The 118,110-nt window shown below is 39.1% G+C and overlaps 2 protein-coding genes across 3 annotated transcripts; both read right to left on the reverse strand.

Moving 5' to 3' along the window:
- Positions 1 to 29,862: 29,862 nt before the first annotated feature.
- LOC115520620 (guanylate-binding protein 1-like) lies at positions 29,863 to 47,960 on the reverse strand. The gene is made up of 11 exons (XM_030325158.1): positions 47,785 to 47,960; positions 40,932 to 41,140; positions 39,534 to 39,661; positions 37,777 to 37,886; positions 37,311 to 37,507; positions 36,482 to 36,724; positions 34,719 to 34,999; positions 32,948 to 33,160; positions 32,068 to 32,170; positions 31,637 to 31,830; positions 29,863 to 31,041 (listed from the first exon to the last, which is right to left on the reverse strand). The coding sequence occupies exons 2-11, from the start codon at positions 41,119 to 41,121 to the stop codon at positions 30,925 to 30,927; spliced, it is 1,776 nt and encodes a 591-aa protein (XP_030181018.1). The 5' UTR covers positions 41,122 to 41,140; positions 47,785 to 47,960; the 3' UTR covers positions 29,863 to 30,924.
- Positions 47,961 to 78,521: 30,561 nt separating this feature from the next.
- Positions 78,522 to 115,836, reverse strand: LOC115520621 (guanylate-binding protein 4-like). Of its 2 annotated transcripts, XM_030325159.1 has the most exons (14): positions 115,563 to 115,832; positions 111,895 to 112,090; positions 110,057 to 110,184; positions 103,379 to 103,488; positions 102,974 to 103,170; positions 100,765 to 101,010; positions 99,433 to 99,713; positions 98,291 to 98,503; positions 96,890 to 96,992; positions 96,367 to 96,560; positions 95,337 to 95,505; positions 94,535 to 94,728; positions 84,023 to 84,090; positions 78,522 to 79,081 (listed from the first exon to the last, which is right to left on the reverse strand). In XM_030325159.1, exons 2-13 carry the CDS (start codon positions 112,082 to 112,084, stop codon positions 84,043 to 84,045), a joined length of 2,073 nt encoding a protein of 690 aa, XP_030181019.1. In that variant the 5' UTR covers positions 112,085 to 112,090; positions 115,563 to 115,832; the 3' UTR covers positions 78,522 to 79,081; positions 84,023 to 84,042. The 2 variants fall into 2 exon arrangements, with proteins under 2 accessions (XP_030181019.1, XP_030181020.1); XM_030325160.1 differs by lacking the exons at positions 94,535 to 94,728; positions 95,337 to 95,505 and having other exon boundaries at positions 115,563 to 115,836.
- Between the last annotated feature and the right edge of the window lie 2,274 nt (positions 115,837 to 118,110).

Here is a 118,110-nt window from a genome sequence, read left to right on the forward strand (position 1 = left end):
GGCCAGAGAAGAGTTGTAGTGAGAATAATGCTAAGGTTCCTGAGAGAGGGCGACACTAAACAGAGTGTGAAAAGGGGTTTGTAGATGTAATTCGTCATCTGGGACAGGGGTGAGGAAAAAAAGCAGGAATTTACATTTCTGAACAGTAAAATGGGTTTGATTAAAGAACTGAGAAGAGAATGTGCCACCAAGGAAAATACAGGAGATTTTAAAATCGCTGGAGAGTAAAGGACACCACATGTCTTTGGGGGGGAGGCGATGCTAGCGAAAGCACAGTTTCTGTTAAAAATCGAACTTCACAATTGGATTTTCTTCCTCTCCTATTATTTTAAGAAGATGAGAGGGTAGATGGAGTGAGTGTGGCAGTAGCATCGTACTCAGGCCTAGAGGAAAGAACAAAGATAATCTTTGGTTGAAGGAATATACTTTTTTTTTTAAATGCTTATTTTATTTTTGAGAGACAGAATGTGAGTAGGGGAGGGGCAGAGAGAGAGAGAGAGAGAGAGAGAGAATCTGAAGCAGGCTCCAGGCTCGGGGCTGTCAAGAGCCCGATGCGGGGCTTGAACTCACCATGGGTGAGATCATGACCTGAGCTGGACGCTTAACCTACTGAGCCACCCAGGCGCCCCAAAGGAATACACTCTTAAACTAGGTACAAGGAGGGTCAGAAGATGATTAGGTGAGGGGCGCCTGTGTGGTTCAGTCGGTTAAGTCTGATTTCGGCTCAGGTCATGATCTCACAGTTCCCCTGGGGTTCAACCTCCCGGTCCGGCTCTGTGCTGACAGCTCAGAGCCTGGAGCCTGCTTCAGCTTCTGTGTCTCCCTCTCTCTCTGCCCCTTCCCTGATTGCACGCTCTCTCTTTCTCTCTCAAAAATAAATAAACATTTTTTTAAAAATTAAAAAAAATATGATTAAGTGAATGAAGAAATTGCTGGGTACTTCAGAGGACCTACCTTTATATTGTGAACTATTGTGAGTCCATTCATCTGTCAGTATTTTCCAGCAAATATGGAGAATATTGGTGGTCCCAAAGACCACAGAAAACACAACTGTAGTCAGAAAGTTAGGTATACTATTCATTGCAATGAGGGAGAACATACACACCTTGGGGAAGCATGGATCATTCAATAACAGGATGTTAGAAATGACTTATAAAACCTGGGCTTGTATTCGGTGATTTTGGAGGAGGGTTCAAAGAAAGGGAGGTTCATTCTGTTTTGGGTGTTGTCAGGAAGTAGGGGTAATTGTAAAATGAGGTATTGTATTCTTACATAGAAGGAGGGGAGGATAATTGCAAGGCTAAATCCATAATTGGAAAAGAGGCAACAATTTGACTAGATGGGAGAGGACGAAATTTAGTATTTTTGTAGTTTTCACAATAATCTTGGTGTTTTTTTTTTTAATGTGTTAAGCAGCAGGCTAGACATTGTTTATTTCATTTAAACATTACAATAATCTTGTAACATAACCATTAATGTTCTTGGTTGACAGATGGGCAGACTGAGGTTCATGGAGGCAAAGAACTGGATTCAGGGTGTAGTAACACAAAAGGGCTAACTCAGGGCCTCCTAACCGTTTTTTGTGCTCTGGCCCCTCTGGCAATCTAATGAAACGTATACAATGACCTTATTTTTTTTTAATTATTTTTTTTAACATTTACTTATTTTTGAGACAGAGAGAGACAGAGCATGAACGGGGGAGGGGCAGAGAGAGAGGGAGACACAGAATCCGAAGCAGGCTCCAGGCTCTGAGCCATCAGCCCAGAGCCCGACGCGGGGCTGGAACTCACGGACCGCAAGATCGTGACCTGAGCTGAAGTCGGAGGCTTAACCGACTGAGCCACCCAGGCGCCCCTACAATGACCTTATTTTTAATCTGTGTTTAGGCAAGATTATTAAGTGATCTTGTCTGTTGTCTTACTTCATCATGACCACAGAGTGATTTTGTCTCATGTTAGTGTTCGGTCAGATTGTTATGTTTTGTAGGGGAAGGAACATTGCAGTGGGTTCCTAACAACACTGAAGCCAAAGCCTTAAGAGTGTCGGTTCAGTTCCCAATGTTCGGTGCTGCTTTTCTTTTTCTCACATGTCACAACTATGAATGGAGTACTTGGGTGCTGAGGCTGCTTGAAAAACTGAAGCAGAGGAAATGAATGTCCTGAACCTTACAGAGGCAGAAACAGACAGTAGAGGAGTTAATGCATACAATGACTTCAGAGGGTAATTGCTATAAAAGAAGCAATGATGGGTGGAGACATCAGATGGTTTAAATAGGATGGTCAGGAAAGGATTTTTTTTTTCCCCAGAGACATACAGACACACAGATAGAGAGAATCTCAAGCACCCCTGGGATCACAACCAGAACCAAAATCAAGAGTTAGACACTCAACCAACTGAACCACCCAGGTGCCCCAGGAAGGGGTTTTTTTTGTTTTTTGTTTGTTTTTGTTTGTTTGTTTTGAGGTAACATTAGATCCCAGAATTGAATGATTGCTGGAAGCCGAGCTATCCAAGCCTGAGTGGCAGGGCCCGGCCTGGGGATGGATTGGTGACTGTAGGGCAGCCCAATGACAGTGAAGCTTCTTGTACTCCCACTTTTAGGTAATTTGGCCTTAAAACTACCTGGGGTGTTGTCTGTTGGGGAATTGCCCTCGGCAGGCCCCCTGGGAAAAGAACCATTAGGGAAGATTAAATAAGGTTCTGCAAGAAACTGAGCGGCCTTACGTTTAGCCCTTGCCATCCCCTATGGAGACTCTTCTACTTACAGGAAGGATAGCCTCATACCTTTGTCAGCAAAGAGGGCCTGTAAAGGAGAGACAAACGGATTTGAAAGCCTCACTCCGGCAACAAAGGAGTGTATCTTCTCTGGGCACAGGTGACTTCAACCCTTAGGCCCACCTGCCCCCCCCCCCAAAGGCATTCCAGATGATGACTGAACCTAGTCGGTTCATTGGTTCCTAGGTGCATTGTCTCTCTGAGAATGTATGAGGCATGGGTTTCTAAGGCTTTTTCAGCCCCTTCCTGGCACCTGGGACCGAGGCAAGCACATTGTTCTTCTGGCCTCATGTGGTTAGGAGGTCATGTCCCTGTAACTGTTCCACTTGCGGTGTTGAGAAATGGAGGGCCTTTCACGAGAACACCAAAGCAAATGCTTTGTAGATTATAGATAAACGCAGATGCATAATGGAATAATGTAAGAAATTAATCAATAATCAAAGGGTATGTGGGAAAACTAGGGGAAAATCACCATGTTATTTCTTAAAGGTTGATTATACATAGGAACATTTTCAAAGTTAGGTAATGTTAGAAAAACATAGATGACATATGCTACGAGGAAATCACTAGCAAATATAATGCCACATTTACCACAATAAATCGGCCAGTTCAACACATTGCTGTTATCTGTGTCCATTTTTATTTTAGTTTTAGTTTTTTATTTTTTAGTTTTTTATTTTAATTTTGTTTTATTTTCACCGATGCCGTCCATCCTTCGGGACCCCCTGGGCCTGCTGGAGCTGGACTCTGGCAAATGATGAAGAAGCAACCTTGCAAAAAAATGAATCTGGAAAAAAAATAAGGCCCTGATGTGGGAACAAACTTGGCATGTTCAAGGAATAAAAGAGACCGGGGTGGTTAAACCATAGCGATCCAGAGGGAATGTGCTTCCAGATTAAGATGGAGAAGACTGGGACCATATCATGCAGAACCTTGTAGACCACAGAAAGGGATTTAGATTTTATTCTGGAGCAGCCATTGGAAAACCTTTAGTTGAGGAATAATGTAATCTTAATTACATTTTTAAAATGTACTCTAGCTGCTTTGGAGAAGAAAGTTGTGGACAGGCAAGATTTGAAGCAGGAAGATCCTTTAGTTAGGAGGTTGCTAAAGTAAGGAGTGATAGCTGTTGGGCTAGGGTAGTGGCAGAGAAGGGAAAGAGGGCTAAGGATCTCAACATTCATTCTGCTGATAGTTTTTGTTTCTATTTCAGCACTGCCCCTCCACTTCAGCTGTGCCTGGTTTCTCCTAATTCAGACACTCTTTGCTCACCCTCTTCAGACTATAAACTGCTAATCTCTTACTAAAATGAAGAGAGACCAATTGGCAGGGCTATGTGGATCGGGGGTAGGGATCTGGGGATCTAGTTGTTTCTCATTAAGACCTTTAAGTGAATGATCCTCCTGTATTTAGTCCTGAGTCCTGTGGGGGTAATTCTAGTTGCTTTTTTGGCTTTCTCCATGACTGATCTAGGACTCAGCTTATCTGAATCTGCTGTCAGTTACTACCTGTCCATTTGCATTCTAACTTCTATAATTTTTGTTGCTACTCGCTTTCCCCTTGTTTTTTTTTTTTTTATTTTTTTTTTTAAATTTTTTTTTTCTCAACGTTTATTTATTTTTGGGACAGAGAGAGACAGAGCATGAACGGGGGAGGGGCAGAGAGAGAGGGAGACACAGAATTGGAAACAGGCTCCAGGCTCCGAGCCATCAGCCCAGAGCCTGACGCGGGGCTCGAACTCACGGACCGCGAGATCGTGACCTGGCTGAAGTCGGACGCTTAACCGACTGCGCCACCCAGGCGCCCCTCCCCTTGTTTTTGTTCTCATGGGTTTATGGCTTAAAAGAATTTCCTTACTGTTATTTTAGTGGGGCTTAAGTAGAGACAAAATGTATCTTTGATTTGACTTCTCTTGCTGTTGTTATTGGCTTACATACATATTCATTAAATGACTAAATGATCAAATGCTGGGCCTTCAAATACTTTGTTCCTATGTTAAGCCTCATGTTATTCTTTATACTCATGTTGGTGTTTAAAAGAGAAATATATGTGACTACCTGGAATTAATAGCTCATTTTCCTTATAGCTTCTGCTTTTTTGTTTTGTGAATATAAAGACAGTATCTTCCATATGTAGCTAAAGCCCTTCTATTGCTTCATATAGAGTGAGGGGGTTTTGGATTGGGGGGGTTTGGAGCTGATGGCCAAGAAAGAATTCTTGAGACATTTTTGGTGCAAAAAGGTGATTTTATTAAAGCATGGAGACCCGTAGGCAGAAAGAGCTGCACTGGGATTGTGAAGAGTGACTGGTTAGACACTATGGAGTTGGGGGAGGTAAAGTCAAAATGGAGGCCTCCAGAGGGACTTTGATGTGCTAAAGAGGACTCCTAAGATGCCTGAGGCCTTGCTATTGTCAAGCTCAGGTGGTTTTCCCTCTAGTAAGGCATTAACATTAAGACAGTAGGGAGCTCCTGGAAAAATGTTATACTGTCAATGGACTGCAGTTTATAAAGAAATTTACCTACCATTTCCTTCTTGACTTTGTTCCCCACATCACTATGGAAGAGAGGGTGATGTTGGGGCTCCAGGAAACTAAGTTTATAGTTTCTGGAGATTAGGCTATTGATAAGATTGCTTTTTTCTTGGACACCCAAGTGGCTCAGTCAGTTAAGTGTCTGACTCTTGACTCAGCTCAGGTCATGATCTCACGGTTTGTGGGTTTTGGCCCTGCTTGGGATTCTCTCCCCACCTCTCTCTGCCCTCCCCCACTGTCTCTCTTCCTCTCTCTCTCTCTCTCTCTCTCTCTCAAAATAAATAAATAAACTTTAAAAAAATTGCCTTTTCCTTGTAATTTACTAAGACATACCTAAACTGATGGGGACTCATGTCCTGCATGACTCTGATCTCTATTAGTTAACCTTTTATTTTCTGTCCTTTCCTTTGTTCCTGGGCAGCCAGGAATGCCTGAGGAATGTCACACATATCCCACCTTGAGGGGGTGGGGAGGGAAAGGGTGTTTGTGAGATTGTCAGCTTGCCTCTTATGCCCCCTCATCATAGAGGACTAAAAATACTCTGAAATATAGCAGAGAGAAGGCAGTATATCACAGAGGCTAAGCCAAACTGTCTGGTTCAAATCCTAGCTCTGCAATTCTAACTGTGCAACCTTGGGCAAGTTACTTTATTTCTCTGGACTTCAATTTCCTCCTCTGTAAAACGTGAGCACCTTACTTAGACTGCTGCTATGAGGATTCGATGACTTTATAGACCTAAAAAAACTGAGAACATTACTAGGTTCTTAGTAAGTCCTATAAAATTGTTCCTGAAGAAAAAAGGAAAGAGAAAACTTAGGAGGGGACTGCTGATTATTCCCTAATATTTAGCATTCTCTTCTATTGTAGCAGGATTCTCACATAGAGTCATGACCCCAAGGCTCTCTTCCCAGGAAGCAACTTTATTCCTGCAGGCACCGCTCAGTTAGATTCGTATCCAAAGAACTGAGCCCCGAACGCCATGTGGCATAGTCTTTTTTAATATATTTTTTACTTCTTTGTCTCCCATATATGGTAACACACAAACATGTAGTCTGATTAAGTGTCTCATGTTACAAGGTCTGGGATGTTGTCATGTATGTATGCTCATATAGCCAGGGTGCCTTGAGGTGTTTTTTTTTTTTTCTTTCCTTAGGGAGGGGACCCTACCACACTCCCCCCTGTGATGCTCGGACCCCTCTATTTAGGTCAAAGAGCATCATCTTGGTTTAGAGGTTTATATTTTTATAACATAATTACATGGATGGCCGTCTCTTTTTTAAATTATGGCCTCAATGAGACTGAAGGCAGACCATACAACTGGGGGAGCTAAGCAGGGTAAGATAAAGCACCCTCCGAAAATTAGAAGGATAATTTCCATGACGGTTTTGAATCCCCCCGAGAGTTGAAAACCATCCTCCAAATAACTCCCTGGGGTTTTAACCGTTCAGGTCTGGACTGGGACATGAGCAAATTTTTTATTTGATCTGTGATCTCCTCCATGACTTTTTCCTCATCATCTATCTGTAGGCAGCAGTTGCTCAGGTTAAATTTTTCACAAACACCTCTCTCAGAAGCAAGCATGTAACCCAAGGCCAAGCAATTTTGATAGATGGCATTGTACATTTTGGTTTGTTGCTTGGCTAGTAAGTTAAGAGCTCTGGCAGTTTCAGTGGTTATAATTTCTGTAACTGCTTGCAGTCTAATTATGCGGTTTAGCATGTAAATGGGCATGTAGTAGCCCCAATACCCATCCTCCGCCCAGGTGGCAGGGCCATAATATTGGATTCAATGCATGGAGGCTATTTATTATCTTTTTAATCATTAATTTGTGAGGCATGCTGCTTCCTTTGAGTTACCCTGTCCCCATACACTTGGACTCCCAAATGTTTCCCTCTGGCAAGTGGGAGCAGAAAGAAAGACAGACGAACAGCTTCCAACACATATGACCCTGACCAGACTAAGGAAAGTACTGTATAAGCTGTCCTTCCACATATCTAGTACAGTCCACCTGGGGCCCGCCATTTGATGGCTGCGCTGACACTGTCTCACTCCTGTCAAAGATGAGAGAAGTTAGACAAGGGGGATCTGGCTCAAAGTGATCTGGGGTCCCCCACCATTGGGTTTTCTGGGTAGTTGAATTATAAAATCTTTGGCCTAGACATGTTAAATTTTTAACAGAGACGATGATGAACTTTCTCCCCACCAGGCAAGGCATTTTTTTTTCCAATAATTGAACTTTCGAGGAGCCAAACCCCAGTAGTAGGACTGGGGTATTTTGTTTTACTATAAGGTTTGTGGGGATCTAATTTTCTAGTCTCTTATGGCCATTGTTTTCCCACGTTGGTACCGACGAAGTATCCCATCCACAAAAGGAAGGTGAGTGTTAACAGAAACCTCTTAACACATTTCCAACCAGCCAGGGTGGTCATGGCCAATCCTATGGCAAAGAGTAGAGGAAGAATCAAAATTATAGTGAGAAACAAGGCGTGACAGTGCATCACTGAAGTAAGGAAACCTATAAAAATAAGGACAGTCTTTTGTTTCACCTGACTGTGGATTCCTCAAGCTTCTGTCATGCATAGAATAGTCAGCTTCCCGAGTGACTAAAGCAGGGCTGCAGTCTCCTGGAGCCTCTGGAGTTGCAGATTGCTTCTTCCGTATGGTCAGTTTGCACAGCGTTGATGGATCAGGGATGCACTCCCAGTTTCGAGATGCTGGCTTCACTCTGCTGTAGTGAATCCAGGGACCCACTTGCTGTCTTTACTGCAGTAGAGGTGGACAAAATGACAGTGAATGGGCCCCTCCAGAGAGGTTTTAGGGGTTGGACATTTCATTCCTTTATTTATATTGCATCTCCTGGTTTAAAGGGGTGAGTGTCTGTGGTCAGATTTACAGGTAATCACTCCCTGACCCAGGGATATAAGGTGGTTAGGGTAAAGCCAAGAGCCCGCATCTGTTGTCTTATTGTTTATCTCATTTAGATCCCCCCTCCCTGCTTATGCCCTTGATAATGGGGGAAGGGTGCCTATAAAGGACTTTATAAGGGAGAACCCCATTTGCTTCTTTAGCCTCCCACTGGCAGCTGCAGTTTTTCTCCGAAGACCCCTTATCTCTCCCTGCCTAATGTTACCCTTTTCCCTATCTATTTCTCCCTGGAATAGAGCCTGTAACTGCTGTTAGGGAACAGGGACAATGACCACTCTGGCTTCTTCAAGCTGATAAGGGACAGTGTAGGGGGACAGCAGTCAGAGTCTACCCGAGTTCGGTCAAGTGGCCCACAGTATGGTTTTACAGGAAGGCTGGCAGGCATGAGGTGGCATAAACATTAGCAGACACAAAGAGAAAAACACAAAGTAAAGATTATACTGACCAACAAGATGGCATCTTAAGATAATGTCTACAGTTTCCAAGCCTGTCAAATAATCTAGGAGACCCTGACTTTGTAAACAACATATGCCAGGGAATCTCTCATAACCCAGGTGATGGAGAAGCAGAAGCAGTAAATAATCAATGGTGGCTCTATTTCCAACAGTTTGGCCCTAACTTAATTAAAAAAAATTTTTTAAAGCATCTAATGCTTGTGCAGTGTTATGTAGAGTTTTGTTGAATATAAGCAGACATTCTGCTTTATTTTGATGTGTAAAACTTTTAGGTAAATTTTTAGGTAAGCTAAACCTGGGTATTATTTTATAAAGGAGAATTTTTATTACTTTTTGTGCCTTTTCTGTCTTGTAGGGGAAGGCCTTTACCCAATAAGTAAAAGCATTAACCCATATAAACAGATGTTGGAATTTTTTTTTTTAACCTTGGCATCTGAGTGAGACCTAATTGTTAGTCTTTCCTAGATAGTCTCCAGTTCCTTGATTGTCTGGGAGAGCAAGTTTGTGGTTGAAAGGATTGTTTTTAAGATACACTTCATAGCCTGATACTACTTACAGAACTGTCCTTGACAAATTTTTTTAGTAAACATCCTTTGGGCCCTTTGATAAGTTTTGTCCCCCCTAAAGGAGAAGCCTGATGCTGTGCTTTAATAATCTTTTAGCTTTGTGAGCTTGGTAATAGTAATTGCCCTGCTCTGTTTGTAACCATTCCAAGGGCTGGAGACAGTATCTAGAAGTGAGACCCCAGTTTATTTTGGGGGGGAGAGTAGGTGGTATTGAATCTCCTTTAATAATTGATATAGCAGCAAACTATTCTCCTGAACCCTGGTATCTATAGCCTACAACATCCAGTAATTTTCAGAAACTTACATAATTGTTTATCTGTCCTGGAGTTAGTGGCACCATAGTGTCTAATTTAGTTATAATCCTTTGTAGCAAAGGAGTAAGGCTCTCTGGCATTCTCTCTAATTTAGTTATAATCCTTTGTAGCAAAGGAGTAAGGCTCTCTGGCATTTAGGGGTGCCTGGGTTGCTCGGTCGGTTAAGCATCCGACTTCAGCTCAGGTCATGATCTCATGGTTTGTGGGTTCAAGCCCTGCGTCTGGCTCTGTGCTGACAGCTCAGAGCCTGGAGCCTACTTTGGATTCTGTGTCTCACTCTCTCTCTGCTCCTCCCCCCACTCACGCTCTGTCTCTCTCTCTCTCTCTCTCTCTCTCTCTCAAAAATAAATAAACATTAAAAAAAAATAGTGGCCAATTTAGCATAATTGAAGGGCTAAAACTTAGATTTCCTGAGTTTTTTTTTGTTTTTTTGTTTTTTTTTTTTTTAATATATAGTTGAGGACCTGAGGAGGAGGAGGTTGAGGTGGAAGACTTCCCTTCCTCATTCTCTAGGTCTGTTTTGGATACAGGTAAGGTGCCCTTAATTGTTTCCCCTCCTGATTGCTGGACTTTAGAAAGGGCTGCCATTAAATTACCATCCACCTTATATTGCTTACATATATCTCGATTTTTTTTTTAAGGCCCCAAAACAATGAGCATAGGGAAATTCTCCCCATTTCCCTTCACAATTGTAGGACAATATTTTCATTGATAATTTCCTCTGGCGCTCAGGTGCCCTCTTCCAATTTGTACTGGGGCCAAGGCTTTGGGCAAAAGCAAATGAATCATAATTAGAATTCCAAAGGAGTAATAAAAAAAAAATTTAAAAAAAAATTAAAAAAAAAATAAAATAAATTGGGGCGCCTGGGTGGCGCAGTCGGTTAAGCGTCCGACTTCAGCCAGGTCACGATCTCGCGGTCCGGGAGTTCGAGCCCCGCGTCGGGCTCTGGGCTGATGGCTCAGAGCCTGGAGCCTGTTTCCGATTCTGTGTCTCCCTCTCTCTCTGCCCCTCCCCCGTTCATGCTCTGTCTCTCTCTGTCCCAAAAATAAATAAACGTTGAAAAAAAAATTTAATAAAGAATTCCAAAGGAGTAATGGCCTTCGTTGGGGAATTACCCATCTATAGGAAAAAGGAAAAAAGTTGCCCCTTATCTCAATTTCCTATAGCTGACCAGGAGAAACCTCATTTCCTGGCCCTTTGTTTTGGCTGGCTATGCAACTGGCAGCCAAGAGCCCTGTCAGTCTCTCGAGGTGCTGGGAGTAGTCATTCTTACCCAGGCTTGACTCTCCCTCTGAGAGCTGACCTGGTCTTTCATTTTTTTTTTTTTTTTTTTTTTTTTTCCCTCCATTTCTGGCCAGTAGCATCTTGGAGGTATGGACTGTGACCTAGCAAGATTTTCCTGGTTGTCGTAGGATGTACTAATTTTATTTTGGTTCAATAGTAACTTACATATTGATCATTGGTCATTGAGGGAGAGGATTAAAGAGCCAAAGTCAAGGTCTTTTCCCCTGCCTTTTTCAACAATGCCCACATAAATATGTTTCAGTCATGTGGATATCCATTTTTGGCATACAATAGGCTAAGTTTAGTAAAATAGCTCCCATATATCTTAGTAAAAGCCCTTTATATATCATTCATCCCTCATATGGCAGAGGCATCCATTCCTCTGCTAAACAAGAACAATACAAATGTGGAGGGTTTGGAGGCTGGCACCAACAGTACTGCCATCATTTTCCCAGCCTTTGGATCAAAGGAGGAGGAATTTTAATCTTAACCCTGTGTACTTTTAAAATCCATTCATCTTTAACCTTAGTCCGTCCTGACCACACATAAAATTTCTTTTTAAAGATTTTCCTTCACGAACCTTCTACAACTTTTCTTTGCATTTAGATTTTGTCCCAAGCCATTTCTCTCCAAATAACTAGTCTCATTTAGGATAAAATTACTTTCTTTTACCATCAACAAGAATATATTTCCATTTCTTATATCTTTCCTGCATATCTTCTACTTTTTTACATAGAGTTGTTTTTCTTATTTTTATCAGTTTCATCTATATTTAGCAGAATTTTAACCCTTAGAAACCTTAGTCTCCTGTGAAAACTAAGTAGTAACCAATTGTGAACTCTGTTACATTAGAATTTTTTATTTTTTTATTTATTTTTTAAGAGGTTATTATTTATTTATTTATTATTTAAAAAAAATTTTTTTTTCAACGTTTATTTATTTTGGGGACAGAGAGAGACAGAGCATGAACGGGGGAGGGGCAGAGAGAGAGGGAGACACAGCATCGGAAACAGGCTCCAGGCTCTGAGCCATCAGCCCAGAGCCTGACTCGGGGCTTGAACTCCCGGACCGCGAGATCGTGACCTGGCTGAAGTCGGACGCTTAACCGACTGCGCCACCCAGGCGCCCCTATTATTTTTTTTAATTTAATTTTTTAAAATATACATCCAAATTACTTAGCATATAGTGAAACAATGATTTCAGGAGTAGATTCCTTAATGCCCCTTACCCATTTAGCCCATCCCCCCTCCCACACCTCCTCCAGTAACCCTCAGTTTGTTCTCCATATTTATGAGTCTCTTATGTTTTGTCCCCCTCCCTGTTTTTATATTATTTTTGTTTCCCTTCCCTTATGTTCATCTGTTTTGTCTCTTAAAGTCCTCATATGAGTGAAGTCATATGATGTTTGTCTTTCTTTGACTGACTAATTTCACTTAGCATAATACCCACCAGTTCCATCCACGTGGTAGCAAACGGCAAGATTTCATTCTTTTTGACTGCCGAGTAATACTCCATTGTATACATATATATTACATCTTCTTTATCCATTCATCCACTGATGGACATTCGGGCTCTTTCCATACTTTGGCTATTGTTGATAGTGCTGCTATAAACATGGGGGTGCATGTGTCCCTTCGAAAGAGTACACCTGTATCCCTTGGATAAATACCAATAGTGCAATTGCTGGGTCATAGGGTAGTTCTATTTTTGTTTTTTTGAGGAACCTCCATAATGTTTTCCAGAGTGGCTGCACCAGTTTGTATTCCCAACATCAGAATTTTTTAAATGGCAAACTTATGAATCCATTAAGCACAAAGCATATTTTTCAACAGTTCCAAATATCCTTAGTTTTTTGCAACAAGTCAAAAGCACAGACCCACATCTAGTAATTAGTGCTTTAAGCTCTTGTTAGGTATCCATTGAATTTAATCTCAACTTATCATGCAAGCAAAACTTTAATGTTTTAGGTTACCAAGGACTTTGAAAGCTATCTTAACAATTACCCATGAAAGCTTTGAGACAGACAAAATTAGCCATCACTTTAAGTCATCCTTTTGTTAACAAATTGGAACAGAGATAACATGAGCTTATTTGATCTTCAGCAAATGTGGGTAGAATAAAAGTTTTTGTTTTAATTTTTTTGATGTTGATAAACATTGTCTATCTCAAACCAACAAACTTAAATTAGCTTAAACACTGAATACGTTTTACTTGAGTCCGCATAAAGCAATTTGATGAGTCCAAGTAAGGCATGGTTAATTTTTACCTGGAATGTTGGTGGGGAAATCTGACATCGGTGATGGTCTTTGCTCCTTGACATCTAGGGTGGGAGGAGCTGATGGTGCCTGAGGCATTGAGGAGCCAGTTATGCCGGCTGCGCCCCAGGTGGTGTAGAAATAGGAGGAGGGGAAGGGAAGGCAGAAGAGACCAGGTGCCAGCAGAAGGCAGAGAAAGAGAATTCCCAGTTTTAAATCTTGTCAGCTCAGACAGAGGGGCAGACTCCAAGTTTCTTTTTTGTTTTCCACCTGTGAATTTAGTCCATGTCAGTCGGAGAAGACAGGGAATTTCCCTGAAAGAAAAGGAGTTTCAGCAGCCGCTTTGGACTATTCCTTAAAGTCCCCATTCTGAGGTAGAATAACCAAGACAGTTGGCTCTACTGATCATAGTCATTGACCCAGGAAATGAAGGACAGACAAGTCCCCATACACAGTCACACGGCGACTTCAACCTGCCACCCGGTGTCCAGCGCCCAACACCTTAGAGTTGCAGCTTCGTTCCTCGCCCCTTATGCAACTACTAGGGCAACTCTGGGAGGTGATCAGGCTCCCCTTCTGCCTCTTACGGACAGGACTGCCAAAACGAACCGGGTTCTTGCCAGTCTGACGGCGCTCCCCGAGCTGGTTCCTGGCCCTCAACGGGATTCCGTTAGCGCACAGGAGGTCCTCGGCCCAGCTCACGGGAAGGGCTAGTCCCCTGAGGATCCAGAGGTCTGCTGGCGCCAGGTGAGCCGCCTCTTACCCTGAGGTTCGCATCCCTGGTGGCAAACGCACTGTCTCCGAATCCCCCGGAGGAGAGCCCCCAAGTCATGTAGCAGGATTCTCGCAGAGTCATGACACTGAGACTTTTCTTTCCAGGAAGCAACTTTAGTCCTGCCGGCACCACGCAGGTGGGTTCGTACCCAAAGAACTCAACCCCGAATGCCACGTGGCAAGGGTTTTTTAAAATATATTTTTCACTTCTTTGTCTCCCATATATGGTAACACACAAACATGTAGTCTGATTGAGTGTCTCATGTTACAAGATCGTGAGGGATGTTGTCACGTATAGGTATAGCCAGGTTGCCTTGAGTTTTGTTTTGTTTTGTTTTTTTCTTCTTTCCTTAGGGAGGGGACCCTACCACACTCTAGTAATAGAACTGAACTGAACTAATGCGAGTTTGTTCTCGGTGACTCACAGATAGAAACTACACCAGGTGAATTGTCACACAAAGGAAACTTTATTTGCAGCAAATAAGCAAGTAAGATCACAGGGAATAACTTCCAAAGTTCTGACTCCCTGAGTAGGGGTGAATGGGTTCCTTTTATCTAGGGTTAGGATGAACATTTAGAAAGGGAAGCCTTGGCACTGTTCGTAGAGGCGGGCATTAGGTCACACCTGTGCCTTGAGGAAACATGCCTGTACATGCCCTGTATGTTATATAAAGGAGGCTTGTGCCCTCCTTGGGCAGAGGTTTTAGTATTATAATGAGGTAAAGGTATATCTCCGTCATTCCAGAGGTCATTCCATTGTTCACCTGCGGAGGTGTGAGTAGGGGGTTTATAACTCAAACTGGGTCTGGGTGGTCTGGGCCCCAGGAGCTCTTCCTCTGGGCAGTCATTATTGCTTGAGGGGCAGTTTCAGTTTCCATAATGGGGTGCTACGCCTGTAGGATCATTGGCCTGAGTTAAGAGATAAGCTGGAAAAAAAGTTTAAGGAAAAATGTGGGACAAATGTCTCAGTGGGTACAAGCAGGTGAGCAGTAAAGGTCAGCTCTTGGAGTCTAGCTGGTGACAGAAATTTCAAATTTCAGCAGAGTTTGTGGATATTGGGATAGAGATTATACTTCCAGCCTCTGTCATAGCTAGGTTGGCCATAAGACTAAATTCTGGCCACTGGGATATAAGGGAAACTATGTGTGCTTCATTCAGGAAAAGTCTTAAAGGGCTAGCATGCCCTTATTGCTCCCTTGTTTTGCAGTTTCCCTGACAGTTTGAGTGCAGACACGATTGCTTGGACCAGCACGTGGAATCTGCAAGTTGAAGATGGCAGAGCAATAGAATGGGAGAGAAGGAGCCTGGGCCCTGACATGATGGAGCCACTACTCCAGCCCCAGACCTACTATATTTAAATAAGAGATAAGTCAACTTCAATTTTAACTCTTTAAAAAAAATTTTTTTAATGTTTATTCATTTTTGAAAGACAGAGAGAGACAGAGTACAAGCAGGCATGGGGTGGAGAGAGAAGGGGACACAGAATCTGAAGCAGGCTCCAGGCTCTTAGCTGTCAGCACAGAGCCTGACACGGGGCTTGAACTCAGAAACCGCGAGATCATGACCTGAGCCGAAGTCGGACGCTCAACTGACTGAGCCACCCAGGTGCCCCTTAACTTTTTTATACGGATTTTCTGACATGTTGTACTATGGCTGTAATGGTTTACTGACTCTTCTAATTTACTTACCAAAAGCATGTCACTTTACTTTCCAGGTGACAATAGAGGAGTGACAGGGAGGAGAACAAGGTGGAAGCCAAGCCTCATTATCCGGCAATGCTTCTCAAAAGGTGTCTGTCACCTGTAGGTGCTAAGAGGCAGGCAAACAGAGCATTCTTCTTTTACCTCATGACCCTAGGGAGATACTAAAAAGGACCTGCTCTAGGAGAGAAAGTGAAATCTGGGTTTGTAAATTTCTAAAGCTTTTTTTGCTACCTGACATTCCTGCTACTAAGATTAATTATGTTTTTAAAAGTTACATTCTTTTTTAAGTTTTTTAAAATTAATTTTCAGACAACGTGAGCAGGGGAGGGGTAGAGAGGGAGGGGGACAGAGGATCTGAAGCAGACTCCTCGCTGACAGCACCAAGTGCCCCAAGAGTTATGTTCTTGAGGGGCACCAAGATGTCTCAGTCAGCAAAGCATGAGACTCTTGATCTCAGGGTTGTAAATTCAAACCCCATGTTGGGTGTAGGGATTACTTAAAAAGAAAATCTTTAAGTGGCACCTAGGTGGCTCAGTCGCTTAAGCATCCAACTCTTAATTTTGGCTTGGGTCATGACCTCACGGTCATGAGATTGAGCCCTGTATTGGGCTCTGCACTGGGCTAAGATTCTCTCTCTACCTCTCTCTGCCCGTCCTCTGCTCCTCTCTCTCTTTCTCAAAAAAAGAAAAAATCTTAAAAAAAAAGAGTTATGTTCTTGAAAGCTGATGAGAGTAGATCTTCAACATTCTCAACACACACACACACACACAGACACACAGTTAACTATACAAACTATGTGAGATGATGAACATGGTAATTAAATTGATCTTAATAATCATTCTATAAGGTATGTGTGTATATATAATATACATACATATGTCAAAAAAAGTTATGTTCAGTGTTCAGCCTCATGGAGCTATTTTAAATCCAATGTTCTCTGTGTGTGTGTGTGTGTGTGTGCGCGCGCGTGTGCATGTGTGTAGGTATTATTATAGTAAATTAATGCTTTCCAGCCAGATAAATAATAGCTGTACAAACAGTTTAAGTATTTCAAAAACCATAATGGAAATTGAACATTTACCCATAGAAAGCCTGCCTATGTATCTATTTATCTGTCTGTCCAGCTGTCTTTCCGCATATACATTTGGCTGGATTTATAGCAATTTAGCCTTTAGCATTGGTTACTTCTATAATCTTCATAATCTTTGAACAGTTTTTAAAAAGAATAAATGTTGACTTTAAAAGTCAGTTTGGTAGGGAAAAAATCGTTCAAAACATGGGGTCCAAATGTAAAATATAATAATAAAAATTATCCTTGTGAAGCTTTTGCAAGTACTGTGCCCATTATGACAGGCTAGGTGTGTGGCTTCCAGCTAAATAGCGTTAGAAAATGTCCCCACACAAGTATCATTACATTAGAAACTGGTAGAAATTGCTCTGCTTAGGGAGGTATTATGCGTTCTTTCTCAGTCTGACTTTGCCTCTGGAATTCTTGACTCACATTCAGAATGGAGCTCTTAATCTTTCAGAGGCTATAATCTTTAAGGCTATATGCAGATTCTCAGCTGCTGAAGGGTTTCTATGGTGATGGGCTTTTCTTTTAATTAAAAAAAAATTTTAATGCTTATTTATTTTTGAGAGACAGAGACAGAGACAGAGACAGAGACAGAGTGTGAGCAGGGGAGGAGCAAAGAGAGATGGAGACACAGATTCTGAATCAGGCTCCCGGCTTCGAGCTCTCAGCTCAGAGCCTGATGCAGGGCTCAAACCCACAAATCACAAGATCATTATCTGAGCCGAAGTTGGACGCTGAGCTGATTGAGCCACACAGGCACCCCTATTCTTGTACTGTTTAAAGGAGAATCTTCTCCCTCTCCCTTCCCACATAGGATTTCATTATTATTTCTTACTTACAGACCTAGAGAATCTGGTGTTACTTTCCTGCCATTGCTCTGGAAATCCACCCAGCATAAGGCATGTGGTACTGACTGGACAGGCAGCAGTGCCAAAAAGACATTGACACTATGACAAAGTGAGGGATCAAAAGTCCATCACCATAGGGGGGCCTAGATGCCTGGTTGTGAGCATCCTACTTTGGCTCAGGTCATGATCTTGTAGTTCATGGGTTTGAGTCCCTCATTGGGCTCTATGCTAACAGCTAGGAGCCTGGAGCCTGCTTCAGATTCTGTGTCGCCCTCTCTCTCTGCTCCTCCCTTGCTCACACTCTGTCTCTCTCTCTCTCAAAAATACATAAAAATAAAAATAATTAAAAATAAATACTATAAGAATATAAACAGCTATCAAATTCCTGCAATATTCAATATGATGTTAAATAACCAAAAGGTAAACTTTCAGGGAGAAGCATTGAGAATGGAGTTGCGCTGATACTCACATGTTTAAAAATAATCATGGTATGAGCTACTTACTATGCCAGGCACCCTTATGGACAAAACAGTTCTGCCCACATGGAGCTTCTATTCTAATGGGGGAGACAGGCAATATGTCAGTGATAAAATACTGTGAAGGAAAATTAAACTGTTGGCCACTAGATAGAGCTCATTACTTTTTTTTATGTCTCACCAATCCCCTCAAAAAGAATGATGCTGAGTGCATGATATGCTATTAAAGTTGCGTTTGGGGGCCAGGTGATAGGCTATCTCTCTTTTCTTATCTCTCCCTCCTTATTCAGATTTTCTTTTTCTACCAGCTTATGGAAAGGGGGAAATATAGTTAAGATGTACTACAGAGCCAACAAGAGGTATTTTGGGGTAGGTGAATTAGATTAGCTCCTTCCTAAATCATAGAAATCCTCTCCCCTCAATTTCCTGGGTATTTACTCTTTTTTTTTTTTTTTTCAACGTTTATTTATTTTTGGGACAGAGAGAGACAGAGCATGAACGGGGGAGGGGCAGAGAGAGAGGGAGACACAGAATCGGAAACAGGCTCCAGGCTCTGAGCCATCAGCCCAGAGCCCGACGCGGGGCTCGAACTCACGGACCGCGAGATCGTGACCTGGCTGAAGTCGGACGCTTAACCGACTGCGCCACCCAGGCGCCCCTCCTGGGTATTTACTCTTATGTATGTATGTATGTATGTATGTATGTATTTATTTAATATCTGAATGTATCTTCTAAAAAATGTTTACTTATTTATTTTAAGGGAGAGAGCACGAGCAGGGGATGGGCAGAGAGAGAAAGAGAGAGAGAGAGAGAGAGAGAAAGAATCCCAAGCAGGCTCTGTGCTGTCAGCACAGAGCCCTACTCAGAGCTCGATCTCATGAACCTGAGCTGAAATCAAGAATCAGACGCTTAACTGAACTGAGCTACTCAGGCCCCCCCAATTTGTTTAATATCTGTATTCACCACTAGACTATTAGTTTCTTGAATAAGAACTACAACAATGCTTCCCAGTCCTTGACAGAGTACCTGATAGGTACTCAACAAGTACCTTTTGAATGAAAGGATCCCTTTAGCCCAAGCAATTGCTGTTTTCCAGGTGGTCTCATCTAACTCCCTAGGGACTCTGTTTTGATGTTTGGCTGGTGAAAAAAATCTCCATAATAAAAACTCGGGTGAGTTTTCCTTTTCTTGTGTTCTATGAATTCCTTTTTGTCAAAGAACTCCCAGTGGATGGGAAGGTTGTGTGTGTGTGTGTGTGTGTGTGTGTGTGTGTGTGTGTGTATGCGCAAATCGAGTAGAAATATTTTTTGTCATTCTGAGTTCAGGGTCATATTTTTTCCTCTTTCTACTTGGAGAAAGCCTAGCACACACAATGGACATATTTTTAGTGCTCAATGGAACTTAACCAATATTAGGCATATACTTTTGTCAGGGCTGATACTACATAAAAAAGGGTCTTGAACCTTCTCTACAGCCAGTAGAAGGAACATTGTAAAAACTGCTAGGGGAGAGAACCTAAGGAGATTCATGGGTTATGGTCTATCCTAAAATCTCTTGGTCTTAGAATAATTTTCAGCATAGAGATTCTGTTGAATGTTTTGTTAGATTTATACCTAAGTATTTCTTTTGTTGTTGTAAATGGCATTGTTTTTTAAATTCTGGCTTCCAATTGTTCATTACTTGTATATAAAAATGCAGTTGAAGATACATTTTTTATTATTATTGAAGTAAAATTGACATTCAATGTTATGTTAATTTCAGGTGTACAATGATGTGGGAAACAAAGGCAATAAGAACAAGTTAAATTTCCCTACTATCTACAACTCACTGACAAATCTTTGAAACAGGCAGAGTGACCTTCCTTTGGGAGCTCAGCTCCCTCGATGCTAACACTTTGCTAAAGGCAAAAGGCAATCTTAGCTTAACATCATCCTGACCCCCCAGGATCCTGTAAGTCTACTTTAACATATAAAAATTCCTTTGGAAACATCCTTTATCTCTGTCCCCTCCCCTCAAGATAGATGTTAGCAATCATCCTCCAAGGATATGGCCCACTGATATACATCTGGAGGGTCTCATGACTGAGGTTTCCCTAGACAGTATTAAATGACATTTTCCTAACAACAGCTAGCCCCCTTCAAGTCCTGGAAACCTTGCTTCCAAAATTCCTTATAGACTTACGCTATCCCTAACCCCCTCCCAATCTGAAAATATATAATCAGCCACTGCTCACAACCCTAGTGTGGCTCTTTCTGCCCATGGGTCCTGTCTCTGTGCTTTAATAAAACCACCTTTTTTTTTTATGGGGCGCCTGGGTGGCGCAGTCGGTTAAGCGTCCGACTTCAGCCAGGTCACGATCTCGCGGTCCGTGAGTTCGAGCCCCGCGTCGGGCTCTGGGCTGATGGCTCAGAGCCTGGACCCTGTTTCCGATTCTGTGTCTCCCTCTCTCTCTGCCCCTCCCCCGTTCATGCTCTGTCTCTCTCTGTCCCAAAAATAAATAAACGTTGAAAAAAAAATTAAAAAAAAAAAAACACCTTTTTGCACTGAAGATGTCTCAAGAATTCTTTCTTGGCCATGGGCTCTGAACCCCATTATTCCCACATCATATAACATTGTTAGAAGGTAGAGAAGAGACAGGAAAGTGTCCCCCAAACTGAGAAGCCACTTTGAGACTGGAAAATAAAGCAGGCCACTCCATACAGTTTACACAGTTTTACTCAGGGAAACTTACTGACAGGAAGGATCCGGTGGAGGATGATCCATGTCACCTGCATAGTTACGCTCCACAAAATTCAGACCTTAGTCCACAGATTTTATAGAGCGAGGGGCCGCACAAAAGGGGCACTGTAGTGAGATCAAAGGGTCTGCGTGTTCCTCAAAGGGCTTGCAAGCACCTAACTGACGGCTACTTCAGTTAGTGCTTGTGGTACTACCTATGGATCAGGAAGAGGAAAGAAATATGTTATCTCTAACAGATTCCTGGGAGGCCAAAGCAAGCCCCCCTCCCCCCAAATCCCTACCTTGATGGGCATTTCCAAGGTATGTAAGCTAATCACCAAGGGGCCTGGAACACACAGTCAATGATGGGGTCAGTATTGTCAGCACTCTTTCAAAAATATTGATTCGACAATTCTCCACATTACCCAATGTTTACCATAACTGCGGTCACCACCATCTGGCACTATACAACATATTACAATATTATACAACAAACCTGGAAGTATCACAATTCCAGATTTTAAGGTATATTACAAACTGTAATTAATCAAAACAGTATAGTATTGGCACAAAAATGAACACATAGATCAATAGAACAGGAGATGGAGTCCAGAAGATTGATTTGTGTGTTGATCTTATATCTTATGACCTATTAGTTCAAAGAGGTTGTTTTGGTAGATTCCCTGGGATTTTCTGGATGGGCAGTGTTGAACAGGAGTGGTGAGACTAGACTTCCTTGCTTTGTTCTGAGTTAGTGGCAAAGCAGTTTTTCATCATTAAATATGATGTTATCTGTAGGGCTTTTGTAGATGCCTTTATTAGCTCAAAGAAGTTATTTTTTACTCCGAATTTGCTTAGAGTTTTACCATGAATGGCTATATTATTTTGTTGAGGTTTATCTGCATTTATTTATATAATTAAGTGGTCTTTATTCCTCAGACTTTTAGTATGGTGAACTACATTAATTAATAAACCTCAGTTGATCAAGGGCATATAGCCCAAATCAGATATATGATTTGCAAATATTTTCTTTCATTTCATAGGTTGCCTTTTCATTCTCTTGTTTCCTTTGCTTTTCAGAAGTTTGGTGTAGTCTTATCTGTCTATTTTTGATTTTGTGGCCTGTATTTTTGGTGTCCTATCTAAGAAAACATCATCAAGACCAATGTCAAAAAGATCTGCTCTGTTTTTCTCTAAGAATTTTACCATTTCAGGTCTTGTGTTGAAGTCTTTAATTCATTTTGAGTTGATTTTTGTGGATGGTGTAAAGGAAGGGTCCAATTTAATTTTTTTGCATATGATATCTATTTTTTCCCAACAGCATTTGTGGAAGAGACTATAATTTCCCCCATTGTGTATTCTTGGCATCCTTGTCAAATATTAGTTGATTTTTCTTTGAGATGCAAGGATGGCTCAGCATAAGGAAATCCATAAACATGATGCACCACGTTAATATAATTAAGGGTAAAAATCATATGATCATCTTGATATATGCATATAAAACATTTGACAAAATTGAACATCTTTTTATGATAAAATAATACTCATAAAGTAGGTATACAAGAATGTACCTCAACAGAATACAGACCATATATAACAGCCCACAGTTAACATTATACTCAGTGATGATCAGGAACAAGACAAGGATACCCATTCTCACCACTTCTATTCAACATAGTACTGGAGCCCTAGCCAAAACAATTAGGCAATAGAAATAAATAAAAGTAATCCAAATCAGGGGCGCCTGGGTGGCTCAGTCAGTTAAGTGCCCAATTCTTGAGTTTGGCTCATGTCATGATCTCTTGAGTTTGGCTCATGTTGTGAGATCGAGCCCTGCATTGGGCTCTGTGCTGAGTGTGGAGTCTGCTTAAGATTCTCTCCCTCTGTCTCCCTGTATCCTTCCCTGACTTGCACTCTCTCTCTTTCAAAAAAGTAAAATAAAATAAAAAACACTTTCCAAACGCATTTAAATCATGTTTTCCTTTAAAAAAAAAGAAAGAAATCCAAATCAGAAAGCAAGAAGAAAATTATCTGTGTTTGCAGATAACAAGATCTTGTATGTAGAAACTTCATAAAACTTCATATGAAGCGTACATAAAACACATTTATTACAGCCTATTTTAAGCTGGTAACAACTTAACTTCAATCATGTACCAAAGCTTCATAAAAATTCTTAGAACTCATAAACAAAGTTTAGTCTGTGTGTGTCCTTAATGCTAAATGGAATCTATAGTAGGCAGCATACTGTTGGATTCTGTTCTTTTTAATTTTAAAGGATTTTAATTCCTGTTTTTTAAAATCCATTCAGCTACTCTGTCTTAATTAGAGAATTTAATTAGTTTACTTTGAAAATAATTAAGATAGGTAAGGACTTATACCTGCCATTTTGTTGTTTTCTGACTGTTTTGTAGTTTCTTTGTTCCTTTTTTCCTCTCATGCTGTCTTCCTTTGTGATTTGTTGATTTTTTACAAAAAATGTATGTTTTGATTCTTTTCTTTCTATGTATTATATATCTACTAGAGAATTGTTCTTTGTGATTACCATAAAGCATACATAAAATTATATTTATTATAGTCTATTTTAAGCTGGTAATAACTTAACTTCAATCACATACCAATACTACACTCTTACATCTCATCTCCCACATTTTATACTACTTATGCCATACTTTACATCTTTTAATATTGTGTATCCATCAACAAATTATTGTTTTAGTTATTTTAATAATTTTGTAATTTAACTTTTATACTAGAGTTAAATGTGATTTATGCACCATCATTACCATATTACCGTATTCTAAATTTGATTATATATTTACCTTTATCAGTGAGCTTAACACTTTCATACGTTTTCTCTTTGTTACTTAATACTCTTTTTGTTTTGACTTGTAGAAGTCCCTTTAACATTTCTTGTAAGGCAGGATTTGTGAAGTCCCTCAGCTTTTGTTTGAGAATGTCTTTATCTCTTCTTCATTTCTGAAGGACAACCTTGCCGGGTATAGTGTTCTTGGTTGGCTTTTTTTTTTTTTTTTTTTTTTTTTTTTTTTGCACTTTGAATATATCATCTCCCTGCAAAGGTTCTGTTAAGAAATTCACTGAAGGGCACTTGAGTGGCTTAGTCGGTTAAGCGTCCAACTTCAGTCAGGTCATGATCTCATGGTTCATGATTTTAAGCCTCATGTCGAGTTCTCTGCTGGCACCTTGTAAGCCTGGAGCCTGCAGCCTGCTTCGGATTCTGTGTGTGTCTCTCTCTCTGCCCCTCCCCTGCTTGCATTCTCTCTTTCTCTCTCAAAAATAAACATAAAAATGTTTTAAAATATGAATTTTAATATATGTATCACTTACATCAATTGGTTTTACTGAAAGATTTTTATTTCATCAGGTAATGATAAAATTGCTAGTGAAAGAACGCCAAAGAAATTTTTATTGTAAGCTGTTTTACTTGCAATTTTACCTAATAGAAATGCTTGGGCATTTTGTGCAGTAATAATAAACATCCTCTGAAGACCTTACTGGTAGAGTATGAAATTCATTATAAAGTATATAAAAAGTATATGTGGATTTAACATATACATACTAGGAGCCAAAAACTATCATAGTTCTTATAAGCACTTTCTATTTTCTTTTGGGCTTATGCTCTTTTCAGCAAAGACCACCTGTAACCAGGATTAAACACTGTTTCACCAAACATTGTTATACTTACTACAAGTTGTTTTAAGATAAAAAAACTCATTTTCAAGTACAGGCCTGCATAGTATCCCTCCAAACAAAGGAGAAGTTTAAAAACAATTATAAAATGTTTTCCCCAAAGAGAGGAGAAAATGGACCTCTCTTGCTTCTTGATGTTTGCTTTTTCCTATGTGTCTATTATTAGTGGAGAAAAATATTGGTATTTTATTTTATATCTAAGCTATTATGGTAATAAGATTTAGACAAGTAATTCAGACATTTAATAAAGATATTAAAACTCAGGTTTTATTTGTTCAGTTATAATAAAGTTTAAATGTCTTACTTCTTCTCAGGACAAAGACATACCTGTATGTCACTGTCCTGTTATAATACTGTTACCCAGGGTAGCTGTTGGTATGAAAGGAGAGGGCAGAAGAAATGATTGCTATGGAACCTATCAGTCCAGACCCCCCTGTGAGAGAGGAGGGGTGGGGGTGCAGCAGTCCTAAAAAGGCCCTGGAGGTAAATTATAGCTGTGTCCTCTCTGCAGTCAGGCTGTACATGGACCTCCCAGCCCTCTAAGAGGCATCACTCGGGTCACCTCGCTCAGCCTACACCTTCATCCTGTTCCCACTCCCTCTCCTTATGGTCTCCTCCCAACGACGGACTTGGACTAGGCCCCTTGTTTCTACACCGGTCTGCAATCATTAAGACAAAGACTTACTTGTTATCATCAAACCAGTGCTAGCAGGTAAATCAAGCAAAACAAAAAAACCACTGGGGAGTCTTAATGTATTACCTCATAAATATTCTTATGTTTATTTTTTTTTAGTGTTTATTAAAACATTTGAGAGAGAGAGAAAAACAGCATGAATTGAGAAGGAGCAGAGACAGAGGGAGACACAGAATCCTGGAACAGGCTCCAGGCTCTGAGCTGTCAGCACAGAGCCTGATGTGGGGTTTAAACCCATGAACGGTGAGATCATGACCTGAGCCAAAGTTGGATGCTTAACCAACTGAGCCACCCAGGCACCCCTAAAATTTTTTTTAAATAAAAAGAAAAAAAATTCACTGATAGCCTTCTGGGGATTCCCTTGTATGTGACAAATCACTTTTCCCTTTCTGCATTCAAAGCTCTTTTGTCTTTGAATTTTGAGAATTTGACTATAATGTTTCTTGAGATAATCTTCTTTGGTTGATTTTGCTTAGGGTCCTTTAGTTTCATGAATGTGGATGTCCACATCCCTCTCAAGATTTGGGGAATTTTCAGCCATTATTTCTGTAAATAAAGTTTCTGTCCTTATCTGTTTTCTCCTCTTTTACTCCCATAATGCATATATTTCTTTGCTTGATGATATCCGATAGGTCCCATATGCTTTCCTTACTCTTTTTCTTTTTATTCCTCTAACTGGCTAATTTCAAATGACCTGTTTTCAAGGCCATTGATTTTTTTTTTCTAATTCAATTTACACTTATTATAAGAACTGCCAGATATTTCATGTTAATATTTACATTTTCATAAGTACTTGCAGTTAGAATTCAAGCTGAGATTCCAATAAATCTCTTACATGTTTAACGCTTTTCCTATCCTCAGACTTTGCAAATAATTTAACGAACATTTTTTGGATTTTATTCTGCCTTTGGGGAATTTATACTATACATATAACACAGAGGAAAAAAAGATTACAATTTGGCAAAGCAAATTGAGGACAACTATATATAGAGTTGCAAATTGAAAAATAAGTGTAGAGTATGAAATTCAAAATTTTAACACAGATAAATTCAGCCATTAGTTTTTCACTTTATATAAAACTTCACTCATAACTTCTTATTTATTTATTTTAACTTTTTAAAATGTTTATTTCTTTTTGAGAAAGAGAGAGACAGAGGGTGAGTGGGGGAGGGGCAGAGAGGAAGACACAGAATCCGAAGCAGTCTCCAGGTCTACACAGGGCTCAAACTCACGAACCACAAGATCATGACCTGAGCTGAGGTTGGACGCTTCACCGACTGAGCCATCCACCCAGGCACCCCACTCATAACTTCTTCGAATAGCAACCTCCTGAGGGTATTTATTTTTGTATTTGTGTATAGTTGGCATACAATGTCACGTCAGTTTCAGGTGTACAACATAGTGATTCCACAACTGTGTATATATTATGCTGTGCTCGCTGAAAGTGTAGCTACCATCTGTCCTCATAGAATGCTGTTAAAAGGCCATTGACTATATTTCCTATGCTTTACCTTTCATTTCCACGAAAAGGTCATTGATTATTTCTGAATAATTAAGTCTGCTGTTGAAGCTTTTGATTTTTTTTGGGGGGGGGCGGTCAGTTGTATCCTTCAACTCCAGATTTTCTGCTTGATTATTTTTTATGGTTTCTATTCCTTTCTTCACATTCTCATTTTGTTCATGTATTTTCTTGATTTTTTTTTAGTTGTCTGTGTTCTCTTGTAGTTCATTGAGCTTTAAGAGTATTATTTTGAATTCTTTGTCAGGCAATTTACAGTTCTCCATTTCTTTAGGATTGGTTATTGAAGATTTATTTTGTTTATTTGGTTGCATCATATTTCCCTGACTCTTCATGTTCCTTATAACTTTGCACTGGTTTCTGTGCACAGGATGAAGCATTCACCTCTTCCAGTCTTTACAGACTGGTTTGGGCAGGAAAAGACATTTACCGGTCAGCCCAGCTGGAGATCCTGGGGCCTGTCAAATGTTTTCTGTGGATGTGCACCTCCCAATCTCCCTTCCTTCTAGGGAAGAGATTTCAGGGTGGTATACCTTCTTTCAATTTCACAGAGTCATGTTGGCTGCTGTAAGCCTACTTACCTTTTCCTTAGAGCAGCGCATTGATAGGGCGGTGTATTAGAGACATACTTCAGTCCTCTCCCTCTCTTCCAGGGGAGAAATCTCAGGGTTATGGGCCGTCTTCCAATTTCACAGAGCTATGCTGGCCACCACAAACCTCCTGCCACATTTTTTCTAGGTCACAGTATTGAAATGAGAAGTTCTTGAGTTCCATTTTTCTCCCTCCCTTCTGGAGAAGATTCTGGATTGTGTGTCTCTCCCTATCCCATAGAGCCATGCCAGCTGTTGAGAGCTGCCTGCTCCTTTTCCCTAGGACAATATACTAAAATGCCAGGATGTACTGGAATGGCACTGGGTGCAAGCTCTACTTGTCTCCCTTCCTCTAACTCTCACAATCGTGTGACTTCTCTTAATCCCATAGAGCTATGCAGGCAGCTGAGAGGTCCTGCCCTTTTCTTTGTTCAAAGTCGCCCCCAGGCATTCTAACTTTGCTGCTTGCCTCATCACTCTCCAGTAGGTCTTTTGGGCAGCATCCGGAAAAGTGAGGATAGTATCAGATGGTTGCTTCCCTTATATTTTGCCCCTGAGGGAAAAGTCGTGGGCTGAGCAAAATTTTTCTCTAGATGCTAAGCTGTTTCAACTTGTGGCAGGGACTGATACCAGCAAAGTGAAATAGCATTCTTTTATTGGTGTAGATGAGGGCCAGGATTTCCTATTCCATTATCTTATGGATTTCAGTTCAGATTCTTTTTAAACTACAAATTCAATTAGAATTCAATTTAGAAGTTACAGTACAATTCAGATCATCTATTTCACCTAAGGTGGGTTTTAGTAGTTTGTGGGGTTTTTTTTAGAAATTAGTCCATTTCATCTAATTTGTTGAAATTATGCATGCAGAGTGGTAACAGTATTGAGTTTTAGTTTATCTATCAAATATTTAAAAGGTTTCTTAAATTTTTATCTTTGTGTTTATTTTTCAGTCAATACCTTAATTGGCCTAATTGATTCTTTTTTTAAATCTTTAAAAATTTTTTCTAATGTTTATTTAGTTTTGAGAGACAGAGTATAAGTGGGGAGGGGCTGAGAGAGGGAGACACAGAATCTGAAGCAGGCTCCAGGCTCTGAGCTATGTGGCCTAATTGACCCTTGACCTGAATATGTGGAGGATAGTTTTCAGCCCCTCCCACTATATCAACGGACCTTATATATCATTCCATTAAACCCATAGAAGGAAAAGTAACAGACTGTCACTTAAACAGTAGAAAATATACCTATCTAAGTTAAAAAGAATTTTGACACAAGAACATCATAAGGGTCAGCAAATATAGGTCCTAATATATGCTAGCTTTGGCAGACTGAAAGGTTATGGCCTTGAATTACCCTTTTCTTGTTATTATATCACCCAATGACCCATCTCAAATTTACTATATCAGAAAGTCAAGGGAAGGCTAGGGCCCAGAGAATCTTTATATTTAATAAATTGGTTTTAATGCACAGTGGGGTTGAAGACTACTGGTGAAAGCAACATGTCTCCCTGGAGACAGCTTCATTTTTTTCCTGGAGATAGTATAGAAAAAGCATTAAACCAGGCATCAGATGATTTGAAATCTGGTATAGACTCATGCTATCAAGCTAGAAAGGAAGTTATGTAATTTTGCTTAGTTTCAATGTTATTATTTTTAAGGTCTTTTAAAAATTTATTTTGAGAAAGAGCTGGGGAAGGGCAAAGAGAAATAGAGAGAGGATCCCAAGCAGGCTCCACATTGCCAGCATGGAGCCTGATGCAGGAATCAAACTCAAAAATCATGAGATCATGATCTGAGCCAAAGTCTAGAGTCAGACACTTAACTGACTGAGCCACCCAGGCGCCCCTTAATGTTAATATTTTTAAATGGTTATTAAAGAGACCACTACTTGGTTTTGAAGGCATATGTGTTCTTTCTACCATGAAGTTTCTTTAGTTAATAAAAATGTATTTTATTTACTCCTTTGTTGCAATGCAGCTTGGATAAGAAAAGACAAAGCCTATTTATATAAGCATTGTGGGTCTGTGTGCATACCTACATACATGCCATAGATCTCCCTGATCTCCAATGAAGGCAGTCAAATGAAAAAATACTGCTTAGTAGCATGTGTTTAACTGTGGAAAGAGGTATTCACCATGTAATAGGAGGTAAGGGGGTTCATTGGAAGAAAATGTCCCTATGCAATCAGCAAATCAGGCTTATTAATGTGGATTTAATGGCATTAGGTACTTCTCTGCATTTCTCTCATCTTCTAATATCTTGAAACATTGTATAATGTTTTCAAGATCTTAACAAACAATTTAATACACATTCCCTTACAAATGTAAGCAACATAAGGTGGATATATAGACTTTGACCAATGTTTTTATAGAGCAATAATCTGGAAACTATGGCTTATGAGTGCTACTTATTTTTGAAAATAAAGTTTTATTGGAACACAGCCATGTCCAACCATTTATGTATTGTCTATGACTGCTCTCACACTACATGGCAGAATTGAGCAGTTGAGACAGAGACTGTAGGGCCTACAAAGTCATGAATAGCCACTACCCGGTCTTTTGCAGATAAGTTAGCCAACCATTGGTGTGAAGAGTAAAGCCTTATTTTTGGGTGAAAACTGAAAAAAAAAAAAAAAAAAAAAAAAAAAAAAAAAGCCCAGTGAAGCATATTTTATTTTCAGCTTAAAAATAATTTTTAATCATTTTGAAAAATATCGACCTTTTACCTAGGAGTTTAGAAAATTAGGAGAAAGTCTGTGTATACTAATACCAAGAGCGTTGTTTTGTTATTCAAAAAATATAAAAAACAATCTATAATCACTTTGGGGAAAATCAGCAAACTTTCAAGTATAGACTGTTGAGAAGTGGAAAAAGGTTGCCTAATTTATAGGATCTTAAATGATTTATTAATTAACTTAGCTCAGTTTTCTAGTATGTTATCTGTCATCATTTAAAGTCCATCTTTGTGAATTATATATTGTTACAAACACATAATGCATAATTGTCATCATGTTACTATGTTCAGTCCAGTGTCAATTATCTAAACCTCTAAAATGTACCATTAAAGTTACAACCTGGGTGAATTAAGTAAAAAAGGAGTTTCCTTTTTTGGCCCATTTGTTTGTGATCCAATCCCTATTCATGCTAATGGTTTCTTCTACCTTCTTATGAAAATTCTGTAGATTCCAGATCTCTATATAAGGTGGTTTGCTTCTGCTTAGAATCCATCAGGGAGGATTGTCCATTCCTAGGGCCTAGTGATCACATCATTGCTCACAGATGGTGCAGCTGTGATATAATGGAAAACTGCACGTTGCTTTCACTAAGAAGCTAGGATGGTCCTCCTGACACTGAAATCCATTGTACACTTGGCCAGACTGAAGCCCAACTATGTTCCTAAACTTTTACCTAAGACTTTGTTCAGTTTCCCTTTGTCTACTAGTAGTCACCTAGAGGAATAAATTTTTCCTGAATGGTACCAGCTCATATACTTTTTGTGTTAGAGAGGTAAAATTGACCTTTGTCATACAATTTATAATATTTTTTTGGAAGATGGATATGATTTTTAATTACAGTACTGCACATCTTTGCAAATTTCTAGTGTTATAAAAATGCAAAACCCAATTACTTTCGAGTGTAATGATATTTTTCCAAATTCAAAGGTTACTTAAGTTATGCCTTGGATAAGAATGATCAGGAGCTCTATTCTTTAGGTCTTCAGCTTAAGAAACATGTTTTCTTTGGTTTTTCCATGCTCTTCTGGATATTTTGTATCTCAGTGTGAAGTCGTTTGCTCTCATTTTGGAATCCTTCCTTTAGTAGACGAGCCTGTTCCTAAAAAGGGACAATTGGAGACTGAATAAAGTGTAGGGCTGAAGTAAATCTGTAATTTATAGCTAGTTTCCGCATTCATTTTTTTTTAGTATTAAATTTCTTCTTGACATTTTCTCTACCCTTAATTTTCATTATACGTTCTCTTGGGTGTCTTAGCTCTGTGATTACATTTCCACTAAGTGGTGAAGACAGTTCAGATATCTTACCAAGTTGTGTGACCCTATAAAAGTTACTTAATCCTTTCTGAACTTCTGTTTCTTTTTGTAAGTAATAGAGACACAGCAGTTCTTGCTTCGTATAGTATTAAGCAAGAGATCCATATAAGAGATTTTTCAGAATGCCTAACAGAGAACAGTTACCATGGATGAAAGGATGTAAAGATAGAGGACTGGATGTGACCTAACCACAAATAAATCTTTTAATAACCAGATAGAGGCAGGGGCCAGGTCAGGCAGGCAGACAGAAATTGAAAAGTACAAGTGGCAAGCAAGGTCCTTCTTGTAGGCATCATGTTATCACTGCCACACTAAGATATGATGAGGGAGAGTGGAGAGAAAACAGAAAACAGAAACCCTAGGGTAGTACAATTAAATACCTGAAGTTTGAAAGCTAGAATTCTCTCTTGTTCATCCAGCCACTGGACTCTATCCCTTTCCATCTTCTCAGTTAATTGTCTCACATGTTCCTGATGACTCCTTTCTTTCTGTTCCATCAATTGCTGATTCTTTATTTGCATTTCTTCCAGTACTTTTGCTGCAGCCTGTGCAGATTCAGCTTTCACACGTTCCACTGAGAGGAGGAAAAAGAAGACAAATGTATGTGAGTAAGCATGTTGTCCCTTTCTTCCTTGCACACTTACGGTCATTGTTGCTGTTGACTACATATGCCCTACTCAGAAATGACTTCAGCAAGTAAGGGGCATTGTTGTTCGCCTTGCCCTAGTTTAAGGATCCCAGGCTTACCCCACCAAATTATTTAAGCTTTAAGAACTCTTGAGGCTATCTAGTCTCTTGACTGGCTCCTCACCTTCAATCTCCTTTTCCTTTTCTGTGAGAGTCTGGTCTGTCTGTAGAATCGCATCAGTCACAGACTCCTTGGACTTCAAGTATTCCTGAAGAACCTCTTCAGCCTTAGGACCCAGAGAACATGGAGTTGGTAATAGGAAATGGATATAAGCACTCGTTCCTGTTTGTCTTCCTATCATCTTTTCCTCTAGGAATTGCTCCTCTTGGCCTTAGTGTGCCTGGTTGTCAAGACTCCTTCCACAGGCATGGGCACATGCTCTGAGCTGGCCAATCATGGCAGCCTACTAAGCAGAATCCTTTATAAGAGACTGAGATAGACACTGGGAAACAGAGATTCTTTGTTTTTTTAGAATGAGGGCTCTAATTTTGGAGGTGTTGGTGCTCTGGCCCCCTAAGGAGTGAGTTGTTGAAAAAAGAAGTCATTATGGAGAAAGCAGATCAAAGGTGGAGGGAGAATAGGAAAGAAGGAAGTGTAGGGTTGAGGGGAGTAACAGACAGACAGACAGATGATGACATTATTTGAAATCTTGGCTCCAGTTGTCCTTAAAGCCAGTTTAAAGCCTAAACTGATGAATTCCCATTTTTGTTTAAGAAAATGGGTTTCTGTTCCTTGCAGCATAAAGATCCAGCCACAGTAGTGAATGGCAATAACAACTTTGTGGTTGATCTGAAAATCCAATTAATAACTCAATTATTAATTGAGTGCACTCTTGGATGAGCACATAGGACGTATCTGGTGTAATTGGTTCCCTATACATGTTTACTGAATGAAAGCATGAATGCTGTTGTTCTCACAAGGTGTGCAATTACACGTGGTTATTTTAGTCTTTCAAGGAGGCATGTCAGCAGCTTTCCAGAATCAGCACATAAATCTTGGTTACCTGTATCCCTTTATTAGGTTGCTGAAGATATTTTGTCTTCAGCTCTTGTATTTTCTGGATGAGGAGACGGTACCCTCCTGGTTTAGAATAAACCCCCTGCTTCACAGCTTCTTCAAGAGGACTGAAAATATCCTTAAGTAAATCTGAGCAACGATCCGTTGATGCTTGCACATTCTGTTTACAAAAGTCATCTCGCTTTTTTTCCAGCTGGGCCTTTGATGTAAAAATAGGAGGTAAAAAGAATAACACGGAAAAGATGTTAGCATGACCTTAGAATATCTGGAAGCGCTTCTCAGAAATAAGCCTATGACCCTAGAAAAAGTCACAGGCACCCCAACAGGACCATATCCTTCCTCCTGCTCCTGACTTTTACTGAAGTCCCTTTCTCCTTAGAGGTGAAGTTCAGAGCAGAGATTGCTAGCTTTCTTGCTATACCTTTAGAGATAAACTTCTGCTTTTCAAATTGGACCAGTGATTGCGTATGGAATAAATGTGGCTCAACATAAGCCTGCATATGGATAATCAGGGCAATATCCTGATTGATTAGGATATCAAATCAGTCTGGTAAGAGTGGACATTTGATTTAGAAGCTCTAATTGTGACTTATGTGAATTTAGGTAAATTAAGAGGAAGAATATTATTCATGAAAAAAATGTTTTAAAACTTTGAGTTCAATCCAAAATCTATAAAGAGTTCACCAAACTCCACACCCAAAAAACAAATAATCCAGTGAAGAAATGGGCAGAAAACATGAATAGACACTTCTCTAAAGAAGACATCCAGATGGCCAACAGGCACATGAAAAGATGCTCAACGTCGCTCCTCATCAGGGAAATACAAATCAAAACCACACTGAGATATCACCTCACGCCAGTCAGAGTGGCCAAAATGAACAAATCAGGAGACTATAGATGCTGGAGAGGTGTGGAGAAACGGGAACCCTCTTGCACTGTTGGTGGGAATGCAAACTGGTGCAGCCACTCTGCAAAACAGTGTGGAGGTTCCTCAAAAAATTAAAAATAGACCTACCCTATGACCCAGCAGTAGCACTGCTAGGAATTTACCCAAGGGATACAGGAGTACTGATGCATAGGGGCAAATGCACCCCAATGTTTATAGCAGCACTCTCAACAATAGCCAAATTATGGAAAGAGCCTAAATGTCCATCAACTGATGAATGGATAAAGAAATTGTGGTTTATATACACAATGGAATACTACGTGGCAATGAGAAAGAACGAAATATGGCCCTCTGTAGCAACGTGGATGGAACTGGAGAGTGTTATGCTAAGTGAAATAAGCCATACACAGAAAGACAGATACCATATGTTTTCACTCTTATGTGGATCCTGAGAAACTTAACAGAAACCCATGGGGGAGGGGAAGGAGAAAAAAAAGATGTTAGAGTGGGAGAGAGCTAAAGCATAAGAGACTCTTAAAAACTGAGAACAAACTGAGGGTTGATGGGGGGTGGGAGGGAGGGGAGGGTGGGTGATGGGTATTGAAGAGGGCATCTTTTGGGATGAGCACTGGAATGTTGTATGGAAACCAATTTGACAATAAATTTCATATATTAAAAAAAATAGGAAAAAAACCCCTTTGAGTTCATTGTAATAAAATTTGCTCTTCTTTTTATGATAAAAACAAAGAGTGGTTATCACCATTTTAAAGTCTAATAGGAATTGCCTCTTTCAAAATAAATACCCATTTCATTTTCCAGTAGTACTCTGCTTTCCAAGACCCTAATCCATAAGAACTTGAGAAAAAATTACCGCTAAGTCCTTTTGACATAAATGGTCTATGTCTTTGAAGGAATTCCTCATGAAGAGTTCAATGGCCTCTTTCTCACAGGCCCTGTGCAGGTTCAGTAGCTCCTGGAGGGTTTCTGTGGGCAGCTGCAGCATCTGGCCCATCTGCTGGTCATAGTGGGCAATGGCCTTTTGCACTGCAGCTGCATTCTCGATCTGGGCCAAGGCCAGGATTGCATTCTCCATGCAGGGCAGATCTCCACGGCTGATGGCATCGACATAGGTCTGCACCAGTTTCTCTAGACCTACAAACAGAGAACAAATAATGTTGCTTGTTGTAGGGGGGATGAGGAAACATTCCATTCTGTGTGATTCTGATCATGTCTACTACCACCCATTTGCCTCAAAGCATCAATGTCCTCAACATCACCTGGAGCCTTGCTAGAAATGTCGATTCTCAGCCTCTGACCCAGATCAAGTGAATTAGACCCTCCTCTCTGGCAAGATGTCCAGGTGATATGTTTACACATCAAAAGTTGAGAATCTGTTCTAGATAGCATAGGCCTATGTTTAGTGAGTGTTTTCATTCACTTTACCCTTAAGCACCATTAGGACAGGAACCATACCTCTCTCATTTATGTCTCTATCATCAGCCCTGGTCTGTGGCAAGCATTTGATCATTGTGGAAAAAATCAAGAGTACTCGATTTTGTTTATTCTAGCAAAGCGTCGTCCAAGACAACTTTCTGTTATGATGGAAATATTCTATGTCATCCAGCTATTAGCCACACGTAGGTATAGGCTTTTGAAATATATAACCACAAGAGACTCTTAAAAACTGAGGATAAACTGAGGGTTGATGGGGGTAGGACGGAGGGGAAAGTGGGTGATGGGCATTGAGGAGGGCACTGGTGGGATGAGCACTGGGTGTTGTATGGAAACCAATTTGACAATAAATTTCATATTAAAACATAAATAAACAAATAAATAAATAAATCTGTGTAATTGGAATTTTAAGTTTTCTTAAAAAAAATTTTTTTAAATGTTTATTTAATTTTGAGGGAGAGAGAGAGAGACAGAACACAAGTCGGGGAGGGGCAGAGAGACAGGGAGACACAGAATCCAAAGCAGCCTCCAGGCTCTGAGTTGTCAGCACAGAGCCCGGAGCTTGAACCCATGAACTGTGAGATCATGACCCGAGCCAAAGTCAGACGTTTAACCCACTGAGCTACCCAGGCATCCCAGAATTTTAAATTTTCTGTAATTTTAATTAGCTCACACTTAAATTTAGATAGCTACACTTGTGTAAGCGGCTACCATATTGGACAATGCAGGTCCTAATAAATAGGGCAATTTTAAGAAATAGAACTTGATTTCTTTGGCCTTTCCTATCTTTTCTCACCCAAGAAATTTGACTAGTAAAATCTATTAGAAATGTTGATGTCATCAAGAATTTAACATGGAAATAGCAGTAGATTCACATTTTTTTTTTAATGTTTATTTATTTTTGAGACAGAGAGAGACAGAGCATGAACAGGGGAGGGTCAGAGAGAGGGAGACACAGAATCTGAAACAGGCTTCAGGCTCTGAGCTGTCAGCACAGAGCCTGATGCAGGGCTCGAACTCACAGACTGCGGGATCATGACCTGAGCCGAAGTCGGCCGCTTAACCGACTGAGCCACCCAGGCACCCCTAGATTCACATTTTTTAAAGCTGAAACTAGGTGGATGTAATTCTACTCTCTTTTAGTCTTAACAATGGAAGAAAAAGACTGGGAAGAGGACTCACGAGGTCCATTGACTTTGATGCCTCCTGAGAGAGTTTTAGTTTTGGAATTCTTAAAGATGTAGGAACAGAAGGCTGAAGCTTGTTGCACAAATTCAGGATCCAGGTCATTATCATTCAGTGTCTCAAGCTGGCCTAGCTTCTTCCGATGAGTGGGTCGATCAAAGATAAAGCATTTCTTCTTCGGAAAGAACTTCCGGATACAGAGTCGGGGCATATTAAAATTTTGATCACTTTGAGTGGTACCTGCAGGAAGATAAAAAAGGCTTGCAAACTTTTTCTGTAAAGGACCAAACAGTAAATATTTTAGGTTTTGCAAACCAGGTGGTCTCTTCTCCAAGTACTCAATTCTGCTATTGCAGCAAGAAAGCAGCCATAGACAATCTATAAATGAGTGGGCATAGCATTATTCCAATAAAACCTTATCTACAAAGACAGCTGGTGGTCTGGGTTGGCCATCATTTGCCTGTGAGCCATAATTTTCCAACCCCTGAACTAGAGCACTATTCATGCTTTTACCTATTTTCTTCCAGACAACGCCTATTCTTCTCCATATTCTTTGGCTAATCACAAGCCCTATTCAGGGAGATAAAATCAATCTGATAATAGCACAGGGAAAAATAAAAGAGAAAGAAACTATTCTTAGAAGAGAGGAGAATATAATTTAAAATCAAATCTATTAATTCATGTATTAAACAAGCATTAATTCTTACTGATGGCCAGCTAAGAAGAAATAGAAAACTATAAATGTAAGAAAACTGTAAATGGAACACGGACCAAATAATAGTTTCTTATGTTTTATTATCTCCATTTATTTCTAAGTCCCTTTTACCTTGTTTAAGCTTGAGAGAATTCTCCAGGTACTCATCAGCTGTGATGGGTAGTCCGTCTGCTTCCAGTTCTAAGGAGAAATCCCTCAGTGTCCACACAAAATCTGGAAAGAAGCTCACAAAGTCTGCTGAATCTTCAATCCCGTTGGAATTAGGGGAGGATTTCGCCCTGATTCGATCTGACAGCTCTGTCACATAGCTGAGTAGCAAACTAAGGAAAACTGGCATCAAAGAATAGTGTTCCCATCCCATATTGGTTCCACATATTAAAACCTTCACTTCACCTTTGTTTTTAACCCAAGCATCAATTTTCTAGTGGGTACATAGAATCTTTCCCCTGCCCTTGAATTATTTTTCATGTTTTCTCTTTTTGTGCTTGATTCACCAGGATTCACAACCAAGCAGCTGGTTTTTAAATACAATTCTTCCCTCTTACTTTAAGGCTATTTTGAACTACAAAAAGGATACTGCAGTTGGTCCATGGCCTGCTGGTTGATGGTTCCCATGCTATTGTACACAAAGGTGCTGCTCAGGAGTATTGCTAGGGCAAAGATCCAGGAATCGTTCTGGTTGTCACCCTGTGAATCAGAACATGTGCAAGCCTGTTAGGTTTCACTCTCCTGACACCTAGATCCTGACTTTCTAGATCAGCAGCAGTAAAAAGATGTTTATTTAACTAGAGGTTGTTTTTTTTTTTGTGTGTTTTTTTTGTTTTTTTTTAAGATTAATGACCTATATGAGAAAACCAAATCCAAACGAAAATATTAGTGGGATTTGGATTTTGGATCATTTTATGATTAGTATTTTTAATTTACACTGATTCTCACTAGGTCTTCTTATGATCATTGGCAGATAATTACAAAACCAATAGTAAAGGTTCGTAGGCTTTCTAAGGCTTTAAATAGAATTTAAATTTAGAATTTTCAGGGCACCTGCGTGGCTCAGTCAGTTGAGCATCTGACTTCAGTTCAGGTCATGATGTCGCGGCTCATGAATTCGAGCCCTGCGTCAGGCTTGTGCTGACAGCTCAGAGCCTGCAGCCTGCTTCAGATTCTGTGTCTCCCTCTCTCTCTCCCCCTCCGCTGTTTGCACTCTGTCTCACTGTCTCTCTCAAAAATAAATAAACATTTAAAAAATAATAATAAATTTAGAATTTTCTCTTCCTTTTTACAGCAAAATTGACTTATGTGAGAGCAATAATACCTGTAGCTATTTTACTGAGCAATTATTAGGCACCTAACATTTTCCATTACTTATCTTATCCAAAACAACACTGAGTCAAATAAAGATCTACTACATCTGTTTTACAAATTCAGAAAGCTGAGGTTAAAAGAGGTCAAATAATTTGCTAAGGTCACTGAGTTAGTGACAGGGTTTACATTTAAACACAAGGGTATGGAACTTCAGAACCTAAAATTTTAACTAAAATTCTCTGCAGGATTCAACTTGTGACATTGATTTTATTTGTTCTACCTTTAAGCTTCTAGGTTAACTGGTTTAGCATACAATCTTTTTTAAAAAATAGTTTTGGGGCGCCTGGGTGGCGCAGTCGGTTAAGCGTCCGACTTCAGCCAGGTCACGATCTCGCGGTCCGGGAGTTCGAGCCCCACGTCAGGCTCTGGGCTGATGGCTCAGAGCCTGGAGCCTGTTTCCGATTCTGTGTCTCCCTCTCTCTCTGCCCCTCCCCCATTCATGCTCTGTCTCGCTCTGTCCCAAAAATAAATAAAAAACATTGAAAAAAAAATTAAAAAAAAATAGTTTTAATGTTTATTTATTATTTTTGAGAAAGAGAAAGACAGAGTACAAGTGGGGGCGGGGCAAAGAAAGAAGGAGACCCAGAATCTGAAGCAAGCTCCAGGCTCTGAGCTGTCAGCACAGAGCCCAACGCAGGGCTCGAACTCACGAACCCTGAGATCATGACCTGAGGCGAAGTTGGACACCTAACGGGCTGAGCCACACAGGCGCCCCACACACAGCCTATTGTTAATCATTGGAATATTACTAATTACTACTGACCACTATGATCTTCTTCTAGGATTCTGCCTTATAAACATTTTCCTGATCCCTGGTTGCTAAACTTGGTCGGAGGGCACATAAACAGAAATAAAACAAAAACAAAAACATATTATGGTTAAGTGTAAGCTCTTATTTAAAGAAAAATTAAATTGTGTAGAGAATATTCAGGGATGAGGGTCTTATTTCGAAACTGATTCCTCAATCCTTACCTTCTCTACATCTCCCAGGCCCTCCGTGTCAAGAAGAACTAGGGTGTGGTCTGGCTTCTTGGGATGAGGCACACACCACATCCAGATTCCTTTGGTGTGAGACTGCACCGTGGAGCCCAGAGAGAAGCCTGTGAGGGAGAGTGGGGATAAGAGAAGGTGGAGTTTTAATAGCAGATGGAACTAGAAATCCTACAATGCAACGCACAAAAAAAAAAAACCTGATTAAAACAAGAGCAAAGGACTTGAATAGACATTTCTCCAAAGCAAATATACAAACGACCAATAATCAAATGAAAAGATGCTCATCATCGTTAGTCATTAGGGAAAAAACAAATTAAAACCACAATGAGATACTACTTCACACTCATTGGGATGGCCACTATCAAAAACCCAGAAAATAGGAAGTGTTGGGGAGGATGTGGGCATATTAGAAACCTTGTGTATTTCTGGTGAGAATGTAAAATGGTACACTTGCTGTGGAAAACAATATGATGGCTTCTTAAAAAAAATTAAAATAGAATTACCATATGATTTGGAGATATATAACCCCCACAAAATGAAAGTAGGGATTTGAACAGATATTTGTGCCCTCGTGTTTTTAGCAACATTATCCATAATAGCCAAAAGGTGGAGGCAACCCAAGAGTCCTTCAACAGATGAAGGGATAAACAAATCAGTATGCACATATTAGTTATTCAGCCTTAAAAAGGGAGAGAATTCTGACACAGGGTACAACACCGAAGACATTGTGCCAAATCACATTCAGCAAATCACAAAGGACAAATAATGTCTGATTCCTCTCAAATGAGATTCCTAGAACAGTCCAATTCATAGAGAGGGTATGTAGAATGGTGGTTGCCAAGGGCTGGGGAGTTATTGTTTAATGGGTACAGAGTTTCTGTTGAAGAAGATGAAAAAATTAGGGAGATGCATGATGGTGATGGCTGCATAACAGTGTGAATTTACTTAATGCCATAGAACTATATGTACACTTAAAAATGATTCCAATGGTAAGTTTTATGTTATGTATATTTTACAACAATGAAAAAAAAAAGCCAATACATTCTTTGCATCTTAATAACCAGTGGAAACTCGCTTTTGCTACATGAACATTTTAGTAAATGTCTTATTATGTACATTAATTATTTTTATTACTGCACTAGTCTTTCTAGGAAAGGAACAATTTATGCTTCTAAAAGAGGAAACTAAGGCAAAGTGGGAAGAGTGATGAACTGACTCTTTTAGATTATAGTGAAGATAAGAGCATAATCGTGGATTAAAAGATAACTTTCAATATTCCTCCGGGTTCTCTAACTTCCTGTCCTTGCATCACCACGTTCAATGCAGGCAGTGTAGGTGGACAGAAGGGACTCCGAGGAGCTTTTTGGTGCCACTCACCCTTGTTCTTCCCAGCCAGCTTGTTCATCAGGTAGGATTTGCCTGTGCGGTAGAGGCCCACAATAGCCACCACCACGAGAGGATTCTTGGTGCCTGACAGGATCTCCAAAGCTTCCTGATTAGCCACCAGTTGCCCTTCAGTGTTCTCAATGAGGCACACTGGGGCCGGCATGTGGATCTCTGAGGCCATGTTCAGAGTGTTCCCTGGTCTGCAAGGGAAGAGATGGGATGAAATAAAATTTCCAGTCCAATTAGATCAAGAACCTCACCAGATTGTTTTACATTCAGAAGCTGGAGTCTTCAGTTTCCACAACCTGGCCATAAGTTTTGTGTCAACATTGAGATAGATGAGGGTAAGATCTGTATCATTTTAGAAAGTTACAGAAGTATTATCAAAGTAGTCCATTGAAAAAATATTGGTGTGACCATATCTTATGAATGTTCAGCCACTCTCATGAACAAAATTGGTCATTAAATTCACCATGGAAAACTTTCCTTTTGTATTCTCATTAAAAATTTTAGAGGGGTGCCTGGGTGGTTCAGTCGGCTAAGCGTCCGACTTCAGCTCAGGTCATGATCTTGTGGTCGGTGATTTCGAGCCCCGCGTCAGGCTCTGTGCTGACAGTTCAGAGCCTGGAGCCTGCTTCAGATTTTGTGTCTCCTCTCTCTGCGCCTCCCTGATTCACACTCCATCTCTCTCTGTCTCTCAAAAATGAATAAATGTTTTAAAAAATTTTTAAAATTTTTTTTTTCCAACGTTTATTTATTTTTGGGACAGAGAGAGACAGAGCATGAACGGGGGAGGGGCAGAGAGAGAGGGAGACACAGAATCGGAAACAGGCTCCAGGCTCTGCGCCATCAGCCCAGAGCCTGACGCGGGGCTCGAACTCACGGACCGCGAGATCGTGACCTGGCTGAAGTCGGACGCTTAACTGACTGCGCCACCCAGGCGCCCCCAAAAATTTTAAATTTAGAGTAAAGCAGGGGTGCTTGTGTGGCTTAGTTGGTTAAGAATCCACCTCTTTGATTTTGGCTCAGGTAATGATCTCACAGTTTGTGGGATTGAGCCCTGCATTGGGCCACGCTTATAGCACAGAGCCTGCTTGGCATTCTCTGTCTTCCTCTCTCTCTCTGCCTCTCCCCTGCTCACATGCACATATGCATGTGTGCATGCTCTCTCTCAATATAATAGAAAAACTTTAAAAAATTTAGAGTAAATGTTAAATGGAAAATAGAATAGAATTTAGAGGTATTTATTTTACATTCCAGTTATATGTAAAAATTCAGTGTTGATTTATTTATTCATTAATTCTTACTATGAATACTTTCGTACATTATTTCATGCATGCCCTTTGAACAGTTCCCAGAGATTTTAAATGTGTTTCTCCCCTGATAGATATGCTTGTTTTGCTGGAATGAGGGTCCACAGAACTTCTCAAATTGCCATTCCAAAAGTGAAACCAATATAACTTACTTTTGCAAATTTTATAAAAACATATGACCATCTGGAACACATGACCAGGGACCCTTCGAAAGCCTTGGCATGGGCTTTTATAAGCAAGGGGCCTTTAAACTTCATTAGCTTCACAGTAAGTTAGCCTCCAGCTACATGGGGGTACAAGTGCACTACTGGAAATACTTACCATGGCTAAAAATCATGTTTATATATATGTGATAAGGGAACAAAAGACTATGAAATAAGGATTAAAAGGTCAGGAGTCAGAGGACCCTGGGAAGATGGCAGAGTAGGAGGATCCTAAGCTCACCTTGTCCCACCTAAATAACAGCCACACCAGTGTAATTAACCCAGAAAATGAACCAAAGACTGGCAGAACAGACTGTCTACGGTTAATCGTAGAGAGGAGGCCACATCGAAAACAGTAGCAAAGGTGAAGTCTGGTTGGAAACTAAGCTAATCTGCAAGACTAACTGCTTGTGGATACCATAAGTACAGAGAAGGGAGAGGAGCAGACCCCACACTGGGCACTTGAGACGTGGGGTACCTGCACATGTGGTGGGGAATTAAAGTCCCCATTACATTTGGCTTTGAAAATCAGAGGGCTTAAACTTTCAAGTTTTTACCATCAGTAGGGCTTAACATCTTAAGAAAAATATTAGAGAGCATGGAGGGTAATAGAAAACTGAGTCCCTACCCCTAAAGATCCAGCAGAACGAACAATCCCACTGAGATACAGCATAGAAGCAGTAATTTGAGAGGCATCTCGGGTGTATGAGGAGATTTATTTACTAATCTCAGAATGTGTGCAGTAGGGGCAGGGATCTTTAGGAGACTTCTCCAAGAACTAAATAACCGGTAGGTGCCATTTCTCTCTCCTAACCCCAGATTAGCTACATGGACACCTGTGGGAACTAGCACGCCCACACATCATCTAGTTTGCTAACACCATGTGCCCTGTTCTCCTGCAGATCCCCCCCATCCAACACACCCCACTCAAGAGAATTTCCTTCAAAGTGCTCTGGCCAGGTCTCATCCTTCAAGCAGCACCAACAGTGGCCAGCACCACTCCACATTGACTGGGAGAGGGGAAGACAAGAGCACACACCAATTTAACTGCAGGCTCAATGGTGGGCTGGGGCAGACATCCGATCAGACTGCTAGCTCTACCAACCAACCTCACAAGGGGCAGCAAAAAGGAAGAGCCCTGTAGTTTGGGTTACCTGCAACCCTGAAAGACAGACTGGGATCAGACTGGGGTCTAACTGTAGGCTCTGTCCATCAATGAAAGCATCTAAGGAAACAATGCAGAAAGAGCACCATGCAGTTCAGTGTGACCACAGTTCTGGCAAATGGGTTGAGAGCAGGCATCTGGTTTGACCTAGCTACAAGCCCAAGGCTGCCCCAGACTGGCCCTGTAAGAGCACAGAGACCAAACCCTGCTCATAATAGGGAAATAGGGCCATTTCAGACAATTCACTGAAGGCAAACATGGCTCAGCCACAAAAATAAGCTAACACAACACACATACGAGACACCCCTGAAAGTGCCATGTTCTGGTGAAGGGGGGACATCGCACTAGAGGACACTATAAAACCTCTTCTTCATAAGGCCACTATTTTCAAGATCAGGAGACATAGCTAACTTTCCTAACACACAGAAACAAGTGCAGAATGTTATACAAAATGAAGAAACAGAGGAATATGTTCCAGATGAAAGAACAAGACAAAAATCACAGTACAAGAGCTAAATGAAATGGAGATAAGAAATATGCCTGACAGAGAATTCAAAGTAATGATCATAAAGATATTTACTGGACTTGAGAAAAGAGTGGAGGATCTCAGTGAGACAAACAAATGGAAAGATACTTTGTGCTCACTGATTGGGAGAATGAGTAGTGTTAAAATGTCCATACTACCTAAAGAAATCTACAGAGTTAATGCAATTTTTTTATTTTTTAAATAGTTATTTATTTTTGAGAGAGAGATAGAGTGAGAGCAGGGGAAGTGCAGAGAGAGAGGGAGACACAGAATATGAAGCAGGCTCCAGGCACCAAGCTGTCAGCACAGAGCCCGACTTGGGGTTTGAACTCACAGACCATGAGATCATGACCTGAGCTGGTCAGTCGCTCAACTGACTGAGACTTCCAGGCACCCCAGTGCAATTTCTATCAAAACACCAATCGCCTTTTTCATAGAAGTAGAACAAACAATCCTAAAATTTGTATGGAACTACAAATGGCCAAAGCAATTTTGAAAAAGAACAAAACTGGAGGTATCACAATCTCAGAATTCAAGACATACAAAAGAGCTGTAGTAATCAAAACAGTATGGTACTGGCACAAAAAGAGACACATAGATCAATAGTATAGAATAGAGAGTCCAGAAATAAATTCATGCTTTTATGGTCAAATGATCTACAATAAAGGAAGTAAGAATATACAATAATAGGAAAAAGACAGTCTCTTCAACAAATGGTGTTGGAAAACTGGACAGCTCTATGCAAAATAATGAAACTGGACCATTTTCTTAGCCATATACAAAAATAAACTCAAAATGGATTAAAGACTTAAATATGAGACGTGAAACCACAAAATTCCTAGGAGTAAACACAGGCAGTAATTTCTTTGACATCAGCTATAGAAACAGTTTTCTAGATATGTCTCCTGAGGCAAGTGAAACAAAAGCAAAGATAAACTATTGAGACTCCATTAAAATAAGAAGCTTTTGCACAGAAAAGGAAACCATCAACAAAACAAAAAGACAATCTACTGAATTGGAGAAGATATTTGCAAATGATATATTTGATAAGGGGTTAATATCCAAAATCTATAAAGAACTTATACAACACCCAAAAACCAATAATCCAATTAAAAATGGGCAGAAGACGTGAATAGACATTTTTCCAAAGAAGACATACAGATGGTCAATAGACACATTAAAAGATGCTTGACATTACTACTCATCAGAGACATGCAAATCAAAATCACAATGAGTATCATCTTATACCTATCAGAATGTCCAAAATAAAAAACTCAAGAAAGTTGCCGAGGATGTGGAGAAAAGGATTCTGGTGAACTGCTGGGGGGTGGAATACAAACTAGTACAGTCACTCTGGAAAACAGTATGGAGGTTCCTCAAAAATAGAACTACCACATGATCCAGTAATTGCACTACTGGGTATTTACCCAAATAAAACAAAAACAGTAATTTGAAAGGATATATGCATCCTTTTGTTTACTGCATCATTATTTACAATAGCCAAACTATGGAAGCAATCCAAACGTCCATCTATAGATGAATGGATAAAGAGGAAATGGTGTATATACACAATGTAATACTACTCGGCCATAAAAAAGAATGAGATCTTGCTATTTTCAACAACATGGGTGGATATAGAGGGTATAATCCTAACTGAAATAAGTCAGTTAGAGAAAGACAAATACCATATGATTTCACTCATATATGAAATTAATTTAAGAAACAAAGCAAACAAAGCAAAAAAGAGGGAAAAAAACGCAAAAAAACCCCACCCAGACTCTTAAATATAGAAAATAAATTGGAAGCTGCTGGAGGCAAGGTGGGTAGGGTTTGGGGTGAAACAGGTGAGGGGATTAAGAGTGTACTTATTGTGATGAGCACTGAGTAATGTATAGAATTGTTGAATCATTATACTGTACACCTGAAACTAAAAAAAAAAAAAAAATCAGGAGGCAGATCAGGAGAGGTAAAGGGCAAGTTGTTCAAGGAAAATATTTGTATTTTCAGCATACATTTCTAGGCTTTCTGTTTTGTTCTGCTCTTCCATTTTGTAGAGAAGGAGAAGCAGGAAGAGGAGAATAGACGGTGGGGAAGAGGGATGAGAGATGAAGGGAAAGTGAAACTGGAAAGGAGAGAGAGTTGTCTGGTAAGATAAATAAAGCTCGTGCCAAGCCAAGGAATTCAGGGCAGGAGTTTCCAGAAGGCAAGATTGGAACTGATTGAGAGCACAGAGAGGTCAAGGCAAACAAAGATGTAGCCCTTAGTGATGCATCACGGTAGATTCTTTAAAGAGGAAGCTTTCTAGTCAAATGGGCTCCAGATTCTACTTGTAAGGGGTAAGGAGTAAGTTGGCACTAAGTAATTGGATGTACTGAACCTGGACTATTTCTGAAGGAAGAAATACACTTTGAAACAAAGTTCAAGTGTGTGATTAAAAAGAATGATGTTTTCGTAAATCTTCACCTTTAGCTCTGGGTTTCAGATTTTTCTTTCTCTGTCTTTAACAGTATCAGGTGGGGATACCTCAGTGGCTCAAGACTCTATCTTGGCTCAGCTCACGATCTCATGGTTTCGTGAGTTTGCGCACTGTGTTGGGCTCTTCACTGGCATCTCAGAGCCTACTTGGGATTCTCTCTCTCCCTCTCCCTGCCCCTCCCCTGTTCATGCACTCTCTCTCTCTCTCAAAATAAATAAACATTAAAAAAATCAGTGTTGGGTGGCTGTTCACCACACCACACCTCATTTACTATTCTTTCCTTCTCCTGAATATAACATATTTGCAGCCTTTCAGTTTCTTAGCTGCAGTCGGATCTGTACTGAGCAAGTTCTATCAAAGATAATGGGACTTTAACTGTGTCCCCAGTCAACACAAAGTCAGCAAAAAGAAAGACAATCCTAATGCACTTCAAACTTCATTTATCCCCATGTCTGCTGGTGCCTAATTTCACACAAGCACAGTAGTAACAGGTAGGAACATGCTACCATCTGATGACCCCAGTATTTCATTATCCGACCTAGTATCCCACAGCAGGCTCAACTGCAGCCCGTCTTGATGCTGATCACTTTTTTTTTAATGTGTATTTATTTATTTATTTTAAACTTTTTTAACGTTTATTTATTTTTGGGACAGAGAGAGACACAGCATGAACGGGGGAGGGGCAGAGAGAGAGGGAGACACAGAATCGGAAACAGGCTCCAGGCTCTGAGCCATCAGCCCAGAGCCTGACGCGGGGCTCGAACTCACGGACTGCGAGATCATGACCTGGCTGAAGTCGGACGCTTAACCGACTGCGCCACCCAGGTGCCCCAAATGTGTATTTATTTTTGAGAGAGAGTGCAGGGGGAGGGACAGAGACAGAGGGGGACAGAGGATCCAAAGCAGGCTCTGTGCTGACAGCAGAGAGCCCGATGTGGGGCTGAAACTAATGAATTGTGAGATCATGACCTGAGCTGAAGTCGGATGTTCAACCAACTGAGGCACCCAGGTGCCCTTAGGCTGGTCACTTTTTAAGAAAACTGACCTTTATAAAATCCTTTCCCATCCCTGCCCCAACCTTGTCATGAGCCCCATTTCCTGGAACAGAGCTCCTTTAAAGCTGAAGAAAAAGCTGCTTTGATAATGAAGTGGAGTTCTTACCTTTTATTTTTTCCTCTTCGGTTAGGTGGAGAGGTTTCTGTTACTTCTCCCTCTCTCACTGGATCATGGATCTTTTATTTTACCTGTGTAATGTCATTGGACTTTCCAGATTTCCTTTAAAGACAAACTAGAAACAAAGCAACCACTGTAACAGACTTTATCTGAAACTGAAAGCATTGGGACACAAAACAATTATTCAAAGACCATAAAAGGAATTTCTGGAGGCTGTGCTAGTGGGAGGGTATATGGGCTTAACACAATTTCTCAACTAGAACCTTCACATTTTTTTGAAAGAGATTTCAGAGAACGCTCGCTGATTTTAAAGAATGTCTATCAGATATGCAAATACAATGAAATGGAGCTCAGAGTTGGGGTTCAGGTTGAGAAACCTAGAGTGAGGAAGCATCATGTGAATTTTTAGGTCTAATTTCCTCACGTGATGAACATACAATGGACCTGGCTTTATACATACAGCAAGTGAGGAGAAGAATATGCCACACACACAGTCACAAACACTCAGCACCTGGCACTAATACCCAGTGCACAGTCAGGAAGGGGCTCCAAGAATTGCACACATGTTTGAGGCTCTATGCTGACTGCTTTATGTGGGTTTTATAACATATCATATGCTAAACATTTCCCCATGTTTTTATAGAAACAGGAACAGAAAAGTTGAACGTCTCAACCCAAATCACAGTAGTATATATAAGTAATCTGAACTGAATCATTCTTGATCCCAAACACTCTTGTGAAGCTACTTCACTACACTGCCTTTCTAGGCTTTCTGAGTGAATAGCAAAAGAAGTAATGGGTTTATTTCTTGATTGTTTGCACAGAACTATGTGTGTTTCAAGTCTAATTCATTTTTGATTACAATAATGCAAAATAAGCAACAATGTCTTCATCTTCCAGTGAAAACAAGGAGGCTTGAGGGAGGGTAAGTATGCCGGTCCATATTCATTGAGCAAGTCACAGGGGTGGGAATCAAATTTTAAGCTCTTTTTACCTTTTGTTTTGTTTTGTTTTAGAGAATTCAAGTTGGGAGAGGGGCAGAGGGAGAGAGAAAGAGAAGAAGAGAATCCTAAGCAGGCTCCATGCTCAGCATGGAGGCCAACATGGGGCTTGGTCTCACAATCTGGGATCATGACCTGAGCTGAAATCAAGAGTTGGATGCTCAACTGACTGAGCCACCCTGGTGCCCCTAAACTCATTTTACCTTTAAATTCTCTGCTTTTTCTCCTCTTCCACATTGCTTCTGAAAGGAAGGAATAGGGAAATGAGGAGAAAGGGAGAGATTGATTAGGTTCTCTGCTGATCCCAGATCTCTATACCCGGAAGCCAGTGTGAGAAACTTAACAAATAGAACTGAATACTCTCTTTTCTTTTTCCTTTTTGAAATTTGCTTTGAAAAATGAGTTAGCTGGGACTTTCTGTTGCTGGGACACACCCAGTTCCTTCCTGCCTTGATCCTTGAGGCACAACTTTACAGATCTGAAACTTTCTTACCCTTGATCTTGGCAAGATCCCTTTTTATTCTGTTGGTCTCCTGTGAACCCTTTGCCAATCTCCTTCACATCACCTTGATTTTTCCCCCTTATGATACCTGAAATTCAAATTCATAAAAGCAGTTAACTAATGTATTCACAGCACTTACAATAGGACTTGGCATAGAGTAGAAGTTCAATGGATATTATGTGACTAAGTATAAAATGACCCCAACTATGCAAGAAACCCCACACTTTTGCCAATTTGAATATGTAAACTTAAAAAATTTTTTTTAAGTTTATTTATTTAGAGAGAGAGTGCAAGCAGGGTAGGGGCAGAGAGAGAGAGAAGGGAGAGAGAACCTCAAGCAGGCTCCAAGCTGTCAGTGCAGAGCCTGAACCCACAGGGCTCAAACCCATGAACTGTGAGATCATGACCTGAGATGAAACCAAGAGTCGGATGCTTAACTGACTGAGCCATTCAGGTGTCCAAATGAGTAGTTAATGTCTTTTTTCCATATGTCTATCCACTTTATCATGAAATGATGGAAGTTTGAATCAAGACTTGTGGTATCCTTTGGTGCCATTCTTTAAGCTTTTACGGTGAGGGATTGGAGTCATTCTGTTGGGACTACTCAGGCCTGCATTTGCCTCTGACCTAATAAACAATATTCAAATTGTAAGAGTTGTTCAAACTATTATGAGATCCTAGCTAGTCTATTCCAGAACTAAAAGTTTGTATATATTGTTCAGTTAGTGAAATGTTTACAACAGTACAGATGTTATATATGACATGTAGTTTTCAAAGTGAGTGAAAAAAAAGAATCTTCAAAATTTGTTGAAGACTCCACAGAGCATAAAAAACCTTGAATTTACTTGAATTCAATGTAAATAAAATATAAAAGTATTTACTAATGTCTTGAAGAAACTTGACCATTATTTTGAAGGGATTGCTGCAATTATTACATTAAAATTTTTAAATTTAATTTAATTTATTTATTTAAAAAAATGTTTACTTATTTATTTATTTATTTTGAGAAAGAGAGAGAGAGAGAGAGAGAGCAGGGGAGGGGCAAAGCGAGAAGAGAGAAAGAATTCCAAGCAGGCACCACACTGGGAGCTCAGATCCGATGCAAGGCTTGAACTCACAAACCATAAGATCATGACCTGAGCCAAAATCAAGAGTTGGATGCTTAACCAAATGAGCCACCTGGGCACTCAATTTTTTTTTATTTTAGAGAGAGAGTGGGAGATACAGCGTGAGCAGGGGACAGGGGCAGAGGGAGAGAGAGAATCCTAAGCAGCCTCCATGCTCAGCATGAAGCCTGACGTGGGGCTTGATCCCATGACCCTGTGATCATGACCTGAGCTGAAATCAAGAGTCAGACACTCAATCGACTGAGTCAACCAGGAGCACTGCAATTATAACATGCTTAAAGAAATTTTTTTAACGTTTATTCATTTTTGAGAGGCAGAGAGAGAGCACCACTGGGGGAGGGGCACAGAGAGAAAGTGAGACACAGGATCCAAAACAGGCTTCAGGCGCTGAGCTGTCAGCCCAGAGCCAGATGCAGGGCTAAAATTCACGGACCACAAGATCATGACCTGAGCTGAAGTCGGACGCTTACCTGACTGAACCACCCAGGTGCCCATGCGATTATTATATTTTAAAATGAGGTTTGCTCTACTGAACATCATGATGAAAAATGATGTTCTTCCAATAATGAAAATGTCATGGGAATCATCAAACTATTTGCTAGACTTAATCCACTTTTGCGTGGCTACTTGGAAAAATGCTAAAATTAAAAACAACAACAACAACAAATATATCTGTGTCCCAGATTATGATGAATTAGTCAAAATATAAGGAAAACATAAAGTGTTAAGTAGAGTCCAAATGTTACTCCATTACTGTACATTTTCCACGATTTCAACAAATACTGATCAATTGGCAATATTGTGTATTTAAGTTATTACAGAAAACCATGAGAAAGTTGTGGGTTTTTTCCAATTGCAATAACTTATCTGTACCTTTAAATTTTTTTTAATTTTTTTTTTTTTTTTTTTTTTTTTTCAGAGAGCGAGAGACAGAGTGCAAGCAGGGAGGAGCAGAGAGAGGGACACAGAATCTGAAGCAGGCTTCAGGCTCTGAGCTGTCAGCACAGAGCCCGATGCAGGGTTCAAACTCACAAACCATGAGATCATGACCTTATCTGGAGTTGGACCCTTAACCGACTGAGCCACCCAAGCACCCCTTCTTATCGGTGACTTTATTCAACAATGTGAAATATGGTCTGGGTGATTGTAACTTGCCATGGGACAGTATTTGTGGACATTACTATGAGTTTGTCATATGCCAACGCAGCCATACAAAAAACAAAGACAAAGGGCTGCATGCACTGTTTTTTAAAAAAAGATTTTATTTTTAAGTAATTTTTCACCCAATATGGGGCTCAAACTCACAACCCTGAGACCAAAAGTCACATGCGTGGCTAACTGAGCCAGCCAGGCACGCTTAGGGCTGCGTGCACTTTTTATAAACATTAATAAGTAGAATGTGCTGTCCCCATAGGAGCTCATTAACTTTTTCATCAGATGACATGCTGACCTTCTAGTACCTGAAGTTATCAAACCTTTAAGTATCTTTCCAGTTATATTTTCTCTTTGGGTTAGTCTGGTTTTGTAGAAGGAGTATTTTAGGTACACAGTTGAAAAGCTAAAATGGGATGCTTGGGGTGCCTGGGTGGCTCAGTCGGTTAAGCGGCCGACTTCGGCTCAGGTCGTGATCTCGCGGTCTGTGAGTTCGAGCCCACGTCGGGCTCTGTGCTGACAGCTCAGAGCCTGGAGCCTGTTTCAGATTCTGTGTCTCCCTCTCTCTGACCCTCCCCTGTTCATGCTCTGTCTCTCTCTGTCTCAAAAATAAATAAACGTAAAAAAAAAATTTTTTTAAGTGGGATGCCTGCTTTTGTTTATGACAAGGAAAATCTAGAATGGATGGTGGAGGAGGGAGATGATGAACATCAACTATGACCTGTGACAAGTTGTAGGAGTTAAAGTCTGTGGCATATACCAAGTCATGTGTATTAAGTCCTTGATAGAATTGTAGCTACTCACCAATTTGAAGATATGATGATGGATTGCATTTAATATAGGGCACAGTGATCAGAATGATGCAAGGGGTGGACCATTTTAGATGTTTCTGGTGTGCTAACTTGAATCCTCTCAATCTCACTTCCAATTCCAGCTCTGGCTGTAGTGGACAGTTCAGAGAAGGCCTGAACTCATCTCAGGTGGTTAGCATCTTGCTTTAGTAATGTAAAAGCCGTGTAATGTAAAAAGTAATGTAGTAATGTAAAAAGCCTCTCTGAAACACGCTGGTCATGCTCCTTCCCTAGGGCCTTTGCACTTGCTGTTTCCCCTGCAACGTATGCTGTTTCCCTAGATATCCAATGACCTTCTCCCTTACAGCTTTAGATCCTCACTGAAATGTCACTTCATCGGTGCTGTTTCTGATCCCTTATATAAAATTTCTCTTCTTCAAATTGCCAGCACTTGTTCTCCCCTATTCCTGCTTCACTTTCCTGCATAGAAACTGTCATCTGATATTCTGGATAGTTTATGTTTTTATTGCCTACTAAAATGTTACTTCCACGAAGGCAGAGATTTCTGTTTCTTTTCGACTTTTGAATCCCTCAAAAACGGTGCATGACACATGACAGGCCTTTAGTAAGTATTCGTGATTAAGTGGATCAAATTGGGAAAGTGAACATGTTGGTTAAAGGTTATGCTCTTTTTGGAGACTTTTGAGACATACTATAAAATTTGCTTCTGGAAATGTTTGCACTCTCCTACTCTCCAAGTGCATATAAAAGCACCTGTACTTTCACATCCCCCTGAACAGGTGGAATCATGCTGTTTAAAATCTGACCTACGCTGAGAGGTAGAAAATACTGTGCTGTTTTAATAGACAATTTTGTATTAGTACTGGGGAACCTGGGTGGCTCAGTTGATTGAGCATCCGACTTTGACTCAAGTCATGATCTCACAGCTTGTGAGTTCCAGCCCAGTGTTGGGTTCCATGCTGACAGCTCAGAGCCTGGAGCCTGCGTCAGATTCTGTGTCTCCCCCTCTCTCTCTGTCCCTCCCCTTCTTGCATGCTCTCTCTCTCTCTCAGAATAAGTAAACATGAAAAAAAAAAACCTTATTACTATTATTACTATTGGAAAAGAACATATATTTATATAATTATTTTTATCACATTGTTATCTCACAGTATATAAGCTTTGTTGAGGCATTGAAGCTTGAGTTCATATTATACTAAGTAAAATGCATCTGGTGCCTGCTGTATGGTAGACATTGTGCTAATTCCTTACAGGTGTTACTAACCAAATTGAATTTACCCTCAGTACATGCTTATAAGGTAGATATTATTATCTGCATTTTACAGACCAGTTAATACAGGTTAAAGATATTTTTTATTTTCTTTATTTATTTACTTATTTTAAAAATCAGTTAAGATAAGGAAACAAATATGTATTTATACTGTCTTATAATTACATAATTTACTAGTTTTCTTTCTCTTTTTACATGCATGCATTTATTATCTGGGTTCACTTTCAGTCTGAAGAATTTCTTTTACTATTTCTCATGAGATGGGTCTGCTAGCAAAAAATTCTGTTTTGGGGTACCTGGGTGGCTCAGTCAGTTAAGCATCCAACTTCAGGTTAGGTCATGATCTCATATTTTGTGGGTTTGAGCCTTGTATCGGGCTTTCTACTATCAGCATAGAGCCTGCTTCAGATCCTCTGTCTCCCTCTCTGTCTCTGACCCTCCCCACTCCAAAATAAATAAACATGTAAAAAAAAATTCTCAGTTTTTATATATCTGGAATTCTTTATTTTAATTTTTTATTTGTACACGTGAAACTAATATTATACCATATGTTAACTAACTGGAATTTAAAGATGTTTTTAAAATTTTTTTTTTTAATGTTTATTTATTTTTGAGACAGAGAGAGACAGAGCATGAACGGGGGAGGGGCAGAGAGAGAGGGAGACACGGAATCGGAAGCAGGCTCCAGGCTCCGAGCCATCAACCCAGAGCCCGACGCGGGGCTCGAACTCACGGACCGCGAGATCGTGACCCGGGCTGAAGTCGGACGCTTAACCGACTGAGCCACCCAGGCGCCCCTAAAGATGTTTTTTAAATGGCAGTTCACTGGGCCACAAGACTGACAGTTGAGATTTCCTTGAATGATAAGTGAGTGTATTAAAAGGGGAAGGTCAAATTAAGTTCATTCATGGCTCTGTACCTGCAACAGTGGACTAGAAGACTCTGGTGATGTATGTCTCTCCCATATCCTCGCTAAATATGACAGTCTGATTAGTTCTTTTATAAATTAAAAGTCTGGTTCTTCTCTACTTTTCTTATTAGTAAGGAATTTCTTGTCTCAGTTAAGGACAACTTGAACCTATTTTTACTGAACACATGTCGGTTGAAAATGAAAGCAGGAACAGGCTCTTAGTTTCTCAGAAACAGGCGAGATGTTAAGAAAAAGCTCCTTCCTGTGTAGTAAAATGAGTTGTGTACCGTTTTTGTGCATTTTTTTTTTTTTTTTTAATGTCAGACTTGAGAATTTTTCTAGGGACTTTTTCTTTTAAACACTGGGTATGAAGAAGCTGTATTTCCTTGCTTTCCAGTGCACTTGGAGTTGTGATCTCTAGAATACTTACTCTAAAAGATACACCTCAAATTAATTTGCACGATAGAATTATTACATTAAAAATTTATGTATATATGCTTAATGGTTTCAATTGTTATCCAGAATTACAGGTCTGAAATGTTTTTATATTAGCTGCTTTTCACATGGAGAATTCCATGCAGAACATTTTAGGGTACTCAATAGCAGGAATTCATTTATTCAGTTGGGGTCCCTGAGTCTCATATACAATAGGAGGCAAGACCAGCAAGTTAGAAAAACAACTTGCAGTGTGTGTGTGTAGGGGGGTAGGGGTGGAGAGAGTGAGAGAGACCATATGTACTTCCCATTCTTCTCTCACTCCACCCCTTAACAATCACCATTCTACTTTCTGTGCTTATGAGTTTGACTATCTTAGATACCTCATATAAATGAAATAATAAAGTATTTGTCTTTTGTAACTTATTATTTCTCTTAATGCTTTCATAGTTAGTCCTTGCTGTGGCATGTGACAGATTTCTTTTTTTTTTTTTTTTTTTGTCAACAACAGCTGTTTATTCTCTCGCGGCTCCGGAGGCTGATGTCTGAGACCCGGGTGCCAGCGTGCCGAGGGCCCCATGACCACCTCTGTCACCCTGCTCCGTGAGCTGCGCAACGTCCCTCCTGGCACCCATTTTCCCCGGAGCCCCCAAGGCACGGTCCCACACTTCTCCAAGGGCAGGGGCTGGGGGGCACGTGACAGCAGCGACCTTGAATCAGCGTTAACGTTGGCCGTGCCATTCGGAGCTGGGCCAAGAGCCAAATGCTCTCAAGTTACTCCCGGGTTTTAAGTTACTCAGAAGGCAGGATGTGTGCGGGACCCTCAGGGCGCGTTTTCCGCTGATGAAATCAATCAGTAATTAATCGTTCTGTGGGGGTGGGGAAAACACTTAGCCACCACACACCTGCAGGCAGGCGCTCTCCTCTGGCTCTCCCCACCCCTTCCCTGTGCGGGAGGGAGGGGAGGCGAGCCGTCTGGATGGGGGCACAGGGCCAGGTGTTGTTTTCAGTTTCAGATTTCATTTTTAAGACTGAGTAACATTCCATTGTATATGTACACAACATTTTCTTTATCCACTCATCTGTCTATAAGGACATATGGGTTGTTTCTACCTCTTGATTATTGTGAATAATGTTGTAATAAATGTGGGTATGCAAATATCTCTTCAAGATCTTGCTTTCAGTGCTTTTAGATATAGATACTCAGTAGTAAAATTTCTGGACCATATAGTAACTCTATTTTTTATTTTTCTGAGGGGCCATCTTACAGTTTTCCATAGCAACTGCATCATTTTTTATTTCCACTCACATTACACAGGAATTCCAATTTCTCCATATTCTCACCAATATTTGCTATTTTCTATTTTTTTGATAGTGGTCATCCTAATATATGTGAGATAATATCTCATATTTTTTATTTGCATTTCTCTAATGATTAGTGATATTGAACACCTTCTCATATGCTTTTTGGTTATTTGTATATTCTTTGATGAAATGTCTATTCAATTCCTTTGATCATTTTTTTAGACTGAGTTGTTTTTTGTTGCTGTGAATTGTAGAAGGTCTTTACATATTCTGGATATTTGTTCCCTATCAGATATATGATTTTCAGATATTTTCTCCCATTCTATAGGTTGCTTTTTCACTCTGATGGTTGTTTCCTTTAATGCACAAGAGTTTTACAGTTTGATGTAGTTCTGCTTGTCTGTTTTTGCTTTTGTTTCTGTGCTTTGGTGTCATTTCCAAGAAATCATTGCCAAATCCAACGTCATGAAGGTTTCCCCTATGTTTTCTTGTAAAAGTATTATATTTTATATTTAGTACTCTAATATACTTTGAATTAATTTTTATATGTTTTAAGAATCTGAATTCATTCTTTTGTATGTGGATGTTCAGTTTTTCTAACACCATTTATTGAAGATACTGCTCTCTCCCCATTGTGTGGTCTCAATAAGCTTGTTAAAGATCATTTGAGCACATATGTGAGGGTTTATTTCTGAACTGTCTATTTGGCTGTCTTTATGCCAGTACCTGACTGTTTTTATTACTTGTAGCTTTGTAATATGTTTTGAAATCAGGAAGCGTGAGGCTTCCAACTTTATTCTTCTTTTTCAAGACTGATGGGACTATCCAGAGTCCCTTGAAAGTCTATATGAATTTTAGGATGCATTTTATGTTTCTGCAAAAAAATGTTACTGGGATTTTAATAGGAATTGCATTGAATCTGTAGATTGTGTAGCATAGAATGAACATCTTAACAATATTAAGTCCTGTAATCTGGAAACATGGGATGTCTTTTCAGGTATTTGTGTCTTCTTTAATTTCTTTCAGCCAAATTTTATAGCTTTCAGCATATAAGTCTTTTGCCTTCTTGGTTTAATTTTATTAATTTTTAAACTATTTATATTTAATAATTTATATTACATGTACATACATTTAATATGTCTATTTATATATTTAATATGTATACTTATGCTTCAAAAAGTTATTTAAAAAGATTCAGGAATAAATCTAACAAAATGTACAAGGAGTATATGCTCTGAAATATAAAATATTACCGAAAGATTTTAAAAGGCTAACAAATTGTGGGACGTGTAATGATGAATTGGAGAGATATTTTTTGAGTGTCATTTATTCACATATTTATCTATAGATTTGTTACAATTCTTAGTTTCATACACATAAGGAAAATTGATTCATGACAACTATAGCAAAACGATAGTCTTCTCAATAAATGCTGCTAAGTCTGTTACGTACGTGTGAAAAAAAAAAACTTGATTCTTACCTTCTGACATTATAAAAGTTGATTCTATATGGATTGTAAATCCCAATGTAAAGCAATAAAGTGTTTAGAAGAAAGTCAAAGAGATTATTTTGATGTCCGTCAGTTCAGAAAATAGGATAAATGTGGAAGACAAAATAATAAAATGTTTAGAATAAGTCAAAGAGATTATTTTCATGTCCTTTGGTTCAGGAAATAGGATAAATAAATCAATAACTTGCAAACAAATAATTGATAAATTTAACTATGTTAATATTAAAAAGTCATGTTCATTCAAAGACACCACTAAGAGAAATAAAAAGCAAACTAATATACTAACAGAAAAATTTATAGGATATAGGGTATATAAAGCAGTCTCCAAATCAAGAAGGAAAAAAAAAGGACAGACAACCCATTAAAAATATAAGTAAGAATATTGAATAGGAAGATATGCAAAAGGCAATAGCCATGAAATAAAGAAAAGATTTAAAGAAAAAATTAAACCTGAAATTATAACTATTTACTTACCAGAATGACAAAATTTTATAACTCTAGCATTACTAACTATGATGAGAACACAGAATACTGGGAATTTTACACATTACTTATGACTGTATTAATTTGGACAATCACATTGAAAAACTGATATTGTCTACCATAAAATGAGCACATACTTTATGACCAAATAATTTCACTTCTGGTTATATGCAGAAATATTGTTACTGAATCTAACAATTTGTATGAATTTAAAAATATACTGTTGAGCAAAAGAAGCCAAAATGAGGTGAATCATCTATATAATTCAATTTATATAAAGACAAAAATGAGACAATAGCAATCTATGTTGTTAGAATTTAGATAAAAGTTTCTGTGTTAGTAATCTGTTATTGCATAACAAAGTTCTCCCAAATTTAGCAGCTTGCAATAACAATATTTATAATCTCAAAGCTTCTGTAGGTCACAGTAATCTGGCTATGGTTTAGCTGCATCCTCTGCTTCAGTGTCTCCTACAGTCTGTAATTACAGTGTTGACTGGGGATGGGAGTCATCTCAAGGCACAACTGGAAAAGGATCCACTTTGCAAGATCATTGATGTGGTTTTTGGCAGGGTTCATTTCATTATGAGTTGCTAGACTAAAGGCCTCAACTCCTTGAAGGTTGTTGTCTGAAGGCCATCTTTAATTCATTACCACTGGGCCTCTCTACCATGGTAACTTGCTTCATCCATGGGAGTAGGCCAAGAAAGAAAATGAGAGAGGTGGGAGGAGGGAGAGAGAATAAAAAGAGAATGGGGCAGAGAGAGAGAGGTAACAAGAGAAAGTGCTATCAAGATGGAAATCAATCGTTTGTTACTTAGTCATGGAAGTTACATCTCATGTTTAGGATAATCTATTCATTAGAAGCAATTCACCAGGTTCAGCTTGCACTCAAGGCAGAGGCACTGCACAAGAGTGTGAATAATATGAGGCAGGAACATTGAAAGCCAGGGTCAGAAATTGCTTTCTATAGTTTCTTTGTGGGAAAAGGGAGGGATGGAAATTTGGAAAGTGCTATGACTAAGCTTCTGGGTGTATTTGTAAAATCCTAGTCCTTGACTTACATAATAGTACAAAGATATGTCTACTTTTTGAAAATTATCCATAATATTATAATTTGGTTATTATTCTTTATGTATGTGAAATTTTGATTAATTTTTTTAAACAACGAAAAACCTAGGACTGGATTAGATCTAGGAGAGTAAGACTGAACATAGTTGGCAAGTTCAGAGCTTAGTATGGTATCCTAGGTGAGTGGTGATATGGACATGTATCAGTGGATCAGAAATAGTGATTTTGTCTGACTCTAGATGTGTGTCATATTTAGAGTTCACAGGAGTTCCTGTTGGGCTGAATTCTAGGCCTGACAGAAAAATAGGAATCAAGGATGGATTAAAGTAGTCATTCATAATTCACCGAGCTGGGGAAGACTGGAAGGATTACATTTAGGACCACAGAAAGCAACCCAAAGTTTTAGTCTGGATATGTTAGGCTTACAATAATTACAGGACAAGATAAGGGGATGCCAAATAGGGAATTGAGTTTATGCGCTTGAAACATATACGTAAAATTAGACCTGGAAATATAAATTCATGGATTATTTTTATTGATTTACTCCAGCCATGGAAATGGAGGACCAGATTAAAGAAAAGGAAGGTTTCAAACAGAAGAGCCACGCTATTTGGCGATTGAGAAGTAGAGTGAATCCAGAAAGAAAACTTAATAAGACAGTCTGGGGAAATAGAGAAAAACAGAGTATATAATAGAAAAGAAGCCATAAAATTAATCATTTGATGAAGCAACATAGAGGAAGTCTTGAGAGGAGCGGAGAGGAGCTTTGTTCTTACTGTTTGTTGTTTTGTGTTCTTTGGGTGGGGAGGATTAAGGGGCTTAACAAAGAGAATGGAGGCACTTGGGTGACTCAGTCGGTTAAGCAACTGATTTCGACTCAGGTCATGATCCTGCGGTTCATGGGTTTGAGCCCTGCCTCGGGCTCTGTGCTGACAGCTCAGAGCCTGGAACCTGCTTCAGATTCTGTGTCTCCCTCTCTCTCTGCCCTTCCCCCACTCACACTCTGTCTGTCTCTCTCAAAAATAAATAAACATTAAAATTTGAAAAAAAAGAAAGAGAATGAATGATTTGGAAGTCAAAATGAGGAGTAAGAAGGGCATCTAATCTACTTCATTTCCAGCTCTTGTCAAATTAGGAAATGTGGAGAAAAAAACACGAGAGAGCTGCTGGCACACTGAGTATGCAAACCTATACAGCTACTCATCAGCTTCACAAATTCTCTATGCAGTATTTCACTATCTTCTTAGTGGCTTTATAAATACCCAATTCCTAATGATTTGTGAAAATTAAAGGAGATAATCTGTATAAAAGTCTTTTCACATCATTATGGTCATTATTAGCATTTAAAAATTAATACCTCGAGGGGTGCCTGGGTGGCTCAGTCGGTTAAGCATCCGACTTCAGTTCAGGTTATGATCTCATACTCCATGAGTTTGAGCCCCGCGTCAGGCTCTGTGTTGACAGCTCAGAGCCTGGAGCCTGCTTCAGATTCTGTGTCTCCCTCTCTCTCTACCCTCCCCTGCTCATGCTCTGTGTCTCTCTGTCTCAAAAATAAATAAAAACATTAAGAAAAATTTAAAAAAATAAAAATAAAAATTAGTACCTCTTTTGGGGCACCTGGGCGGTTCAGTTGGTTGAGCATCTGACTTCAGCTCAGGTCATGACCCCATGGTTTGTGGGTTCAAGCCCTGCATCAGGCTATCAGAGTGGAGCCTGCTTCAGATCCTCTGTCCCCCTCTCTCCATCTCCTCTGCTGTTATTTTAATCAGCAATTAAATAACAAAGACATTTTTCTCAACTTGATATTTAAATATATGCTCCTTCTGGTTAAGTTTTCAGGATACAAAATTTATAATAATGTATAAATTTATGTGTTATTATTACTTCTTTGCTTAATTTCTCTCTTCATAATTCATACCCTCTTGTAAAATGTCTAATGAGGATTAAAATACATAGAATGATCTTACTGTGGAGCTTTACTTCTCTGTGAAATAAAAATGAGTTACATAAATATTACTAGACCCATGGCTTTATAGGCACCATATTCTAACCAAATGACTTATCTGGCTTTGTCCGATGTTCATACTGTGTGATCAGTGTAGGGGCACAGGATGGTGAACACTTTAAATGTTGCAATCATCCTATTGGAATTTTATCCTAATACAATGTTGGGTGATCAGTCTGGATTCAGTCAGGAAAACAGAGCCACCATCAAGCATTACAGAGAGAATATGTTTTATATAGGAATTATGTGAATGAGGACTAACTTTAAGGACAAAGGGGTGCTGGGGTCTGAAAGTCTGGAAAGAGGAGAATTGGGGGAGGATAAAGTTATAATTACTAACCACTCAAGCCTGAAGCATTGGTGAGGGTAAAAAGCTGTAGTTTGTGGAGAAGTCTGAATAGCTGAGCCTCTGGTGTCAAGGTGATCCTGGACAGGTCTGCCGAAACATCCTATCTGACCACCACTGTGTATGAGGCCACAACTGCTGAGAATAACTGCATTGTCTCCACTTGCATCTTCAAATATCCTTTGATACTTTCATCTAGAATATATAAAGACTAGACAGTATTCCAAAGAAGATGTATAAATGCTAATGCACACAAAAATATGCTCAAAATCATTACTCAAGGGGGAAATGCAAATCAAAATCACCATGAGACACCATTTCACACCCACAAAGATTGGTGTGAACAAAATGACAGCTAATAAAAAGTGCTGTCAAGGATGGAGAAATCAGAACCCTCCTACACTGCTGGTGGGGATGTAAAATGGAACAGCCACTTTGGAAAACAGTTTGGTAGTTTCTCAAAAGTTTAAACATAAGAGTTACCATATGACCCAGCAATTCTACCCCCAAGTATAAACCCTTAAGAAATGAAGCCAGTCACAAGACCTTTTAAATTCTATTAATATGAAATGTCCAAAGAAGGTAAATCCATAGAGACTGAAAGCAGATTAATTTGTTACCTAGGGTCTGGGGATTGAGCAGAAATATTGCTAATGGATACTGGGTTTCTTTTTTGAGTGATGAAAATTTCTATAATTATAGTGATGGTTGCAGCAACACTATGCATATGCTAAAAACCATTGAGTTGTACCTTGTGAGTTTGTGAATTATGTTTATGTGATTTATATCCCAATAAAGTTGTTATATTTTTAAAAAGAAGGTTATGGGGTTGCCTGGCTGGCTCAGTCAGTAGAACATGTAACTCTTGATCTTGGGGTTGTGAGTTTGAGCCCCATTCTGGGTGGAGAGATTACTTTTTAAAAAACTAAAAAGAAAAAAAGGTTATATAGCCTGCAATCATGTATACTGCTACCTCTTTGCACTTCAGCTCCTCTTGGTTCCATTTTCCTGTGTCATATAATATTAAATTGGCTATGGAATTTTTGGGTATTGCTTAGGACAGTTGAGGTTAACATACATTTAGTTTAGGTCTAGTGGGATATGTATATATTTTGGCTTACAATTACTCTCATAAATAGTTAATTCTTTTCTACCTGTCACAGTGTAGTAATAACGGCTTGCAGGAATTTTCCTACTGCTGATTATGCATCATGATGTAAAGGTGTCAGTACAGAGGCCACATATGAGATCACATCTTAAGGGCTCCAGCACCAGTGTATGTGAGTAGTGGATACAAAACATGATTTGTAGTGAAAAGCACCAAAGCCATTCTCTGCAAACATTTTCCAATCATGAGTTACATAGGTTTTTAAGTGAGGAATTCGGTTCTTCAGTTCCTATGGTATTTGTCTTTCTCTGACTGGCTTATCATTTTGCTTAGCATTATACTCTACCTCCATTCATGTTGTTGCAAATGACAAGATGCCATTATTTTTTATGGCTGAATAATATTGCATTGTATGTCTATACCACCTCTTCTTTATCCTTTCATCTCTAGATGGACACATGGGCTCCTTCAGTTTGGCTATTGTAAATAAGGCTGCAGGAAACATAGGGGTACATATATCCTTTTGAGTTAGTGTTTTTGTATTCTTTGGGTAAATACCTAGCAGTGTGATTACTGGACCATATGGTAGTTCTATTTTTAATTTTTTGAGGAATCTCCATACCGTCTTCCACAGTGGCTGCACCAGTTTGCATTCCCGCCAACAGTGCAAGAGGGTTTCTTTTTCTCCACATCTTTGCAAGCACTTGCTGTTTCTTCAATTTTTGACTTTAGCCATTCTGACAGCTGTGAGGTGATATTGCATTGTGATTTTGATTTGCATTTCTCTGATAGTGAGTGATGTTGAGCATCTTTTCATGTGTCTGTTTGCCATCTGTAGGTCTTTTTTTTTTTTTTTAAATGTCTGCTTATGTCTTCTGCCCACTTTTTAATTGGATTATTTGTTTCTTTGGGTGTTGAGTTGTATCAGTTCTTCATGTATTTTGGATACTAACCCTTTATCAGATATGTCTTTTGCAAATATCTTCTCCCATCAGTAGGTTGTCATAGTTTTCTTGGTTGTTTTCTTTGCTGTGCGGAAGCTTCTTATTTTGATAAAGTCCCAATAGTTTATTTTTGCATTTTTTTCCCTTGCCTCAGGACTCATTATCTAGAAATATGTTACAGCTGGTGTTAGAGAAATTACTGTCTGTGCTCTCTTCTAGGATTTTTATGGTTTCAGGTCTCACAATTAGGTCTTAATCCATTTTGAATTTATTTTTGTGTAAATTTAAAAAAGTGGTCCAGCTTCATTCTTTTGCATGTAGCTTTCCAATTTTCCCAACACTATTTGTTGAAGAGACTTTTTCCTATTGCATATTCTTGCCTCCTTTGTCCAAGATGAATTGACCATATAATGGTGGTTTATTTCTGGACTCTATTCTGTTCCATTGATCTATGTGTCTATTTTTGTGCCAGTACTATACTGTTTTGATTACTACAGCTTTGCGAACTAACCTGAAATCTGGAACTGTGATACCTCCAGCTTTGTTTTTCTTTTTTTTTTTCAAGATTGTTTTGGCTATTTGGGGTCTTTTGTGGTTCCATACAAATTAGGAATTGTTTGTTCTAGTTCTGTGAGAAATGTTATTGGTATCTTGATAGGGATTGAATTAAATGTGTAGACTGCTTTGGGTAGTATAGACATTTTAACAATATATGTTCTTCCAATCCATGAGCATGGAATGTATTTCCATTTCCATTTGTTTGTGTTGTCTTCAATTTCTTTCATCAGTGTTTTATAGTTTTCAGAATATAGGTCATTCACTTCTTTGGTTAAATTTATTCCAAGGTATTTTATTACTTTTATCCAACTGTAAAATGGGATTTTTGAGACTGCAATTTTTCAAAGGCCAAGTTCTTCCTCGGGTCAGTTCTCAGTGTAGGTTATAGTTATCATTAGCATGATATACTAAATGTTAAATGCCATTAGAATCACTATGTTATTTGTATATCCAGTCCAGGGGCACATGTTTCAATGATTCCGTTATCCTCTCAATTCATTCATAGCTTGTAAGTATCATTACCAACAACCTGAAGCCAGCATAGGTTGACCTCCAACCCCCTGCTCTTGTCTTCTATTTTAGTGTCCATCTTTAATGATGTTAAAGAAACATGTATGATATCCTTGTTTTTAGTCAGAGACATTACTATTCATTTGATATAAACAAGGCTGCATCCAGACTTGCTACTTTATAGGTTTCCTGATTAGCTAAAATACGTATTGGTTACTATTAATAGCATGCTTATATCATTAACTGTAACTAGTGCTGGTTAAGGCCAGTCCCCCATGTAGTAGATTTGATTATTCAACATGCATTCACTCTTCCCACTGCACTATTTATGATGAGCTTTACCATGGGACTTTCTTTGCAAATTAAAAATGGGCAGAAGAGACAGTGTGTCATTCCTGGGCAGAGTTTTTAAAACTTTGTGCACCATTTGCACTCCACAATGGGGACAGCAGACTCCCAGAAAGAACTGCCCCTTCAAGTCACAAGTAAAAAGGATACAAGAAATAGTGTTGAACCTAACCCTGGAGGATAACTTATACAGCTAATTTGAGTTACCTGAACAAGAAATATATTTATTTATTTATTTATTTATTTATTTATTTATTTATGCTTATTTCTGAGAGAGAGAGAGAGAGAGAGAGAGACAGAATCCAAAGCAGGCTCCAGGCTCCCAGCTGTCAGCAGAGAACCCGATGTGGGGCTCAAACCCATGAACTGTGAGATCATGACCTGAGCTGAAGTCAGATGCTTAACTGACTCAGCCACCCAGGCGCCCCCACAATAATGCTGTTCTAGTTGATCATTCCTTGTGCCATGATTTGGCATAGGGGTTATATTGTGACTGCCGTTACTTTTTTTTTTTTCTGGGGATACAGAGACGAATAAGGTATGGTTTCCGCCTTCAAAGTGCCTTAAGAACAATAACAACAAGAGTTAGCTTTATTTGTTAGTAACAGAAAACCTGAGTAGATTGTTGCATAAAGATGATAGAAGTTGCTTTTTTTGTGTGTTTACTTGTTTTCATTTTTAATTCTCACAATAAAAGTCTGTAAAGTCTGAAAGTAATTAATCCAGAATTGGAATTGAGGCTCTGCTCAACAAAGTCAACAGGGGCACAATACTCTTCTTGGAACATGACTAGGGATGATATGATATTATAGTCATCCACTCAATGAACCTGAGGAAGAGAGCAAAATCAAAAGTAAAGGTAATTTTTGGTGTTCTTTACTACTTAGGACAAATATACCTATGTCAGTGGACTAAAGTGAAGAACGTGTGTAAGAGAAGAGTTTGGAAGGTCCACCTTTTCCTCAGGAATCCAAAGACATTTGCTTTCTTATTTCATCGCCACCTCCCTGGAAGGGTTGAACATTTCTTCAAATTACTCTGAACGTTGACTTTAGGGTCCTTGGCACATGTGATAAGTCATGAACTTTATTTCAACCGTGGGTCCCTTAGGATGTATTTCTTGGGTAGCACCATAGTGGGAAAGAAGTTTTCAATTTTTTTCTGTTTTTTTTAAATTGTGGTAAGAAACATAAAATTAACCATTTCAAGTATATGGTTCAGTAATATTATGTATATTCACATTATTGTGCAACTATTTGTCCTTTTCATTCGAGAGAAAGAGGGAGAGAGAGAGAGATTCCCAAGCAGGCTCTGTGCTGCCAGCACAGAGCCCAAAGTGGGGCTCAATCCCACAAACTGTGAGATTATGACCTGAGCTGAAATCAAGAGTCCAATGTTTAATCAACTGAGTCACCCAGGCGCCCACCCACCATTTGTCCTTTTTAAAAAAGGACTTATTTTGATGAGTAATCAATTTTTTTAACATAATAATTAGAAAATACAGGTAAACAAAGAAAACCAACAAATCCTTTAAAAATTTTACATGTCTGGGACACCTGGGTGGTTCGGTCATTTAAGCGTCCAACTTCAGTTCAGGTCATGATCTCACGGTTCGTGAGTTCAAGCCCCACATCGGGCTCTGTGTTGACAGTTCAGAGCCTGGAGCTTGCTTTGGATTCTGTGTCTCCCTCTCTCTCTGCCCCTCCCCCGCTCATGCTCTGTCTCTCTCTAACAAACAAACATAAGAAAATTAAAATTTTTTTTTACACATCTGTTGATTAGGAGAAGTTTCTACAAAATGACTTTACGCCATTCAACAACTTTCTCTCTCCTCTGCCCCTGTGCCTGTGTCTGTCTCCAGACTGGTAGTCATATTCATATCTTGATATGACATTTGGCATTTCTGGGGTCCAGATTGTGGACACTCAAATCAGGGCAGTTAGACAGAGTTTCTCTTTGGAGGTGACTTGTAAGCTGAGAACAGATGGAAAGAGTTGAGTTTGTGGAAGGTGGACACTGGAGATTATTCTAAGCAGAGTATACACAATACCAAATTCTGGTCATAAATGTGGGTTTACTAATTAAATTCTCTTTGAGGGAAGGCACTATAAGATAGAAGGATGTGCAGTTGGGTATTGGATAGGAAGTCCTCTGCTCTCTGGATTGTAGTGATTGTGAAAATTGAGCAAATCTGCTCTAAATTTGGCCTTCTAACCTGGGAAAGTCAGAAACATACTGCTGAATCTACTTCATGTTTTAAATATCACTAGAATTGACATAGGCAGAGCTCCTCAGGAGTTGATGCTGTACCTATCACCTGAGCATGTAACAAACAGCATTATAGCTAGAAGTGACTGTGGCTAGAAATCTGATATAATAAATATATAAACTTTTCTTAAATGGTCCCTTTATATTCCTCCCCAAATGGATAGTTCTTTGTGCTCTTAATATTTCAGTAAAAAGTTTCTTTTTTCTCTCTATGCTTTTCTTTAGTTTTCTACAGGAAATTTAAAATACATATTATTTTTGATTGTCTTAGGTATTAACCTGGATCATACCTATGCTACTTTAAAAAGAGACCTCAAAGTTCTCTTTAAAAGAGAAGACAAAGTCCTATAGCTTAAAAATTCGGAGGATTATTTCATGGTACAGTACAAATTTTTCCAAGTTTGTGGATCAGCTTTTCATCACACATATCTGAATACTTCCCTACCTGGATTACCACGCATTCAAAAAGAAAATACTATATAAATGAGCCCAGATAGCTTCTGTGTATTGGCCCCTAAGTTGTTTATTTCTTTACTGCAGGCTGAGATCTGTTAGCTCAAAAGCTGACTGGCACCAAACTCAAGTTTTACACATGTAATTGTTTTAATTTAGCCCCCTCCCCCAAGTAGATTTTTAGCCATCTAAAACCTGCTTGCTTTATACACCCCATGAAATTTTGCCCAACATTTGCTGGCAATAGATAAACCCTGGGTCATAAAGACACCAAACCACTGCTGGCCTTGAGAGTTTTCTGACATAGAGACCTCATCACTGTGCTGTTGAACACCTGCTAAGTGACATCTCTATCACCTACACACAGAAACTTCCTGTTTGATTCTCCTCTCCTCCAGTTTTCTGGTGCTCCTCCTCTGCTGAGTAGTGATTCCTATGCCTTACTCTCTAGGCAGATTTCTTCTGTGAGGGAATTTTCTTGCTGTAAACCTGTCAAGGCATTGCCCTTACGGAGATGATAGATAGATAGATAGATAGATAGGTGATACAGATGATGCAAGGGGAGGGCATTTAACCCAAGTTGGGTTAATCACAGATCACCCAGCTTTCTTAGAAGAACAGAGACTAATTCAGGAGGAGAAATAAACATATGACCCAAATCAGAGTTATCAGAATTCGTCCTCTGATCAGAGAGCCTTCTTTTTTGTCCTCTTTAATCATGAGGATGCAAGCATGTGAATCTTGAAATGAAACAGAAGAAGAAAAAAAAAAATAAATCAAGAGACTTTCTTCCAGCTCCCATGATGTGTCATTGCAATGGAATGTAATGTTTTTAAGTACAACATTCAATAAGTCTTATTACAGAAGAGTCCATTGGTAAGAGAAGAGTTACAATCAAAATGTCTTCCTAGACTGACAGCACAAACTCCACAACTAAAGGGAGAGAAGAGGCCACACTGAAGAATGTAGGAAGTGTGGAGACGTGGTTTAGGGGAGAAATGGATTGCAGGTGTTGCAGAAGGGAAGGAGCTGTGATTATGGAGAAGGGCAAGAAAGAGACAGGAGCACACAGGGGAACTCACAATTTCCCCAAAGCCATTGGCCTGGAAAATGAAAAGGGCTGAAATATGTGAGTTCTTGTAACCAGTGGGGATTAAAGTCTACAGTTTTAAAAGTCAGAGAGCATGGCTGGGATGGAGCCCAGAGGGCATTGTGCTGCTCCTGGAGGAAAGACAGGCAAACAACCCAGGGGCAGACAGCATGGAAGTGGCTATTTGGGGAATGCTTTGGGCTCACAGTGGTGAGACTGTTCACTCTTCTCTAAGTATGTCCCTGAAAGGCAGAGTTTGCAGAGATGTGTCTTTAGGAACAAAGGAACTGACTGGTATCATTTACCTCCCCCTTCTCTCAGCATAAACACAGAAGCAGTGCACTGACACTGGCTGCCTAACTTGCTTACACCAAGCCCCACCCCCATATAGTATGGTAGGATGGCCCTTCTCAGTCAAGCTTGCTTCAGTTCCCAGTGTGGTCAGGCCCCTCCCCCAGAAGGCCAGCACAAACCCCTGTCCACACCATGTCTCCCAACCAGAGAGTTCTGCAGGGCATCAGTTCTGGTGGAGTTGGTGTTAGGTCTCATTTTCATAAGCAGACCAGAGCACATCTAGTTAAAAATTGGAACATTCAGGCAGGGACCAAACACTGCTCACAGCAGGCAAGGAGAACTTCTGCATGTGACTGGCCTAATCAATACAGCAGCCAAAACACAACAGCACAGTGCATGTAGCACACACCAGAGATACACCCAGGTCCTGGGCACTACTTGATCTCTTAACTGACATTTCTAACACAGAAGAAGGCAGAGACTTAGACAAAATCCCAAGATGAAGGGATTTGTCCCAAATGAAAGAACAAGATAATGCCATGGCCAGATATCTAAGAAAAATAGAGATAAGTAACATACCTGAGGGAGAATTTAAAGTAACAATCATAAGGATACTCACTGGGTTTGAGAAAAGAATAGAGGACATCCATGAGACCTTTACCACAAAGAAAAAAGAATTTAAAAGAATCAATCAAAGATAAAGAGTGCAATAACAGAGATTGGAAAAAGGCTTGATGCAATGAACGGCAGGCTGAAAGAAGCAGAGGAACAAATCAGTGGCCTAGAAGACAAAATAATAGAAAATAATGAAGCTGAACAAAAGAGAGAAAAAAGAATTATGCAATATAAGAATGGACTTGGGGAACTCAGTGACTCCATCAAAAGTAATAACATTCATATTATAGAGTCCTAGAAGAAGAGAGAAAAAAGGGGGAAGAAAATTTATTGCAAGAAATTATAGCAGAAAGTTTCCCTGATCTGAGGAAGAAAAGAGATATCCAGATCCAGGAGGCACAGAGAACTCCCATCCAAATCAACAAATGCAGGGGTGCCTGGGTGGCTCAGTTGCTTAAGCGTCTGACTTTGGCTCAGGTCATGATCTCACTGCCCATGAGTTCAAGCCCCACATCAGGCTCTGTGCTGACAGCTGACAGTTTGCAGCTCAGAGCCTGGAGCCTGCTTCAGATTCTGTCTGTCTCTCTGCCCCTTCCCCACTAGTGCTCTGTCTCTCTCTGTCCCTCAAATATGAATACACATTAAAAAAATTAAAAAATCAACAAAAGCAGGCCAACAGCAAGACACATTGTAATTCAATTTGCAAAATATAGTGATAAAGAAAAAAATCTTAAAAGGAGCAAGACAAAAGAAGTCCTGAACTTATAAGGGAAACCCCATAAGGCTAGCAGGAGATTTCTCAACAGAAACTTGGCAAGCCAGAAGGGAATGGCATGATATATTCAAAGTGCTAACTGGGAAAAATCTGTAGCCAAGAGTACTCTATCCAGTAAGGCTATCATTCAGATAGAAGGAGAGATAAAGAGTTTCCCAGACAAACAAAAACTAAAAGAGTTTTTAGTTTTCTAAAACCAGCCCTGTAAGAAATATTAAAGGGGATTCTTTGCATGCAAAGGAGACACCAAAAGTGTCAAAGATAAGAAATGATCAGAGAAAATCTCCAGAAACAATGACAAAACAAGTAATTAAATGACAATACATATCTATCAATAATTACTTTGAGTTAAATGGACTAAATGTTCCAATCAAAAGACATAGGGTGTTTGAATGGATAAAAAAACAATACCCATCTATGTGTTGCTTACCAGAGACTTATTTTAGACTTAAAGACACCTGCAGGTCAGAAGTGAGGGGGTGGAGAAACATTTATCACACAAATGGATGTCTAAAGAAAGCCACAGTAGCAATACTTATATAAAACAAACTAGACTTTAAAACAAAGTCTATAACAGGAGACAAAGGTCATTATATAATCATAAAGGGGACAATACAACAAGAAGGTATAACAATTGTAAATATTCATGCACCCAACATGAAAGAACCCAAATATATAAAGCAACTAATAACAAACATAAATGAACTAATTGATAATAACACAATAATAATAGGGGACCCCACTTACATCAATGGACAGAGCATCTAAGCAGAAAATCCACAAGGAAACAATGGCTTTGAATGACATACTAGAACAGACTGATTTAACAGATATATACAAAACATTCCATCCTAAAACAGCAGCATACACATTCTTTCTAAGAGCACATGGAACATTCTCTAGAATAGACCACATATTAGGTCAAAAAACAGGCCTCAACAATACAAAAAGATTAAAATCATACCATGTACCTTTTGTGACCACAATGCTATGAAACTAGATGTCAACCACAAGAAGAAATACAGAAAGACCACAAATACATGAAGGTTAAACAATAAGCTACTAAAGAATGAATGCATCAACCAGGAAATCAAAGAAGAAATAAAAAAAAATACATGGAAACAAATGAAAATGAAAACACAATGGTCCAAAACCTTTGGGATGCAGCAAAAGAGGTCATAAGAAGGAAGTATATAGCAATACAGGCCGACTTCAAGAAGCAAGAAAAATCTAAAACAATCTAACCTTATGCTTAATGGAGCTAGAAAAAGAACAACAAATAAAGCCTGAAGTCAGCAGAAGGAAGGAAAGAATAAAGATTAGAGCAGAAATAAATGACAGAGACACTAAAAAAAAAGAAACAAAAACAAAAAACAAAACCCAATAGAACAGATCAATGAAACCAGGAGCTGGATCTTTGAAACAATTATTAAAATTGATAATTCCCTAGTTAGACTTACCAAGACAGGGAGAGAGAGAGAGAACCCAAATAAATTCACAAATGTGAGAAGGGAGATAACAACCTATACCACAGAAATATACACAAGTACAAGAGAATATTATGAAAAACTATATGCCAACAAATTGGACAACCTGGAAGAAATTATTAAATTCCTAGAAACATACAAGCCACCAAAATTGAAACAGGAAGAAATAGAAACTTTGAACAGACTGATAATAGGAAAGAAACTGAATCAGTAATCAAAAAACTCCCGGGGCGCCTGGGTGGTGCAGTCGGTTAAGCGTCCGACTTCAGCCAGGTCACGATCTCGCGGTCCGGGAGTTCGAGCCCCGCGTCGGGCTCTGGGCTGATGGCTCAGAGCCTGGAGCCTGTTTCCGATTCTGTGTCTCCCTCTCTCTCTGCCCCTCCCCCGTTCATGCTCTGTCTCTCTCTGTCCCAAAAATAAATACACGTTGAAAAAAAAAAAAAAAAAAAAAAAAACCCAACAAACAAAAGCCCAGGACCAAATGGCTTCATAGGTGAATTCTACCAAACATTTAAAGAATAGTTAAAGGGCGCCTGGGTGGCTCAGTCGGTTAAGCTGCCGACTTCGGCTCAGGTCATGATCTCGTTGTCCGTGGGTTTGAGCCCCGCGTCGGGCTCTGCGCTGACAGCTCAGAGCCTGAAGTCTGTTTCGGATTCTGTGCCTCCCTTTCTCTGACCCTTCCCTGTTCATGCTCTGTCTCTCCCTGTCTCAAAAATAAATAAAATGTTAAAAAAATAAAGAAGAGTTAATACGTATTCTTTTCAAACTACTCCAGAAAACTGAAAAGAAAAACTTCCAAACTCATTTTATGAGGTCAGGATTACCTTCATTCCAAAAGTAGACAAAGCCTCTGCTAAAAAAGAAAACTACAGGCCAATATTCCTGATTAACATGGATGCAAAAATTCTCAATAAAATACTAGCAAACCGAATCCAACAATACATTTAAACAATCATTCACCACAATCAAGTGGGGTTTATTCCTGGGTTGCAAGGGTGGTTCAATATTTGCAAATCAATCAACATGATGCACCACATTAATAAAAGAAGAGATAAGAGCCACTAGATAATTTCAGTAGATGCAGAAAAAGCATTTGACAAAGTTCAACATACATTCATGATAAAAACTCTAACAAAGTAGGTTTAGAGGGAACATACCTCAATGTAATAAAGGCTATATACGAAAAACAGCTAATATCATACCTCAACATAATAAAGGCCATATATGAAAAACAGTGAATATCATCCTCAATGGCCAAAAACTGAGAGCTTTTCCTCTACAGTCAGGGACAAGACAGGGATGTCCACTCTCACCACTGTTATTTAACCTAGTACTGGAAGACCTAGCCTCAGCAATTAGACAATAAAAAGAAATAAAAGGCACCCAAAATCAGCAAGAAAGAAGTAAGGTTTCACTATTTGCAGATGACATGATACTCTATATAGAAAACCTGAAATACTCCATCAAATATCTGCTAAAACTGATGCCCAAATTCAGCAAAGTAGCAGGATAGAAAATCAATGTACAGAAACCTGTTGCATTTCTATACACCAATAATGAAGCAGCAAAAAGAGAAATTAAGGAATCGATCCCATTTACAACTACACTGAAAACAGTAAGATAACCTAGGAATAAACCTAACCAAAGAGGTGAAAGACCTGTACTGTGAAAACTAAAAAACACTGATGAAAGAAACTGAAGATGACATGACAATATGGAAAGACAGTCCATGCTCACAGATTGGAAGAGCATAAATTGTTAAAATGTCTATGCTACCCAAAGCAATTTATACATTTTATAAAGTCCCTACTGAAATACCAACAGCATTTTTCACTGAACTAGAACAAAGAATCCTAAAATTTGTATGGAACCACAAAAGACTCAGAATACCAAAGCAACCTTGGAAAGTAAAAGCAAAGTTGGAGGCATCACAATTCTGGACTTCCAAGTTACATTACAAAGCTGTAGTAATCAAAACTGCCACAAATCAGACACACAGATCAATAGAACAGAATAGAAAATCCAAAAATGAACCTACAACTATATTGTCAGTTAATATTCAACAAAGCAGAAGGAATATCCAATGGGAAAAAGACCATCTCTTCAACAAATGGTGCTGGGAAAACTGGAAACGTACATGCAAAAGAAGGAAACTGGACCACTTTCTTACACCAATCAGAAAAATAAGTTCAAAATGGATTAAAGACTTAAATGTGAGACTTGAAACCTTAAAAATCCTAGAAGAGAACACAAGCGACAACCTTTCTGACATCAGTTGTAGCACCTTCTTTATAGGTATGTATACTAAGGCAAGGAAAACAAACGCAAAAATAAACTATTGGGACTTCATCAAAATAAGAAGCTTCTGCACAGTGAAGGAAACAGTCAACAAAATTAAAAGGTAGCCTATGGAATGGGAGAAGATATTTGCAAAAGACATATCTGATAAAGTATCCAAAATATATAAAGAACTTATCAAACTGAACACCTAAAAAACAAATTATCCAGTTAAGAAGTGGACAGAAGATATGAATAGACATTTTCCAAAGAAGACATCCAGATGAATAACAGACAAATGAAAAGATGCTCAACATCACTCATCAGGGAAATTCAAATAAAAACTAAAATGAGATATCATCTCACACCTGTCAGAATGGCTAAAATCAACAACACATGAAACAAGTGTTGGCAAGGATGTGGAGAAAGCAGAATTCTCTTGCACTGCTGGTAGGAATGCAAACTGGTGCAGCCACTGTGCAAAACAGTATGGAGTTTCTTTGAAAAGTTAAAAATAGAACAACCCTACAACTGAGCAATTGCACTACTAGGTATTTACCCAAAGGATATAAAAATACTAACTCAAAGAGATACATAGCAGCATTTATACAATATTTATACAGTTTCTATAGCAGCATTACCTACAATAGCCAAACTATGGAAATAGCCCAAGTGTCCATCAACTGATGAATGGATAAAGAAGATATGGGATGTATGTATGTCTATACACACACACACACACACACACACACACACACACACACACACTGGAATATTACTCAGCCATAAAAAAGAATGAAATATTGTGAGAGAGAGAAACCATAAGAGACTCTTTACAACAGAGAACAAACTGAGGGTTGATGGAGGGAAGTGGTTAAATGGGGGACGGGTTAAATGGGTGATGGGCATTAAGAAGGGCACTTGTCATGTTGAGCACTAGGTGATATATGTAAGTGATAAATCACTAAATTCTACTCCTGAAAACAAACAAAATACAATGAAATCTTGCCATTTAAAATGATATGGATGGAACTAAGTGAATGCTAAGTGAAATGTTAGATAAAGACATATAGTGTATGATTTCACTCATATGTGGAATTTAAGAAACAAATGGGCAAAGGGATTAAAAGAGAAAGAGAGAGAGAGAGAGAGAGAGAGAGGTAAACCAAGAAACAGACCCTAACTATAGAGAACAAACTGATGGTTACCAGAGAGGAGGTGGGTGTGGGGATGGGTTAAATAGATGACAGGGATTAAGGAGTGCAATTGCTGTGATGAGCACAGGGTGATATATAGAAGTGTTATATTACTATATTTTACACTTAAAAGAAATACAATACTGTATGTTAATTAGCTGGAATTAAAACAAAACTTAAAAAATTCCTATGTAATGTAATATAGTGTCAAATTGATTGAATTGAAACTACATTGTTTGTTTTTTAAGATTATGCATTTATTTTGAGAGAGAGAGAGAGAGAGAGAGAGAGAGAGAGAGAGAGAGAGAGAATGCATGAGCAGGGGAGAAGCAGAGAGGAAGAAAGAGAATCCCAAGCAGGCTCCATGCTGTCAGTGCAGCACCCAACGTGGGGCTGGATCTCACAAACTGTGAGATCATGACCTGAGCCAAGATCAAGGGTTGGATGTTTAACCGATTGAGCCACCCAGATGCCTGAAATTACATTCTTTGATGCCCTATGCATTATGTTAAATTAAGACTTTATTTTGTTTAGATCAGTTTTAGGTTTACATAAATAAAGCAAAAAGTAAGAGTTTCCATATATCCCTTAGCCCACTCCACCCCCCAGTTTTCCCCAATTATTTCCATCTTACATTAGCATGTACATTTGTTATGAATGCTGAATCAGTGTTGAAAGATTATTAACTAAATTCCATATTAGAGTTCACTTAGTGTGGTACATTTTGTATGTTTTATATGTATGTACATACAGAATAGTTTCATTTCCCAAAAGACCTCCAGCTATTCATACCATGCTTCCTCCCTTTGAGCCTCTAGCAACCACTGGTATTTTTACTGTTTTACCTTTTCAGAATGTCATATAGTTGGATGACAATATGTAGCCTTTCAGATGGGCTTCTGAAATTTTCACTTAGCAAATTGTACTGAAGTTTGCTTACATCTTTTCATGCCTTGAGAGCCCATTTCTTTTTAGGATTGAATTAACATTCCATTGACCAGATATATTACAATTTGTTTATCTATGCTTCACCTGCTGAAGCATATGTTGGTTGCTTCTAAGTTTTGGCAATTATATATAAAGCTTCTTTCAACATCTGTGTGCAGGTTTTTTGTAAATTAAGTTTTCAACTCATTTTGGTAAATAACTGGAGCACAATCCCTGGATCGGATGGTAAGTGTTAAGCACTGAGAGAAACTACAAAAATGTCTTCCAAAATGGCCAAACCATTTCGCAGTCCCACAGCAATGAATGGGAGTTATTATCACTTCATATCTTCTACTAGTGTTTGGTGTTGTCAGCATTCTAGGTTTTAGCCATTTTGGTTTGTGTTTAGTGGTATCTTTTGTGGTTTTATTTTTGTAAAATTATTTTTACAATTTTTTCTTTTTTTGACATATGTAAATATTCTCTATTTTTTCATTTTATTTTTTAATATATGAAATTTATTGTCAAATTGGTTTCCATACAACACCCAGTGCGCATCCCAAAAGATAGAATTTTTCCTTTGTAATGTTTGTTTATTTTTGAGAGAGAGCAGGGGAGGGGCAGAGAGATGGGGGGACATAGAATCTGAAGCAGTCTCCAGGCTCTGAGCTGTCAGCACAGAGCCCAAAGCGGGTCTTGAACTCACGAACTGCCAAGATCATGATCTGAGCCAAAGTCGGAAGCTTAACTGACTATGCCACCCAGGTGCCCCTCTTATTGTGGTTTTAATGTAGGGTTCTCTAAAGACATATGATGTGGGGCATCCTTTCAGATGCTTGCTTGACATCTGTGAATCTTTGTGAGGTGTCTGTTCAGACCTTTTGCCCATTTTTAAATTGGGTTGTTTTCTTATTCTTGAGTTTTAAGAGTTGTTTGTGTATTTTGGACATCAGTTCTTTATCAGACATGTTTTCTATAAATTTTCTCTTAATGTGTACGTTGTCATTTCACTCTTTGAATACTGTGTTTTGAACATCAAAAGTTTTCAATTTCAATGAAGTACAACTTACCAATTTTCTTTTCATTGATTGTGATTTTTGGTAGTGTATCTAAAAAGTTATCAATAAACCAAAGGTCGCCTAGGTTTTTCCTCTATGTTATCTTCTAGGAGTTTTATGTTTTACATTTAGATCTATGATCCAACTTGAATTCATTTTTGTCAAAATTGTAAGATCTGTGTCTAGATTCTTTTTCTTTTCCTTCCTTCCTTTTTTTTTTTGTATATGAATGTGCAGTTGTTCCAGCAGCATTTATTGAAAAGATTATGCTTTATCCACTGATTTGCTCTTCCTCCTTTGTCAGAGATCAGTTAACCATAGTTGTGTGAGTCTATTCCTGGGCCCTCTATTCTGTTCCATTGATCTATTTGTCTATTCTTTTTCCAGTGCCACACAGTCTTGATTACTATAATTTTATAGTAAGTCTTAAAGCTGGGTAGTTTCAGTTTCTGACATTTTCTTCTCCGTCAGTATTTGCTGTATATTCTGGGTCTTTTGCGTCTCCATATGAACTTCAAAATTAGTTTGTCAATATCCACAAAATAACTTGCTGGCATTTTTACTGGGATTATATTGAATCTATAGAACTGACATCTTGACAATACTGAGTGTTCCCATTTATTTAGATTTTCTTTGTTTTCTTTCAACAGAGTTGTTATTTTCTTCATTAGACCTTACCCATATTTTTTTTCAGATGTATAACCTAAGTATTTCTTTCTCAGGAGTGCTAACATAAATGATACTGTGTTATTAATTTCAAATTCCACGTGTTCATTGCTGATGTATAAGCAAGAAATTGATTTTTGTATGTAAACCTTGTATCCTGCAACCTTGCTATAATCACTTATTAGTGCCAGGAATTTTTTGTTGTTGTTGATGATGTTTTGAGACTTTCTACATAAAAAAATCTATATATCTTTCCTTTTCTTTTCTTGTCTTATTTCATTAGGACTTCCAGTATGATGTTCAATAGAAGTGAAAGCAGACATCATTGCCTTGTTCCTAATCTTACGGGAAAGCATCTAGCTTTTCACCATTAAGTATGCTTGTAGGTTTTTTTCAGCTATTCTTTATCAAACTGAGGAAATACCCCACTATTCCTAATTTGTGAAAGGTTTCATCACGAGTGAGTGTTAGACTTTTGTCAAATGCTTTTTCTTCATTAATTGATATAATCATATTATTTTTCTTCTACTGTCTTGAGTTTAACCTAACTGTAAAAGCTGATGTGGCACCTTGCTTGGGAATTAGTTATTTGGCATCTAGTGTTCTCAGTCCAGGACACTTAGTGGACCCCTAACAGAAGAGTCCCATTTAGCATCCTGAAACATAAGAAGAAGGAGCCCCAAACTGATGATATCCTAAACCACATCGAGTTCCTGGAAATGCAGACTTTAAGCAGTTTCAGGCCATCAATCTATTTGATGCAATTCTTCAGCTGATAAAAATCTGGGGATAAAAGAATAAATAGTTTTAGAGTCAAGATCTATAGCTTTACAATATTCTTGAATAAGAGCAAGAGGCACTAGCTACTGTGACAGAAAGCTAAACACCACAAAACAAATACTCTGATATTGGTGGGACTGAGGAAATCTATATAAAAAAAAAAAAAGAAATAAGAAGAAACTGTTACTGCACAAATCTGAGTCAGTGAATCAGTTTAGTGAGATAGCTGTAATAAATATGTCATCTTGTTCATAATCACAGTGTGGGCTGAGCCAGTGGAAACAAGAGCTGCCCTTAGTTCAGCAGTTAGTATTTTTGAGCGTGGGGAAAAAGAATGTAAAATTTAGGAGGTTTTTATATTTGTCTGATGGATATCAGAAGGAGAAGCTTCCTCTGTGACCTGGGTTCTAGATGCTAGCATTAAATATTTGTGAATGTGGAAAAGACAAAAGGCTTGCTAATGCCACTCTCTGAGAGGTCATGGTGTCCCTCTGTTCATTTCCCTCAGCCCAGGTTCAGGTGACTGTGACTTTTCCTTCACTCCACCCTGAATTTAGTATAATTTGTTTCATGATACATCTTTGATGGTGACTATAGGTACTATCAGCATCTCCCATCCTAGTTTCTTGGCCACTCCTCAGTTTGCTCTGACCCTATTACTCCAGGAACAGATTCGATGTCTTGCAGTGAGGCTAACTGGAAAGACCATATTCACCCGTGACCCAAAGATCCAATCTGTGAAATGAAAATAATAGATAGCCAGTTTGGTCTACTTTAATTGTTTGTGATATCTGGTTCAAGATAGTGAACAAGTAAATTTTTTTAATCTCCACTCTATTTTTATTTTTTAGAGAGAAAGAGAGAGCACAAGCAGGGAAGAGGGGGAGGGGGAGGGAGGGAAGGGGGGAGAGAGAGAGAGAGAGAGAGGGAGAGAGAGAGAAAGAGGGAGAGGGAGAGAGAGAGGGAGAGGGAGAGGGAGTGGGAGAGGGAGAGGGAGAGGGGGAGAGAGAGAGAGAGAGAGAGAGAGAATTCCAAGCAGGTGTGGAGTCTGATGCGGAGCTCCACCCCATGATCCTGGGATCACGACCTGAGCTGAAATCAAGAATCAGATGCTTGGGCTCCTGGGTGGCGCAGTCGGTTAAGCGTCCGACTTCAGCTAGGTCACGATCTCACGGTCCGTGAGTTCGAGCCCCGCGTCGGGCTCTGGGCTGATGGCTCAGAGCCTGGAGCCTGTTTCCGATTCTGTGTCTCCCTCTCTCTCTGCCCCTCCCCCGTTCATGCTCTGTCTCTCTCTGTCCCAAAAAAAAATAAATAAAACGTTGAAAAAAAAAATTAAAAAAAAAAAAAAGAATCAGATGCTTAACTGACTGTGCCATGCAGGTGCCCTTTAACCTCCACTTTTAAAGTATCTTTAGACATGTCATCAAACCTTGCCAGGATAGTTTATTTAAAGTTAAGGAATTTTCAAAATTGAGACTTTGTCATCAGCCCAACTAAAGGCTGCTGATAAAAGCTATTACTTTATGTTTTGCCTATTTGTCATTATTATACACCTCTCAGGCCTTCAAAACTAGCATTTCCATGGTTTTTGTGTATTTAAAAACAAAGTTCTTTGGCTAACCTGTATCTTGATGAACATGAATATTTTACCATTAAATGAGAAGTAATAACTGCTAACATAATGTTAAAAATAAAGTGCTTGGTTGTCTAAAAAAGCAACAATTAATTATATTCAGGATTTTAGATGGCTACAAGAAGAGGTGCCATTACTGCTGGATCTCAAAAGATAACTCAGATTGCATCAAAGAAAAATGAGAGGAAATGTATTTTATACCAAAAGAATGAAATGAGCAAATAAACAACGGTAGTGAGCAAATGCTAGGAATCCACTGGAGTTCACCATAGCCACAGGCTCATTAAGGATGAGGCTGAAAGATCAGGTGGGGCTTGAGTAATGGGATTTATTCCAAAGGCGTATAGAGTTCCACATTCTGATGGCAGGAGGAGAAAGAGTACAGTGAGGACACTGGAGATAGAGATCCCTTTAGAGGTTGCTGTCACAGCACCTCTGCTTCTACCACTCCAGGCTTGTGTGGAAGCATTCCTCCACAGGGTTCTGCAGGGATTCAGGTTCCTTCCATCTAGTTGTTCTGTACCCACTAAGAAAGCCTATTTATCTGCAAGGTCAAAGCTCCACTGCTGTCAAATTTGAACCAGTAGGAGGGAAAAGATGGAACTGGTGGAGTACAGGAGCAAAATTCTGTGGCCTAGACTCTCAAGTGACATACACATACTTCTGTTTCTATCTCCTGAGCAAACATAATCACATTGACCACTGCTAGCTTTAAGAGCAGCTAGAAAAATCTAACATCTAGCAAGGTTGTCAGGAGCTCATTTTGATAACAGAACTTTATAATAATTAGAGCTGACACTTCTTTTATTATTGTAAAAAGATATGCAACAATATCTGAGACAGATAATTTTAAGAGTCCTGAAATTAAACTTGGCCATTTTAAGGGATGGACCCAAGCTGCACTAAGTACAGAGGTCCTGTACTTTCTGAGACACAGATATTGATGTAGGAGAGGGTGGGCACATGACTATCATCCAAATAAAAAGAGTCCTTCCTCACCAACTGGATCAAGGAATCCTCCTCTGTCTCTCTCATTTTTTGTTGCTGTTATTTTTCATTTTATTTATGAAGCTATAAAGATATGATTCTAGAGATGATGAATCTAAGGCTAGTTATATTTGGATGTATAGCAGGATGTTTTTACTATTTAGCAATGAAAAAAAAAATAAATTTGGCGTCTCTCTTCCAGATTCCATTATTTGGAAGAAAATTTGCTGACAAGAAAAATAACTTTTTTAAAGGCTTATTTATTTATTTTGAAAGAGAGTGTGCATGTGTGAGCAGGGGAGGAGCAGAGAGAAAGAGAGAGAGTGAGAGAGAGAGAGAGGATATCCCAAGCACGTTCTGTGCTGTCAGCATGGAGCCCAACATTGGGCTTGATCTCACACAACATGAGATCATGACCCAAGCCCAAATCAAGAGTCACATGTTTAACCAACTGGGCCACCCAGGTACCCCAGGAGAAATAACTTTTTATATTTTGCAAGTCTAAGTACCAAGAGTATACTCCTGGTAAAAGAAGAATTGTTAAAATATTCTTAAACTGATGGAAGCTAATGAGATTTAATTTAATAGAAATGACTTTTTTCATGTTTTATCAATTTAACTCCTCTCAAATGCGGTAGCATGTTGTTTTAGAAATTGTGGTTCTTTGGCACCTCGTGCACTCATCTTTAGAGAATGGTGGAAATTCTCAGACAGGAAGAGTCTCGTTTAACATCCTGTTACACAAAGTTTGGTGAAAAACCACAAAGCTGCAAATGTACCAGCCCTTCCAGAAAAGCACAGACATGAAACAATTTCAGTTCAGAAATGTGGTGAGTGCAACTGATCAGTTAAAAAATTAAATGTCTTAAAAAATAATAGCCTTTTAGGGACATAATTCACATGCTTAGGGAATTTTAGAACTGGAGAGTTTAGCAACTGTGATGTAAGAGTAAAAACAATCCAAAACCAAAATCACCTTGCATTTGCTGGATTTTGAAAAACACAGACTAAGTGAAGAGAAATCCAGAACTACATAAAATGTAAGGCAATGGAACTTGCCTAGTGGTTTGGCTGTGATAAATATGGCAACTTGCCTACATGTTGGATTGAAAAATGCATCAGTTCACTTAACTGAACTTAAGTTCAATCTTATTGCACCAAAAATATAGGTCTTAAAGGGAAAACTGAAATCACAGAGGATTTTAATTTGCAGGATGGATATTCAGGAAAGAGTCTCTAATAAGACTTGGACAGTAAAGTGCTAGTATAACATATTTGTGAGTTCACAAAAGCGTCTTTCAAGCTACTGTGTCTTTTTTTAAAAAAATTTTTTAATATTTGTTTATTTTTGAGAGACAGAGAGAGACAGAGCACGAGTGGGGAAGGAGCAGAGAGAGGGAGACACAGAATCTGAAGCAGGCTCCAGGCTCCGAGCTGTCAGCACAGAGCCCAACATGGGGCTCGAACCCACGAACCATGAGATCATGACCTGAGCCGAAGTCGGTGTTTAACCAATGGAGTCACCCAGGCACCCCTCTAAGTGTGTCTTTGTGCCCATTCTCCAAAGAGGTTGAGGCCATGTGCCCCGTTTCTTTCATCCACCCTTACACATGCAAGACAGCTTATGCCATATCTCCTATGGTGACCATAGGTGGAGTCTGACACTTTGCTCATTCTTTTTTCAGGAGGACCCTTCACAGATGCAGATTGCTCTGATTCCCCTATAAAAGGTTCAAGTAAATGTACTAATGTACTAATATGAAAACCCCCCCTCCTTCTTCCAGAAACTGAATCAGAAGAACATCTTAACAAAAGTCAACTGGCGTGACCCCTCTGTAGCCTATGGTTTCCTCTGTGGTATACTGAAGGCATACATAAGTGCACCCTACCTCAAGTATAGTCCTTTTACACATTTCCAACACTTGTCAGGAATGATCCATTTTAAGTCTAGGAATTGTTAAATTTGTGACTTAAATGTGCGGTCTCATTATTAAGGAGTACACATTCAAAGCCTCTTCAAGTCTGATTTATAAAGGGGAAATCATTATTTTTCTGGCTTAATATTTCCTTTTTACCATTTTTGGGGGGCATCAGAAAGCTCACACAATTAAAGAGGACAGACTTTAATATTTGGGGGCATTAATTATCCATATAAGCTACCCTACAGAAGAAAGGAAGACCTAACATAATATGTGAATTTCTAAGTGTCTCTGCTTTGGTCAGTACACATACACCTTAAACCTATAGCCTTTATATAGTGTTGTGCCCCAAAAGGTTTAAACATAGGTTTTAGGAACAAAAGCTGGAAGGATGAGTGGACTTACCATCACACACAATGATATCCTCAGGGAATCTGTGCTTTTTGTCGCTGGAAACCGGAAGCTTCTAGTATCTATTAAAGAAATTGAAATCAGTGTGAATTCTTTTTTTATTTTTTTTTTAATTTTTTTTTTCAATGTTTATTTATTTTTGGGACAGAGAGAGACAGAGCATGAACGGGGGAGGGGCAGAGAGAGAGGGAGACACAGAATCGGAAACAGGCTCCAGGCTCTGAGCCATCAGCCCAGAGCCCGACACGGGGCTCGAACTCACGGACCGCGAGATCATGACCTGGCTGAAGTCGGATGCTTAACTGACTGCGCCACCCAGGCGCCCAAGTGTGAATTCTTTACAATAAACCTCAAGACTCAGATGATTTAACTGTGATTTCTACAAACAAACATTTAACAATATTTTTTATATAAATTCTTGTCAGAGGTCGCCTGGGTGGCTCAGTCGGTTAAGCGTCCAACTTCAGCTCCGGTCCTGATTTCATAGTTCATGGGTTCAAGCCTCGTGACGGGTTCTGTGCTGACAGCTCAGAGCTTGGAGCCTGCTTCAGATTCTGTGTCTCCCTCTCTCTCCCTGCCCCTTTCCTGCTCATGCTCTCTTTCTGCCTCTCCCCTGCTCACACTCTATCTCTGTCTCAAGAATAAACATATATAAAAAATATTTTTTTAATAAAAAACAAAAAAAAGAATTTCTTGTTGGGCATCAAAAATAAGGCATGTTGGGGTCCCTGGGTGGCTCAATCAGTTAGGTGTGTGACTCTTAGTTTCAAGTCAAGTCATGATCTCATGGTTTGTGAGTTCAAGCTCTACAGTGGGCTCTAGGCTCTCAGTGCAGAGCCTGCTTGGGATTCTCTGTCTCCCTCTCTGTCTGCCCTTCCTGCACTCTCTCTCTCTCTCAAAAATAATATAAATAAACAAAAAAATAAGGTATGCTATCTAACTCATTATTCAAGAAAGTCCTTAATACCAAATATGACCACAGTTGTATAGAAAAAGTTTATGACAACTATAAGGAGGCAAAAATTCTAAATCAGATATTAGCAAACAATACAATCCCCATCAAAATTCCAATGATATTTTTCACAGAAATAGAAAAAATAATCCTAAAATTTATATGGAATCACAAAAGATCCCAAATAAAAAAAGTCATCCTAAGAAAGCAGAACAAAACTAGAGGTATCACATTTCCTGATTTAAAACTTTATCATGAAACTACAGTAATCAAAACAGTTATCAAAAAATTAATAATAGATTTACCATATGAGCCAGCAATCCCACTGTGGGTATACTTCTGAATGAAATGGAAGCACTATCTCGAAGAGATATATGAACCCCACGTTCACTGCAGCATGATTCACAGTAGCCAAAATGTGGAAACAAACTAATTTTTATCAGTGGATTAATAGACAAAGACGATGTGTGTGTGTGTGTGTGTGTGTGTGTGTACACTATTGTATAGACAATGGAATGGAATATTACTGAGTCATGAAAAAGAAGGGAATCCTGTCATTTGCAACCACATGGATGAACACTGAGGGCATTTTGTTAAGTGAAATAAGTCAGACAGAGAAAGATGAATAGTGTATGTTCCCACTTACATATGGAATCTTAAAAAGGTAAGGTCATAAAAAAAGAGTATAATGGTGGTTGCCAGGGACTAAGGGGTAGGGGAAATGGAGAGACGTTGGTCAAAGAGTACAAATTCTCAGATATAAGATAAGTAAGATATGGGATCTAATTAATGCACAACATGGTGACTATAATTAAAATACTGTATTACATACTTCTAAGTTGTTAAGAGAATAGATCTTAAGTGTTATCACCACACACACAAAAGTAATCACAATTATGTAAAAGGATGGAGGTGTTAACTAATCTTAGTGTGGAAATAATTTTACAAAGTATACATGTATCTAGTCATCACATTGCACACATTAAACTTACATATGTTATATGTCAAAAAGATTTCAATAAATCTGGAGAAAAAAAGATCATGTCATCTGCAAAGAGAGATAATTTTACTTCTTCCTTTCTAGTTTGGATGCCTTCTACTTCTTTTTCTTGCTAATTGCTCTGGCTAGGACTTCCAGTACAATGCTGAATAGAATTGGTGAAGGAGTGCATCCTTGTCTTGTTCCCAATCTTAGCAGAAAAGCTTTCAACCTTTCACCATTGAGTGTGAAATTAGCTGTGAGTTTTTTATTTATGGCCTTTGTTTCATGGAGGTAGTTTCCTTCTACTTCTACTTTGTCGAGGGTTGTTAACATGAAAAGGTGTTGAATTTTGTCAGATGTTTCTTCCTTATGAATTGAGACTATCATTTTTCTCCCCTCCATTTTGTTAATGTCATGAATTACATTGGTCGATGATCATCCCTTAATCTAGGGGAGCGGGCAATGTGGCTTTTTCTTGATTGGGGTTCACTTGACTGATGTGTTTACTTTGTTTTCTAGAGGTTCTATAAGATTATTTTAGTCATATTATTATTATTATTATTATTATTATTGTTGTTATTATTTTAATGTCTCTATGAGGGAACAAGGGCTTGGAGCTTCTAGTCTGCCATTTTGTGGGCATTATCTTCATAGTGAATTCTGTTTTGATCACACATAATATTTGTATTGGGGTCAAGCAAAATGTAATATAATTTTCCTGTGCTGGTATGTTCCCCCCTGCTGTTGGCCATGCAGATACTAGGTAGGCCAAAGGAGACCACTGGCATGGTCATATCAGCTTTCCTAAGCTTCCTTAACCTATTTCCTATATTCCTGGAGAGAGGACTGCTCTATTTTTTCTTTGAATTTCTTTTTTTTTTTTTAATTTTTTTTTTTTAACATTTTTTATTTATTTTTGAGACAGAGAGAGACAGAGCATGAACGGGGGAGGGTCAGAGAGAGGGAGACACAGAATCTGAAACAGGCTCCAGGCTCTGAGCTGTCAGCACAGAGCCCGACGCAGGGCTCGAACTCACGAACCGTGAGATCATGACCTGAGCCGAAGTCGGACGCCCAACCGACTGAGCCACCCAGGCGCCCCTTCTTTGAATTTCTATACAGCAGCCAACACTGAAGAGTCGTCTTAATAAATACATTTTCAAGGGCTATTCAACTCCAGCTTAAGAGGTGAGAAGGTAGCAACAAATAAGGCAGGCTGTAGACTAAGTTTGAGGAAATAGAGATGGTAATGTAAAAATGGCCAAGCAACTTACATCTTACTTCATCCAAATACCATGTACACAAATGGCTTGAACTTGTCTTCTTACAAGATTGTCCAAGATGTGTTTGAAATCATTCTTTGATTACTTCAATGATTCAACAATTATTTCCTATTCACTATTATGTAAGACACCTTTTACTGGGAGGCTTATCTTTGGGGATTTACAACATTTATTACAAAAGGAAGTTTATGACTAAACATGGAAGTGGTGAAGATCCCTTTTACTCTGCCCTATTGTCCTTTACTTCACTCTTAATCCTTTCCAGTTATCATTTCTTATAAACACTGTTTTGTTGACTGTTCCTCATTCTTTTTCCCTCTATGGTTATCATTCACTGCAGCTAGTATGTTTCCCAAGGCTTAAGGTGTTACCTGATAAAAAGTATGTCCTGAAAAGAGGCAGCTCATTCAGACAGAAGATAATGTATATGATATGTGTTGGCCACATGTGTTAGGGAGATTTCATGGGGAAGTAGGGCTTATCCCTGCTTCTTTCCTTTACCAGAACATGCATATGGACAGTATGAGATGCATTCCTCTGAGTGATATCAATGGGTCACTAGGGACTGATTCAGCTACTGGACTTTTACTCCAATGGCTTTGGTTGGGGAAAGTAGAAGGTGGCTAAACTTTGACTCACAACCATTAAGAAAATAGAACTGTGCCCTAAAGGCTTTAGAGAGAATGAAATCCAGAATCATGATACCTCCAGTTTTGTTTTTCTTTTTCACGACTGCTTTGGCTATCTGGGGTATTTTGTGGTTCCATACAAATTTTAGGATTGTTTGTTCTAGCTTTGTGAAAAATGTTGGTGGTATTTTGATAGGGATTGCATTAAAATGTGTAGACTGCTTTGGTAGTATAGACATTTTAAGTATGTTTGTTCTTCTAATCCATGAGCATTGAATGCTTTTCCATTAAGAGCCATATTACAAAGCTGAGTCATCAAGATACTATGGTGCTGGCATAAAAACAGACACATTGATTAGTGCAACAGAATAGAAAACCCAGAAATGAACCCCAACTATACGGTCAACTAATCTTTGATAAAGCAGGAAAGAATATCCAATGAAAAAAGAGTCTCTTCAACAAACGGGGCTGGGAAAACTGGACAGCAACATGCAGAAGAATAAAAGTGGACCACTTTCCTACACCACATACACAAATCAATTCAAAATTGATGAAAGACCTAAATGTGAGACAGGAAACCATCAAAATCTTAGAGGAGAACACAAGCAGCAACCTCTTTGACCCTGGAGCAGCTTCTTACTAGACACATCACTGAAGGAAAGGGAAACAAAAGCAAACATGAACTATTGGGACTTCAAGATACAAAGCTTCTGCACAGTGAAGGAAACAATCAACAAAACTAAAATGCAGCCTATGGAATGGGAGAAGATATTTGCAAACGACATATCTGATAAACGGTTAGTATCCAAAATATATAAACAACTTATCTAACTCAACACCCAAAAACCAAATAACCCAGTTAAGAAATGGGCAGAAGACATGACATTTTTCCTAAGAAGACATCCAGATGGCTAATAGACACATAAAAAGATACTCAACATCACTCATCATCAGGGAAATACAAATTAAAACCATAATCAGATACCACCTCACACCTGTCAGAATAGCTAAAATTAACAACTAAGGCAACAACAGGTATTGGTGAGGTTGCAAAGAAAGGGGAACCCTCCTGCACTGCTGGTGGGAATGCAACTGGTATAGCCACACTGGAGAACAGTTTGGAGGTTCCTCAAAAAGCTAAAAATAGAACTACCTTTGAAGATCTGGGGTTTATGTGGTGGGCTCTGTGCTGGGAGTTAGATTCACAATGATGAAAAAGTCTGAGCACCTGAGATCAAGAGAGGAGGAGAGATGCCTATAAACAGGCTATTTCAATGTTACAATTAGTAAGAAGTGCTCTGACAGGGGTGACGATAAGGAACACAGAGGAGGAACAGATCAACTGCCTCCTTGGGAAGTCAGGACAGATAGGGGCTAGCAAATAATGAGAATGTAGTATGGTGGCAGGATGTCTGTATGCAATATACAAAGACACAGAATCCAAAGATAACATGTAGCTTACAGAATCACAAGTAGTTCATTCTAGCTATATCACATTCTACAGCACAAGGCAGCTGGAAAAGGAATTCCGGAAAAATCTAGTTGATACTGAAGAACAATTTTTCTAATTCACTCCCTTTATAAGCATGGGGCTGGAACATAGAGGCATTCTAGCAAACTTCCCAAGTGACTATATAGCAAAAGAAATTAGATTTCACGTACAGCATGGTGATTATCATTAATAATAGTGTTGTATGTATTTGAAAGTTGCCAGGACAGTAAATCTTAAAAAGTTCTCATCACAAGAAATAAAGTGCAACTGTGCATGGTGATGGGCGGCAACTAGACTGGGGGTGACCATTTCCCAGTGTATATAAATGCTGGATCAGTATGTTGTACACCCGAAACTAATATAATGTTATATGCCAATTATACCTCAGTAAAAAAAGAAATTAGAGACTGGAACATCGAAAGGTCATAATTAAAGCAAGATTAGGATGCATGTCTTATGGTTTTCAGCTCCCTGTTGTAATCAGCAGACTCTTCCTACTGCACTGAGGTATGCTGTTTCAAGGAGCATAACTGCTTTCACCCTATTACTAAATGTTCCCTTTCCATGTATTTATATTTTAGTTTTAATTTTAGCAGTTTTAAGTCTTTATTTCTGAATATGTAACAGTAATACCATACAAAATGTAAGAGGCATGGAGAAGAATATATGACATAAAGTTAGCTACTCTCTCAAGCCTCACATCAACTACACAGGTCCATCCTAAGTCACAACCATAGTAACTAGTTTATTTCATATTTTTCCTGAGACATGTAAAATACATGTGCATATTCATTATATTTAAATTTACTAGTAGCAACTATGCATACTTTCCGGATGTTTTTTTACTTTATGCTAAATCTAGAGATCTTCTCATATTAGTACAGAGTTTTCCCTTTCATTGTAGTGACCATAGATACTCTTGTACAAATGCCCCATGATTTCTATTACCAGCACCTGACAGTTGTTTTCTGATTTTGTGCCATACACTTGTGCTGTAACATATATCCTACCACATATGACATTGGCACACGTACAATTAAATCTATAAGATAAATTCCTAAATTTGAACTTGCTGGATCAAAGGTATGCGCATTTAATACCTTGATATAGAATTGTTCCAATCCGTACTTTCTCGAAAATATGGGAAATTTCCTATTTCTCCAAATCTTTGGCAACTTAGTATCCCATCAAATGTGTTTTTCTTTGCTAACCTTTGGGATGAAACAGGAGCCTCAAAACTTTATTTTGCGTATCTCATATTATTAGCAAAGTTGAATATATTTCATTTCTTCTAATATATTTGCCCATTTTGGGGGGAGAGGGGTGTTATTTTTCCCACTGCTTTAAAGGGATCATTATGGCTTAAAGAAATTATATTATTTTTTCTGATACATATTAAAATGAATTCCTCATTTTGCCATCTTTACTTTGCTCATGTTTTTCTATGAAGAACTTTTTTTTCTTAGACAAATGAATTCATCAGTATTTTCTTTTATCTACCTCAGTATGACTTATTTCACTCAGCATAATACCCTCTAGTTCCATCCAGGTTGTCCCAAATGACACAATCTCATCCTTTTTTATGGCCATGTAATACTCCATTGTGTGTGTGTGTGTGTGTGTGTGTGTGTATGTATATACATACATACATATATATATACATATACATACATACATATATATATATACATATACATATATACACCACATCTTCTTATCTGTTTATCAATGGACACTTAGATTGCTTTCATATCTTGGCTATTGTAAATAATGCTAGAAGAAACATGGGGGAGCACTTTTTGAATTAGTGTTTTTGTTTTCTTTGGGCATATATTCTGTAGTGTAATTACTGGATCCTATGGTATTTCTATTCTTAATTTTTTGAAGAACCCCCATACTGTTTTCATAGTGGTTATATCAATTTACATTCCCATCAACAGTGAATGAGGGTTCCTTTTTCTCCACAACCTTGCCAACACTTGTTATTTCTTGTCTTTTTGATTTTAGTCACTCTGGTGTGAGGTGGTATTTCACTGTAGTTTTTTTTTTTAACTTTTTTTTTCAACGTTTATTTATTTTTGAGAGAAAAAGACAGAGCATGAGTGGGAAAGGGGCAGAGAGAGAGGGAGACACAGAATCCGAAGCAGACTCCAGGCTCTGAGCTGTCAGCATAGAACCTGACATGGGGCTCAAACTCACAAGCTGTGAGATCATGAAGTCAGATGCTTAAGTGACTGAGCCACCCAGGCACCCCTATCTCATTGTAGTTTTGATTTGATTTCACTCATAAGTGGAATCTAAGAAAAACCACAAATGAATAAACAAACAAAAAGTAGTACCAGACAGAGAACAAACTGATGATTTCCAGAGGGGAAGGTGTGGGGAATGGGCAAAATAGATGAAGGGAGTGGGAAAGGCTTCCAGTTATGGAATGAATAAGTCACAGGAATAAAAATCACAGCATAGGGAATACAGTCAACGATACTGCAACAGCAGTGTACAGTGCCAGATGCTGGCTAAACTTGTGGTGAGCATAGCATAATGTATAACCTTGTCAAATCACTATGTTGCACACCTGAAACTAATGTAACATTGTGTGTCAACGGCATTCAAAAAAATTTTAAATATATCTTTTTTATCTATTTCCATTATGTCATACTTAGAAAGGTCCTACTGGGGCACCTGGGTGGCTCAGTCGGTTAAGCTTCCAACTTTGGATCTCAGGTTATGATCTCACCGTTCGTGAGTTCAAGCCCTGCGTTGGACTCTGTGCTGACAGGTCAGAGCCTGGAGCCTGCTTCAGACTCTGTCTTCCTCTCTCTTGGCCCCTCCCCCACCCACAGTCTGTCTGTCTGTCTGCCTCTCTCTCTCAAAAATAAACATTAAAAATTTTTTTTAAAAAAAGAAGGTCCTACCTACTCCCATATTATTTTTTTAACTCCCCCCTATTATTTAATTTTATGCTGTAATTTTTCATGTTTGTATCTTTGAACCATCCGAAATTTACCTGGACCATCTTGAAATTTACATGTAAAGGAGAACCCAACTTTTCTTTTTCAGATGGCTGCCTATAGTTCAAACACCATTGGCTGAATATCCCATATTCCTTCACACAAGAAAATGCCCAAATTATCATCTGCTGAATTTCTGCATGACTTTGCACAAATTTCTTTTCTTTTCTTTTTTAAATTTTTGAGAGAAAGAGAGAGTGCGAGTAGAGGGGGAGAGACAGAAAGAGAATGAAAGAGAATCTCAAGCAGGCTCCATGCTCAATGTGGATGGAGTCCCAGATGGGGCTTGATCCCACAACCATGGGATCATGACCTGAGCTGAAATCAAGGTCAACCAACTGAACCACCCAGAAGCTTCATGCACCAATTTCTAAACTTCCAAGTCTGTTTTGTCATTGTTTCAATATTCAGATGTTAGTACCACAATGCTAATTCTTGGGATGTTTTAACATGTGGCTAAAGCTAGTTCCCTTTCATTTGTCTTTTTTCAGGATTGCACTGGATATTTTTGTTTGTGGCTTTTCCATAAAACTTTCAGAATTAATTTATCTACTTCTTGAAAAATTATGTTTGACATATTTTTGGATCACATTAAATGTCCATATTAACTTAAATAATATTGAAATTTTAATTTCTGTCCATTTTTATAAATTGTGTCTTACATAGCATTTAAAAAATTTTGTTCATGTAAATTTTACGTACTTCATGATTTTATTCTGTAGTATCATATTGCTTTTGATGTTACTGGAAATTTGATCTTTTTTTCCACTGTATCTTTTAATTTGCTTCTCATTTCTCCAAATTAATTTTGTCAATATGAAGTTTATCTTTTCTGGGTAAGACCTTCATATATTTAGATAATTACTTTTTAAACTTTTGTTAAATGAAACTAACATGACACATATACCTCAAAAATGAGTCACAGCATAACAAGTCTCATTCTATAATTTCCTAACTGGAATTATGAGCTTATTTCATTTGTGATCCCAGAACTTTAAATCCTTCAAAAGCAGTTTTTCTTGGGTTTCTAAAAGGGAGAGTTCACTTTTGAAAGTCCCCAATTATCAAGTTGGGTTTCACTTTTAACACTAGCAGCTAAGCTAAGCATATCCATCTTCATACCTTCTTCTCTATCTTCATAGTGTTCCTTGATGGGGTTTTTCAATATATCCATGTATTTGAAACTGATGGTAAGAGTATCTATGGCATGTAACCTCCTAATTTTCTCAGGATCATCTCACTGAGGGTGGGGAGATGCTGAGTCAAGACTGAGAACTATTACAGAAATGTGTTCCAGTTCTAACGATGCCCTTTGGGAGAGAATGTAGGTTTGGTTCTAACTAATTCTCAGTTCTGCTTGAGGTATGATGGCCAAAACCATCTACAAAAAATGAGAATTGCTAACACTGTGCAGAAACAGGCTATCAAGCTGCATACTGGAATAAGGAAGACTATTCCCTTGGGCTTTATAGAGTAACACACAGATCTGGAAACAAATACAGCAAGTTATAGGGCTTTCAGAATTCTATATTTCATATCAGGAATAATCTGATACTTTCAGAACCCAGTAGATGTATTTTAGATGTATCTGATGGTTACACTAATATCCTAAAGACTATAGTATTGAGGTCCTACCCAATCCAAGCATTAAGAGAACATGCTGTAGTCACTACAAACAGCAACCTACCAATCTGCGGATGTTATTTGTTCATTTCAAAGACGAACACTAGAGGGGCACCTGGGTGGTTCAGTCAGTTAAGCATCCACCTTTGGCTCAGGTCATGATCTTGTGGTTCATGAGTTCGAGCCCCACGTTGCACTCTGGGCTGACAGCTCAGAGACTGGAGCCTGCTTCAGATTCTGTGTGTGTGTGTCTCTCTCTGCCTCCCCTCCCTTCTCCACCCTACTGGAGTTCTGTCTCTCTCTTAAAAATAAATAAATATTAAAAAAAAAAAAAAAAGACTATCACTACAGAAAGTGTTGGAGTTGTGTGGATTTAAGGACCTCAGCAGGATCCAGAAGGATTTGAGGTTTAATGAATTATATACTTTTTATGATTCTCTCTGGGATCTTGATTTCTATTAGTATTGGCTCTCCCCTTCCTCAGGAACCAGAGCACTGTCCATGGAGCACTGCCCAGCTCTGTGCAAGGCTTACCTTCAGCTTGTGCATCAGCACTTTTTCCTGCTCTCTCAGAAGGCTTTCTATTTCCTTCTCCAACTTCTCTCTCATTTGGGGTATGTTTTCCCTGAAGCTTCTCTCTTGAGACTCCATTTTTTGTGGCTGCTCTTTGTGTTTCTGAGTTAGCAGCTCCTGCTCCTTCTCAGTTGCCTGCTTCTTAGCCCGCTCAGCTGTTCCACGAATGGTTTAGAGAGAGAAGAAAGCAATGGTCAGGTCTGATGATTTTATTCTGCAGTATCTCATCTGTTGTGCTGCAATTGCAAATTCAGCTTTTCCTTACATTTATCTTTTATTAAATTATTATTTTTTTAAAATTTATTTTCGACAGAGAGAGAGAGAGAGAGAGGGAGGGAGGGAGGATGAGTGGAGGAGGAGCAGAGAGAGGGAGACACAGAATCCAAAGCGGACTCCAGTATCCGAGCTGTCAGCACAGAGCCTGATGCAGGGCTCGAATTCACGGACCACAAGTTCATGACCTGAGCCAAAGTCAGACTCTCAACCCACTGAGCCACCCAGGCCCCCTACGTTTATCTTTTAACAATCTTGTTTACCATTTCTTTTATTTGATCAAAATGAAGTATGTCTTTTGTATGTCAGGCCTTAGTAATCATTAATCACTGTTGATCTTTAAACTTTTGTTAAAAGAAACTAATATGACACGTGCTTCCAAAATAAGTCACAGCATCACAAAAACCCTCATTTTATGAATCCCTAAAAGGAATTCTGAACCTATGTCATTATGAGCTGAGAATCTTCATCCCCAAACCAGGTAACTCACTATGATCCGGCGTTTCTTTACTGAATACTCCATCAGTCACATCAATAATCCATTGACCCAACAAATATTTATCTTTATTTGCCACAATCTCTTTTTTTAGTAGCTGTATCTCTCTACGCAACTTCTCAGATTTCTTTTCAAATCCCTCATTACGAAGTTCTTCTTGGACCTATAAAAAAGAAGGAGTTCACTTCTGAAAATCCTCTATTATCAAAAGCAAAGGTTTTGAGTCTAACAGTTTCAGCACTGAAGAACCATGTCTACTGCACTATCACCCGAGAGTGCTCTTTGATGAGTCGATCCTGGAGAGTGGGAGTATCCATGGTTTACACCTTCCCACAATTCCCTCAGCACCATCTCACCAAGAGTGGGGTGGGGTCAGGCTAGATCAGACCTAAGAACTATCCTCTTAGTTCCAGCAGTGAGGATGTCCTTCAGGGGGATGTAGGATTAATTCTATTTCTCAGTTCCACCAAGGAAGCATGAACACACACGTCTAACAAAAATGGGAAGTGCTGATCCCCTCTAGAACACTGGCTGTCAAGCATCAGACTGAGTCGAAGAATTACTTTTCCTCTGTGCTCTGTCGGATGACTCACACAGATCTGGAAACAAATGCAGCAAATTTTAGAGCTTTCAGAATCCTGTATTTCAAGTCTTTCTGATACCTTTAAGATAAGCTGGAGTTCTTTTAGGTCTGTTTGATGGCTGAACCAAGAATCCTAAGGACGAGCAGACTAGGGCCTTATTTAATTTGGGTCCAATGAAACCATCCTAACAATCACCACAAACAGCAGCCCAGCACCCTTAGGGATGTTAATTGCATACTACAAATTCTCTAACTACATAAGCCTTTGGAATTTGTGGATTTAAGAGCCCCAGCAGGGTCCAGAAAGATCTGAGGTTTTAATGAATCGTATGTCTTTTATGATTCTCCCTGGGATCATGATTTTTAATAGTTTGGCTCTCCCCTTCTTCAGGAACCAGGGCACTGTCCATGGAGCACTGCCCAGCTCTGTGCAAGGCTTACCTTCAGCTTGTGCATCAGCATTTTTTCCTGTTCTCTCTGAAGGCTTTCTCTTTCCCTCTCCAACTTCTCTCTCAGTTGGGCTATGTTTTCCCTGAAGCCTCTCTCTTGAGCCTCCATTTTTTGCAGCTGCTCCTTGTGTTTCTGAGTTAGAAGCTCCTGCTCCTTCTCAGCTGCCTCCTTCTTAGCCCGCTCAGCTGTTCCACGAATGTTTTAGAGAAGAAAGCAACAGTCAGGTCTGATTCTACTCTCCTTAGCACAGATACCAAACTGACTTTGAAAAGGAAGCTGAGAAGCCCCCAAATTATGTGGGTCACCAAGAGCACATTTCAGAATACAATGGAGATGGCCCTCCTTGTCTGCCTGATATAAAAAGACAACTCTGACTGTTATATGTGTATTTAGCAGTGTCGTTCCACAGTAGGAGAGGAAGCTCTTTGTTTCATGCAGGTTTTGCCCTCATTTCTGTCTGGAGGTAGGGCAGCAACCCACCCACTCTGCTATGAGCTCAGCCCTGCACCTGTACCTGCGAGTGCCTTCTCTTGACAGGTGAGGGCTTTGTCTCCCTGCAGGATGGATTTCTCTATTGCCACTTGGGACTGTAAGAAGTGCTGGAGAACTTCATTTGCCTGAGGAAACAAGGAGAAGAGACATGACATGCAGCACACATCGTGTCTTTTGGGGGAAATTATTGTTCTACAAAGTCACAAATCTGGCCTTGTAAATTTTTCACTTGCGTAGATATCCCTCACTAACTTTCCTTCTATGCCTCCAATATAAATTCTGAGTTCTTCTGTGAGACCTGAAACCTTCCACTGCAGCCTCCTTTGCAGCCCTCCATCCTTCTTTCCAGTGAAGCTTTCCACTATCCACCCCAGGTGCCGCCCAGCAGACTTCAGTGTGTATATAAACAGGGACTCCTGTTTTCTCAAACATTTGCTCAGTCTATTTTCTGCCAGGATGCTCATCTACCCTTTCTTAACTAGGATAACATTTATGGATACTTCATCCTGTAACTCCTATTGCTCTTTCAGAGTGCTTTGCTAAGCTACCTTTCCAGTTTGGAGGATGGCCAATTACTCTAAGCGGCCCTACCAGCTCTCCCCTTGCTGGTAGTATGACTCTGGGCAACTTTTTACTTCTCTGTGTATTGCATTTCTCAACTGCATAACTATAGTATCTAAGTTATAATAATATTCTGAGCATTAAATTGACAATCCAACCAAAATACCTGATTATAGGTTATTTACTATATGCATGGCATAGTAAGGGGGTGCTGAACATGTCTACTAGTATTTTTTGAGAGAGAGAGAGAGAGAGAGAGAGAGAGAATGCAAATGAGCAGGGGAGGGACAGACGGACAGGGAGAGAGAGAGAATCTTATGCAGGCTCCACGCCCAGCATGGAGCCCAATTCAGGGCTCAATTTTATGACCATGAGATTATGACCTGAGCTGAAATCAAGAATTGGACACTCACCTACTGAGCCACACAGGGGCCCCATCAGCCAATATCATAATGATTGTTATCATCAATAATCATTACCATTATTTTACTATCTGCTCATCAAAGTATGATAATTATATATTTGCCCAATTTTTTGTCTTCATTTCAGGTAATATCATCATCTTGAGAACAAAGGTTGTGTTTACTCTTTGTATCCTCTATACTTAGCAAAGAAATGGCCACATTGTTTGATAAAGAAAAGTTGTTCTCTTTAACCCAGAATTCCCGAAATATTGCAAATATATTTCCGGTTCCTTCAACAACATATAACTAATTGCGGATAAAAACTAAAAGTGTGGAGATATTGCCCTGCTCTGCTTTCTCCATAAAAATGGTGCTATGATCTTAGATTTTCAGAAAAAGCAACAAACACCCTTTGACTCTACGGTTCTGACAGCTATCCCTCCCTCTTTATTCCTTACCTTAACCCCTTTCCTGGGCACTAGGTTATAGTCCCATTCAACCTTGTTCTTTGCTTCTAAGTAGAGACTGTGTCCTCCAGGAACACAGAAAGTTCCTGTTGAGATGCTTTTCATCAGGGGCTCTGTAAGTTGCTGAAGCTTTGCCTGGGAATATTTAACAGATGTGTATTCATTCTGCAGCAAGAAATCTTTCTTCTTTTTTTCTATCATGTCCTGCCAGAGAAATGGGGGAGAAATCCAATAGAAAGAAGCTGTTAGAAGGGGAAGTCCAATGTCATCCTCTTAGAAAAAGCATTCTGATCACCTAAGAGTAGACCGGAACATGGAATGGACCAGAAGTCAAAAGACTTTTAGTCCTAGTTCTAATCAATTCTGTGTTACTTGGGGAAAGCCCCTTAACTCCCTTGGATTTAAGCTTATCATCTACAAAATGATGGTGTTGGAAGACATAAACTCCAATTTTCCTTCTACTGTAGTATGATTAACAGTGACCCAACCATCAATAATAAACAATAGAAAGTTGATTTGTGGCCAGAAGTAGCACTTCCTCAGAGGATTTGGGTTGCTACAAATGGATTTTGTGTACAAAGAAAATCAACCCCCCAGTGCTGACTGAAGAATACTCTGAAGAGAGTTTGGAATCCTTAATGAATTCTTCCAATAGGATTCTAGTATGTGAAGATATAAAAACAGAACTTTTTTCTTTGAACTTGTAAATTGCAATCCAAGGGATTGGATACACCAACAACCTTAATGAACTGGAGGCTCCTCAGAGGCCTGCAGATGAGAACTCAGTCCTGTTGACACCTTGTTCTTAGCCTGTGATACCATGAACAGAGCACAGGACCATTCCACACCAGACTTCTGACCTACAGATTGGTGAGCTTATTCATATTTGTTGTTTTAAACTGGTGAATTCATGGCAATTTTTAATGCAGCAATAGAAAATTAATGAACTGCCTACATTACAGTAAAAGGGTGAACTGTAGCCCTGTAAAGCCCTGTCTCACAACAATCCAGGCTCCTTCTATCATTGTAGAGATGAGCTATTTAATCAAAAATATAGGCTCTAAGCATCATTTCAGAAGGGGAGAAATCAGGAGTGATAAATTACCATGAGGTTTTTACTATAAGACAATTACCATGAGATTTTTCTGGAACTCCTGCTTGTCATCCTTAAAGGAATGCTCCATGAAGACTGCAATGGCTTCCCTCTCGCAGTCTGTATGCACATCCAGCAGCTCCTGGAGCATGTCTGTGGGGAAGCTCACTCGTTGGGCCATCTGCTCGCTGTAGTGGTCGGCTGCCTTCTGCACGGCCACTGAGTTCTCACGCTGGGCAAGAGCTGTCACCACGTTCTCCAAGCAAGGAACTTCTCCCGTCTTGATGGCATCCACATAGGCTTTCAACAGAGTCCCCAGCCCTGAATAAGGCAGGAAATTTGAGGATAAATAGCGAGGTCTTAATCATTGGCTTCCAGTTTTTATGGAGCATCATTCAGAGATCACAAAAACCCCACCTTATTTAGAAGGAAACTTTATTTTCTTCTTTGGGAACCTATTCCTTTCTAACAACATTACTGTTTTCCTGTTCTTTCTTTTATTGTTCTCCATTTCTTCATATTATAATTTAAATTACCAGTTACAACAAATATGCTCATGGGTCACTGGAAAAATAGTTTCCCATTCAATGAGAATAAAAAGAAATAGGTTATATAGGTGAAGTAGTGTATACAAACAAGACCAGATACATAATTTGTGTGGCCCAGGACAAAATAAAAATGTGGGCTCCTAGTTGAAAATGATCAAGAATTCAAAACAGCAATAGACAGATGTCTGGGTGGTTCAGCTGGTTAAGCAACTGACTCTTGATTTCCACTCAGATCATGATCTCATGGTTTAAGCTGAAGCCCCACATCGGATTCTGCACTGACAGCCTGGAATACTCTCTCTCAAAATAAATAAATAAACTTAAACAAAACAAAATAAAACAGAGTCAGAGTATGAGCCCATCTCCACATGAAACTACCTAAGTCACATACCCATGAAGCATGCATGCCCTGCATATAAGATTATACATAATCTTCTACCTCAACAGGCTTAAAGGAATTTATAGCTTCCTATTTATGATATGACTCATGTAAGTTTACAAAACATCTACTATATCCTTAAAGACCAGAAGATATCCTATAGGATTTCTCAATCTACAGATGTCCTCTCTTTAACTCCATCTTGCCTTTTTATAACTAGTGAATTAAGGTTCTGAGATATATTAAGTCTCAGCAAACCCTCACATAGGGAGACTAATTAAGAAACATGTACGGATACTTTTCATGGCCTGAATATCTGCTTCTCCATAGTCAGTTGACATCTGACAAACAGATGTCAACAAAATTACTGCCAAAGTCAGAGTATACTCAAAGCTCCACCACGCACACTGATACAGAGACATGCTGTGGGACAAAGGTGACTCACGGTTCCCAGTGACAATGATTCCCTCTCGTAGGGTCTTGGTCTTTGTATGAGTGAAAACATAGGTACGGAATTTGTTTGATTGCTCCCGGAAACTACTGTCCAGCTGGTCTTCTGGCACGTTCTCAATATGGGCTAAGAGATTTTTGTCATTTGTAGGCCGGTCAAAGATGAAGCACTTCCGTTTTGGAAAGAACTGTCTGATACACTCTCTGGACATGTTGGAATTTTGGATTTTGGGATTTGTGCCTGCAAAGGTGGAAAAAAGGTGATCACTGAAAGGCAGTCTCCAGGTAAGGGGGTGAGGACTTCATTTCCAGGAATCTTTGCATCACTGCAGCTCTTATGACTGTAAATCTCCTTTATTCTAATCATGTGTTTTACAAATCAATCTTGGGCTAACATACCAAAGTTAAGGAAAATTCCTTGAACAGAGTTAAGAGTCAAGGGAATACTTCAGGAGAGGAAAGAGAGGCATTCAGCCCAAGAGAAGAACCTTAGGATAGTTTCCTTAGCATTTTTATGGAGTCCCATGGATTAAATACTGAATACATGTTTAGTGATTAAGAAAAGAAGAGTCTGAGGTCCATAAATATAGAGAACAAACTGGTGGTTGCAGAAAGGGTGGGGGTAGGGGAATGAGCAAAATGGGTGAAGGGGAGTAGGAGGTACAGGCTTCATGTTATGGAATGAAGAAGTCATGGGGATGAAAGACGCAGCAGAGGGAATATTGTCAATGGCACTGTAATAGTATTGTATGGTGATAGATGGTAGCTACTCTTGTCATGAGCATAGCATAATGTATAGAGTTGTCATATCACTATGCTCTACACCTGTAACAATATGTGTCAACTATACTTCAATTAAAAAAAAAGAAAAAAAAAGGTCAGAGGTACTTTTCTGATCTTATTATTTCCATGGCAAAAATGAAATAATAGGCCTTGGGACACCTGGGTGGCTCGGTTGGTTGAGCATCTGACTTCAGCTCAGGTCATGATCTCACAGTTCATGAGCTCAAACCCCGCAGGAGGCTCTCTTCTGTCAGTGCGGAGTCCAGTTCAGATTCTTTGTCCTCCTCTCTCTCCGCCCCTCCCCTGCTCGCTCACTCTCAAAAATAAATAAACACCAAAAAAAAAAAAGAAAAAAAGAAAAAAGAGAAAAGAAAAGAAAAGAAAAGAAAAGAAAAGAAAAGAAAAGAAAAGAAACATGGGCCTTGAAGTGATGCCAGAACAAACGGATAACATTTTGCTGGGGAAATGTGAGGAAGGAAACAGATGATACCCATGTCAGTAAAGAAAACTTTTATAAGCATAAGCCAAAATCAGATCATACCGCAAATATGTTTAGAGAGTCCTGTAACTGAAATCTCTAAAGTATACATTAATCTCAATGTAATTTGAGACCTCATCATTTCCCTATGTCAGATTAATTTAGACTTCATAGAACAATTAAGAGCAACTCTATGGCACATATCAGCTGTTTAATAAAGAATAAAGTAATGAAAAAATAAAAATAGATACTCCCTATAGATGCCTTCTATTATCCACTCTGCTAAATATAATGTGACAAATTCATAATATTAAAATAGCATATTGTGTAAGGCTACAAAATGAAAAGGATGATGTTATAAGAAAGGTGACATGAAGGACTCAGTTTTACTGGAAAGGTACGTCAACATTTTTTTCTGGACCTGTTAGTGTGGAAAATACCCTTTCTGTGAAGAATATAACTCTCTAGGTACTAGTAAAATATATTTTACTATTAAAATATACTTACTATTTTACTATTCCAATTACCATATTACTATTACTATTATATTTCAAAAATAAGGTAATTAATTTCATTGTGATTTTGTCTAGCAACTTCCAATCTGATTTTTTTTTAAAGAAAGAACAGGAAGAACACTTAACAAGCTACAGAAATATGTGGGCCTCAAGAAGTTATAGCACTGATTGCAATCTGGAGATCTTTTTTCATGGCATTAATTAGCATTAAGTTATCTGATCCAAAACGGGGCCCTAAATTTCTTTAGTGACCTTAAGCTTCAATTGCTGGAGATTTTAAAGTAATAATAACCCACAAAACCCAATCACCATTAGCACTGGCTTCAATCCAAATTCAAATAAACATATATGTCAAATGCTGATTGACAGGACTCAGCTGATCCCACCCAGTAAAAAAACCTTCTACCATTTAAGCCATACTCTGAGACCTGGAAGCAGCTTCAAGGCATCCTCCAGGTACTCATCTTCAGTTACGGAGTATCCATTTATCTTCATCTCCAATGTGAAATCTCGTAAAGCCCAAATAAAGTCTGGAAAGAAACTCACAAACTTGGCAGAGTCCTCTACCCCAGTGTAGTCTGAGGAGGACTTTGCCCTGACCAGCTGCGTTAGTTCAGTCATATAGCTGTGGGAACTCAGCTAAGGAAAAAGTACTTTACACCACAATTTCCAGATCTCAGATAGAAATACATTCTATAAACACTGATTTTTGTTCTCGGTGTCCCCTCACCCCCTTCTTCAACCATGACAATTAAGTCACAGAAAGAGGACAGTCTCAGTTGCCATTCCTGTAAACTCAATAAAACTTGGTTGTTTGGTCCCTGGAAGGATACTGCAGCTGCTCCAGGGCCTGGCTGTTGATGGTGCCCATGCTGTTGTAGATCAAGGTGCTGCTCAGAAGCACAGTCAGGGCAAAGATCCATGAGTCATTCTTAGGGTCTTCCTGAAAAGCACATTGGACAAGGGACTTAGAAGGCTGCTCTTTATTCATTAATTCATTTTTCATTCATTCAGCTTTTCATTCATTATTTTGTCACTATATATTGCTGAACAGTATGGCAAAGAATACAAGTTTTGAAGACCATCATAAATTCAACCTCATTTTGAGTATTAATACAATCCCCTCTCAGAGCCTCAGTATCCTAAGCTATTAAAAGAAGTGAATGACATGGTCAATATGTGTAGGATGTTTAATGCAGTGCCTAGAAGATAGTAGGTATACAATGTGAGCAATTATTCCTCTAACAAATTTTTCTTCATGTTGTCTGTATTTGCAACACAAATGTTGTTCAACAACTACTCTTTAGGCACCTACAAATGCCAGACACTGCATTTGGCTGTATGGATGAAAAGATCCACATGAGATTCCCTGAACTCAAGATGACTTTATGAAGGGACAGATAAACATGTCAACATATAAATGTAACCGAGATTACAATCTCTCGCATGGAAACAAGTATTGTACAACTTCAGAGCATATCTGCCAGGGATATGATGGATATATGATGAAATCTGGTGCACTTCAAAGAGTTGATAGAATGTGGACATGTAGATTTGAAGGGATCATGCAGCTTGCCAAGACAGAATTATTAGAAAGTGCAGATCCTGAAAAACTGTTACAAAGTAACTTCTGTTTGACTGAAACAATGAGTAGGGGTGCAGATATGGAAGACAAAGCTAAAATTAAGATTCAGGGCAAGACCTGAAGTTCTCTGAAGACCAAGAAAACAGGGTCAGATATCTCAAATCACTCCACAATTCTAGCATTAGCCATTGGTTCTGCTGCCATCAGTTTACAGTATGGTATACTTTGTTGCCTTGTACAAATGCAGTATCTGCATTCTATGCTTACCAGACTTGATCTTGAAGACTAGAACACTTTTTCATATTTTTGGGAAAATTATTTCTTCAAGTCCTTATTTCATTATCCCTAAAACTAATCAAATTTAGATTTTTTTTTTAAAGCAGGACTTGAGCCAAAAAACAATCTATTGAAATCTCAGGAAAATCATTTTGGCTTTTTTATTTGTTTGCATTTTCTTTTTTCTTTTTAAAATATATTTTAGTTAGTTAACATACAGTAGAATTTTGGTTTCAGAAGTAAAATTCAGTGATTCATCACTTACATACAACACCCAGTGCTCATCCCAAGTGCCCTTCTTAATGCACATCGCCCATTTAGCTCATCCCCCATCCACCTCTTTCCATCAACCGTCAATTTGTTCTCTACCATTAAGAGTCTCTTGTGGATTGTGGGGCACCTGGGAGGCTCAGTTGGTTAAGCACCTGATTTTGGTTCAGGTCATGATCTCATAGTTCGTGGGTTGAGCCCAGTGTTGGGATCTGTCTAGATCCTGGACCCTGCTTCAGATTCTGTCTCTTTCTCTCTCTCTCTCTCTCTCTCTCTGTCTCTCCACAGCTCCCACTCTGTTGCTCTCTCTTTCAAAAATAAATAAACATTTAAAAAAAAAAAGACTTCTGGTTGGTTAACCTTTCTTCTTTCTCCCCACCCTTCCCTTCATCTGTTTTGTTTCTTAAATTCCACATGAGTGAAATCATATATTTGTCTTTCTTGGACTGACTTATTTCCCTTAGCATAATACATTCTAGCTCCATTCACATCATTGCAAATGGGAAGATTTCCCTTTTTTGATGGCCAAGTAATATTCTGTTGTATATACACACCACATCTTCTTTATCCATTCATCTTTCGGTAGACATGTGGGCTTTCCCCCTTGTTTGGCTATTGTTGATAATGCTGCAATAAACACTGGGTGCATGTACCCCTTTGAATCTGTATTTCTTTATCCTTTCAGTAAACATATAATAGTGCAATTGCTAGATTGTGAGGTAGTTCTATTTTTAGTTTTTTGAGGAACCTCCAAACTGTTCTCCAGAATGGCTGCACCAGTTTGCATTCCCACTAACAGTGCAAGAGGGTTCCCCTTTCTCTGCATCCTCACCAATACCTGGCATTGTTTCTTGTGTTGTTAATTTTAGTCATTCAGTCAGGTGTGAGGTGGCATCTCACTGTGTTTTTGATTTGTATTTCCCTAATGATGAGTGTTGTTGCATATCTTTTCATGTGTCTGTTAGCCATCTGGATGTTTTCTTTGGAAAAGTGTCTATTCATGTCTTCTGCCCATTTCTTAACTGGGGTGTTTGTTTCTTGGGTGTTGAGTTTGATAAGTTCTTCATGTATTTTGGATACTTTATCAGATATGTCATGTGCAAATATTTTCTCCCATTCCGTAGGTTGCCTTTTAGTTTTGCTGATTGTTTCCTTTGCTGTGTAGAAGCTTTTGTATTTGATGAAGTCCCAAGAGTTCATGTTTGCTTTTGTTTCCCTTGCCTTCAGTAATGTGTCTAGTAAGAAGTTGCTCCAGCCAAGGTCAAAGAAGTTGCTGCCTGTTTTCTCCTCTAGGATTTTGAAGGTTTCCTGTCTCACATTTAGATCTTTCATCTATTTTGAACTTATTTTTGTGTACAGTGTAGGAAAGTGGTCCAATTTCATTCTTCTGCATGTTGTCATTCAGTTTCCCCAACACCATTTGTTGAAGAGGCTGTCTTTTTTTCCATTGGATATTCTTTTCTGCTTTGTCAAAGATGAGTTGACTATATAGCTGTGGGTCCATTTCTGGATTTTCTATTCTGTTCCATTGATCTATGTGTCTGTTTTTGTGCCAGTATCGTACTGTCTTGATGACTACAGCTTTGTAATATAGCTTGAAATCCAGAAATGTGATGCCTCCAGTTTTTTAATTTTTCAGGATTACTTTGGCTATTCAGGGTCTTGGTGGTTCCATACAAATTTTAGGATTGTTTGATCTAGCTCTGCAAAGAAAGCTGGTGTTATTTTGATAGGAATTGCATTAAATCTGTAGATTGCTTTGAGAAGTGTAGACTTTTTTTTTTTTTAGTTGTGTAGACATTTTAACAATGTTTTTTCTTCTAATCCATGAGCATGGAATTGTTTTTCCATTTCTTTGTGTCCTCTTCAATATCTTTCATAAGTCTTCTACACTTTTCAAAGTACAGAACTTTTACCTCCTTAGTTAGGTTTATTCCTAGGTTTTTTATTGCTTTTGGTACAATTGTAAATGGGACTGATTCCTTGATTTGTCTGTGTTTCATTATTCGTGCTTCGTTATTTTTGTTCTCTGACTGCTGAGGTTAAGACTTACAGAACTATGTTAAATAGTAATGGTGAGAGTGGACATCTTTGTCTTGTTCCTGACTATAGGTAAAAGGCTCTCAATTTTCCCCCATTGATGATCATTCTTTCATATATGGCCTTTATGATGTTGAGGTTCCCTCTAAACCTACTTTGTTGAGTTTTTGTTTTATCAAGAATTGATGCTTTATTTTATCAAATGCTTTTTATACATTTATTGATAGGTCTATATGGTTCTTATCCTTTATTTTATTAATGTGGTATATCACACTGATTGATTTACAAATATTGAACCAGCCCTTCAGCCCAGGAATAAATCCCACTTGACTGTGGTGAATAATTCTTTTAATGTACTGTTAAATTCAATTTGCTAGTATCTTATTGAGAATTTTTGCATCTATATTCATCAGGGATATTGGCCTGTAATTCTTCCAATTCTCTTTGTCTGGTTTTGGAATTAAGGTAATGCTGCTTCACAGAATGAGTCTGGAAGTTTCTGTTCCAGTTCTACTTTTTGGAACAGTTTGAGAAGAATAGGTATTAACTCTTCTCCCTCTTTCCCTCCCTTACTCCCTCCCTTCATTACATCCTTTTGTATTAACTCTTTTTTAAATGTCTTATAGAATACCCCTGGGAAGCCATCTGGCCCAGGACTCTTGTTTTTTCAGAGCTTTTTTAAAAAAAAATTTTTTTTTAATGTTTATTTATTTTTGAGACAGAGAGAGACAGAGCATGAACAGGGGAGGGTCAGAGAGAGAGGGAGACACAGAATCTGAAACAGGCTCCGGGCTCCGAGCTGTCAGTACAGAGCCCGATGCGGGGCTCGAACCCACGGACCACGAGATCATGACCTGGGCCGAAGTCGGACGCTCAACCGACTGAGCTATCCAGGCGCCCCTGGAAGCTTTTTGATAACTGATTCAATTTCTTTTCTGGTTACGGGTCTGTTCAAATTTCCTATTCCTTCCTATTTTAGTTTTGGTAATTTGTGAGTTTCTAGGTATGTCCATTTCTTCCAGATTTCCCAGTTTGTTGACATATAATTTTTCAAAGTATTCTCTTATAATTGTATTTCTGTGGTGTTGGTTGTGATCTCTCCTCTTTCATTTGTGATTTTATCTATTTGGATCCTCTCTCTTTTCTTGTTGAGAAATCTGGCTAGAGGTTTATCAATTTTGTTTATTCTTTCAAAGAACCAGCTCTTAGTTTCATTGATCTGTTATACTGCATTCTTTCGTTTCTGTATCATTTATTTCTGTTTTAATCTTTAACATTTCCCTTTTTCTGCTGGATTTAGGCTTTATTTGCTGTTTCTTTTCTAACTTCTTTAGGTTTAAGTTAAAATTGTATATTTGGTACCTTTCTTGCTTGTTGAGATAGGCCTGAATTGCAGTATACTTTCCTTATAGGACTGCCTTTATTGCATCCCAAAGGGTTTGGACTGTAATGTTCTCATTCATTCTCTAGTAGGATGTTTTTTACCTTCCATGTATTTAAGGGCTTTCCAAATTTTTACTTGTGGTTGACTTCAAGCTTCATGGCATTGTGATCTGAAAATATGCATGGTATGATTTTGATCTTTTTGTACCTATTGAGGGCTGATTTGTGACCCAGTATGTGATCTATTTTGGAGAATGTTCCATGTGTACTTGAGAAGAATGTGTATTCTGCTGCTTTAGGATGGAATGTTCTGAATATATCCAGTCATCCAGTCCAATCCAGTGTGTCATTCAAAGCCACTGTTTTCTTGTTGATTTTCTGCTTAGGTATCTGTCCATTGTTGTAAGTGGGGTATTAAATTCCCCTACTATTATTGTATTATTATCAATGAGTTTCTTTATGTTTGTAATTAATTGATTTACATATAATGGGTGCTCAAGTTTGGGGGCATAAATATTTACAATTGTGAGATGTTCTTGATGGATACACTCCTTAATTATGATATAATGCCCTTCATCTCTTGTTATAGTCTCTGTTTTAAAATCTAGTTTGTTTGATATAAGGATGGCTATTCCAGCTTCCTTTTGACACCTAGTAGTATGATAGATGGCTCTCCATCCCCTCACTTTCAATCTGCAGGTGTCTTTAGGTCTAAAAATGAGTCTCTTATTGGCAGCATATAGATGGATCTTGTTTGTTTGTTTTTTAATCTATTCTGATACCATGTATCTTTTTATTGGAGTATTTAGTCCATTTACATTCAGAGTGATTACTGAAAGATATGAATTTAGTGTCATTGTGTTACACCTATAGAATTGGTGTTTCTGGTGATGTTCTTTGGTCCTTTGTAGTCTTTATTGCTTTGGTCTTCTTTTCTTTTTTTTTTTTTTCTCCCCTCAGAGTCCCCCTTAAAATTTCTTGCAGGGTTGGTTTAGTGGTCACAAAATCCTTCTTTAGTTTTTGTTTGTCGGGGAAACCCTTTATCTCTCCTTCTATTCTGAATGACAGCTTTGCTGGATAAAGAATTCTTGGCTGCATATTTCATTTTGGTTTTATACTGAAGTTATCGAGAACTTTAAAGCTGAGCACAAAAACTCTGAATACTTTTTCCCCACAATTATGGAAAACAGGTATTTACCATTGCTACTTGAATACAGACTCAGAATAATGTAAAATAAAATGGAGAAACAATTTGTTTCACTTAATATTTAAAAACAAAATACTAAGATTATCTCAGGTAAAATAATTTCAGTGGGTCAAGGTCATTCTTTTATAGAAGTTAGAGAAGAGGTAATCTCCAAAAGTAGAGACTTTAACTAAAACCCTTCATCAATGCTTCTGGTGTAGCTGAAGCTTTGTCTGAAGAGGATTTAAATAAATTATTTTACCAAAACCCTATTTAACAGCTCCTACTTCTAACTCCATCATTCCCACACACTTGAACTGGTAGTTTCCACTGGTCTCACGGGTTACAGTTTAGACATTACTTCTAGGAATCTTTCTCCAAGCCATATGACTGGATTACTGCCTACATCTATGCATAGCACCCTGTACTGGTCACATTGTGTACATGTTGTCTCCCCAGCTAGGCTCTAGCCATTTGCCTTACTTACTGTAGTGTCTGTTGTACTTAGCACAGAGTCCTGAAATTCAGCTGTTTGGTTAAGTATTTATTAAACTGTATGTTTATCCAACTGTTACAGTAAGAAGATGTTGTTCTAATATACCCAAATATTTGAGCTGACCAAGGAATTAAGGGGACTTTTTCCATGGGAAAAATAATTTAGTCTCATATTCATAATTGGATTTATAGCTTGTAGGAATAGGTAACACAATTTGAATTGAGGTAGCAAATGGATTACAGTCAAGAGCAGATTCCCTCATGACTTTTCCTTACCTTTTCCAAGTTACTTAGACCCTCAGTGTCCAGAAGGACCAGGGTGTGGTTCAGCTTAGAGGGGTGGGGTACACACCACATCCAAATACCCTTGGTTGTAGACCTCACTGTGGAACCCAGGGGGAAGCCTAAAAGAGAAGAGGGGAAAGCAACATGGATGTATGGGGATCCTTAGAGTTTAGTGGACTGAGGTTCAACACCTAGTGAAGCTGAGCAAAAAAGAAGGTAAGATATTTGGAATGTACTGGCTGCCTGGTCTACATAGAAAGAAATGAGTAATGACTAATGGGACCAGAGGAAGATTCTCCTAAAAACCAGTAAGAACTAAAAAAGACAACTCAATTACAATTTTTAAAAAGACTTGAGTAGGCATTTAATAAAATAGGAAATACAAATGGCAAATAATATGTGAAAGGGTGCTCAACCTTATTTATAGTGAGGCACATGCCATACAATCAAATAGTTATCACAACAGTAAAAGTTAAACATTTTTCTTAGGATGTGGGAATTCTTAATTGCTGCTAATAAATATGTAGCTTGAATAGAGAGTTGAAAAAGCCATTGATATTATCTGGAAATCCTGAAGAAACACATACTCTTTGATACAGAGATTCCACTTCAGGATATATTATTTAAAAGAAATCTGTGTACATGTGTATCAGGATAAAATTATAAGAAATCTAAGACAACTCTGTTCATAAAAGATAAAAGATACTATAATGCAGTGAGATAAGGAAATACAGCTACATGCTAAAAAATGGATAAATCTTATAAAATTCTTGTTGAGCAAAAGAAGCCATCAGAGAATACATAAAATTTAATTCTATTTATATCAACTTTAAAAGCAAGCCAAGATAAAGCGTGCTTTAGAAATGCAAACATAGACTAGAATGCCTGGGTGGCTCAGTCAGTTAAGTGTCTGACTTTGGCTCAGATCATCATCTTGTGGTTTGTGAACTCGAGCCCTGTGTCAGGCTCTGTGCTGATAGTTCAGAGCCTGGAGCCTGCCTCGGATTCTGTGTCTTCCTCTCTGTCTGCCCTTTTCCTACTCATGCTTTGTCTCTCTCTCAAAAATAAATAAAAACGTTAAAAAAATTTTAAAAATGCAAACATAGACTACAAAACCATTTTTTAAAAGTAAAGAAAGAAGTATCACGAAAATAAAAATATTGTTTAGCGCTAGTGAGAATATGAGAGCGTATGACTTGTGCCTTTGACAATGATTTATTTTTTTACTCAAGTCACGATTACATAAGTGTTCACTTTATTTACTTTATTGTACATTGTATTTTAGGCACTCTTTTGTATGTGTTATAGTTTACATATTTGTAAAAACTAAAAAAAGAGAGAGAGAGAAGGGGTTATAACATATGAAAATCTGTTATGACATGGAGCAGAAAAATAAAATGGTAGCTCTATGGAGATACAGAATAAAAAAGATTTTTCCCTTTTCCCTTCCTTCCTTTCCTCAACTTTAAAAAGCAGGAAATATTAAACTACATTTGAAGCTTCTTGGAATGACATTATAGTTTTGGCAGAAGTGATGCAGGGGAAAGAAATAAAGTAGTAGCAGAGGCTGAACTTCTGAGCAAAAGAGTGGATGGAATCCAGGGGACTAGTGAGGTTGGTCTTTGATAGGGTGTGGAAAATGGTTCTTCATTATTGGAGAAGAGAGGTTTTATGGACAGATGGGGTCAAGGTTGTTAATTAGATGGTAAATATTACAAATTTTCTTCACTGGGCAGAGTCAGCCTTTTCCTTAAGATGATATCAGAAGAGGCCAACCTGCAGTCTCACTGGTTCCGAGCAAATGGGCCCCATCCCAAGACAACACTCACCATGGTTCTGTCCTGCCAGGCAGTTCATCAGGTAGGATTTTCCGGTCCGATACAGCCCTACAATGCCCACCACCACCACAGGCTGAGCAATCTTATTAAGAATCTGTAATGCTTCTGGATTCAGGTTCAGCTGCTCTTCCTGGTTTTCCACTAGACAAATGGGTGCCATCATGATGGGTTCAGTTGCCATGGTAACCTGCAACCCAGAAGAGCCTCTCAGTGGAATGGAAGATTCCAAAGTCATCTTTAGTGGTTATTCAAGGAACATGCATATTTACTTCATACTTTTTGTACATTTCGAAGGGAAAAGTATACAGCCTGGAATTGGCAAATCACAGACCTCTTCCTCCGGCATACCCATAATCCCTAGTGAAATCAATGATGGCACAAACATACTATTTGTCTCCAATGACTCAGTTCTCTAAAAATAATATTCTTGTTCATGAATCCCTCTGCAAGAAAAGCCTTGGTAAAAAAACAAAATCCCTGAAATTTAAAGAATTTTATCTTTTCTTATGAGATGAAGTAATGACACTATAGATACCTAAGCTAAAAGATTGGTAGAGGCTTTATGGTCAGTCAGTAGCAAAAGTAGGAGGTAAATAGTAATCTCACTGTACTACCTACTCCAAAAACTTACCTGTCAGAATTAACTTCCTCAAATATACATTTAAAAAATATGTTAAGTTTCTTGATGGAGAAAGAGTAAGCGTTCTGAACAGACAGCATGATCTAAACAGACGCTGTTTTTCCTGCGTCATCATCAAGCCACTGATCTATTTCCAGACCAACTCATCTATTTACAGGGTGTGTGTCTCATACGAAACTTCAGTTCATCTCATATCCAGTCTAATTTATTACCTAATTCATTACCTAAACATCTAATCCATTATATATTTGATAAACCTGATGCCATGCTCAATGCTGGGGATATAAAAATGAGTAAGATAGAGTCCCAACCTTCAAAGTGTCTTAGAATCTTATCAGCTAGCCTTTCATTCACCTGTGAGCGATAGAAAAGTCCTAGAAAACCATTGCTTAAAAAGCTCAAAGTGTACTACTCTTTCTCACAAGTGTACAAAGATTAAGATTATACTTCACAAAGTCATCAGGGGCACTGGTTCCTTGTATTTCTTGCTTAACCATCTTTACATCTTTCTTTTTTTTTTTTAGGGGTGGGGAGGGGCAAAGAGAGAGGAAGAGAAAGAATCTCAAGCAGGCTCCATGCCCAGCATGGAACCCAACAGGGGGCTCGATCTCGCAACCAGGAGATCACGACCTGAGCCGAAATCAAGAGTCAGGTGCTCAACCTACTGAGTCACCCAGGCACCCCTGCTTAGCCGCCTTTTAACAATGCCACCTCATAGTATAAGCTGACTCACCATCACATGTGCCTTCTATCCAGCAGAAGAAGAAAAGAGGAAGGACTCTGGGTCACCTTCCTTCAAGGATATCTCCTGGATAATTGATCATGCACACATCACTTTAGCTCAGATTCTAGTTCCTGTAATTATATCTCAAGAGCTTATGGTATTTTGGAAAAGATAGGCAATAATCACTTATTGCAGCATAAGTAGAAAAGTGCCATAATAGACATCTGCACAGGATGGTGTCCAAGTGAAGGAGGAGTGACATGAGAGAACAGTAAAGAATGGAGCTCTCTCTTAAAGCAGAACAAAAATACCTTTATAGTGACTAGAGAAAGATATAGTTCCAGGATTTATTTAACTGGAAGAAAAGGACATTTCTAGGCTTTATAACGTTTTATTTTTGTTTATAGGCTTACAGAGAAACGAGCCAGTAGTGTGGATGTTTGAAGTTCTGTCCAGATCTGACAGAGTCCCACATGTGGGAAAGTTTGAATATTTTCCTCTCAGTGAGTAGAGTGTTTCATGAGACAAAGAGACAGAGATTAGTCATGGAGCTTTGACTGTCCCTTTATTTTTGTTATGACAGTGTTGAACAATAGTGTTCCATACTGTTTCCAGCTCTCTGTCCAAGGTGGGGTTTCTCTGACAATCATTCAGGCTGTCCTGGAGCACACGAAGAAGACACTCTCATGCTCAGGAGAGAGGTATGCATACCATTCCTGTACCATCATTGTGAGTACGTGTAATACTTAAACACAATCCTGTCTCATCTGGGACAGACTAATGCCAACATGTAACAACAACTCTTACCTCATTTGAGACACTAAATGAAATATTAAAGAGCAACTAAGCATAATTTCAGGATAAGGAATACTTTTTTGTATACTTCTCAACATTCTATTTTGTCTCTATATTCTGTGAAATTAGACATTGTCCATTTATTTCTTGCAGTAAACAAAAAATTATTAATTGCACAACAAATAATCATGGACTTTTAGCTTATAAAACAAAGCTGCCTAAAGGCATTGATGACAGAGAAGTACAACTAATATTAGCTCTAGTACAACTAATATTAGAGCAGGAACAAGAGTGACAACTGAAGAGAGGCACCATGATATATTGTGTTTAGAGCCTAAGTGCCTGGGTTCAAATATTGGATCCATTCTTTATGAGCTGCTGGACCACCAAAAAAATACTTACTCTCTTTGTGCCTATTTCTTTTTTACTAGTATTCTCATAAGATTGGACTACTAATGGTGACTACATCACAGGCCATTGGGAGTATTAAATAATTCATGACATTTATGGCAACCTAAATCCATAGCTGGTATATTGTAACTCCTATGTAAGTAAAACTAAGTATCTGAGAAGATAGGAAAGGTAGAATTCCAAATTCATGTGAAGGACCATTTTGGACAGACACAGTGACACTTCTCTCATCCAGGAGTTAATGTGAATGTGAAGCGGACACCGACAGAAAGCAGGACTGAGATGTCCAAGCTAACATGATTTTAAATCCAAATTAAATAAATAGAACGAGATAGTTCTATCAGAAGGAGTTAGATGGTCAATAGTTCCCAAAAGTTACTGTCTATAAGAATCATCTGAAATAATGGTAAAAATGTCCAAAATCTACATTTTCAACAAATACCATAAGATATTCTGATGCAGTTTGTGCATGGAACACACATTTATAAACAGTGCAAAAGAAACAGTGTTAAACCTTAGAATTATTTTTAACAATTGATTAGCGTAAGTGAGACTGAATTACTCCATACATCTCTGCTGTAGGTATGTATTAAATATGACTAGCACAAACATGCGCAAGAGACAAACTTCTGGGATAGAAGCTGTAGGGGTGATAAGGCCCAGCCTGCCTGTTTTCCCCGGCGCCCAGCAGGGGGCAGGCAGGACACAGCGGAGGAGGGAGGGGCTGCCCGGAGGGAGCGACCCCACCCGGCGTCCCTGCGAGGAGGGGTCGGGGGTCTGTCCGCCAGCCAGCCGGAGGAAGGTTACGGCCCCCCCTTCCGCAGCCACGGCGGCCCGCACGGGTCCTTTTCCCGCGCCGGGCTCCCCGGGACGCCCGAGGGGGAGCGGCGCCTCCCGGGACGGCGGCGCGCGCGCGCCGTCGCCCCCCAGGCGCCCGCGTGGACGCGCACTCGCTGAGTGGCGGGAGCGAAGCGCCCCGCGCCGGCCTCCCGCTGCCTTCCCGCGGGCGGCGCGGAGCCTGCGCCTGGGCCTGTGTTGTTAGTCTGGTAGCCGAAGCGCGCGGAAAGCCGGGTTTAGGAGCGAACTTACGTGGCGCTGGCGCTGCGGTCAGGGGACAAGTTCTCAGCAGCTCTCGCTCGCCCCTCGCGCGCTCCGCCAGCGTCTGGTTCCTCAGGAAACTGTTCCCTTTGGAAGCAGGAGAGCCGCCGGATATTACAGCCATGCAGGCATGGGTGGGGATGGGGAGGACAGAAATCGAAAGCATTTTTCCTCGGGTTCTGACTGCGGGGGTCTTCGCTTGTTTTGCCGAGGCGGGAGAGCGCGCGTGTGAGGGGAGGCGCGGCAGGTGCGTGCGGTTCCTGCGCCGGCGTTTGGAAGCCTATAGGCGCCGCCTGCGCAGTGGGCTCCCCGGCCCCCGCGGGAGGAATGTGGGCGCAGTGGCGGCCCCGCGGCAGCTTTTCTCCGTGCGGAGCCTTGTCAGGCGACAGCTTTGTTTGTTGTTTTGTTCTTTAATTTTTACGTGCTCTTTTCTTCCTCCCCCACTTTAAAAGAACTACTCTTGTTAGTATTATAAGTATTCTTAAAAAAAAAAGTATTCTTTTCATAACAAAAATACGCGTATGGTGAGCGTGTGTGTGTGTGTGTGTGTGTGTGTATATCCCCCAAAACTATCATCCCCAAATAATCACAAGTATTTTGTTCCAATTCTTGCAGTTAGTTTTTTCTCTGTTTTTCTACCATGTGGGTAGATTGGGGGTGGGGGCCTTTTGCTTATATAATTTGGGGTTCTAAATAAAGTAGTAGAAAAATACGAAGTCAACAATGAATTCTCATTAAAAGTAAAGCAAAGAAGTCGTAACCAACATCACATTTTAAAAGTATGGCGAATGAATGCTACAAACATTTTCAGAAATTTCAGGATGGCTTAAAAACACATTAATAGTGTCAATTCTATCTTCACCGTTGTATTTGTGTGAAATTGGCTCTTTGACAATAACAGTGGTAAAAGCTAAGTACGGCCCTGATGGTTGTGCATTCACTTTTTATACAATATCAAAAATCTTGTTAAACTAACAAAAGTTAAATTGGTGTTAAATTATCAAAATATAGCACTGATATGGCAATCAAAACTGGTAAATATCAGAAAATAAAATTTCATATTGAAAATTTTAAATCCCCCTTTTTCCTTTCGTGTGTAATGTAATGCTAACATTCTTTTTAACCAATCATATTTTTATGGGAAATTTATCTTTCAGTATAAACTTATATATTGTCCTTCCTATTATTGTACAAAAATTTACCCATATTTATATGACCTTGGTGAAATTGGATGTGCTTTTAAAATTTTCCTTCCTTGATATTATTAAAATTGGATGATAATATTTTTTTTCCTCACTTGAGGTACATTTTACTGGTATATATAATTCAAATGTAGGACCCATTGCTATTGGATTTTTAAAGAGCAAATCAAAGTTCTCACTCTTGGTGGATCTTGGGGACAAATATAACATAAAGTAAGATGTGGTGGGTGTTAAGTAGTGTTACAGATGAACTGTTTGGTTGTCTACAACAGCAACAATTCATTATATTCAGAAGGATTTTAGGTGGCCTTAGGAGGTGGCATTACTTTTAGATCTTGAGGAATGACTCAGATTTCATCAAAGAAAGACTGGACAAAATGCTTTTGTTGTTGTTGTTCAGAGAGAGAGAGCATACATGAGCAGTGGGGAGAGGTAGAGGAAGAGGGAGAAAGAGAGAATCTTAAGCAGGCTCCACACTCAGTGTGAAACCAGTCTTGGGATTTGATCTAATGACCCTGAGACCGTGAACTGAGCCAAAATCAAAAGTTGGACACTTAAACTGACTGAGCCACCCAAGCAACCCAAAATGCATTTTAAAACAAAGGAAGGAAATGAACAAATATACAATGGTTATGAGCAATGCTAGGAATGATTCAGGGTTTATTATAGCCAGAGATTGAAAGGTCACTTGGGATCTGGGTCATGATCTTTAATCCAGAGGCAGGTAAAATCTTGAGTGTTATCAGACATGCTTTAGAGTTGTATGTAAATTCCATCATCCATCCCTCTGAGAGAAGGAAAAAGACAATGAAGTGGGAGTACTGGAGATAGAGATCATTTTGGAGGCTGTTGGACTATTTAAAGACATGTTACAGCCCTTCCACTGTAAGTTTGTATGGAAACATTGTTCCACAGGATCATTCAGTGATATAGACTCCTTCCTCTACCACTAAGGTGTTGTAGTCATTTGTAAGGTCAAACATTGATGGCTAACATATCTGTGAGCCTACAATAGGAGGGAAAAGAGACTGGTGGATTATAAACTCAAAGTTCTCTGGCCAGACTCTCAAATGACAGACATATACTTCTGCACCTATTTCAGATACAAACATAATCTAATTATAGCTGAAAGAACAGTCAGAAAAGTATAATCTCTAGCTGTACTGTTATGAGATCATCTTATACCATAGAATCTTACAATATTTAAAGCTGTGAAGTCTGTTATAATGCCAAAAGTATATGCAACAATATCAGAAACAGATTTTTTTTAAGTCCTAAAATTAAAGTTGGCCATTTTGAGAGTGGAACCCAAGCTGAGCTAAGAACATCATTCTTTT

This window comes from Lynx canadensis, chromosome C1, assembly GCF_007474595.2.
Source record: "Lynx canadensis isolate LIC74 chromosome C1, mLynCan4.pri.v2, whole genome shotgun sequence".
Taxonomy (NCBI): Eukaryota; Metazoa; Chordata; class Mammalia; order Carnivora; family Felidae; genus Lynx; species Lynx canadensis.

Excerpts from the sequence above, each read along its gene's own strand:
- LOC115520621 (XM_030325159.1), bottom strand. The coding sequence starts at position 112,084 with ATGGCAACTGAACCCATCATGATGGCACCCATTTGTCTAGTGGAAAAC. Across the intron at positions 101,011-102,973 it reads TGCCTTGAAGCTGCTTCCAG|GCACAAATCCCAAAATCCAA; the intron begins GTCTCAGAGTAT and ends CCACCTTTGCAG. Across the intron at positions 84,091-94,534 it reads TGCTGATGCACAAGCTGAAG|ATACTAGAAGCTTCCGGTTT; the intron begins GTAAGCCTTGCA and ends TTTCTTTAATAG.
- LOC115520620 (XM_030325158.1), bottom strand. The coding sequence starts at position 41,121 with ATGGCCTCAGAGATCCACATGCCGGCCCCAGTGTGCCTCATTGAGAAC. Across the intron at positions 37,887-39,533 it reads GCCTGGGAGATGTAGAGAAG|GGTGACAACCAGAACGATTC; the intron begins GTAAGGATTGAG and ends TCTGATTCACAG. Across the intron at positions 31,831-32,067 it reads AAAGGAAAAGGAGATTGAAG|TGGAACGTGTGAAAGCTGAA; the intron begins GTGAGGAGCCAG and ends TCCTCCTCTCAG.